Raw genomic sequence first — 125999 nt, forward strand, 5'->3', positions numbered from 1 at the left:
ATGCAAACATATAAATCATGCCACAATAGAAGAAGCATGCCAGCCAACCTCAATGGACCCGTTCTCCAGGAAAATGACTAGAACGTTGTGCTAGATTCACTAGGGACACCTCACAAGTTCAAAGTGCTGCTTTAGAGGAAGCCCACGGGGGGAGCAGTGGTGTCCAGATCCAAGTAATCGTTGATCCTGATCCAGGTGTTAACATGCAAGAGCCAGATGGTTCTAGAGAGCATGGAATTGCGAAAGGTATCTATAGCACACAAGAAGCTGCTGGTGGTAGTGCCATAGGTGGTGGGGCAGAACTTGGTGGCAAAAATGAGGCATCTGGTGCTATAGGTGGTGGGGCAGATCAAGCAGACTTGGGATCAAATATGGCAGAGGAAATCTCAGGAGTTTGATACTTTGATGGTGTGCCACAAAGAGACACAAGCCTTTGTAGGCCAGATGTTCTTCATTATTGATGGAAACTATCGGTGGCTAGCATTTTAGAGGTGTATCCAAGAGAAGTTTCAGGACGATGACGAGTGACATATTTGTGTTCCAGTGACACTTGTGGAGCCACAGGATCGAAACCAAGCTGTGAGGCTCAATTTGGCATATCACAAGATCAACATATAAAAATCGTTTACTAGTAACTTTTGTTCTCACCAACTATGTTACAGGCTTAATCAATTTGCTTTCCAAGCACATACCTTGGTCCATGATATCGAGCACCTTCGGTATGTTGGCATTCTTTCTCTCGAGGAAATTCAAATGCTGTATAGTCGTGAGGTTATAGAAGCAGTTCAAGCAAAGCTTGTAGCACATAAAGGCCAAGAGTTGCTTACTTGGTATTAGGTGCCTATGGATTTTTTGGTTGCGGTCTGGGCAAAGGTATCCTTTTCTTGCATGAACTTGTGTTTTCTACTCATAAGTTTTCCTTTTAGCCAATTCTCAAGGTAGAGCAAAATTTATATTTGAAGATTACGCAAATGACAGATGAGGTGCAAAAGAACCTTAAACTACAACAAATTAAGCAATGCATTTTGAACTCGAAGAAATCAAAGGTGAAGAAGCTACTTGCAATTGCGGACATTTGATGCGATAAAAATTGGTTGGATTGCATTGCAAAGATATGCTCTTATGGCAATAAATTAGTCCCTTTTATCTTTCTCATTCCACTTTGAAATCTTTGTCCTTGCAGAAAATGGTAAAGCACCTGAAGAATTGATCTATAACATCGCAAAAAGCAAGCTCTCCTTCAACAAACAAACCTCTTGCTTGGAGCTCCTCAACACTTGACATCGTAATAATGATAAGAGGTTGGAGAACAAACTTGAGAATGTGATGAAAGAGAAACTTTATATCACTTAAAGTATTGCAGCTGCTGAGGAGCTACTTCAAGCATGGGATACAAAGTTCCTTACTAGTGCCCACACCAACATAACACTTCCAAAATATGTCCAAGCTTCCCTTCAAGAGTTTGGGGATGGATGGCTTCCTGATGGCAGCTCAAGCTCCATGGATTTCAAGAACTAGCCGAGCCAACCATTTTTCCCACGCCACATGGCATATAGGTATATTGCAAGAAATTGACTTGCTTATTTAATCATGGCTCTTTTGTAGGTAATTAAATCATTGCTTAGGTGCTCTAGTGTACACAGCAAGTGTTTTTCTCAAGCTCTTAATTGGTGGGAAGAAACTTGGTATGTATGAACTAGAGTTCCATTGTCCCACTAAGCGGGAGCAAGAACTTTGTCCATGGTACTTGGAGTTGTGGAGGAAAATGCCATTGTCACCTTTTGATCTTGATCTCTACCTTGAGTGTCATCTAGGTTTGATGAGTAAAACTTCGTAGTAGTAACTTATGTTTCTACTTTATTGTAGAGGCACTTTTGGAGGCAATGGAGATGCCTCAAGACAGGGATGAGATTCATATTGAGCAAACCGAAGTGGAGAACCTAGCTGAAAACTCTCTTACCCTATCTCATCCTACAACAGTTGCTCATTCCCTAGATCCTACTACCATTGCTTGTCCAGCCCTAACTACTCGAAATGTATGAAGGCAACTCCATAGTGAGGACATCCAAGAGAGTAAGAACTTGATTTCCAATGACCTTGCTTATTGTAATTTGGTTGTAGATGTCAAAGAAACCAACTAGCACTCTATATGCCGACATACAAATGCATTTTTTCCATCCCTCCCCACTGCTACAGAGGATGACCTCCAAGAGTTATTTTCATTGGCTTCACATAAACAAGTATGAAAAAAAACATGTATTAAGTTTAATATTTCCTGATTTTGAAAACTATTCAAGTTCACCCTCTTTCTCCTACGGGAAGTGTTAGTAATGTGGAAATAGTTATTGGGGACTATTTTCAGCTTTCCAACAATGTGAGCCGAGAGTTTTCTATGTTCCATCGATGGATATGAGGATTGGGAATGAACAATACTTTCGGCATCAACCTCACATTCTTCGACTTGCCTGATGGGTTACCACCTTTACAAAGCGACACTCCATCCTGGAACATTCTTTTAACCAGACTATATTCCTCAAGTGCTGGATGTGGCATCCAAAGTGTTGCGATACGAGGGCATTATGCTAGTCATTCTTCCCTATTCTTTATTTTGGGGAGGTCTTCTTGCAACGATGGCGGAGAATGATGACTCTAGATTAGTTGAGTTTGCATTAGGCTGCCTACTCTCAAACATCCCGGTCAAAACAAAAGGAGCAAGTTGCCAAATCTAAAAGGTTTGCATTTCCCTATTTTTCATATCTTAAATTGATTACCTCTTTTCATTATAGGTTTTAGCATGGAACTACCATATTCTCTGCTGTTACTCTTGCCATCACAGTATTACACGAACTAATAAGCATACAGGTTTGGCATTGCTAGGATATGATCCTAGAGTTGTTTTGTCCTCCTAAAGGGATTGTGCTTAATGCTACAGCAGGTTTTGGTTCGATGGTGCTAGTGGCTAAAGAGACTAGGCATGCAGTTTTTGCACTAGAGAAGGAGAGTGCATTTGAAGGTGTTCTTGGGATATTTCATAACAGGTGATAATAAAGTATAAATTTCTTATTATAGTAATTCCATCATAGTTGTGTATATTAAGTGGATTGATGACATGGGCTATAATTTGCCATGTTATGCAAAAGCAATGGCACAAGCTTATATACAACAAAAGCCCACAATTAGAGAGCATAATACTATACGAACTCCTCCATAGAATGGAACTTGGGCTTAGACCCAAGTTAAACGCAGAACAAGGACAGGCACGCAAGCAAAAGCTAGACTATGCCTCAAGTTGGTCAGCCATGCCCGACTTACCCACCCACTATCTCTACTATACATTTAGAACCCCCCACAACCCCCCCACCCTCCCCCAAAACCTTCACACAAATATTTGAAGTTAATAAACTCTTTAAGCTCATCCAAGAGATTGTTGGATAACTTTAAAAACAAGATAGAATTTACCATTCTAGATAATACATTACCCACTTTATTGACACTTCCATGCTTATACCAGATTTTAATAGACATTCCCTATAAGACTTCTTGCTAATGAGTATGCCTCAAAGATCCTTTTTGTAAGCAATTAAAGAAAACAATTTGAGAGATGATTTATAAAGTTCAAATATAGAAAGAAAAGGTCCATAAAAAAAAGTGTACCCCTTTTCCAATCGGTTAAAAGTTTTTAGATACTTGGGTTTGAGTAGTACTAGGTGATCTCCCAGGAAGTCAAATTCAGGAGCTTACACTTTTGACAACTAAAATACTGGAGAGATTGATAGTGTAAATCTATATGGAAGTCCCATCTATATAGATAAAGTTGCCATTCCTTCATAGTAGTAATCATAGCATATAATTCTTTATCTCAAATAAGCTAATTCTACTATGTGACATTAAATTTGTGGCTCATATATGTAAGAGGATGCCCAACTTAAAGCAAGATAGCCCTAATAGCAATGTCACTTGAAGCAAGACAACCCTAATAGTAATTGAGACATTTACATCTATCTCAACCCATTCACTTTAGCATTTGTTGACTTCTTCAAGACAATCCTTGTTTTGATGTTTAGCCTTGTGGCAATGAAAACAATTACCCTCTACTTTATCCTTTTCTTGCTAGTCCAAATTTGTTGTCTTCATTCTTTGAGTTACAACATAGTAATGGTCGTTTCTTCCGTTGGCTAGGTGGTCATCAAGTTGACTACCCTGTAGACCATCTTGTTGACTGAGTTGACTGACAGTTTTAGTGAAAAGATATAAACCTTAGTGATAGCATTAGTTAATGTTGTTGAAAAATATTTCTTAACCTCCATTGAGCTCAAACCTTTGATGAAACATTGCACCTTTAGCAACTCATTATAAGTGCCCATGAGATTAAGGTAAAGAGCATTTAACTTGCGAATATATGAATTCAAAGACAAAGTCCTTTGCTTGATTTTTAGCAACTAATTCATGAGATCAACCTCTTTAAACTTCTTGACAAATGAAATGCAAAAAACTTTTATCAAATTACTCCAAGAAATTAGCTTTGGATTATCTTTTGATGTAGTTCTTTCACCATGAAGAAGCATGGTAAAATCAACTAAAGAGAACGACTCAAGGTACGGTTCATAAAATTTAAATATAAAGGGAAAGGGTATATAAACAAAAGTGCACTCTTTTTCCAATCAGTTAAAGATATTAATGTCCTAATATTGGTTTGAGTGATTTTTTTGGTTTTGAATAATATTAGCCTCTTTGGGTTTAACTGGATAAAAATCAATTGTCACCCTACCCTCAAAAAGGTTATGAGACTAATAATTTTCCTTACCCTCAAAAAGGTTATGAGACTAATCAACCAATAGTAATCATGAACACAAGATTGATTCAAGTCTATGCTTATTAAAAATTTTAGCAACTTTGCCACACAATGACATCATCAAGAGATTTTACCTCCTCATTATGGCTATCATCACTAACATTATACTCTTTATCAGGATTTATATCCTACTCTTCTGCCATCCCAAAAGAATACTCCAACACCTACTGGCTTAAATCCCATAGGCCATGGAATGATCTCGGAATATTCCTGTGGTTGTGTCAAGAACCGGGCGAACCCGACTGGTAGCGCCTACGACCAGCGGCGTTGCAGCTCGGCGTTTGGGATGGTAAATTCGCAGATTGGGGCGCCGAACAGAGAAATTTTCAAATAAACCCAACATTATATCCGCGCTTCTGCCCTAAAAGATTGCATTGGGGTAGCAATGGCGGCTGGATTGGCGGCTATGGCAGCTGGATTGGCAAGAGGGAGTCGTCCTGTCCGGGTGAGGAAATATCACAGCGTTGCACAGCCAAGCTGGAAGGACTACAGATGCTACAAATCCCTCGTCGGCCTGCTCATGGAGCGTCTCTCTTTCCGCGTGGAATACCACATGGACATGATCCTCGACTTCTCCTTCTACCAGCGATTCGTCCGTGTCGTGGATGGCAGCGATATGCAACTCCTCAATCAGCGGATTCGCGTCTTCAATTACCCGATTCTCTTCATGGAGAACTTCTTCATCGGGGAGGGCGATCCATACTTCGACTACCCAGGCCCGGCGCCGGGCAAGGAATGGGTGGCGCGCCTCACCCCGCTGCTGGACGAGTGGGATCGTCTGCCAACGGAGGAGCTGTGGCCGGCGATCGAGTTTGCGCAGAGGCTGGCGTGTGCTGCCGAGAGGGACGTGTTTGCCGCGAGCGAGACGAGCTTGACAAGCTTCAAAGATTGGAGGGACGGTGTGCGCAGGGTGGCCATGGATTCCAATCTGCAGTGGGAGTGTGGGGTGTGGGATTTCGGCTTCAAGAGTCTTTCAAAATGCGTGTCGGGGAGCAAACGAGAGTACGATTTCGTGCCCAGTGACGAGCTAGACGCCAAGAGCTATTCCATTGCCAAGGACGCCCTGGAGCGAGCACAAAAGGTGGTGGAGGCCGGCGCTCCCATGGATCCGCGTTGGCTCCCGCTGGCTGTGTCGCAGCTCCCGGTTGTGACGAGGCTGGTGGAGCACCAGGGGCGGATGCTGGACGAGGCGAAGAAGCGGCCACCAGGTTCCGATCGATTTGTTAGATGAGGACCATGAAGTCCTGAGCCACAGATTTCTTGTCCGGGCCAAATCTACAGCGTCCTTACGACGTGGTTAGCTGTTTGGCGACGGCCGAGCTAGTGAGCGGTGCTTCGTCCCGGCTGACCGAAGTCCTGAGAGAGAGAAGAAGCCAAGTGTAGCCGGCAGGACTACGGCACATTCAATGCGACAGGTGAACGCCGCGGCGGCTGTGGTGCCTGCTTGCGTTGGCTGTTCCTTGTTGATTTAGAATTTCTCGTCTTTCCTTGCTGGCGGGAGATATCTAGAATTCCTTTTCTCTGCAAAATCTTCATCACAGCGTGGCGGACCTCGACGCTCCCCATCTCCTCGAGTTGGTGCGTTGCTTCAGCTACCTCGATCATGTGTACAGATCGCAAATCCTCGGCTGTCAAGTTGCGCTTGAAGCTTGGCTCCGGAAACCTGTAACCTGATGGACGGGCAACCAAGTTCTGTACATAGTGAACTTTCCTGTTCCTGACCCAGCGCATGTAGTGGTGATCAAGATAGACTCGGATAGCTTGCGCCGAGAGCTCTGGAAAGCAGGCCAATCTGGCTTGATAAAACAATGCCCTTGCTGTATCCACAGCCTGCCCTTGAGTGGCAGGCCAGATCCACAAAGGATCGATAGTGCATCTGTCGTGCTCGTCTTTGATAGCATATATGTTCTCCAGGCCTGCTAAAGCAAAAATGTGAACAAACTGTGAATCCACATCTGTGGCATTTGGACGAAGATGTGTTCTCCCCATTTGAAGATGTAGAATGTGCTTCATGTTGTGAATGATGTATATATCCGCAACTTTCAAAAACTCCTCATGCATCACGATCAAAGCACCACGACATATGTCATTCTTCTCTGCTAACTCGGCTTGCAGCACATACCCAGGCGGAGGAACTGCTGTGGGATCAACACTCTCTTTGGAAACGAATCGAAACTTCCAGTTTTGTGGACTCAAGACCCTCAGCGTGCTTGCATCCACCACCATGGAGACCCGGAACGTGTTATTAGCTATGGGTTTCTCCTGAGACGCTAACGCCAAAAGGCTTTTGCTGTACTGGGGTAGTTTGCCATACAACCAAGATGCCCATGTCAGATGCCCTTCCAGATCATGTGCGGCAATGACAGAGCTCCAAGAAGCAAAACTTCCAGAAGGCATCCGGTTGAGTTTCTGATCCTTTCCCCCTTCGTCACGCCTAGGCAATGACAGCCTGAAGCGTCGCAGTGGAGCGAAGAAGAGTAAAAGCCTCCAGCAATCCCTGTAGTGTCGCATGACTGCAAATGCCCGAAAGAGGGAGAGAAAATCCCCTAGGGTTTAGCGATCGATGGCATCATGCAAGGAGGCGCTCAGGCTGCCGTGCTCGCGTACATTCTCTTCGTTGCGCCGGGATCACCACCGTCTTGGACTCTTGGCTAGAGTTGCCAATCGTAGAGATTCTCCAGTAGCAAAAGAAAAGGCCGTCGGAGTTTCTAATTACAAAGATGTGGCATTTACGCAAGCAACTAACAGTGGAGAGGCAAGAGAGCTCACGATCAGCTGAAGAGATGATGACGAGTTGTCGAATCAGGTAAACTACAGCTTGATCTATCGAAAGCCAGAGGAGAACAGCGTCAATGGGCTGACAATGTGCTCGTCGGCTGCCCGCTACCATCCCAAACCCCGAGTTTATAACACTACTGGTTGGCCGGGTTTTCATTCGGAAGCTCCAGCTGCGAGGATACAAACTTAAGGTAAACTCTCTTCTTCTCTCAGCATTGCCTCTACCGGGCAAGTGCTCGAGGCATTTTGTTTCCTCTTGCTAAATTTTGTGAAACTAATTTTGTCAGTACGAAACGCTGGAGATTCTACCTCGCTCGGTGGGCGATTTGGGAGGGCCGGAGACGCTGGAAGCAGCGGTCCAAGGATGCAACAAGATCATCTGCTGCGCCGCTGCACGATCGATTACCAAAGTTAACAAGTAAGGGAGTCCAAACTCTATAGGTTCGCGTTAACTTGCTTGCTCAGAAGTTCTCATGTGTTTTTGTGTGCGCAGGAATACAATCACAGGCTGACAGAAACTCGTGCTGGGCGGAGCAGCAATGGTTGTGGCGAAATTCACCTAAACAAAAGAGGTGAAGCTTTCAGTGGCAACAGTCCCTCAAAGTATCAAGTGAAACTTGATGGAACTTTGGATGTGGATGAAAGCAACAATGCTGACTTTGCAGGTCTGTGTTTCCTCACTTTTACCAGCTTTCGTTGTTCCTGCAGCAGAGGTGGCTACGTGGACAGGTGTGAAGATTTTCCAAAGCTCTCAACCATTTGGCAATCAAACCCGAGATGGACAATCCAGTAATCACCATGGATCTCATTCTCTCAAATGATAAGGCAAACTTTCTCAACGTGAGCATTGAAGTGATGCATATATCGTAACTAAATATGACAAACCACGTATCCTCCCATTTCAAGCATGCACCTATAGCCACAGGAATTCAAATAGGCGATTGAGGAACTCAGCCAAAGTGATCCTTGGACAAAGTCCAAATTTCGAACTCAAATGATAGTTTCATCGAGGGAACTACTTGTCGGCATTTGTAAGCAATGGTTTCCCCACATAACCTTTTTCGATGTTTGATCTTGTGCGACCGGCACAACCTCGTACAGTAATGGTTGTGGCGAAATTCACCAAAGAAAAAGAGGTGAAGCGGGTACGGTCCCTCAAAGTATTTGGTAGACTTCATCGCTCTAGAATGGTGGCCAACAATGATGACTTTGCAGGTCCGTGTTTCCTCACTTTTGCCAGCTTTCATTGTTCCTGCAGCGGAGGTGGCTACCTAGAGAAATGGTGCATGTTTTACTCTTGACAAGTGTGAAGATTTTGTGGTTCCCTTATATCCCCGAAACTGCTTCTAGAAACGAAGACTCACCTCTTTTGAGCCGGAACCCAATATAGCATATTCAGGCTAGGCGCCAACTTCAAAATAGTCATAACCTTCCTCTTCTCTCGGTCCCATGGATGCTTGCGTTTGGCTCCCAGCCTCTTTTTTCTCGGGACTAAGCTCGAGATACATCGGGATACATGCAATGACAAGAATGTAGACTTCAATTTGTGATTTATCATGTTACCCCAAACCTCTAGTTTAAAAGTTTGGGCGAATATTCAGATCCCTAATCCCTATTTGGCGGCACTGGCGAGAAGGGATCTGACCGTATTACAGCGTCGCTGAGCCAAGCTGGGAACTACAGATGCTACAAATCCCTCGTCGGCCTGCTCCTGGAGCGACGCGTCGAATACCACATTGACATAATCCTCGACGTCTGAGCTTGATCTCCTCTACTGGTGTCCCGACTGGCAGCGTCTACTACTTCATACCGAATCTCTTTTGGGAGAACTTCTTCATTAGGGAGGCCGATCCATACTTCGACTACCCGGGTCCGGCGCCGGGCAAGGATATGGATGCCGCGCCTCTCCCCGCTGCTGGACGAGTGGGACGATCTGCCGACGGAGGAGCTGTGGCCGGCGATGGAGTTTGCGCGGAGGTTGGCATGTGCAGAGGGACGTATTTGCCGCGAGCGAGACGAGCTCGACAAGCTTCACAGAGTGGAGGGACGGTGTGCGCAGGTGGCCATGGATTCTAATCTGCAGTGGGAGTGTGGGGTGTGGGATTTCGGGTTCAAGCCTCTCTTCCCGCTTTTCTTTCGTTCGTAATATATTGCGGAGAAAGACAGATTGAGAGGAACACTTCTTCGTTTTCAGGCTCGGACAGCACACAAGTGAATGACCATAACTTTTGTACACCCTTTCTATACAAGCTGTATCATAAATCTTGCATAGAGCATTGTATTTTCGTATCTGTCTACAAAGCCGCTCAGGCTCAGTACAAACTCGTGCCATGGTGGGTGGAGCAGGTTTGTGGCGAAATTCAGCAAGGCAAAAGCTAGAGGTGAGGTGAAACTTTCAGCATGCCGACTTCTGACAACCAGATCATGCGCAATCATATATAATATACTCTGCTGATCCCGAGAGAGTTAACGAGTCCAAAATCTATCAACGCAACCTTCGACCGCTGCTCTCAGCGCCAACGAGGCAGCCTCCAAAGGGTCGGGATCAACATTTCGTACCAAGCCAAAGAATTTAGCAAGGAAAACTAATGCCTCAAACAGTTGCCCATTTGAGGCAAGTGCTTAACTTTGTATCCGGAGAAAACCAATGATAGCACCTGTAAACTAAAATTCCAAAACTTGCTTCCGCCCTAAAAGATTAGTAGTACAATGGTGGCTAGATTGGCGGCTGGTATGGCGGCGTTGGCGAGGAGGAGTCGTCCAGTCCGGGTGAGGAGACATTATAGCGTCGCACAGCCAAGCGATGACGATTACGATTGCTACAAATCCCTCGTCGGCCTGCTCATGGAGCGTCTCTCTTTCCGCGTCCAGTACCACATGGATATGATCCTCGACTTCTCCTTCTACCAGCGCTTCGCCCGTGTCGCAGATGGCAGCGACGCCCACGTCTTCAATTACCCGATTCTCTTCTTGGAGAACTTCTTCATCGGGGAGGGCGATCCATACTTCGACTACCCAGGCCCGGCGCCGGGCAAGGAATGGGTGGCGCGCCTCACCCCGCTGCTGGACGAGTGGGATCGTCTGCCAACCGAGGATCTGTGGCCGGCGATGGAGTTTGCGCAGAGGCTGGCGTGTGCTGCCGAAAGGGATGTATTTGCCGTGAGCGAGACGAGCTTGACAGGCTTCAGAGATTGGAGGGACGGTGTGCGCAGGGTGGCCATGGATTCCGATCTGCATTGCGAGTGTGGGATGTCAGATTACGGCTTCAAGAGTCTCGCAAAATGCGTGTCGGGGAGCAAACGAGAGTATGATTTCGTGCCCAGTAACGAGCTAGACGCCGATAGCTATTCCATAGCCAAGGACGCCCTGGAGCGTGCACGAAAGGTGGTGGAGGCTGGCGCTCCCAGGGATCCCAGTTGGCTCCCGCTGGCTGTGTCGCAGCTCCCGGTTGTGACGAGGCTGGTGGAGCACCAGGGGCGGATGCTGGACGAGGCGAAGAAGCGGCCACCTTGTTACATGCGGCCACCAGGATTTGGATAGATTTGTTATACGAGGACCATGAAGTTCTCCACAGATTGCTTCAATAATTGGCTGGCGTCCTCCAAATCCACAGCGTCCTTGGCTGTTTGGCGATGGTGCCTGTAATCAAGATGGCGAGAGGCGAAGGGATTCATCCAAGTACTGCTCAAGCGCTCGGGGCGTGTGGAGGCGGTGGACTACGGTCGATTGTCCATCCAGGGGGCCTGGCCATCCTCAACGCCTGCGAGAAGAAGTCAAGTGTAGCCGGCAGACATCAATCTCTGAGACAGATGACCGCTGCGGCCGTGGTGCGGCCCGGCGTGTAGAATTCCTCATCTGTGTTAGATCTTCCTCGCCAGAAGATATCAATTCCTTCTCTCCGCAAAATCTTCATCACAGCTTGATCGCGAATCTGGAGGCTTTCCATCTTCTTCAATTGCCCGGTCACTTCAGCTGCCTCGATCATGTGTACGGACTTCAAATTCTCGGCTGTTAAGTTGCGCTTGAAGCTTAGCACGGGTAAGCTGTAATCTGATGGGTCGGCAATCAGATGCTGCATGGGCCCAGCGCATGTAGGAGTGATCAAAATAGACTCGGTGGTGTGCGCCGAGAGCAGGCTGTTTGAGCTTGATACACCAATGCCATATCCACAATGGATCAATAGTGGATTTATCGTTCATGCCATGTGCCATTTATGCTCTTGAAGCCTGCTAAACTCAAAATGTGAGTAAACTCGTTTAATGAGGATGTGTTCTTCTCATTTAAGCATGCAAGATGTGCTTAATATTGTGGCAGATGTATATTTCAACAATTTTTAAAAATTCTTCATGTATCAATCCGTGACAGATGTCATTTTCCTTTGCTAACCCTGCCTGAAGCACATACCCATGTGGGGGAACAGCTGTGGGATCGACACACTCTTGCGAAACAAATCGAAACATTGACCCCCAAGACCCTCAGCGTGCCTTCATCCACCACCATGGAGACCCGGGACGTGATCTTAGCTATGGGTTGCAAATGCCAAAAGGCTTTCGCTGTACTGGGGCATTTTGCCATACAGCCAAGACGCCCTTGCAAAATCCCCTTCCAGGTCACTCGCTGCGATGACAGAGCTTCGAGTTCATTCAGCCCCCTTCCTCATGCCTTAGCCTAAACCGGCGCAGTGGAGTGAAGCGGAGAGAAAGCCTCAAGAAATCCTTGTGGTGTCACATGACAGCAAATGCCCGAAAGAGGGAGAGAAAATCCCCTAGAGCTATGGCATCGCTCAGGCTCTGGGGCGGGACGTCTTGCTCATAAAGGCATGCATTCTGTCTTTGCTGCAAGCGCGGGGCACCGTCACTCTCATTTCTTTGCAAAAGAGGAGTCGAGCGAGAGCATTGTCAAAGCACTCAAGGATGGAGCGTCTCAAACTTTTGTCTGTCGTATGGCTATATCTCGATGGTGACGCTGTGGAGCCGTAGGAGTTTCCAATGAAATCCTTGGTTTCTTTCCAGCTGACAGGCTCAAGAGAGCTGAAGAGACGAGCAGTTGTCCTGGCATGGAATCAAGTAAACTACACCTTGATCTATCGAAAGCCAGAGGAGAATAACGTCAAGCACCTGACGCCATGGCAACAGCGGCGATGCTGCTGCGCTAACAAGAGCGATCATCATTCTTGGAGGCGAGCGGCCGAGTTCTGACGTGTCGCCGCTACTCGCCGACATGGCTTGCCGTCAACCCAGTGGAACACGAAATGTGCGAACATACTTAGAAAATGTCAAAGTCTTGCTGAGCATCTTTCACCTTTCATGTGTTGACGCTGCCGTGATCAGGACATTCCTTTAACAACAGTATGGAGCTCACCTTAACAGAAGGCGACTGCAACGAGATGTGGTATGGCTGTTGTGAACTTGAAACTCGACATAGCCATCCTTTGGCACACCCGTTTTAATCTGGACAAGAATGAGAAAGAACGAATCTGTTGAGAGATCTAAAAGAAAGAATACGAACAGGAAAACAGAAAGAAAAATAAATAAACAAATCATCGTCAGAACAGAAACAAAAATTGTAGCTTTCTTCTGGAATCTTTAAGCCTCCTGGAATTGGGGCTGGCTCCAAACATTTTGGACAAACAAAAATCATCGCGCGTGCGAGATTTCCTGGAGCCACCTAGCATAATCCTCGAGGACTGGATCTGTCAAGCGCATTGCTGCGCATTGATCGCGACAGACGTCTGATCACTGAAAATGCGGCACGCAGCTCGTCTGGAGAAAACCATAAACTTCCACCTTACAGAAAGCAGGATACAGTTTTCTTGCTCTAATTCTGGCAACCGCTTAAACCGTAGAGACTGGTCAAGGTCAGAACCTGCTCTTGCATGCGGGCAGCTAGCTGGGCAGCTTGCTCGGCCGATTGCTTTGCGGCCAATGCATGGCACTGAGCAACTTCAGCTGCTTGTTGAGCTCGTAAGGCGTGTGTTGTAACAGATTGATCTGTTGCTTGGGCACTTGCAAAGGCTCTCTCAACGGTGGCTAAGGCTGCAAGAGAAGCCGCTTGTGCCCTCCGTGCAGCATGGGCACTGGCTTCAGCAGCTATCAAGGCAGCAACACCGCCAGCTTGGGCATCCTGTGCCGCGAGCGCACTTGCATGCGCCGTGACGGCATGCCCCTGTGCGCTCGCCTGTGCAGCCTGAGCGCTCCTTGGGCGCCTACTAAAGCTGCCTGGATAGCTGCTAACGCAGCTAACCCAGCTAACGCACTCGCTTGTGGCAACGCATTAACTTGAGCACCCTGTGCCGCGAAATCCTAGGGTTTAGAATTGCAGACGATGAGGACACGTGTCGAGATTCCACCAGCCTCTGCCATCCCCTTGGCGATTCTGAGAACAGCCCAGCTGATTGAGGAGCAATCGACGGACGTCGTGGCGCAGGCCCAGAATCTTGGTGACGCGCTGGGCATGTGGAATGCCGTTGGATGACGCGGGTGATTTTAGCAGCGGAATGTCCACCTTCTTGGAGAGCTTTTTTGGCGGCACGGGCGCCCAATGCGGCCACTTCGGCGTTGCCTGGAGAGAGAAGATTTTTCGCTGCTGTCTCTGGGTTTTTTGCAAGGACATTGGAGGGGATTCCTGAATGATCAAGAACAAAGAAAATGTGGATACCACAAAACTACTTGGAAGAACAATTCTGGGTACTTGCGCTGCAGCACGAATTCCTCCGGAGTAGCAGCACCAATCGCAGGAATCGTCGTGATGCCATGATGGTTGAGACCTTCGTCTAGTTGGTCCTCCTCATTGCAAGGCATGATCGATCAATCCAAGAGAAATAGATGAGATTGTGCTTGCTGGAAGAACAGTTTTAAAGGAGGAAGTCTAACTTCATGGATTCCACTATAGAAGTTTCTAAAACCATGACTGCTGCTACATGGGCTCACACTAGCAATTGCCCAGCAAATGCTGGGTGGTTGGCAAATTTGATGCCATTTGAAGAGGTTTCCTGAGCTTAGCTATGTTTGCTATTTGATCGACTCTAGAACTGAAAGACATTCTCTTGACAAAATGTGTTATAAGCATTATATAAATTAGATTAGATCACTATTGAGTTGCATTCCTCCATTTTGAACACAAAAAACCCAAAGAATACTTCCAAGTCCATCTTTGGTGCAAGTGTTGCTACTTGTTCCACAGCCCGCTAAAGAGGTTCCTGGGATGAGCCGAAAACCATTATATTGCAATGAAAGCTGCACTCAAGAAGCAATAGGATGAAAAGTATACCTCTGCCATTAGCAACTGAATAGCACGTTGCCATATCTAAAATGGGACACCATCCAAGGCACACCAGTCAATGCCAGCTTTGTTGTGGTGTGCACTTGAAACTCACAAATGCAAGTCAAGGGTGGCTAAGTAGATAGTTTTGTGGAATCATGGTTATATTTAGAATTGTGCCATGTATTTGTCAGTCTACTTAAGAATTTCAGCATAGACTGTATTCACAGTGTAAAAGTGTTGATCATGTGGTATAAGATTGCCTTGAAGGGGGGTTGCAAACACTTGAACATGAAGTTGTTTAGGTGATCTACACTTTGACAAAGCAACATAAAGTTGACCATGTGTGAAAACAGGTTGGGGGAGGTAAATGCTAACACGGTCAAAAGTTTGGCCTTGGGCTTTAGAAATAATTAAGGAATAATCTAGACGAACTGGGAATTGTCTTTAGGACATTTTGAAAGGGATTTCAACATTAGAAGGTGTAAGGGTAATACGTGGAATAAAAACTCGCAATCCCTTAAATTGTCCTATAATAATTTCACAATTGAAAACATTTTGAGATGCTTACTTGAGAATGAGGCGAGTGCCATTGCATAAACCAATTTGTGGAGATATGTTCCTAAGAAGAATCAAAATCACATTTTTTTTTAGAATTAATTTGTGTGGTGGTAGTCCCGATGGGGTGATTGAATTTAAGAATTCAATTGGGAACTCTTCAGGGTGATCTGAGTCAACCGTGTCAATGCTCAAATAAACATATGGATCACCTAGTAGTCTTCTAACAATGTTATTATTTATTCTAAATGTGTCATCATTGAGTGGGGTGAGAATAACCTTTGATGCAGCTGTATAGATATTTATAATATCATCAGTATTTGGGAAAACAAAGTTTACAACAGGTGTAGAGATAGATAATGCATGTGGTATTTTGATAATATATTGTGGGAGACATGGCAACTATAAACTACTATCACTATTGCCAAGTTTGAGAAGCCATTCAGAAAAACAAAGATTGCTTGAACGCATGTTCTTTGTTAGTGTTAGTGTTGTAAGAAGTGATCGTAGTTTATTCATTTTAACTGAGCTTGAAATAATAGAGGTTCTATGGCCATGGGGAACAACAAAAAGGTTTTGATGAAAGTCACCACTTGTAATCACTATAACGCCTCCAAATGGTTTAGAATTACATTTGAGATGCTTTAAACATTTATTAACCACAGAGAAAGCATGTGTGTGGACCATATTAATTTCATCCCATATGAGAACATTTGCTTGTTTAATGATTTTTCCAACATCATTATTAATTGTTAAAGCAGAGACAGAAGTTTCATTTAAAGGAACAAGAAGTTTAAAAGTCGTAGTGCTGTTTGACCATATTTTAACAAAATGCTTGCAATTCCAATCCATGCCATACTGATTACTTTTATTTTTTTAAATTGTAATGCTGTAATGATGGTATTAAGTAGAAAAGTTTTTCCAGCACCACTAGGTCCATAAATAAAGAAACATTGATGCTGATTAGTGTCAATGGCATTTATAATGAGTTAAAAAATATAATGTTGTTCATAACTAAATTGATTTATGTTTGCATTTATTTGGTCTTGTGATGGGTCAAGGACCTCTGTATTAAGCATGTGTTTGATAATGGGAGTAAGAGTTGAGAGTGGTAAATTAAAATCACAATTAGATTTATTGTGTATTTGGAATTTTGAATTAATACTGACTAAAGCAATGTCAAAATAGTTTATATCATTTCTAGCATAATCCTCAAATATATCAATTTTGAATTGATCTCATAATAGAATTAGATCTTTTGGTGAACAATACAAACAAATAAAAACAAATGACTATTTTAATTGGGATGGCATTTTAAAAGTAAAAGCTTCTTGCATGCAATGTTGCCATTCTGAATCATCTGCTAAAAGTCCCATTATGCTTTATTTCGTTAAAGTGGAACTTATTCAGTAAAGTGGGACATTAATTAGCATGTGTCCACATGCCATTTCCTAGTACTTAATTAATATTTATTAATATTTCTATCAGTTTTTTAATTTATTTTTTATATTTCACAATATTATAACACAAAATCATATGAAAAGTTTTTAATTTATAAATTATAAAGCTAAAACTTCAATTTTTTATTGTTGTTATAAAAATGGCATGTGGCCACACACCATAAGTGGGATAATGAAAAGTTCCACTTTAACAAAATAAAGCATCATTGCCATAACTGCTTGTTTAAAAGAGGAGAAAATAACACCTTCAGCAATACGTATATCCTCAAATGATATAACACCTTTTTTATGGAGTAATATAAGTTGCAAGTGGTACAACTCATTATTAAAAGGAGATATGGAATACATTCTTGGTATGAGTTTAGTTTTTCACTGGCGTAATTGCTATTTGTGAGAGGATTTGTTATATGTGTAATATAACAGAATTTGAGCATATGTACATTGCTTTGCATTAGTATCTTGCATGTTTAAATTGAACCATTGTGTAAGCATTATTCCATTTTGAGTGGCTCTTTCTAGTGCTTCTTGTTCATGACCTGGTCTGAAATATACGTTTTGAAAATTGGGTAAATGAACTGGAAGGTGTATAATAGTTAGTGATTTATTATGCATACAAAACTTAAATATACGCCATATGGCTTCATGAGCAAAAATATATTGAGCATCAACAAAACTTGAGATTTCATCCCAATTTAAAGTCCCTCATTCTTCAGATGCAGTTAGGAATTCTAATGTTGCACAATCATAACCTTTGTATACATATTGAAATAAATATTTAATACTTTTAATAGAAGTGCAGATCTCTACATTAATGTGTGCTTTATATTTTTTACAAAGGTATTTATTATAAGGATATTGTCAATAGTACAACCATTTTTTTATGAAAGTGCGTTTGTTATTGGATCGGTAGTAATCAGGATAACCATCAACACAATAAATGGTTTCAACATTAAATTCTTTTGGATAATTCTTAGAGCATTTGTTATTTTCCATGCAAGGGTTTCTAGGATTTAAATTACCACATGGACCATGTATCATATGATTTATAATTATGTTATGCAATTCTGGTTCTAGCAATAGGTGTGGCAATTGTGCGGTGACAAATTCATCAACCGAGTCACGATTTCTTAGCTTGTCTTCACTTGATAACATTGCTAAGAAATGACAATGAGTGTAGCGCACGTGGTTTTGACCCTTTATCCTATGGTGATTTACCATAGGATAACACCACGAAGCGGAACCTAAACCCTCTTTGTGCCACGTGACAGATGCCACGTGTCACATGCCACGTGTCCATGCCACGTGTCCACAGGACCCGAGGTTCAAGGCCTTGGGCCACTGAACGAAGGAACGGTGCCAAACTCCCAAGCATGGAGCCGAGGAGTGACAGAACCGAACCACGGAGCAACTCCCGAGCATGAAGCCCAAGGAGCGAAGGGACGGGAGCCCGGAGCGACTTGGAACAGTCCTAGAGTAACCAGCATCCCAATGCCAGGACCAGCACGCAAAATGGAGCCAAACGGAGTCTGGCGCTATTTCAGCATACCGGTGGCCTAACGCGAGGATATGGGTACTCCACCAACTAGCATGGAATGGAACTTGGGCTTAGACCCAAGCCGGACGCAGAACAAGGACAGGCACGCAAGCGGGAGCTAGACTATGCCTCAGGTTGGTCGGCCATGCCCGACCTACCCACTATCCCTACTATACATTTGGAACCCCCCACAGCCCCCCCCCCTTGAGGAACACACGCTTTGGGCTTTCACCCCAAGCCTCCCTTAGTATTAGGAGTTAGTCTCTGGGACAAGCTCGAAACTTACTAAATATGGAATGTCCTTAGATTGCGAATTTGGACATGGGACGAACACCATTGTGTTCAGGACGATCTCTACATTCCGTAGATATGCCAAATGAGCAAATCTGGACACTTTCCACAAATAGCATTTGGGACCGAAATGAGACTAACACAAAGGGCATGATAGCGAGGGTGTTTGGCAGACACGGTAAGCTATCATGTAGCGATATTGAGGGACCAATCTCAATACGCGAGGGTTCTTGTCAAGCCAGTGCAAGACAGAGCAAAAGAGAACTAACAAGCCGGGCCAAGTATGCTCAGCTAAATAGACACTTAGGAATTCCTTCCTTATGCTCATCCGGCCAAGTACAGATGCAAAGTCCAGTTTACTAACACTTGAACAAGAGGGGCCAATAAAGGGAACCAGCAGTACCGACCTCCTGCCATCGTGGCAGTAAGGTAAGAGTGTCCGTAAGGACTAGTCGACAGGTAACTTTCGATACCCGAAGTCACGTGCGCGACACTCTCCCCCCCTTGGGAAGATCGACGTCCTCGTCGATGCATACTCGAGTCTAGAATACCGCCAAGGAAACAACTCCAGAAAAAGTTCACGGTACTCACACTATGTGAGAAATGCACCAACTTAAATGAGTTAGGGGGCAACCTCTTTGTCTAACGCGGATGCGCTACCAGCTCAGACACCTTCCGGCCGTCGCCGACAAGGAAATGACCAATGGAGTCAGCCACCCTTGCTGCTCTGGGAGTCACCCAGCTTACAAAAGTGTGATATGCCCTGCCCGCAGGAACATAGAGAGAGAAGCCAGAGGCCCCAACCCTCCTGAGCAAAGAAACCAAACCCGTCGGTAAGGTTTAGATAGACTACTGGAAACAGGCAGTTAGAGTTGTTTACACGGTCACGCCCTTTCAACAGAATAAGGAACATCGACAGAGAGGCGGGTTATGTGACCAGTCGACAGTAGCTACCCCATGACTAGAGATTTCAACATGCACACGAAGTGCCGAAGCCAGTCTGCCTATTACTGGCCCAAACTCAAAGATCATAGATGGACATTATCAAAGTCAGAGACAATGATATCTGAGAGACTTAATTATCAGTGAGTATATCTTAGATTAGAACACAAAAGTATTCCAAGTAAGTTATCATCCGATAAACTAGTATCATAGTATAGGAACCACCAAGATCATCATAATTGGGAAACATAGGAATCACCATCTAACAAAACTCAATAGCAAGCGCATCATTGAGAAAACTCAATGACAAAACTTAACTACTGAAGATGGCAGATAGTATGCTAAACAACTTACGAAAGATAACTCAAAGAACACAAAGTATCATTGACTAATAAGCAAAATGCTCGCGAATGTATTACCCAAAGGAAATAACATTCAAATCTATCAAAACTAACTCGAGCAACAATCAACAGAAGAGAATGAATGCGGTAAGACCAACAAACACTCATTCCGGCCAACTATCACAAAAGCCAATCTAAACAGATCCCAGCCAACAATACCAAGGAACTCAAGTTGCCTAAGCAAGTGTCAGCAACATCCTATTGATGTCTCAAACCCAAGAGACCAATCCAGAGCAAATCACAAAGAACATGTGATATTGCGAAAAGCCACAAGCCATCAAAGAGAACAACTAACAATCATGAAAGATCATCAATCATCCCATCAATAAAGAGATGCATAATCATTGTTAAAGAAAGAATCCACTACCTCAAAGAGCAGCGAATCATTCTATATCAACAACAACCAAGCAAAACCCTTGACAAGAATAATCAACTATCTTAGATGATAATTAATCATCACCAATGATTGCCAGATGCAAATACTAACGTCAACATCGAAGCTAATGAGCCAAAATGCCTTCCCCAACAACTTCGAACAAATGGAACAACGATCATAAAACTCAAAGAACCAAAAGCTCGAAGAAGTCTATAGCTAAGTCTTGCCTAATAATGATCACAAGCTTTGCATAAACTAACTTCAATGCTAAAGAAGAAATCATGGTACAACCCACAATATCCTCCTCAACACATCCATAAGCTAAACTTCATAATGCAAAGCTAATGAAGAGCATGTCTGCATCAATCCAAAAGCTAAGCATAACAAAGCTATGCTTAACAAGTGATCATCAAACGATCCTCCATGAATCCATCTATAGCAAGACGTAACTCACATCATAACAAGCACAAGAAGAATCATCAATGATCGATATATTCCAACTCAAATCCAATAAGGATTCAAACATTCTAATATCAATCACTAACTCTTCCGCTTGTAGAGTTAACATAGTTCACGACTGAATCACTTTTCAAGGAAAAGCTCAAAGCTCAACCCCTACTAAATAATCTCATTTAGAACACAACTAACTCAAACTTGCCACTCAGTTCATTTGAACGTCAACATAGTTGCTAATTAGCAAATGCACGAATGCTAATAACACAAAGCTATAGCCAAATCATCGACACTATCTTCATCAAAACTAATGAAACTCGACATCAATCTTGCGGAGAGACATCTCATTTCACTAAAATCTTAATATCAACAATGTCAACAACAAGGCATCACTTCAATGCCATCAACACTAGAACAAAGCGAGAAGAAAGCACGAGTGTATCACCACTCAAAACTCTCTAGCAACTAAGCTAACCAAGGTCGAAGATACTTTACTCGAGTATCCGAGACTAATTCTTCAACAATACTCACTTACAGATAACACTTCATCAAGGAGTGAATCACCACATCCAAGACTCCATGAAATCCAACACTATGAACTAAACGCAACCAAATGATATCAACAGAGGTAGAGTCGATATGCCAACATGGAAAACCCATGTAAGTCTAACAACACAATCCTCCGCAACCCCATTCGGTAAAGCAAGCCCATCACTGCTAAATCATCATCAAGTGAAGCAAGTGTCAATAGTCTTTTGACAAAGTCTACAAGCAATCATTAGTCGCAAAGCAACTAACAATCACTCTTTCAACTTGCCTTCACAAGACCAAAACACTAAACTCATGTCATCGAGTCATACACTTGTCCAACATGAACGCGATACCTCCGGTATGAGATAAAAGTTCATAGACAAGCACAAACCAAATGACCACTCAAATCCAACTCAACCACGATAAGCTCACCAAAGCATTTAGCCATTAGCTCTGAGCATGCCTTGAAGAGGCTAGCTAAGCATGATCAACACTTAGTCGAAACTAAAGTGAAGACCATGAGATGGACTCATATCGGTACACAACCTCCTTATAGACAAAGCTATAGTACGGGTACCAACATCTCAAACTCAAACAACTAAGTTGGACATCACCATTCTCAGCCAAGGCGCAAGGCCACCAAGACTAAGTCAAGATCAGTGAGAGCTCACTACTCTCATAGAGTCTAACGAAATGCAAAGTGCAACCTACCACCAAGCATAACGCTACAAAAGAAAGGCACAAGGGTCACCTTTCTGGAAAAGTGCAACGGCCACTTTTCTACACTAACTCCAGACTCTATCCAACTCAATTGCCTTAGCCCTAAAAGTTAGCATCCCTTTCGGGTCGCATCATACAAACTACCTACTAAGATCTAAGCCAACTGAAGTCAACTCCAACCCCTTCACTAGTTTGTATTGGCTTTTTGAAAATGGAATGGTTTTCGAGCAAAGTGATAACAGATCAGCCATTGGAAAAGTCTAAGAAAATTTGTGGAAAAAAATCTTCCAATCCTAGAAAAAGAATGACTCTCAGTCTAGGAATTTAAATTTTCAAAACTCAACCAACTTCCTCCTACTTACAACTTCACATAGGTTCACCTCAACACAAATTCTTATGACCTATAGTATGCTTAAGCCTCGAACATCTTTCTGCCCATTTTTCCAATATCCAACACCGACATCCGTAAAATGCAAAGTGAACATCCAAGGCTTGATCACGAAGACCACATCTTCGGATATCCACATTGCACTAACACTCTTCTTCAACCACCTTCAAGATCCAATGTGAAGCTAAAACACTAACAAGAAAAATGACATGGAAAATCAAGCTTTAAGGAAAATTCCTCATCACTCGAAGTAACAATGCCACTTCCACTAACACAAGTGTTAGTGATGTCAATGCCCCAACTACACATCTTCTCCATCCAACAATCTACTCCAAGTGCTAACGGATCAACCAACAAGTTATAGCAAGTAAATGCTATAACCCTTTCCAACACTTTATGGGCAAACCCTCAAGGAAACAAGGAACCAACTTAAGCTTAGCATAATGGACTACCATCGAGAATCCAATCAAAGCTACTACAATGCTACTTCGTGCAAGTAGACTAGCTTCACTATCAACCACTTTGGGGTTGATCATCATTTAACCAAGCAACTTCGTAAACACATTGCTCATTATCACATGGATATGATATAAAATCACAATGACTTGATCATCAATCAAGCAACACTATGAGCAATGTCTATGTCATTACTTCAAAGGTTTATGTAAGTATCAAGTGCAAACTCAATTCGACAAAATGCAACATAAATGTCACACTCTACCGATAGAGATTTACAACACTCAGCACCACTAACTTTTGTTCACAACACAGACAAGCTCATGCCACTCTCTTTCTGACCAAACTCAAAACTAAACCAATACCAAGCTACTCAAGGAGCAATAGCAAGGTTCCTTGGAAAAGAATTGAGCATTGCAACCCAAGTCTTCCAATAGTAAGCCTAGACAAAATGGTTTAGCGCTTCACCGCTATCCATCCCACAACTCACCATTTGTAAGACCATCATCTCCAACATGCATCAAGGTAGGGACTCTTGATTGCATAATGTGAACACGAGCAATGAGTCACACCTCGTTGCAAACCATCTCTCCAAAAGAGAAGATGATTTACGTGTTTGATCCTTCGTCCCCGACGACTCTCTTTTCGGTCTCATCTTTGACTACACTTCAAGCTTGCGTTCGCACTGCCTTCAGTCCAATCCAAGAAAAGTTTATAAGAGAGCACGGCAATGATTACTTGAACCAATAGATTAATCTCTACAGTCTTGATTGATCCACTTGTAATCATGCCTAGGAAGGATCTACTAGTGCTGTGCTTAACAGCTACAGACCAGCCTATTTGCCACTCATAGCAAACTCAGGGAAGGTTTACTTTCACCCACGGTACATGGAACAACTCATGGAACCACTAGAACAACTCAATCCCTTTTGTGAGCCCAAGCTCAAGCTCACAGAATATGGTACAAAAGGTAACCAAAACCATACCCAAGGAACGAATGTGAACCCTTTGCACCAAACGTGTACCCACTCGGATCATCGTTTTCATCTCTGCGTATGCAACGAGACTAGTTGCCTAATCTCATTGAATAGTACTCGCTGAGACTCATCCTCTGATACCAAATGTAGCGCACGTGGTTTTGACCCTTTATCCTATGGTGATTTACCATAGGATAACACCACGAAGCGGAACCTAAACCCTCTTTGTGCCACGTGACAGATGCCACGTGTCACATGCCACGTGTCCATGCCACGTGTCCACAGGACCCGAGGTTCAAGGCCTTGGGCCACTGAACGAAGGAACGGTGCCAAACTCCCAAGCATGGAGCCGAGGAGTGACAGAACCGAACCACGGAGCAACTCCCGAGCATGAAGCCCAAGGAGCGAAGGGACGGGAGCCCGGAGCGACTTGGAACAGTCCTAGAGTAACCAGCATCCCAATGCCAGGACCAGCACGCAAAATGGAGCCAAACGGAGTCTGGCGCTATTTCAGCATACCGGTGGCCTAACGCGAGGATATGGGTACTCCACCAACTAGCATGGAATGGAACTTGGGCTTAGACCCAAGCCGGACGCAGAACAAGGACAGGCACGCAAGCGGGAGCTAGACTATGCCTCAGGTTGGTCGGCCATGCCCGACCTACCCACTATCCCTACTATACATTTGGAACCCCCCACAGCCCCCCCCCCTTGAGGAACACACGCTTTGGGCTTTCACCCCAAGCCTCCCTTAGTATTAGGAGTTAGTCTCTGGGACAAGCTCGAAACTTACTAAATATGGAATGTCCTTAGATTGCGAATTTGGACATGGGACGAACACCATTGTGTTCAGGACGATCTCTACATTCCGTAGATATGCCAAATGAGCAAATCTGGACACTTTCCACAAATAGCATTTGGGACCGAAATGAGACTAACACAAAGGGCATGATAGCGAGGGTGTTTGGCAGACACGGTAAGCTATCATGTAGCGATATTGAGGGACCAATCTCAATACGCGAGGGTTCTTGTCAAGCCAGTGCAAGACAGAGCAAAAGAGAACTAACAAGCCGGGCCAAGTATGCTCAGCTAAATAGACACTTAGGAATTCCTTCCTTATGCTCATCCGGCCAAGTACAGATGCAAAGTCCAGTTTACTAACACTTGAACAAGAGGGGCCAATAAAGGGAACCAGCAGTACCGACCTCCTGCCATCGTGGCAGTAAGGTAAGAGTGTCCGTAAGGACTAGTCGACAGGTAACTTTCGATACCCGAAGTCACGTGCGCGACAATGAGGCAAACCTCTTTTCTGGAATTCAATAACATAAACATATGCTATGCACTTCCCAAAAATTCCTTTGGTACTTATATCATGTAGGAATTCTTTAAGCTTTAAGTTGAAAACTCTTGAAATAAGATCAAATCAATCCTCAGGTGATTCATTCAGCTGTAAGTTTTGCACAATTTCAAGCCACTTTAGGTTGCATGTAAATGTAATAAATAAGTCAGGTTTTCCAAAATGTGTGACAATAGCAATAGCATCTTAATAATGTTGTTGCATTGCTCGTGGGCTACCAGGAAATGTAGAAGGCAAAATTATAACTTTTCCAGGTTTAGCATTATTAGTAATAGCTCTGTTGCTAACATAGTCCATAAGACCTGTGTAGTAATCCACTTTAAGTGTTTTTGATGAGTAAAAAAAAAATTAAGGTTGTTAGATTCAACCTTTACATATGTATCAACTATAAATTGTTGAGTGAGTTTCCCAGCATGTAGCAATTGATCATAAAGGAAAGAGTTGCCAATGCTATCTCGTTGAGATAATCGATATGCATAGTATTGGAGTAGCGTTATATGCAACTCATTGTGATAGATTTTTTCATGCCAACCTTTATCACCAAATGGTAAAAGTAAAGGATAAACCATAGGATCACAATTTTCATTAAGAATAGAGATTTTTGTTGGCTGTGAATTATATGGCCACTAAGGGCTCTCTTATCAAGTAATTGCCCCTTTTTCAGTTGGCTTAAGGGGAGAGAGATAAAGTGCGCTACATGTGGTATTGGAGCAAATAGCACAGGTTCGATTCCCATTGATTAGTGGCTACTTAAAAATATAATATACCCTTGAGCAAAATATATTCCTACCCCTAAATTTGAAATCATACATATTGGACATTCGTGCGTACGTCCTTCCTCTTGTGTGGAGTATCCACAGACGAAAGTATCCACCGTAGGACTGCGGTATGGGTGGATAAGGTGCACTATAGCTTGGACTCATGAGTGAGGCACATTAGCATGAGTTTGCACATCCACCGTAGGACTGCGGTACGGGTGGATAAGGTGCGCTATAGCTTGGGCTCATGAGTGAGGCACATTAGCATGAGTTTGCACTTGGGTTCATGAGTGAGACATATTAACAACTCAAGGTTACACCAAGCTCATGAGTGAGGCACATTAGCATGAGTTTGCACTTAGGTTCATGAGTGAGACATATTAACAACTCAAGGTTACACTTTGAGTTAATAGGATTAATGTTAGCCTATTGGTGGTTCTATAAGTTGTTCCATATATTGGTGAATAGATTTGCTATGAGTGGCAAATAAACTAGTCTGTAGCTGTTTAGCACGGCACTATTGGATCCTTCCTAGGTATCATTATAAACAAATCAATCAAGATTATAAGAATTAGTCTATTGGTTCAAGTAGCCATTGTTGTGCTCTCTCATAAACTTTTCTTGGATTGGATTGAAGGCAGTGTGAAAGCAAGTTTGAGGTTTGGTCAAAGTAGAGTCTAAAAAGAAAGTCATCAAAGACGAAGGATCAAACATGTAAATCATTTTCTCTTGAAGAGATGATTTGCAACGAGGTGTTAACTCATTGCTTATGTTCACATTAATATCCCTACCTTGATGTGTGTTGGAAATAATGGTTTTACAAATGGTGAGTTGCAGGATGGATAGCGGTGAAATGCTATACCATTTTATCTAGGTTTATTATTGAAGACTTGGGTTGCAATCTTTTCTAGGGAACCTTGTTATTGCTCCTTGAATAGCTTAGTGTTAGATTATTTTTGAGTTTGGTCAAAAGAGAGTGGCATGAGATTGTCCGTGTTGTGAACAAAAGTTAATGGTATTAAGTGTTATAAATCTTTATTGGTGGGGTGTGGCATTTATGTTACATTTTGTAGAATCGAGTTGGCACTTTAGTCATATAAACCTTTGAAGTAATGACATGAGTGTTGCTCATGATGTTGCTCAATTGATGATCAAGTCATTGTGATACTTATATCATATCCATGTGATTGAGCAATATGTTTATAAAGTTGCTTGGTTAAATAATAATCAACCCCAAAGTGGTTGATAGTGAAGTTAGTTTACTTACAAATAGTAACATTGAAATAACATTGATTGGATTCTTAATGGTGGTCCAATTATGCTAAGCTTATGTTGATACTTTGTTTCCTTGAGGGGTTTGCTCATTTGGTGTTGGGAAATGTTATAACATTCATTTGCTATAGCTTGTTAGTGAATCTATTAGCACTTGGAGTAAATTGTTGGATGGAGAAGGTGTGTAGTTAAGGCATTGACATTGTTAGCACTTGTGTTAATGGAAGTGGCATTGTTATTTCAAGTGATATGGAATTTTTTTAAATCTTGATTTTCCATATCATTTTTCTTGTTAGTGTTTTGGCTTCACATTGAATTTTGGTAGTTGAAAAAGAGTGTTAATGCAATGTGAATATCCAAAGATATGGATGTTAATACCCATATTATAGATTTGTCTAAGTGGAGGTTGTGTACCAATATGAGTTCATCTCATGATTTACACTTTAGTTTTGATGAAGTGTTGATTATATAAAGCTAGCCTCTTCAAGACATGCTCAGAGCTATTGGCTAAACACATTAAGCTTATTACAGTTGAGTTGGATTCGAATGGTCATTTAGTTCATGCTTGTTCATAAACCTTTATCTCGTACATGAGGTATTACGTTCATATTGGACAAGTATATGACTTAATAGCATGAGTTTAGTGTTTGTGTCTTGTGAAGGCAAGTTGAAAAGTGATTGCTGGTTGCTTTGTGACTAATGATTGTTTATAAACTTTGTTAAGGATTGTTAACACTTACTTCACTTAATGAATTAGCAGTTATGGGCTTGCTTTACCGGATGGTGTTGTGGAGGATCATGTCATAGGTTTGCATGGTTTTTCTATGTTGGCATATCGATTCCACCTTTGTTGATATTATTTAGTTATATTTAATTTATGGTGTTAGATTTTATTGAGTCTTGGATGTGGTGAATCACTCCTTAATGATGTGTTATTTGTAACTAAGTTTTATTGAAGGTTTAATCTCGGATACTGAGTAAGGTATTTTTGACTTTGGTTAGCTTGGTTGTTAAAGAATTTTAAGTGGTGATTCATATTTTGGTGTTGATGGCATTGAAATGATGCCTTATCGTTGACATTATTGATGTTGAGATTTAAGTGAGATGAGATGTCTCTTATAAGGATTGATATTGAGTTTCATTAGTCTTGATGAAGATAGTGTTGATGATTAAGTTGTAGCTTTATGTTATTAGCATTCATGCATTTGCTAGTTAGCGATTATGTTGACATTCAAATGAACTAAGTGGTAAGCTGAGTTAGCTATGTTCTAGACGAGATTGTTTAGTAAGGGTTGAGCTTTAATTTATCCTTGAAAAGTGATTCAGCCGTGGATTATATTAGTTTTATGAGAAGAAGAGTTAGTGATCAATACTGAAATATATTAATCAGTGATGATTCTTTTTGGGCTTTTTATGAAGTGAGTTATGTCTTGCTATAGATAGATTCATGGAAGATCATTTAGTGATCACTTATTAAGTATAACTTTGTTATGCTAAGCTTTTGGATTGTGTAAGCGACTAAATTTTCTATTCTATTTTAGTCACTTAACCACACCTCCACCACTTGGAGGAATCTCACTCACAACTTCTATAAGTCCTATCCAGACTTAGGGTTTGCTATCCCCGAGAATGGCATCCATGCCACTTAACCTTTGCATTTGGTCTGAGTGTTCCACGTGTCCGATCCCTTAGTTGACACCCCGAAAGTACCACCGACATATCAGCTCGTTATGCTAAGGCCATGCCTTTTCACCTTGGTCACATCGGTGGTCTAACACCACTTGCATCATAATCCCATCTCTCAAAGTCTGGGCCATCTATCTATGAGTGATCATCTTAAATCCACTCCTTAGCACCTTAAGATGCCCACAGACATGGGAAATAGCCTTCCCCAATATCCCTTTTACAGTCCCTATCAAATCCCTTTTTTATCCATGGCCGTGTTTGCCAACACTGCCACTAGAACAAGGCCCACAGACCTAGCCACCAAGTCCCACTGTCCTCCGAGACTTCCTCACCGTGTGACCGTATCCTTGGTCACCACACCAAAGGATTACTCCTCTTCCTTTCCATAGTTCAGAACTTTGGGACAACATTTTAGAACACTGTGGCTCATGGATATTTTCCCCACCTTCCACCTTTGGCTGCTCTAGTTATAGGCTTAGAATGAGGTTCCATTGAGCCACGCTAGGTATCCAAGTAGGTAGTGCCACCCATGCTTGGACTGGGAGCATTGACCATTTGATCTCCTGGGGGAACTAGAGCTAACTTTTGAATACTTTACCAAGCTACCTCGCTTGTCAGTCTGTATCCACTTTAGCCTTGGACTTCCCAATGGTTATCTTATCACCTAACACCTAAGTACAGTTTTCCTGGGCCAAATTGGCCTTTCCTGGCCAAACTAGCTCCATTGAGGTCCAAGCCTACACTCTCCCTACTATACTTTTAGAACCCCCCCGCCCCACCCCCGCCCCTCCCTTGGGGGATGATTGCTTTGGGCTTTCACCTAACAACTTGTATTAGTATTCAAACTTGGACTCGAACTTAGACTCGGACTTAAACTCGGTCTCAGGCTCGGACTCAGTCTCGGTCTCAGACTCAGACTTGGTCTCGGTCTCGGTCTTGGTTCCATCTCGGACTCCATCTCGGGTTTATCTTATGTCCATCTTAGACTCCATCTCGGACTCCATCTCGGGTCCATCTCGGGTTCATCTTGGACTCCATCTCAGGTCCATTTCGGACTCCATCTCGGATCCATCTCGGACTCCATCTTGGGTCCATCTCAGACTCCATCTCGGGTCCATCTCGGACTCCATCTCAGACTCCATCTCGGGTCCATCTCAAACTCTATCTCAAACTCCTCCATGTGTAATGTGTTGGTCCTTTTATGCCCCTTTTCTAGAGCCTCACTTACTGTTTTCTTCGTGCTTGTTCTCGAGCACTTCGTTAGAAGTTGCACTCCCACTCTCGACTATCCAGGTCAGAGCTTTTAGTCCAAACGTGTTACTCCCATTTGGCTTCCTACTACGTGGCACCCTTTTAGCTCCACTTTTAGGGCTTTGGGATTTGTGTTTCACAGATTGATGTAGATATGTTTTTCATTAGTTTTGCATTATGAAGTTTAGTTTCTTGATGTGTTGAGAAGGATATTATGGGTGGTACTATGATTTCTTCTTTAGTATTAAAATTAGTCACGCAAAACTTGTGAACATTTTGGACAAGACATAACTATAGGCTTCTTTGAGTTTTTTGGTTCTTTGAGTTTTTTATACTCATTATTCCATTTGTTAAAAGTTGTTAGGGAAGGTATTTTGGCACATTACTTTCGATGTTGAAGTTGGCTTTTGCATTTAGCAATCATTGGTGATGATTGACTATCATCTATAATAGTTGATTATCCTTATCAAAGGTTTTGCTTGATTGTTATTGATATCGAATGATTTGCCATTCTTCGGGATGGTAAATTTTTTCTTTGACAATGATTATGCATCTTTTCATTGATGGGATGATTGATGATCTTTCATGATGGTTAGTTGTTCGCTTTGATGGCTTATGGCTTTTCACATTATCATATATTCTTTGTGATTTGCTTTGGATTGGTATTTTGGGTTTAAGATATCAGTAGGATGTTGCTAATTCTTGCTTGAGCAACTTTGGTTCTTTGGTATTATTGATCGGGATCTATTCAGATTGGCTAATGCAATAGTTAACATAAATGAGTGTTTGTTGGTTTTACGGCATTCACTCTGTTTAGTTGATTGTTACTCTAGTTGGTTCTAATAAATTGAATGTTATTACGTTTGTGATACATTTACAAGCATCTTGCTTGCTAGTCAATGATACTTTGTGCTTTTTGAGTTATCTTTGGTAAAGCTTTTGGCATACTGTCTACAATCTTTGGTAGTTAAGTTTTCTCATTGAGTTTACTTGATAACATACTTGCTATTAAAATTTGTTAGATGGTGAATCCAATAATTTTCCAACTATAGTGATCTTGGTGGTTCCTATACTCTAATACTTGTTTATCGGATGATAACTTATTTTGGAATACTTTTGTGTTCTAATTGAAGATTTATTCACTGATAATTCAGTCTTTAAGATATCATTGTCTATGACTTTGATATTGTCCATCTATTGATCTTTGAATTTCGGCTAATATAGGCAGATTGGCTTTAGCACTTCATGTGCATGGTGAAATCTTTAGTCATAGAGTAGCTGTTGTAGACTGGTCACACCACCCGCCTCTCTGTCGATGTTCGTTATTCCCTTGAAAGGGCATGACTGTGTAAACAACTCTAACTGCCTGTTTATAGTAGTTTATCTAAACCTTATTGACAAATTTGGTTTCTTTGCTCAGGAGGGTTGGGGCCTCTAGCTTCTCTCTCTATGTCCCTATAGGTAGGGGTGTATCACACTTTTGTAAGTTGGGTGACACCCAGAGCAATAAGGGTGGCTAACTCCTTTGGTCATTTCCTTGTCGGTGACGGTTGGAAAGTGTCTGAGTTAGTAGCACATCTGTGTTATACAAAGAGGTTACCTTAACTCATTTAAGTTGGTACATTTATCACATAGTATGATCACCATGAACTTTTTCTAGGATTGTTTCCTTGGTGGTGGTCTAGACTCAAGTATGTATTGACAAGGACGTCAATCTTCCCTAAGGGGGGGAGAGTGTTGCAAATGTGACATTGGGTATCAAAAATTATCTATTAACTGTCCTTTTGGATATTTTTTCCTTATTGCTATGATGGCAAGAGGTCGGTATTGTTGGACCTGTTATTAATCTCCACCTAAGCTAATTAAGAAATTAATTTTCATGTGTACACTTGACCAAATGAGCATAAAGATGGAATTCCTAAATGCTATCAGTCAAGCATACTTAACCTGGCTAGAGAAACTCATTTGTTGACTTGCACTTGCTAGTGTTGGGAACCCCTGAAATATTAAGTTTGGTCTCTCAATATTTGCTAAATGATAGTTTACCATGTCTGCCAAACACCCTTGTTATCATACCCTTTATATTAGTCTCATTCTGGTCCCAAATGCTGTTTATGGAAAGTGTTTAAATTTACTAATTTGGCATATCTACGGAATGTAGAGATTGTTTTAAACATAATGGTGTTTGTTCTGTGACCAAATTCGCAATATAAAGACATTCCATATTTAGTAAGTTTCAAGCTTGTACCAAAGACTAACTCCTGGTACTAAGGGAGGCTTAGGGTGATGTAGCGCACCTTATCTCTCTCCCCTTAAGCCAACTAAAAAACCAATTATTCCATGTGAGGCAATTAGTTATCCACCCGTACCATAGTCCTAATTGGAAAACCAATTATTCCATGTGAGGCAACTGGTCATCCACCCGTACCGTAGTCCCATGGTGGACACCTTCGTCTGTGGATGCTCCACCAAGAGGAAGGACGTATGTATGGATGCCCAATACATATGATTTCAAATTTAGGGGTAAGAATATACCTTGCTCAAGGGTATATTATACTTTTAAGTAGCCACTAATCAATGGGAATTGAACCTGTGCAATTTGCTCCGATACCAACTGTAGTGCACATTATCTCTCTCCCTTTAAGCCAATTAGAAAAGGGGCAATTGCTTGATGAGAGAGCCCTTAGTGGCTATTTTATCCCTATTTATCCCCCAAGGTTCCAAAGATCCATGGTGACAATATAGCCAAATCTCATCCCATAATCACATGCGTTACAGATGAAGCCCAAAGCATGTGTTCCTTAAGGTTGGGGGCAGGGGGTTGTGGGGGGTTTGAAACGTATAGTAGGGATAGTGGGTAAGTCAAGTATGGCCGACCAACCTAAGCCATAATTTAGCTCCGCTTGCGTGTCTATCCTTGTTCTGCATTTGGCTTAGGTCTAATCCCAAGTTCCATACCATGTTAGTTGGTGAAGTACCTATATCCTCGCGTTAAACAATCAGTTTGGTGAAATAGCGCCAAACTTCATTTGGCTCTATGTTGCATGTTAGTTCTAGCATTGGGATGTTGGATACTTTAGGATTGTTCCAAGTCATTTCGTGCTCCTGTCCCTTCGCTTCTTGGGATATATACTTGGGAGTCGTTCCGTACTCCAGTGCTATTACTCCTTGGCTTCATGCTTCGGAGTTTGGCTCCGTTCTTTTATTCAGTGGACCAAGGCCCTGAAACTTGGGTTTCATAGCACTAACATGGAAGGTCTAGGTTTTGCTTCATAATTGTCCTGTGGTAAATCATCATAGAATAAAGGGTAAAAACCATATGTGCTATAGTGTGGTACTAGGATGACCACTCATGGATAGATTGCTTAATCTTTTAGAGATAGGACAAGGGCATGGGTGGTCTTGGATTACCAATGGACAAGGGATGGCTTTAGCGTAACATATTAATATGTCAGTGGTACCTTTAGGGTGTTTGTTATAGAATTAGACATATAGAGCACTTGAACCAAGTGCAAAGGCTGAGTGGCATAAATACCATTTATGGGCTAGCATGTCCCCAAGTAAAAAATAAAACTTACAAAGGTTGTGAGTAAGATTCCTTCAAGTGGTTAAATGTGTGCTTAAATGACTAAAGTAGTTGTTCCACTAAAAGTTTTACACTTACATATCACACTTTGATGGTTTAAGTTATATTTTGTCTTTTATATCCAAAAAATTTGATTTTTACTGCTTTGTATTGCTAGAGATCTACTTGATAGAGTGATGTTTGAAGATCCTAAGAATTATGTGAATAGTGTAGAAATGAAAACAAAGATCAAATATTTATAATGATGTAATAAAGTGATGTTTTGTGAATGTCAGTGGATGGAGATGAAAAGGAAGATGTAGAGAAAGAAGAAAAAAATAATTTGAAAAACCAAAAGAAGGAAAGAATTCATTAAGAGTTGAATTTACTTTCATAATTGCTATGAGCTGTTAATGCTAAGTTTTGGATTAATATTTGACGAGTATTCTTCCACTAATTCAAGTAAAGTCTGCCAAACACTTGGGCCGTGTATAAGTGGGATAACAATGGCGTTACAACTTCCATTATCATCCATCTATAGAGTATAAAATGAATGACTTAATATTAATTTGTTTTCCCAATCTTATAGTATATGGTTTGTTTAAAAAATTTATTGCTCAATGGAAGGGACCACATCAAATGTTATGGCAAGTTAGACTACAAGTTTATAATGTTCAATAGGCTAATCCTCTAAAAATTATACATGTGCAATGGATAAAACACTTCATACAAAGGGATCGACATCACTTACAAATCTAGTGATGCCTCCTCTTTATGATCCTCTAGATCCTGATCTGTCCATTAGAGAACCCTAACTATCTTCTATAATTCCAAGAGGAGAGGATGATATGAGGTCTAAATGTATAACTACTATATTATATGTTAATATAGTATAGTGGGATTTTGATAATTGCTGAATTATTTTCAATCCAGACCATTTGCTTTTGTATATAAACTAAGGTTTTTAAATTAATTAATATGCACATTTTTGTAATGCACTCATACTGTTTTATTATTAATCTTCATTTATATGCTTATTTCACTGACTTGCCAATCCCTGTATATTACCATCATGCTTGCTACTTTATTACAGGAGTTCCTGAAAGATGAGGGAAACTCATAGGCTCAAAGAGAGTGGCCTTCGTCTTTACACATATCCTGGTCATGATTAGAGGCTTCAAGCTCATTAAAGACTGTCTTTGCTAAGTTGTTTTTGGCAATAGCATTATTCTTTATTGCCTTTGAGATTTTGTTAAGACATACAAACTAATAAAGATGAATTAAATATTTCTAATCTTAAGGCTTTAAATCTGTTACTCTATAATCGGTTGGTTGTGACAAAAAACATTTGCAGCAGTACAAGGAAAATCTGTAACTATATGCATAGGGTTTAAGGTTAAAGCGGGATTTTTGAGCCATGGCACTATCGCCATGGCTGCCAGCTGCCCGGATCAAAACAAGGCGGCATGGCTCTTCGATCAGTGCTTGTATCACTGTGACAACACCAACCCAGAAGGTAAGGCTAGGAAAATCCAGTGTAGAGGTTTCTCCTGTCGGGATTGGGGCTTGGTCGTGGGGCGATACAAGTTACTGGAATGAAGGCACTTGGAATGGTAGTGATTCTTCTTTCTTCATGCCGAGTTGTGTGGATTATCACTCTTCAATTACAGATAGAAAGTTGAGAGATGCCAAAGAGGCATTCACCGCGAGCGTGGAAAGTGGTTTGGATTTCTTTGATACTGCAGGTGAGCAATTTTGCTGGTTGATCACAATGGTGTGTTCAATTCTCTTTTTTCGTTTGTCCAGAGGTCTATGGCTCCAAGGTGGAATTCTCTGTCCCGAGCTAGAACTTTACTGCTAAACCATCTAACTTGTCCAACTCCAGTTTGCATCTGGTGCTGTAAATTCTGAAACACTTCTAGGAAGGTAAACAAGCTTGTCTTCTATTTTTCAAGTTTTCCTCTTTCTTCCCGCAGGTTTATCAAGGAGATCAAACAAGAAGAGCAATCTAAGATTGTAGTGGCAACGAAGTTTGCTGCACTGCCATGGAGGTTTGGCCGAGGGAGCGTTGTCAAAGCACTCAAGGATTCTCTGGAGCGTCTCAATCTTTCGTCTGTCGATTTATATCAGCTCCACTGGTATGGCACTTTTAACTTGAAAGACGCTCTAAACTTCACGTCTAAATTAAATGGCAGGCCAGGCATATGGGGAAATGAAGGTGGTGTCTTCTTTCTTTCTTTTTTTCATTTTTACTCGTTTTCTAGTTTCTTTGCTACGTTGTATTTGTAACAGGATATCTCGACGGTCTTGGTGACGCTGTGGAGCAAGGACTCGTAAAAGCCGTAGGAGTTTCCAATTACAAAGGTGTGGCATTTCTACTTTGGAAACCAATGTAAATCCTTGGTTTGCTTCCAGTGGACAGGCTTAAGAGGGCTCACGACCAGCTGAAGAGACGAGGAGTTGTCCTGGCATCGAATCAAGTAAACTACAGCCTGATCTATCGAAAACCAGAGGAAAACAGCGTCAAACAAGCCTGCGACGACCTGGGAATCACACTCATAGCTTATTCTCCGATCGCTCAAGGTAACTTCCAGGCACATGAAATAAAAAGATGAGGATTCTCAAACATCTCACAGGTATCTTGAGCGGGAAATACACGCCATCAAATCCACCAAAAGGACCCAGGGGAGGAATCTACAATGCGGAGTTCCTGTCAAAGGTAATAGCTACTATTCTTTTTCTTGTTTGTAGTTTTGAACTTTTTGAAACTTCCTCAGCTCTCTCCTGTGCTAAACAAGCTCAAGCAACTAGGAGAAAAGTATGACAAGACATCCACACAGGTTTTTTTTTTCTGGTGGAGCCTTGAAAGTCACATAACTTACGCAAAGTTTTCTCGATGTTTAACTTTTCCAGGTAGCTCTCAGTTGGCTGGTCGCACAGAAGAATGTGGTTCCCATTCCAGGTGCCAAGTCGGCACAACAGGTACTAAAAGAAAAAAAAACAGAAAAAAAAATTTCATATTGTTTTTTCGTGGCTAAGTAAAGAGGCATCTCCACTTATCAGGCGATTGAAATCGCGGGGGCTCTCGGATGGAACTTAACAGCCGACGAAGTTGAGGAACTCCGGGACATTGCAAAGAGAGTTTCTCCAGTGGTTGGATTTCCCGTCGAGAACCTGTGAAGGCTTCCTCGTCTAGTTCTTGAGAGAATCTAAAGCTTCTTTCTCTTGATAGAGTGGACTCAGTACGCTCTAGATATTGAACTTAGAAACGTAACTACGTATGAACAAATCTCGTGACTGTTGCCTAATAAGTTAAAACACACAGCTCTTCCTGGAAGTTCCATTGGAATTGGTCAGGTCACTTGACGCGGTGGCGGCCACCATTCTATAAAATCCTGGGAACAAAGATCTCTCCACGTCTGTTGCTACTACGCAGGCCATGGGAAATTCGCTGGGGTGCTGGAGCAGCGACGAGAGATTAGCGCAAATTCGAGGAGTTACCTTTGTCAACAACACTGGCAGCACGATCCAGCTAATGGAGAAGAATCGAGAGGTGTACGGAGGCTTGTTGTGTACTCTGGAGGCGCAGGCCCGTAGCGCGAAGCTAACTTATCCCAAGAACCAGCTCTACTATGCCATGGCGGTCCTCGCGCGGAGTGAAGATGGCCTGGTAATACCAACAAATCTGGCGGTTAGTTCCAGGGACATGGATTCTTACAGCCAAATCACAGTCTCTGTGAGAAATGGTGCTTACTTTCTCCAAGGCGTGAAGAGAGATCCTAGACAAGTGCTCGCTTCGTGATCTTGACGGGATAGTGGTCGGCGGGCCTTGGGTGTGGGAGATATACGAGCTTGTAGTGTGGATTCAATGGCTCCCAGCTGTGTTGGTGTGTGTGAGCCTCGCAATGCAAAAGATGGAAAACGTTGTGCTTACTTGTATTTCGTGATGAGATGGTGGATGATGATGCTGCTCTGGATCTTGGAGAGGTTGCTTCCGGGACACTTTCGATTGCCCAAGCCGAAGGCAACGTACGTATGAGGCTGAGGCTTCTCGTTCTTGACACGGAAACTTCCGGTTAACGTAGGGAATACGACCAAAGAAACCAAACGCTTACAATCCAGCGGTCGGGATCAAACTCTCTCGGGTTCTTGTGCACGAGGGGATCCATGTGTACTTGTCGTAGCCACGCCTCTACGAACCATCCTCTCGGGATTGTGTAGCCTGGTGAATTCGTTGGTCAAGTATATATCCTTTTCAAAAGCTCTCTAGAAGTTTACTCACCGTTTAGCTGCACGTCGCTAAGAACTTTCCGAAAGACAAACGGGGAAATGTTAATCAGCCTCAGGGTCTCATCAATCACCTTCACAGAAAGTCAGCGGTCATAAAGAACTCGAAGAAACTTTAGCATACTCTAGACATGTAAGTCATGCTCCTGATGTCAGCTAGTGTAAGGCTTTCGCCAGGCAATTTCTTGAGCGCGATTTCATCTTGTTCAGCCTGCAAACAGCACTGAGAAAATATTCATACTGAAAGCTAAATGGATACCTTGAGTCTTTGGTAAACAGCAGGGTGCTCTTTCAGGAGGATGGCCAACCAGGTAACGAGATGTGCCGTGGATTCGTGCCCTGCGTTCATAAAAGACATGATCAAATCCACGATTTGATCATCTTCTAGAGGTTGACCGCCCTCGTCTGTGGCGTCCAGCAGCATGGACAAAGTATCTCCTCCTCTCTTCCTGCTTTTCTTTCTTTCGTAGAATATTCGCCAGAAGTCATTTGCCAACGTTGCGCGTGCCTGGTTGAACCAAGCACAAACTTAAGACGGAGAAAGAAGAAGAAGAAGAAGAAGAAGAAGAAGAAGAAGAACCTTGACAGCGTTACTGTAAGCAGTGCCTGGAAACTTGAGTGGTAAAGCACGCAGACCCTTGTTCATGGTGTGAAACAGTCCAGACACCTGTTTGAAATCAATCCCTGTATCCTCTCCTACTAGAATCTCGTGAATAGTTTTCAACGTAAACTACAGAAACGACAGAAACAAAAAGCAGGTTAGAATTTTGCGGATTGTTTTGAGGCTCGCTCACCATTCTTGCTTCATCTAGAAAGACGATGTTGCCTCGATCCGCCCATTCGTCTAGCAATTTCTTCACGTTTTCTTCAATGCAAGGCATTTGATGCTGAATTGCTTTCGGTGAACTTAAAGCCGGCTTGACCAGTTTGCTGAGCTTCAAATGATCGTCGCCCGTCACTGCCGAGAGAACCTTCAGTCCCAGAAGGTCTTTCACCACTCGCTCTGGCCATCCGATCTCAAAAACATCATGGTTACAAAGCACGGTCTTACATACTTCTGCTGATGTGGCCAGAATGGTAGGCTGCCTGAACAAAAACGCTTTATACAGGCCTCCACATCCATACCTGCAAGAAAAGCAGAGGTTTTAAAAAGAAAAAGGAAATTAACACTTACTTGGAAATGAAACCCGCTACAAAGGACTCCGGATTGCTTGACTTGAAGGCCTGTAAGAAATCCCCCATGTTTCCGAAAACAGGCCAACCAAGCGAACCTGGTGGCAATGGTGGCGATCCAGGTCTAAGCTTCGGAGCATAAAACCAGCTGTTGAAGTTGAGAATGCACGAGATAAGGACGATGATCAAGGCCACTGCCATGGAAGGAAGCCAGAGATCCATTGCCTGCATGGCTGCACACAAGCGTCTTTTCAAACGCTTAAAAGAGCTAAAAAATTTGGTCGCATTCTCTTATCGTATCAAACTCGAAAACTTTAGATTGCTACCTGTTTGGATTGGCGCGGAATCTAAACTGACGTGTAAGCTCTTATTCGCAGAAAGGAAAGACCAAAAAGTATAGGTCAGGTGTCAATACATCACAAACGTGAGATTTGAAGCGCTGGAGCATCCATGGAAATTCTTATGATAACCTGGAGACAAAGTCATGAAATTAGTGCGCATCATTTCAATCAAATCGCAATACCTTGCCAACACTTTTTCCAGAATGAAGGTACTCCACAGCATCACATGCAGAGCTTAGGCCAGTAAAGGGTGTTGGATCAACTGCAATCTGCAGAGAAGTAGGTTGTATTCTCGCTCAAAGAGCAGATAAGCACGATACCTTTAGCTTCCCCCGACTGTGTAAGCTATGAAGTTTCGCAACGTGTTCTTTCCAAAGCTTATTGTGATGCATTAAGTAGAATCCAACCTGGATAACCTTGTTAGCAAAGCAGCATTATGGCAGCACTTGCTTACGATGGTTTGCGATTTCCACAGCAACTTCTCGCAAAGTCCAGGATAGTTTCTCGGTTGCCATCCACCTTCTCCTTGATACTGCAAGAAAGCGTTTTCATATGGCGGCTAAAATACAACATTAACACACCTGTGATATCATTCCTATGACGATCAGACGTCCAAAAGTTGCAAGAGCATTCAGGCATGTGTCAAACATCGTCCCGCCAACAGATTCGTAGACAAGGTCTACTCCACGTGGATATTCTTTCTTCAAAACCTGTTCATCTGTTAGATACTCCATAGCACTTCTTACATACCGTTTTTATGTCTTCCGCTTTGTAATCTATAACCCTGTCCACCCCAAGCGACGAAAGCAATGCAGCTTTGTCACTTCCACCACAGGTGCCAATCACTTTATTGCCTGCTAGTTTTGCCAACTAAAATAGAAATCAAAGAACTATCACTTGTAAGTACTGATAAAAGCACTACCTGTACAGCAAATTGTCCAGTTCCTCCAGCTGCAGCAGTCACAAGAACAGTTTCACCTGATCTCATCTTGCCAGCCTGCAAACGGGATGGCAATCAGTCTTTATGTGGAAAGCTAGCACCACTACCTCTTGCAAACCAAGAGAAGCCGTCAGTCCAGAGACAAGTATAGCCACAACTTCAGGAGTTGGGGAAGGAACAGGAATGACAGACTTTGCAGGAACCTGCAAATCTAGTTAGAACAAAAATTTCACTTTTCTTTTGCTAAACCTGTGAGTATTCTGTAAAACCCCCGTAGCTAAAGGTTGCAACAGCAGATCCTAGCGCAATCTCATCTAGAGCTACGCCAGGTCCAATGCCTGCAACCACTCCAACGGACTGCAAAGCGCACAAAAGAAAAACTTACATAGAAATCTAATAAAACTTTACCTCAAAGCCAGCAACAAAAGGGAGGCGCGACAATGCTTCTTTCTCATTTGCAAAATAACGTCCAGAGCTATAGTTCACCTGAAACATAAGCATATGTAAGATAAAAAAAGAGTTGCACGCTTACTTACATCACTTGCATTCACACCAGCATAGTAGTTCTTTATAAGTACGTGGCCTTCTCTCACAGGAAGTCTTAGTGGTACCGTGACGATTTTCGTGGCCACACGAAAATTGCTGCTCAGCTTATGAACCATCCTGAAAACAGCAATTGTAGAAACAGGATCATAATATAAAAAATCACTTACAGTTGATCAAAGGACGTAGGCAGATTTGGAGACGGAAGTCCTTTCGATTCTTGAGGGATTCTTTTTCTTCTACCGTGTACCAGGAACTTGTTTTCCTCTTCTTCTGAAGGCCAATACTCCGGACCACGCCTGTTTGTTATCCAAAGACAAACACCTCCTTTGCTATCATCTTCAATGAGCTGAAAGGCCCCTGAGGAATAAAAAAACACGACGTTGCTTCTGAATAGTTAAATATACACCTTACCGTGAATAAGCTTGTCCATTGATAGATAACCTCCGGTTATGTCTATTATTTTCCTATCCAGAGACTTCGCCATTGGAGTCTCGATAAACTGGAAGCTAGCATGTATGTCAAAATCGAAAAAAATTGTAAACGGTGCACTGACCTCGGGACAGAGCGCGTTCACTCGTATTTTTTCTCTGCGAAGTCTTGATAGCGATCTCGTAAACAACACAACACCACCTAGAAAAATGTAGTGTTTCGACAGTAAAATGAAATGCGACCACCTTTTGAGCTTTTACCTTTACTTCCGGAGTAGATTGGCATCAGGGGAGCCGGATATAATCCCGCCGCAGATGCCAGGTTTATGATCACTCCCGGTTGTCCCCGAGCTCGCATTGCTTTGACCTGTAAAGCCCAGTAAAAGAGACTTTAAACTCTATAGCCATGGATGAGCTCGAGCACAAACACACCGCTTGCCGGGTACACTCCACAATTGCCACAAAATTCACATCGATCACTCGCCTCCACGTTCCTTTGTCATCGTTTATAAAATCAGAATTGCCTCCAATCCCAGCAGAGTTGATGCAAACATCGAGTCGTCCAAACGCTGAGTGGTGCTTCGCAAACGCGAGAGAAAGTTCCTCTAAAAGAGCGAAGTATTAGTACTTGACATAAAAATGAGCAGTGTGTGTGTGTGTGTTTGAGCATACCAGGTTTTGTAACATCGCACTGGACAAAAATGGCCGCCGTGCCCGAGATGCCGAGCCTGGAATGGACTTCCTTCACTAGATTGAGCGTCTCGAGGCCATTTCCAGAGTCGAAATCGACAATGGAGACACTGGCGCCCTTCTCAGCGAGCGCAAGCGCTAGCGCTCGTCCTAGACATCGCAAAGAACAAAAGATCGGCCGAAATCCAGGCATGGAACACGAAATTTACCGATTCCAGAGCCAGCGCCAGTGATGAGCGCAGCGTGTCCAGCTCCGATGATCATCCTTGCGGAAATTTTCGCGATGGCGACACGATCGCGATCGCTACCTAGGGCTTGCTAGAGAAAGAGAAATTATATATTTGCGGTCATGACAAATAGCAATGTGTTTTAGCTAGAGGAATCTCTTAGCATCAAACGATGCTTCCTGGCGCTTGCTGCCTAGAAATGCGTTCTTCTTCCCAATCCCTTGGAAGCAGTGGCCAATAGCACGATGAATCACCACGAAGAAATCCCGCTCTCTCATCTCAATCAATCCATGGCCAGCAGTAGCAGCAATGGCCAGGATCGCGACGAGGAAGCTCTGCTAGGAGGCGGCGGCGTCGATCCATTCGAGCAGATCGCAGGCAACAAGGCCCTGAGGCTGCGGCTGGATTTCTGGAAGAAGGAGGAGGAGGTCGTGAATCAACGCATCGAGCGCAAGGAGCAGCGATTGCAGAGCGCCAAGAACGAGATCTATCAGCTCCTGGGGATCTACTTCGTGTTCCAAGGTGTGATTCTCACCGCCCTAGCCCAGGCGAACGATCTCTCCGAGAAGTGGCGCTGGATCCCCTTCGTGCTCTCGACGCTGGCGTCCATGGCCACGATTCTCGCCCTCGTCTATAAGCTGCGGGATTGCTCGGAGCTGGAGCGCCAGATCAAGGGCGAGAAGCTCATGTCCAAGGCGCTGTTCCAGGCCAGCGACGATCTCAAGAGCATGGGGAGCGCATTCGATCACAAGGATGTCCAGCGCCAGCCCCACATTACGCACAGGCCGCAAGATCGCCCCAAAAATCTTATCCCCAGGATCTGGGAAGATCACATGAAGGCTTACGGCGCATTGCTAGTAGTGATCTTGCTCATCTTCTCCACGATCATGGGAATTGCTTGCTGGCAAATCACATCGAGCAAAAATTGAAAGAGCGCTGCTATTAAGTTCCGATTTTAGGGTTCTTGAGCACTAAAGCATATTCCTTAACGCTCAAAGAATATTCTTCGGAGGTCAAAGAAGACGAGTTCGTCTGTGAGGGTTTGATCGCTCGCTTCTAGCACAATGCTGCGCCCCAGTTTCGTTATCCCGGTCACTCCAAGTGATGAATCGAACGCTCCTCCTCAAAATCTCACCCCTGGCACCGATCCTTACGCGCAAATTGCTGCAAATCCCGCACTTAAGCTGCGTCTGGAATTGTGGAAGAAGGAGGAAGAAGTCGTGAACCAGCGAATCGAGCGCAAGGAGCAGCGCCTCCAGAACACCAAGAACGAGATCTATCAACTTCTAGGCATCTACTTCGTCTTCCAAGGTGTGATTCTCACTGCCCTGGCCCAGGCCACAAATTTGCCCCAAAGTCGCGTATGGATCCCTTTCGTTCTCTCGATGCTCGCCTCGCTCGCCACAATCCTCGCTCTCATCTTCAAATTGGAGGATTGCGCAGAGCTCCAGCGCCAAATCGCAAGCGAGAAGCTGCTATCCAGGGCCCTGTTCCAGGCCAGTGACACGCTCAAGAGCATGGGCAACGATTACAACCCCACGGATCTCCAGCTCTTGCCCCATCTCCAAAATCCCAAGACCGTGGATCGATCGCAGCTTTCGAGGATCTGGATCAGCCACATGGAGGGATACGGCGCATTCCTGCTAGTCATTCTGTTCATCTTCTCCGCGATAATGGCCATCTCGTGCTGGATCATCCACAACGACGGCTCCTCAGAACCCAAGAACTAGTAACCGTCCGATAAGAAGGTTTTACGCCGTCCGATCGGATTATAAAAATCATGGACAATAATGACCGGGGCTTTTAGTAGGGTTTATAATCCGAGCAATCGGCCATTTTCTATACTCACGGCTTTCTTTAGTATCGCTTCGAAATTTCTACGATGATCCATCGGCGCCAGCGATCCGGTAAGAAATCCATGGATTGCGAGTGAGCGAGCGCCATTAGGAGTAGAACTAGCGCCATTGCGAGGGCCAGGGCTCACACAATCAATGCGCGAGTCGAAAGGTTTCTATTCTTCCAAGTAAGCTCTTGCCTGGCATGATTGAAGCTTGCACTTTCAGTGGATTGATAGCACCTGCATTGTGCCGTGAACATAAAGTCGCAAAGTTTTTAAGTGGAGGGGACCAAAAAACCTGGATGAAAGAGGGATATGCGCTTCCATATCCTGCGATCTTCACAGGTGTGCTTCCGGAGTGACTTTTCTTTTGTTCTCTCTCTCTCACTGTTTAGGAGAAATCTCTGCTTTCTTTGCGGCTAAGTTGTCCTTGTTTTCATTCTATAAGGTGTCGTATTCCCTTGTGTTGTTGAGTCATCTTTTCTTGTGGAAAAGTCGGCTTGAGCTCGTGGAACATTTAAAGTTTTGTGCTCCCTTGTTTACATTGTAGTTCTTCCCGACTCGTTTCTAAATCTAAGATTTAGTTTTGCTCCAGGAGTGGCTGCTGGTCTTTGCTCCAAGTTTGCTTGCACCAATCCAAGATCTGAGGAAGAACAGGTGGTTTTTTCGGCGCTCGTCTCATGGGAAAGTATCCGACAGGTCCTACGAGCTGTGTTGATGATCCATCCTGCAGTGTTCTCATCACCAGCGTCACTCAGACAGGCCCTTTGATCGTCTACGCGTTTTGGGCTTTCGTTATCAGCTGCTGCTCGGCATTTCAGCTCTGGAAGTTCTTGAAGCTGCGAAGGAATCAGGTGCAACCTTTAGTCCTCCAGAGGAACGGGAAAGGCGAGAATTTTTCCTCATCTGATAGAAAACCGGGAGAAGATCATGTGGTGAATGTGGAAGAGGAGAAGGAGCTCCGAATCACTGGCTACACTTGGTCTTATTTTGGAGAGTTCTGCTACTTTCTCTGCTGCCTGACATCGCTTCACTGGATCCTGCTCCACTCGCTCTTACTTTTCGATGCATACAATAAGTGTCAAGTCGGTGGTGTTGATAACTTGTGCTTTTATGGGAATTATTCGGTGTTCGGGAGTTATGACTTCAATGGAAAGGTTCGCAAAAACTTTTTTGTTCTCGATTGAATCGTGGTACAACTTTGCCCTCTTGTTGCAGATCTTTTTCGTGGTCTGGTGGCTCTCGGCCATTTGGTTTACAGCTTGGGTAATATTCAAAGGCCGAGTAAGATTTTGGTTTCGAATTCCTTGCGGTCTTGAGTCTGCCGGAGTCGTCTTTATCTGGACCAGAGAAAGCGAGCAGATTTTGTCGACAAACGACTTGCCGCTCGTGCACTACGTCCGTTACTTTCGAGTAAGCTTGACAACTTCTATAATATAGAGTGATTCACGTATGCTAAATTGTTCAATTTTGCAGAATTTCCTATCAACTTTTGAAGAGTTACATGGTCATTCCGAGATTGTCAAAATACTCACTACAAAGGCCGGGCAGCGGCATTTTTTCTTTCAAGGCCACAGGTTCTTGATCAAAGGCGAAACTGTGACAGACGTGCACTTCAAAGTTGGGGAGAGATACTCAGATTTCCTCAAGGTTTTAAAACTTTATTTATATTGCACTGTATCGTTGCGTCTAAATTATTTTTCTTTTCCATTGTTTCCGGTAGGAAGCCGAAGGTCTTACTGAAGGGGAAGCTGAAAAGCGTTTAGAAGAACTTGGTCCAAACGAAATCCCGTTTAAACCAGAGTCCCTCTTCTATTCTATATTCGATGAAACGTTCACGCTCTTTAAAGTGTATCAGCTCATTTCCTACATTTTGCAGTTCTGGAGTAGCTACTTATTCGTTGCATCGCTCATGATGTTTATTGTGGCACTGAGCGCTGCGATAACCATTTACAATCGACGTCGAGGCCAGTTCATGATAGCCAAGGTAAGCGTTGTGAATCAGTTTCAGATGGTTGGAAAACGTCCTTTTTTGTTTTCAGATCACTGAGTATGATACGCAAGTTGAAACTCTGAGAAGCGGTCAATGGATAAACCTTGCTTCGCGAAACTTGGTACCCGGGGATGTTATCAAGCTCAAAAGCGGCTGGGTGCTTCCATGCGATCTACTGATCATCAAAGGTTTGAAACCGTCTGTTTCTCGATTTTTAACTAGCTTCGAGCAGGCTCCTGTGTTTGTGACGAGAGTGCTTTGACTGGTGAGCCCATGCCAGTGCAAAAATACGCTGCTCCCAACACCGACGTGCAGTATAAGGCCGATGGCCTTGGCTCGCGGCATACTTTGTTCTCTGGAACTACTCTACTTCAAGCAGGACAGGGCCATGATGATGCTCTCGCAATTGTCACGGAGACAGGTATATGTTTTTGCCATGGTTTTTTCTTTCACTATGGAACGCGTTTTTCTGTGACCCAGGTATGTCAACCTCCAAAGGCGAACTGGTCGCGACGATTTTGTACCCTCAAAAGCTCATCTTCAAGTACGATGAGGAGCTCCAAATCGTTGCCTGTCTTCTTTTTATCTACGCTATCGTATGCTTTGGTGTGTCCATAAAGTTTCAGGTATATATTCATGTTTCACTATATGAAATCATTTTTGCAAACTGTTTGTCTATTGTGGACCAGAACATGAACGGACAGCAGAGTATTTGGGTGACAAAGTGGATCTACTGTATGTTCATCATAAATCAGATAATGTCGCCACTATTGCCGGTCGCTCTTGAAGTTGGACAAATTCACGCTCTGGAGAGTTTAAAGGCACGCCTTCTTACCTCCTGTTTCCAGTTCCTTATGTTGTTCTTTCAGAAGCGTGGGGTGTTTTGCCTCAATCCAAAGCGCATAGCTATCGCTGGGAAGATACGAGTTTTCTGTTTTGACAAAACTGGGACATTGACAAAAGAGGGACTCGATTTTGTTGGAGTTCAGAGTGTCGTCACTAACTCCTTTGGACCAGTTTTATCACTTGAAGGGGGTCAAAGAATTGATGATATTGTTTTGCATGGACTTGCCACATGTCATGCTGTTACAAAGTTCGGAAAGGACTTGGTTGGAAACCAGGTTGAGGTAAATTTGTAATTTTCGCAGAAAAGCTTGGATGATCTTTTGTGTGATAGGTGAAAATGTTCTCAGCTGTGGGATGGAATTTGATAGAGTCCGCAAACAGTCCCCCAGTCGTTTCAGATGGTTCCGGATCACGGACCTTTAGAATCGTGAGACGAAACGAGTTTGATCAATCGAGAGCAACAATGAGTGTTGTTGTGGAGGACAACTCTGGAAACTTTCACATCTACTGCAAGGTTCTTGCGTCTAGCATTCGTAAACCTTCACTCATCAATATTTCCGTTCAAGCATGGCAGGGTTCTTTCGAAAAGATTAAGGAGCTGAGCAACGCTCAAAGCCTTCCAGCGGACTACGAGGACAGAGCACGGCTTCAAGCCCTGCAAGGTTGTTATGTTCTTGGTTTAAGCTACAGGTGCACGCTGTTTCCTCAGTCTTTCATGTTTTGCAGCTGGCTTTTTATACTGTTTTCTTCCAATGGCTTATTGCTGAACCTTGCAGATATCTTGGCCGAGAACTGGGATTTGAAGACATGTTAGCACTACCAAGGAATGAGTTGGAAAAGGACCTGAATTTTATATCTCTGGTCTTGTTTAGGAACGAGCTCAAGCCGGATAGCTCTGCAGCTATTCAATCTCTCAAAGCTGGAAAGGTACGTTGTCTATATTGATTCCGCTGGAAAACGAAATGCTCCTGGTCTACAGGTTCGTCCCGTGATGGTTACCGGTGATAATGCTCAATGCGGCCACTATATTGCTAAACAATCTGGTATGTTCTCATCTGACTGTAAGATACTACTGGGTGATATAACGAACGACAACAGGTTAGTCTTATTCTTTATGAAAGATCTTTCTAACGATAGCTTTGTCTCTGTAGCGTGGTATGGTCTTCATTGAGTAGTGAAGTGACAACGGGTATAAGCCGCATGACCACCGAAGAACTTCTTCAAAGTAGAGCGAGCTCACTTGAGGATGGGACCTTGGAACTTGCGGTTACGGGTAAAGCTTTTAATCGCTTACAAGAATCCAAGAGAATGGACGACTTACTTCTTTACACACGAATCTTCGCAAGATTCACTCCTTCCGATAAGGTTCATCTTGTTCCCTTTGATAATAGTCTCATGCAGTTGTGGACTTGCAGGAGAAAGTGGTAACTATGCATAGAAACCATGGCCTAATCGTGGGAATGTGTGGTGACGGTGGAAACGATTGTGGAGCGTTAAGGGCCGCACACGCCGGCATCGCTTTAAGTGCTGCAGAAGCATCGGTGGTGTCTCCATTTACTGCCCGAAACAAATCGGTCAGTTCAAGCTTTTTTCTGAAACAATCGCGCAAAGTTGATGTTTTCTTTGTAGGTCCAAGCTGTGGTAGATTTACTACGTGAAGCGCGAGGTGCTCTCCATACGTCATTCGCATGCTACAAGTTTCTAATTATTTATGGCCTCCAGTTCTCAATATTCAAGCTTTGTTGTTATTGGTAAGCTTGGACTTTCGAGATCTTCCCGACGCTTAGCGCTTTCAATCCAGGTTTGGGATTATAGCCTGCCAAATGGACTACATATTTATTGATGGCGTAGCTGTGCTCAGCCTTGGTTATGCCATGTCTCGGTGCAACGCTGAAAAAATACTCAACAAGGTTCTTACACTTCTTACCTTGAGTGTATGAAATGTTTAACCGTGGTAATGACAGGTGAGGCCTACTTCCAGTTTGCTTGGACCTTTAAACGTAGCATCGGTGCTGGGGCTATGGGGAAGCAACGTTGTGTTCCTGGTGGCTGCAATTTGTTTCATGGCAAGCCAGAAGGATTACGTGAGATGGCCGGCACAGTAAGTGATTGGTTTTGTGAAGTTCGTGCTCAAAATCTCGTTTGTTTCAGATACTCTCGTGGTGCAAGCTGGTGGACGCTGGGTGACAACTGGGAGTCCACAGTGTTGTTCTTCACAATGTATTTCCAGTTCATCACGTCCGCATTCGTTTTCTCGTTTGGCTCCAAGTTTCGAAAGACCGTATTCAAAAACTTCTCTTTGATGGTAAATCTTCTACTTTCAAGTAGTTTCAAGTACTTAAGTCTTTTCCGCGCAGGTTTCGTACTGGTCATTGATCGCTGTGTGCTCTTGTCTATTGCTTCTTCCTCACAACAAGTTCACGGAAGTATGGCACGTTGCAAGCGAGCAATTCAACCGTGCAAACCCCGCCTCTCCAGTTTGGGCGTCTTACCAGGTAAAAAAACTCTCATTCTTTCCACAACTAAATCATATCTCTTCGTGTTTTCTTCCAGAAAAATGGTGGACAGCCTTCGCCGGCCATGAGCTTTGATTTCCGTTTCAAGCTATGGTGGATCATTCTCGCGAGTCTCGCCATCAATATAGCTTGGCAAAAGGTTTGAAGTTTTCCATTCCAGAAGAGAAGGAAAAAAAATCTCACTTTGCGTTCCAGGTCGTAGTGGAAGGCCCACTGGCACGGATTTTAGCTGCGAAGTATCCCTCAAAGCGGCCAAAGCTACACATATAGAGTATATTCTTAGAATCGCCAAGAATGTACGGTACCAGAAATTTATAAATCTCAAGGGCAAGCGCCATCCTGATTTTAAGATTTAGGGCTTTGTGGAATGGCGCGGGCGATGGCGATTTCGGCTCTACCGGCTGCGCGTCTCTCGAGAGTAGGCCTCTGGATTCCTCCCACATTTTTCTTTTCTTTCTGCGAATGGGATTGGATTTAGCCAGGCTTGCTCCGCTTCTGACAAAGACAAGCTCCAAATTCCCGCTGCTGCTAGTGTCCCCGAGCTCAAGACGACGATCTTACGCTCCGTGTCTAACACAAATCGTGGTAAGGTGAGCTTGCTCTAGATTTTCTTTCCTGATTTCTCTTCCACGCGACCGCGACTCTTTTCTTTTTGTGGATTTCCTTCTTCTTAGGATGCAACGAGTGAGCAAAAGCAAAAGATTTTGTCACTGGTGGAGGTAAGAAAACTTTTGTGGTGTGATTATTACGTTCTTATTCTCTTTTGTCTAGGAACTAGAGCGTATGAATCCCACTAAAAACCCAGTAAACTCTGATCTTTTGTCTGGAACTTGGGCTTTACTTTACACGGCTCCACTGAATGGTATGCTTTGCAAGCTTTCCAGGCTGCTAATTCTTGTTCTGCCTTTCCACGCAGAAGAAATTGTGGATAGATATGCTGGCACCGAAGAGGGCCCTTTTCTTTCAAGAATCAAACCACTGGCATTTGGAACTATCAAGCAAACTCGAAGCTTGCAGGTAGTGTTTCCTCATTTCTTGTTGGCAAGCCTCTTTTTCTTTGCGTGCAGATTATCGATTCCATCAATGGGAGCGTGAAAAACATTGCAGACTTTTCCTTTCTTGGGATCAATGGTATAAAGTTCTTCTATTCTTTTGGTTCTTTTCCTTACGATAGCTTTTGATCCTCACAGTTTAAAGCTGTGCAGGTTCTCTGTGCATAAACGCAGCAGCCGTAAAATCTTTGGAGCCTGACACACAAGGCGTCCGTCTGCTCGTCACGTTTGAGAGCTTTGTGTTGACGATCAACAGGATCCGAGTTGCCACCATTTCTCTCGCGTTCATCAAACCAAAGGGGTAAGAAAGCAGCTTAAACCAGGATCTTTCCGTGACTTTCTTCTTGGCTTGCAGATGGGTTGACACTACGTACCTGGACGACGATATGAGAGTCGGGCGTGGTGACAAAGGATCCATTTTTCTTGCCGTGAGAACGAAAATGGTCCCATCACTATAATTTCGATCCAGGTGATGCTCCATTCCATTCTCGGTTTTTGCAAAGGATCAACTTACGAGCTGCTGCTATCAGAGACTCGAAGATCACAGTGACTGCTGCATTTTGCTCTCCGGATCTTCTCACATTGCTGGAGCTTAGAAAATGATATCGCCAGGCTGATCAAAACATTTGTACCATGGAAGATAAGAAACAACGCCGGCTGGATAGCTTTTTTAAAGTGAAGCAAGTATATTCCAAGAATCGCCAAAACTGTACGGCACAAGCCGCGTACGGCAGCACTCCCGTACTATCTTGTACGGAGTGCTCTGTTTTTAGGGTTCTTCAAAACTTTCTCTTGAACTTCTTGACGGCGAATTGGCCGTTGCGGTGCGCGGAGACGACGATCCGGTCGTGCACGGCGAGATCGTCGGTGTCGATGAGGATCTGGGTGTTCCCCTCCTCGCCGCTGGTGTCGGTCTTGGCCAGGAGCCCCATCTGGTAGTACGTCATGGTGCCCACGAGGTCGGCGGGGACGATCTGGGCGGAATTGGGGAGGACGGAGTGGCGCAATCGCCCGAATTGGTTCTTGTGCTTGTCGCGGAGCAAAATCGTGTGGGCGGTGTTGTTCACGATCGATGTCGTGCCCTCCCTTTGATCATCGCTGAAAGAGCTGGAGCTGGAAGAATCGGAGCTGGAGCTGGGACTGGAATTGGATGTGGAATGTCTCTCGCAGATCGAGAGTGTCCTGCTGTAGGAGAAGCACCTCATGATCCTCCTGGAGATGAAATGGAAGGACACCTGGTTCTCCTTCGCTTCTTCTTCTTACATTTATATCGTGGGGAAATTCTTTAACGTGTTGCGTGTTGCGTGTTTCTCTCCAACCACGAAGCTACCGATGCGTAGTGTGACAATGTCACACGCTTTGACGAATCCATGACCACTGTGACCTTTAGGGCACACGTCATCGAGATTTTCCCGCTACTTTCTTCTAGGGTTCTTCGCGTGGCGGCATTCTCCATCTCCGTCGCATTGCTGTCGCGATTGCTACATTCGCAAGCCGGAGAGCGATCGCCATCGCCGCCTCCTCCTCTCAAAGGATTTAGGGCGAAAGGCAAGTTCCACACTGCCAGTGTCGCCGTGGTGAGCAATTTCTCTTCCTTTGCGGAATCTCTCTCAGGGTGCTTCTTATTTCTAAGATTTTCGGTGTGGAGAACTGCTATTTGGAACAATCGACCAGCTTGCAGGTAATGTTTAATGAATTTCTTTGTCTTTTGGAGAAGTTCTCTTCATGTTTGCTTGCAGATTGTGGATGCGGAGCCTGAGAATTATTACAGAGCCTTCCTTGAGGATAAAAGGTATGGAGTTTTTTCTTTCTTTCTCCGTTTAAAAGAGATTCTCTCGCTTTTATCTTTTATCAAACCAAGGCACAAGCAGAGACATTCACGGTTGATCAACACTACGTATATGGACGAAATATCAATCCAGGTGATGCTCTATATGCATGGAATTCCATTCGATCTATTTACGCTTGCAAAGGATCAACTTACAAGCTGCTGCTATCAGAGCCGTGAAAGCTACGGTCGCGGTGACAATGGATATCTTCCATTTCACCGTCGTTTTCCTCGCGGGAGGAATCATGACTGGCTGATGCTCCAGATTGTTAGGATCATAGTCTGCTCCAAGTCCAAGAAAGCGCTCCATCGTCCGCGCTACGGCTCTCGAGTTGGCCTTCTCGAGATTAATCTCGTGCCGAATCTTCTCACATTGCTGGAGCTTATACCAAACAGCAAACGCTACCGCCATGCCCGCGAAGATGGTCAAAACAAAAGGGATCCACCAGAGTCCACACTCGAGTTTGGAAGACTGGGCCAGAGCAGTGAGAACCACGCCCTCGAAAACCACAAAGATCCCAAACAACTGGTATGTCTCGTTTTGAGTCTTTGTTAGCGACTGCTCCATTTGCTCGATTCGTTCTCGCAGAAGCTCGTCTTCGTTCTGCCATAGCCGGAGCTGGAGCAGCAATGCTGGACTGGATTCAATCTCGTGCAAGACATTCCTCGCTCTCGCAGGAGTCGCTGAAGTAGCACCTCCACTCCCAGGTATTTCTTCTGAACTGAAACTTGACCTTGGACTTAGAAAGGTTTCAGCTTGAGTTCTTTCAGGAAGTTCAGTAACTCGATTACTACCTGGTTCGTCCAAGCTAGGAATTTCGTGCTCCACTTCGCCAGAAGTACTTACATTCGTGAAATTTTCACTCATATCGTTGCTCTCGAACAGGGAAGAACCAGGATTGATCGCCTGTGGAGGAAAAGTAAACGGCTTGACGTGCGAGACGGCGATGCGTGCAACGACGCAGCACGTCTCGCGAGTGTAAACAAAGCTCCCAGTGTTTCTTCCGGCTACCGTACACGTCTTTTGTTGGTTTCGTCTCTTCCTGCAGAGTAAGCCATCTCTTTTTTTCTTTCATTGTTTTGGTCTTCTCCTTCGTCTTCAAACGCGTGCTCTCATCACTAACGTTTGACTGCAGCCTCTAGCGGACGATAGGAACAAAGAAAAGAAAAAGAAAACAGAGGCTCTTTTGGGGATGGGAAATTCTTGGAGCTGCTGCTGGAGCTCCAGATCGCGCGAGGCAGACGAGGCGAGCGGCGAGGACAAGGTCCCCAGCGTTTTAATCCACAACAATACGGAGAGGACGATTGGCCTGCGCGACAAGGAGAGGGAAGTCTATGGCGTGCTGAGGTACAAAATCCCCGCAGGCGCGAGAGAAGAGATTAGCGTCGACTTGAGAGAGGCAGGGACTTACTACCGGATGGCCGTGCTCGTCATGGTGGACGAGAAGAACGATAACAAAGTGGAGCCGACGCATCCGCCACTGTTCATCGACACGGAAGATCTCCACACCCAAAAGGTAATCACGATCTCTCGAAAGGGCAACAGGTATGTGCTCGAGAAGGAGGGCCGAGCTCACTTCAAGAACGGCAGTAAGAGCAACGCCGGAGTGTCCAAGCGGAACTCCTCGGCAGAAAAGGAGGCCTCTTGATGGGAAAAGAAAGTAAAAGCTTCTGATCATCGATCGATCGATTACTCGTTTTGAGAGTGTTTTCAGCGCCGCGTGTTTTTTTCCTTTCAAGGATCATGTCGATCTCAGTGAAAATGCTATCCAGGCCAAGTTTATAAATAATCATGCTTTCATTCTAAGAATTCACGTTGACTTGGCGAGTTTGACTCGTTGACCATTCGTTGGCTAAACGGCGGGAAGATCTTTGATTTCCGCAGGGGAGTTTCTTCGTTTGATCTAGAATGGGAGCGGACCAAGTTCACGCAGAGGACCTGGATTCCAAGAAGTTTGGAGCGAGTGGGGAATCGCCAAGCGAGAAGAATGCCTGGAAGTGTTTCCCATTCAAGTGGAGCGGGAATCGATCGAGCTCGAGCAAGGAGAAGAAGGCCAAAGCTAAGGAAGAGGTGAAATTAGAGAGTAAAACAGCGGTAATTGTTCCTTATTTCACCGCAGGAACTAAGTTCGAAGAGTTCTTTCTGACAAGCAATAAGTGTTAATCTCGACTGCTTAACTGTCAACTGAACAATGGCGTGATGGTAGCGCACCTGGCATCATATAAGAAGGTTATGTGTTCGAAACTCTCCAAATATTTGTTCTTGCCGAGAAGCCCTAAATAGATTTTTATCCGGACTGGGAGGAAAAATGGAAGCCGGAAGAAGCACTAGTAAGTCACAGAGCAAGAAGAGCAAGAAGAAAACGGTAAGCAGTGTGATTTCCTACATAGTTACTCAGTCTTATATTTTTTCCTGTCTCCGTTCAAGGCTGAAATGGAGTTTTGCCCAACATGCTCGAGCTTGCTGCTTGTGGAGCACGCAGCAAGGCTGAGGTATTTCTGTCCAACTTGTGCTTACATTTACAACATCGATCACGAGGTTCTTATAACTCTATGAGATCTTCGCTCCTTTTAACGCGTTTTCTCCTCCCATTGATAAAACTCCTTGCTACCTTGTCTCAGATAACCAAGAGGATTCCACTCAAGAACAAGGAAATGGATGATATTCTTGGAAGCGAGGACGCATGGAAGAATTGTGATCGGACGCCTAGTAAGAACTAGTCTTTTTTTCCTTCTCATTTCGAAAATTTCATTGCTTTTCAGTCACTTGTGCCAAATGTAACCACGAGCATGCTTATTTCATGCTAGTTCAAATCAGATCTGCGGATGAACCAAGCACTGCATTTTACAGATGCTGCAATCCAGATTGCTCCTACCGCTGGAGAGAAGACTAGACCCTTACCTTTGTTTTTCATAGATCTATTTTTAGTATTTCGTTAATTTTACTTTATTATTATAAACTTTTAAAGTTAAAAACAGTAGTTATGTTTTAGGTAATAATTAGAGAAAAAAAGTGTCTTATTAGAGAATTTTAAAGAACTGAATTAATAGAGTAATAAAAGAACAATTATATGATAAAACTTTAAGAGCGATTATTAAAGTGTAAACATACTCAAGTAATTTCAAATTATTATCTAGAAAATATTTTAAAGCAATGCTATATAATATAATGGATATAAAAACTCTTTGCAAATAGTATAATCTATTTAAACTATAAAAATCTGTCTTATTGATAAGTATATGTCAGTAGCATTTTTGGACATGGTCGTATATATAAATACAATTATAAATATATTTTATATTAGTGTGCTTTTGTCAAGATTTAAATTATAAACCTTCATATATAGAATTTATAAGCAATATGCATATGTATGTCATACTTCTACTTTTACTCCTAACAATTAAAAGGAACAAGACACTATATCAACTTAGTATTCTGCCACATCAATAAGAATAATCTTGTTTTGTGCTAATCTTGAATTATGCCATGCTAAGGAGGTGAAAACTAGTTGTAGTGGGAGTGAACTTTATTTTGATGTGATTGAAGTAAGTATTACAATTGTCTGCCCAAGGAACAGAAAGAACTCAAGAATTCTAAAGCTTTAGAGACTACACCCTATCATGCTCTTTAACTTCAAATAAAAATTACCACCTTCACTTCTAAAAGACCCTTCATAAGGATCTCATTGCAAGTAAATAAAGTAAAATTGGACCTCTGTTATGAAAAAGATTTATATAAAGAGTGGTCATACTAATTAACAATTTTGAAGTCTTGAAAATATATCTAACAAGATTCCTAGAATACTTTCATATTTCAACTTAACTTTTAAGTTTTTGATATGCTATCATTTAAAATTAAGTGCATCAAATCACTTGGCCTAGTAATCCAGCCAAGAGAGAGGCATCAAGCATGGTTTTCAGTGATTATGTAAATTTTCAAATTGTCTTGGGATGGATTGAATACTCAATCTTTTTAAATTACTTTTAAAGTTCTGCACTACCAAGCATTTAAGAATTTCTAATACACTACTAAAACTATTACTATAAAATGTTAAGGCCATTACCAATATAGCCCTAGAACTTTAATTCTAAGAGTTAATCTAGCTAGAAAGAAGTTTACTTGCCAGTGAGAAAAACTTTTAAAGCCAAAGAAAATGAAAATTTTATGGCTTAATGGGCAAGAAATAAAAAAATATTTTATCAGGTAGTATAATAAATGAGATTTGCAAATCTTGGGAAATATTGTTAATGAAAAGAGCACATTCATTTGTGGGGGAAGGCAAAATTTTAATCCCTTAAACTATAATATCCATTTAGCAAATTTGTGTTGCTATGGGGATATCTTTTTGCTTCAAATGCATTATGATGTCATAAATACTTCAATTAAATTGATGTCCACAATTCTATAAAAGTTGCTTCTGTTTTTATTTTCTCTCTAATGCTAGCACTCATATAATTATTTTGAGCTATTTCCTTTGCCATGCTGGGCATTGAGGAAAATATATAACAATTTCAATCCATAACTTGAATATTTTAATACCAAAATATGCTAATCCTATACTAGTAAAAGCAAGATATTGATAAGCTAAGTTATATGTGGGAGTAGTGAGTGGAGTAATATGTTAACAAAAATGGAGTAGTATATTATATATGAAGAGTATCTGATGTGATAATTTTTTGAGAGTATTAATTACTCTGGAGGAGGTTTACTTACTCCTTTCATGTGTTTTAAAATATTTCTCCTTATTTTTCTTTAATGAGTGGAGGGACCATACAACTATAAAATATTTCCAATTGACTATTATGTGCAAAACAAATGTATTATAGAATGTTATATAAAATTATTCCAAACCATTCTACTCATTGGTATTTGTATGATGAACAAGAGTGAGAGAATTATATGGAAAGACATCAAATTCCTCAAAATTAAATTAATAATAATAAAAAATGTGTAGGTATAATGAATAAATTTTTACATCCTTAAAAGGCTTAAGGATGGGAACAACATGGCAAATAATTAACTTTGGAGAATCTTTGTAAAGCACTCCAGTAACAAGGAATCAACTTTTATCAACATCATTACTATTGTAATACCCACGTATATTTCCCTTTTAGCCTATGGTCTAGAGATATAATTTATTCAATCTATCTCAGATTGAATGTATCGAAGCAGGTTGTTGCATGAACAAAATTTAGCAGGATTTTCCTTGTAGCCTCATATTTTCAAGGTAAAAGAGTAGAAAAACACAAATTGATAACAACAAAAAAATTACAAGAATAAATCAAAGCATATCCTAATACTAGGATATTCTTAGAATGTTCACTACTATCATAATTTAAATCTCATTTAGTTTTAACATTTTAAAGTACTTTTATCACTTATATTTCACCTCCATGAAAGGCTTTCTTTAAATTAGTTTGTAAATGTTTTAACTTGACTATAATATTCTAATATTATTAATATAATAACTTATTTATTATAAAAATAAAGAAATTATTTTATTAGTTAAATTAAATGATTATTATTTTAGACATGCAAAAAGTTTTAACCATACCGGTACCATCAAGAGAAAATGTCACGTTAGCATTATTTGAAAGAATTCTAGTTAGAAGAAGCATGTTCTCTCACCTTATAATAGATGAATAGTTGACAAAACTCATAAGCTAGTTGTCAAGTTGGAGGTTTTGTGACATCATGTCTTCATACGTCACAAACTGTTACATTTGGTTGACAGCAATGACGAGCAGCCAACACCACCCGGAAACAAATTTGACAAAATACAAGCTGGAAGATTTTGATTGCATTTGGCAGTTTTTGATAGTCCGAGCGGACAACATCCAAACAAAATAAAATAATGCAAACTTTGTGTCGCCACCCGTGATATCCCACCCACATTTTAAAACCATAGCCAACGGTGCCGATTAACAGAGGGGAATAAAAGATTAGGATACCTTGGAGTCAAAAGAAACAAAAGAGAAGATACCCATCTTGGAGTCAACCACACCACCCATTGCGCCAGGTGGCCACATCTGCAGCGGGCCACGCCTCCTCTTACGTACATCCCGCGCCGTGTGGGCCCAAAGTTTAAACGCTTACGACAAGCCGTACATCTGTCCACATTGAATGGCGGGAGGCGAGAAGCCCTAATAACGCCTCGGTAAAATTCCAAAATAGAAACCCACTATTTATGAAGCGCGAGTATCGAGGAGGGAATAAGCCGTCCTTAGCTAATTTTGGTTTTTTACTGAAAGTGAGAGAGACGTCGGTAAAAGCCATGCATGGCATGATCATATGCGCTGTACCTTAAAATGAATGGTGACGCTGGCCGTGATGGATGCCCATGCCATGGTCATGGCCATCGCATCCCATAGGGGTATAAATCTTAACGTTTTGCGCTTCACCACAGGAAAGCTTTTTTTCTCCTTCCCCTTCGTTGGCTTTTCTTTGGCGCTAGCGTTCTTCCAAGATTTCCCTTTCTCTCCGGCGGATCCTTCGATCTCTTCCTCCCGCTGCCAGATTTCGATAGCGAGCGGCGCTGCGCGGAGCTCTCCTTCGATTCGCCGCCTTCTTTTCTCTTCTTGTCGGCGGCTCGGTCGGCGGCAGCGCTTCTCCAAGATTTTCCATCCAAGATTCCACGGCGGTGCTGGATTTCTCTTCTTCGAATCCGTCGGCCACTGCTCCTTGCTGTTTCTTTGCGAATCTTGCTTGCTGTTGCTTCGATTGTCACTGGCGACAGAAGAGAGTGAGCACACGGGGCCCCGTCCATGGATCGCATGGATTGAGCTTCGCGTGCTCACTCTCTGTCTGTCAGCTGTGCCTGTTCGCAGTGATACTGAGCTCGCTGTGTGTTTTTCTTGAGCTGCTTGTGAGATTTTTCTTCCTGTGTTCGTGAATTTGCTTCTTTTGCTTCTTTTGCTGTTTCCATTGTTTCCATTGTGTTCGATCGATTGAAATTGTCTTCGTTGCGTTCCGTTCTTCCGTGGTGTTGGATCGATTTGCGCTCTTGAATTTTACTTCAATTATTCTATGGCCTTTTTTTACTTTTTTGTGCTTTGCGGCGATAGCTGGAAGTTGTAACGTTATACGATTTAAGAGATTGATTTCTGTATTAGTATAAACATGGGTTAACACGACTTGGTTTTTCAGCAATACAAAAGTCCAAAACGAAGAAAAGTCAGCTTTAAATTTGATGTTTGCGGTAGAAATGTTCTGCTTAGATAAATGATCGACCGATCCACGATCGATTTTTGATTGATTGATCGCCAGTCAACAAATACGACGACCCTCTCCAAAAATGATTGGGATTTATTTTCACGTAAGCCTTGCGCAGCACATGGAGAGAGAGAGATGCTGCCTGTACAAGCGAGGACACAAAACAAAAACACCCCCCGCAAACAGAAAGCTGGAAGACAAGTAACAGACGCGCCGTACGATTTTGCCCTAAACGAATATGCCGCGGCATTTAGGGCGGGCCCGGTACGGCGGCTCTTCGCAGGGCACGCGATTCACTCGCGCGTTTGCTAGCGATTTGGACGAGGTAGCTTCTGGGCAGGAGGCATCCAAGTACAGGACCCAAATCTTCCAATCGTAATTGGGTTGGTACTCTTTGGAAGCTTTCCGAGTACTGAGACTAACGGCCGGGATTTGGCCGAATGGGACCGGATCGTACGGCGCTGGCCACTCCAGCGCGGCACTGACGGGCTCGCCCGCCATGGTTGACGGGCGGTGGATGAATGAAACAAAACGGGTAAAGGTAAGAAAAACAAAAGAGTGAAGAGACTTTGGCACATACCTCATTGGATAAATCCCGTCGAGTCCGGGGCCTTGAAATGGGAGGGATTGCGATGGAGAAGAAAAGTATCACACCGCTTCTTCTCTTTTCTTTGCTTCTTTTCTTCTTCTCCAGGAGTGTAGAGATTCACGATTCAATCGCCCTCTTGCCGAAAGAAGAGATGTCATACTTCTCTCCACAGCAATGGCGTTGGATCTCAAAGATCTGGAGCGAGAAAGAGCGCAATCGTGTGTTTCCTGGCGATTTTGGTGTGTCTTTGCTGATTCCTTGTCACGCAGGGAGCCAAAAGCCCGAGATCTCGCACGGGAGACCATACAAATCGCATGGGACGAGGTCAACTTTTGGTTAAAGCCGGAGAACAAGAGATAAAGCTCATACGGAAACTGTGAAGAGCTTCCCAGATCCGTGGTAAGCTTTGCTTTCAGACTTTTGGTTTCCTTGCATAGTTGTGTGTCGACTTCGCTGTTTCGAGCCGTGTGCTCTTGAATGTCTCTTGTGGAGTGTTTTTCGTGCTTGTGGATCCATTGGACTGCTGCTGACAGAAGATAGAGAGCACAGATGTTTGGCTGCGAGAGCGGAATCTATATCCAGCAGCTCTGCGTTCGTGCTCTCTATTCTTCTGTCATCAATCTTTCGAGAGCTCTGCTTGCTTCAGACATGAACTCAAATGTTGCGTGTTTTGCTTGAGGCCATAGCTGTGCTTTTCTTCCAAAAGCCAACAGGAAAGAATTTCAAGTGTTTAGTGCTTGCTGCTTTCCACAAACATAAAAACACAAAAGAGAAGCAATGGAAGCCTTTCTTTTCTTATTCTCGTATTTATGTAACTTGTCTGTGCCGTGAGGAACTTTGTTGTGCACTTTGTAACAAGGAAACGAAAGGAGGGTGTGATTGTTTCCACTCGCTGGAAGATCCAGGCGTAAATCGAAATAAGATTTGTGTTTCCCACTTTGGCTGCTGCTGCTGACTTTGCAGGTTCAGTGCATCTCGTTGTTCCGTTTTCTAGCACCAGCAGCATCTTAAAAACGAAAATGAATGTATGGATCTTTGAAGCGCAAGTGGCTGTACTTCTGAAACCTTGAACTCGGTTGTTTGTGCCCGAGATGGGAGGGAGGTTGGATTTGGATACACAGGTATTCCGCAGAAGCACCATCTGTGTTCCGTTTCCAAGTGTGCATTCCGTTTCCAAGGGCAGAAGATACCAGAAACTCCCTCTGGCAGGTTCACATATCATTCTTGTTGAAAGGATTTTTGAACCTTGGTCACTTCTTGACAAATTGATTCAGATTGAACATTCAACAACAGTTTCTGTTCGGTCCTTAATCTCTGAAACGCAAGCTGTGTTGTAGTTGGTGAGGCCGAACCTGCATGCTGCTGCTGTGGAGTGTGATGCTTCAACTTGCCTGAAATATCTCTTCTTTATTTCAGATTTTTTTCCTGCCGGTTGCTCGAGTACAGATGTATTTCTTGTTCGTGGTCGGCAGGAATGCAGCAGCTGAAGGTGAAGACGAACCTGCATGCAATTTGCAGGCAAGGGAATGATGATTATGTGTGTGAGGGAGCACAAAGTGCATTGGTTTCACAGTTTCTTCAGACATATGGTGTTGAATGCTCCCAGTGTTGAGGAGAGTGTTTCGTTTCAGTGCTTGCATAGTACAATTGTTTTTCACCAGACGCACTCAGCCAAATAATGTCAAATTCTTTTCTCCTTTCTGTTTTTGCATAATATAGTGCTCTTATGTAGTGCACCAAAAACACTCATTTCCTATCACCTCATCTCCACAACATAGATCATCTCAATATCTATGAAAGCCATGTCAAGGATCTTATCTAATGCTTTTGGGCACTGATATTCTTTTCCGTACATTTCTCAATGTTTGATCTTACGAAACAGTCTGCATTTCAAAGAAAAGAGAGGGGAAAAAAAAAGAAAAAACAGAAAAAACAGAAAAAAGGAAGATTTGGTTGAATGCCGTGAAATCTTCAACTTCAGGACGATACGAAAGAGAGAAAAGATTTGCAAGCGCTGCAATGTTTTGAACCTGAGACGTCATTTGCTAAAGTCTCCACTTTGTAGACACGTGTCCCATACGTGTCGAGCTCCATGCAATCGATGGAATTCTCCTCTCTGCTCTTCTAGGGCTCTTGCTTCGATCGCTGAGAGAGATTTCTACGCGCAGTGGTCTTGATCAATCATCCATCATTATGGCGGACCAATTCAGGTTAGTTTCTCCGGGAGGATTCCATCACGAGGGAAAAATCCCGCGCAAGCACACCGGCGATGGCCAGGGCGATCAAAAGGACATCTCGCCGGCGCTCGAGTGGTACAATGTTCCTGAAGGAACCGTGAGCTTGGCGCTGGTTGTGGACGATCCCGACGCGCCCGATCCAAAAGATCCAGTCGTGCCATGGGTTCACTGGTAAGAAGATTAGATCTCTCCTCCTCTTTCCCTTCCCATTCCCGATTATCTCCTTGCCTTGTGATCCAGGGTCTTGATCAACATTCCTCCAACGCTCAAAGGTCAGTTCTCTCCTTTCCCTCTAGCGATTTTCGGTGATTTCTCTCGTTCTTCCAGGGATTCCAGCGGGTTTCACCACTAAAGGGCTGGACGAGAAGAGCGAGTTCGCGGAGATCCAAGAGGGCTACAACGATTGGAAGCTCCCGGGCTACCGCGGCCCAAATCCTCCAGTGGGCACTCACCGCTACGTCTTCAAGCTCTACGCGCTGGACACCAAGCTCAAGCTCGGCCACAAGGTACTCACATTTCCCTTTCGATTCATCACTTTCGATTCAATCAGCACAGATTTCTCGGATGATCTCCGCGAGCTAAGATTTTCCCCCCTTCTTTTTTTGTCTACAGGCAACCAAAGACAAAGTGGAGATAGCCGTACAAGGTCATGTTCTTGGAGAGACGGAGCTCATTGGCCACTACACCAAGGAAAATTTTAGCACTGGCCACGACTCTTACGTGCCGCCACCCGGTGGACCGCTGATTTAGAATATATTGACACACGTCAGCTCCCAACGGTCGTTAAGAGTCGTAGAATATGCCAAAAGTATCTACTGTTTGACCAAACTTTTGACTTGAGCCAATATTTAGGGCTTTAGAACCCTAGGGCGATTGGCGATGGATGCCGCGTTGATGCGCTCGCGGCATTCTCTAGGCGCTGCTGCGCATCGGAGGCTTACGGCAGCGGCGGGAGTGGCGCCGACGTTCTTGTCTGTGGTACGATCGCGAAATCTCTGCGCTGCGGCTGCAATGGCGGTGAAATCTTCAGGCGAGAGCGTGGCGATGGAGCAGTATTTTCGCTGCGTGGAAGAATGCAACCGCGGCAGGGTAAGAACGAGAGCTTTGATTGCTTAGTTCTTTGCATTTTCACCAGGAATGAGAGATAAGAATGCTTATTTCTTTGCATTTTCACCAGGAGAGGGTATGAATGAGAGATTGTTTGCTTATTTCTTTACATTTTCACCAGGAGCGAAGCTCGGAGTTTCTTCGCTTTCTAGTGGAAGGACACACGGTTGGCTACATTCATCCCAGGTGAGCTCTATGTGACCCAAAGTTTAGCGGTGTTGATAGGAATAGATTTCCATTGTCAGATTTGCAGCGCTCTTGGAGAAATTTCCACAGGTTTTTACAGTTGCTACTACCTCGACAGGTTATGCGTCTGTGGAGATCCATGAACGTCTCGAAACCCCCGAGCAGCGCACAACTGCCGTGGACGATGCTTTGCGGGTCTTGAGAAGAGATGGATTCGTTCCCGGCTGGCGTGACGAGGTACTTTGCGTTTGCACGACTTTCCTTTACAGCATTTCTTTTATGCGTATAATCACAGGCTCTTATACTTCTACGTTTCGCAGCATTATCCGGTCGTTCTACAATTTGGTTCGCCGGCTTTCTTCTCGTTGGAGCGAGCGGCTGTTCCGTTTTTCGGGACCAAGGTGTGTTGCTTTTCTCGGTCGGTTCCAAAGGAGTGAGTGATTTTTTTTTTTTCCTTTTCTAGGCTTATGGGGTTCACATGAATGGATATGTCACCAATTATGATGGCTCCAAGCAGCTCTGGGTGGCCAAGCGGAGCAAAAGCAAACAAACATATCCCGGTTACCTCGATCATCTAGTCGCAGGTGGTCAGGTAATAAAACATAAAATACCAAGTTCTTTCGTGCGTTACACTCATTGATGTTGGCTTCGTCCTTCCATGATGTGTTTTTCCAGCCAGTGGGACTCAGCTGCTCGGAGAATATTGTTAAAGAGTGCGAAGAGGAGGCCGGAATTCCAAAACAACTGGCGGAAAAGTGAGCTCCATCAAACTCCTCCATCGCTGCTCACTCGACATTTTTGTTTTCTTCTTGTTTTTTGCAGAGCGATTCCAGTTGGAGCAGTCAGCTACGAGACAATCTACGGCGAGCAATGCAAACGAAACGTGCTCTTCTGCTATGACCTCGAGCTGCCACTCGACTTTGAGCCATCCAACAAAGGTACATGATCTTGATACATTCAATTCCTCCGTGTTCTTGTTCACCTCTTCCAATGGCTCACGTCACTAGATGGCGAAGTGGAGTGCTTCCGTCTGGATTCTATCCCAAATGTGGTCCAGAGCCTGGGAAACTACAAGCCCAACTGCGCACTGGTCGTTGTCGACTTTTTATTTCGCCACGGGTACTGTTCTTCTTCTCTCCTGTTCGTTTGCTCTCTTTTACCAGTGGATTCCCACAGATACATCCGACCAGAACAACAGGGCTACCTAAATCTCGTGCAGAAACTCAAAAGCGGGGAATGCTTGTGAGGCAAAAAGGAAAAGCATCGTCCCTTGCCTCTTCAGAGCACAAGTGGAGAGACAACGGGGAAGAAGAAAAAAATAATCTTTCTTTTGATAAAGCCCAATGCACGGCTCAGACAGCTTTCCTCCCCATGGGACAGGAGAGAGAAGAAGCTCAACTTTAGAAAAGAGACCCAAAGGGATAGGAGAGACGATACGTCTCCTCCTCCCTCCTTGCTGTGGATCTCCTCCCAAGGTATTGCGGCCTTTTCTTATTTACAAATAGAGCTTGGAACTTAATGGTAGTGATGGTGATCGTGTAGAGCTCTCTCGCTGGCAACGGGGTCGAATGGGACTCGCAAGAAGCAGCTGGAGAGCGCGCGGCGTGTTCTCGTGAGCTCTTCTCGACTTTTCGATGATCAAGTTGCTGCTGGAACCGGGATAGTGGATGCTGATGATTGTGGTGGTGGCGGTGGTGGTGGAACAGCGGGAGGGAACTGGCCATTCCTGGCTGCTTGCCCGGCTTGTATAAGAATCGCGACTTCGGCCATTGTGGCTTCCTGCGCAGGGACAAAAGTAAGAAGCTGTTTACTCGGGGAAAAGGAGATTTTACTGACTTGCTGCTGGCGACGTCGTTGTAGGATGCTCAGCGCCCGGAGCATGATGTAACAGGGTAAAAGGAATCCCGCTGCTCGCAATAGGAATAGCTGGACCAATTCACATGGAGAGAACATATATATATATGTTAGTACTTCCACACGGAGAGAAGGATAGGCTCGGACTTACAGTGAACAGCGCCGATGTGTCATCGTCAGCGCCAGAGGATGCCATCGCCAGAGCGTGGCGAAGCAGTAAAAGGGCCATCAACTGGGATTAAACAAAGCAGAAAGTTAGCAAAAAGAAAGCGCAATGGTGCTTAGAGAGAGAGAGGGGAGGGAGATATTATTCCGGAGAGAGAGAGAGAGGTTGCTTACGATGAGGGCGGCCGATCGGCAACAGGCAGCGCTGCTTGCATTGGCGGAGGCGTACTCGTCGTAGTCCGAATCAAGGAAGTGCCTTTCGGCGGCCATTGCCAGGATCCTGGGGTCCCGTAGATCGAGCTGATGAGGACCAGTGATACCCCAGTTGCCACTACGAGCCATCAATGCAAGCAGGGGATGGAAAAGAAGAAAGAGAGAAATTAGAAACGAATACAGTGAGCGCTGCTGCTTGTAGCTTACCTCAAATCAATCGGGGTTCCCTCCGGTTCCACAGGACGAGGAGGAGCTGTATACCCAGGCTGGTATGGCTGAAAAGCAAAAAAGAAGGAGGAAAAAATTCCAATCGATCAGCTAGCGCTAGAAAGAGTTGGCAAAACATGAGCAAGAGTAAATCCAACCTTTTGACAAATCTCACATGTTGTATCGCCTTTCTCGTTACACCAGCGCTGGACACACTTTCTGTGCGCGTACTGCAAAGAATCGAATGAGCAATGAAGAAGGAAAAAAAAAAAAGAAATAACGAAACAAGGCAAGCAAGAAAATGGGAATGGATCAATCAGTACCTTGACACTGCCAGAACACGCGCATGGAGCTTCCAGATTTCCCACATCGTCCTCCTCCTGGCAGATTCTACATTCCACAGTCACCCCAGTGGCTCCTCCAAACGATGCGAGGTCGTCGTCAATGGTTTTGCCCTTCTTGACCACGAAACCCCCGCCGCCCTCGACGTATTCCTCCTCGCTGGCCGGCGAGAAGATGACGACGTGCTCGCTCTGGGGCGATTGCTGGAGCGCCCTGGCGGATGAGAGCAGCGGCGTGTGTTCTTGAGCAGCGCATGAATCTGGCGACGCGGCGGAAGCTCCCGGGGAGCTGGAAAGCCGATCTACATCCAGAACGACATGATCCTCCATTCTTTCCCCAATCTCTTCCCGAAATATTTCGTGTTCTCCCGTCCGATACCCCGGCGCTCAGCACAGATCGTCACACAGACCTAGAAGAAGAGCTCGCATTCCTGGCGCTGACGCGCTTTCTTGCTCCCTAGTGTCGGCTAGAGTGCCGTAGAAATCCCAGGATGCCTCGCCGAATCCCCCAAAACACGAGATTGCCGCCGGAGAAGCAATCGCAGGGCACGCCGCGCCAACACGCTCGATCGATCAACCGAGTGAATCCCTAGAAAAATCTACGGCACTCTCCCTCGCCGATCGCCCTCGCCATCGCCATCGCCCTTGCTTCTTCCTCTTTGCTGCTTTGTGTGTCCATATTTTAACCATGTTTGAATTCCAGCTTGGCGTCCGGAGACTAGGCTCGGCACCGAGCCTGAGCTGCCAGGCCGGGTCGGAGTGGCCAATGCGTACGTAAGAAACAGCTCCAGTTGTACGGCTCTATCATTCATTGTGTGCACGTTCATGGACATTATTCGCACGGACGGGGCGTGGCGCCACACTGACTTTTGGCCCAGCCAAGTGGCCAGCGGGCCATTGGACAAATCCTCGACGATGTAAAATTATTATCGATCAAAGCTAAACATTGTGCGTTACTGGACACCTCTACAATAGGGACGTGATAGTATACGCCGTAGAAACACGTATGTATCTACTGTGTGAGGGGGCCTCGCAAGCACTAGAAACAGACATCTTATCGGAAGGTCAAAAGTTTCATCATACAAACCAAAGCAAATCTCTTGTGTTGCCCTGTTGCAAATCTTTGAGGGCTTTGTAACGATATGAATCACATGTGTGATGTGGGATCCCTTGTTTTCCAAGCTAAATCGCCAGTGGAAATGTGGGGATCGATCCATCCATTTGGATTCAGATTCAAAGCCATACAAACTCTTTTATACTAAATTTTGTAGGTGGGGGGAAAGGAAACTAATAATTCTTTCGGTAGTAGCGGCCAGTGAAACAGAGATAGATTGTTTACAATGTTCTTCCTAGGGTAGTTCTTTGATTTTTGTGACAAGGCAAATAAATGTATATTGTATAGATTGAAATGCTTGGCTGGCCAAAGATCGGTGACATATATCAAATGTTGTGCCTCCAAAATTCTGTCGTGCGCGCGGATAAGGCGGATGGCGGGGCGTTTTCGGTGGCCCTTTGCCTGCACACGCACACCGAGCCTCAGCCTCGGGTGGCAAATAGCCAAAGCGAGGAATATTCCACGTCGCAGGATCCGACGGCCTGGATTGCAAAGGAACCTTTTCGAAGTTTGAAAGGTCTGTGCAAAGACAATTCTGGCAGAGGAGGCCCAGTCTAAAAGACAAGCGCGGAGAAAGTTGGGCGTGTTATAGTTGATGGAGTTGACCAGCATTGAGTGAGCTAGTCAACGGCTACTACAAGGGTTTTGACTGGCTTTCACTGTGTGCGCCGTGGGGCAGTTATTTCCGCGAAGTATTCTACGCGTCTGCTAAGAAACACCGCAATATTCTATGCGACAATTGAACTTTACGCGACTGCATGTAAAAGACGCCATCCGTCAACTTTCTGTCAACTTTCGTGGGAAAATGGAAAAAACAAACAAGCACACGACAAAGTCAAGCTTGCCGGTTGTCTTCAAAAGGAGGACAGAAAGAACGAAGAAACAAAAATGGGAGGAGATGGTTCTCTTCACGTCCTCGTCTTCGTCTATCCCGTCCATGGCCGCATCATCCCCGCCATGGTTCTCGCCTCGCGCCTCGTGGATTCCGGCGCTAGGGTAAGCTTCCTCTACCCCGCCCACCACGAATCGCGCCTCTGCGACGCAAGGTCCCGGCCACATTCTCCAGAAATCCGCTTCGTCGCGCTCCACGCCCGCGATTTCGACTCGGCGCCCAACGATTTCAGCCGGGATTTCTTCCTCATGCCCTCGCTCGCCCAGGAATTCGAGCAGCTCGTCTCATCGCTCCAGCCACCACCATCGTGCCTGATTAGCGACGAGGTGTGTGGAACACTCGCCAAATCCGCACGATTGCTGGGCATCCCGCGCTATATCCTCGTCCCAGAATCCGCGTCGGCATTTGCCGCTACGCTACTCGCGCCATCGCTCGCCAGGGATTCCAAGCTCCCGCTCCAGGTCGCGAGGAACGAGACGGTGGATATTCCGTTTATCGGGATGACGGTCGTTGCGAGGGAATATCTTAGCCCGTACCTAGATACCTTCCCGTGGCGTGCGGATTACTTCCTCGAAGGCGCCATTGAGGCACAGGCATCGGACGGCATCCTCGTCAACACGTACCGCGAGCTGGAGCCGTCAATCTTATCCGGCATGGTGCGTGACACGTGCCTCAATCCTCACCGTGCGCCCGTCTTTGCGGTTGGGCCGCTGATCCCCGAGCCATCCTCGACCGTCGGATCCCACCACCAGGAAGAAGAGGCGGAGATTATGGAGTTCCTCGACGCGCAAGCTCCATCCTCGGTGGTCTTCGTCTCGTTTGGAACGCTCATCCAGCGAAACGAGAAGGACGCTCGCGAGATCTTGAGTGGGCTCGAGCAATCCGGCCATCCTTTCATCTGGAAATTCAGTGGCGATGGCGATTACGTCCCCACTGGAGCGGGAAAATCTGGATTGATCCTGCGAAACTGGGCGCCGCAGCTACGAATCCTATCACACCCATCCACCGGATTGTTCCTGACGCACTGCGGATGGAATTCGTGCCTCGAGAGCTCCAGCCTCGGCGTTCCAATCCTCGGCTTCCCGGCCTTTATGGATCAGCCCATCAACTGCAAGCTCCTAGTGGAGCTTCGCAAGGCCGGGGTCAAACTGGCCACTCTCGAGAGCTTCCAGATCGCCGAAGCGATCAAGGAGGTGATGGAGTCGGAGGAGATCCGGAGAAACGCACAGAAGCTCAAGCTCGCTGCCGATCGAGCGCCCAAGAGCTTAGATTTCTTCGTGGACAAGTTAAGAGAAAACTCTGCTTTACATTACTTGTGAGAAACGCTTACAAGGAAAGCACCTCTTTCTTAAGCTTCCATAGCTATGAAGCACAGACTTTCCTTCACGCTGCGAAAAAGAGGAGAGGGATGGAAAAACCAAAATTCATAAGAACACACCTTAATTGTAGTAGAGCTCCAGCCCCATTCCATCGCGGATCTCGTAATCGGACAGAGTGATGTTGTCCTTGTAGATCGTGTACCATTTCTGGATCCTGATCTTCTCCGGGCGCGTCCCCGTCTGCGCCGCCACGAGCTTCTTCAAATCGCCGATGGTATCATCCTCGTTGCACTTGACTCTCACCTTCTTGCCCAGACGATCGTTGAGAATCACCTCGATCATCGCGGAGAACCCTTGGCGGAAAGCGAAGAACCCTAACAATTAGGAAAGTGAAAATGATGAAAAAGAGGAACCCTAAATGCCGTACGGACTCTGTTAGGAAATGGCTCTCTAACGGCTCCATTTAACAGAGCCGTCGGTCATACCGACAGCCCTGTTTGTTTAACAACATACACAGGAATATGCCAAAAGGTGCCGGCATCTTGCGAATATCCTCCCCTTGCTTTCCGTTAGCGAACAGGGGAAAGAGAGAATCAATCAGTTTCTCGCGAGCGGGTGGACGATTTGGCCTGGGATCGGCGAGGCGAGATCTCCGCCAAGGACGATTGAGGCGCTGCGCGTAGCGGTTTGTAGCTCTGCGCCATGTTTAGGGCTCCAATCGACGAAGAGACGAGGTAGGGCAGGCGAGGGCGCCGCGAGCGGCTCTCCCGGCAGTGTAATTCTGCGGCTTCCCGCGAAATCCGGATTGGCGGCTGCGATCCCTGGAGGAATTTCTCGAGATTTCCATCGGAGAGGACCTGGCATGGGATAATTCATGGTAATATCGGATAAGGTCGTGGTATGAGGTCTAGGGAAGATCGCAGTAGCGGAAGAACTCCAGGAAGGATTAGTCCCTTAGAATGATGGATAGCAGCGAAGCAGCGGCGATGGATTTTAATCTACTGGCGGAAGAAGATGAGTCGGGCAACGATTGTAAAAGCCGTCAAGAAGACGGTGACGAGGAAGAAGAGGAAGGAGACAACGAAGATATCGAGCTGCTAGAAGTTACTAAAACGCTGGAAGAACAGGAAGAACAGGAAGAACACGAAGAACACGAGCAAGAAGAAGGAAACGAAGAAGTCCACTGGAGGCGGCCTAGTTCGAAGATACTAACATTCCCGGCCCACGCTCCAATCCAAGCTGACACAACAACATTCTCGTCTAGAGAACCAACTTTGCTGTCGGTGGACACGGACGTGGAGATGGAAGTCACCACCGAGGAGACTCCATCGCCGAGCACGACTCCAAACCGGAGGAGCGACTCCACTGCCGCTGGAGATCATGGCAAATCCCCGTCGGTGGCAACTCCAGGCGGGAGCAGTGACGATCGTCCGTCGTCAAACTCGAGCGAGGAATCGTCGTTGCAAAGCCACCACAAGCGGTTCCTCGAGCTGCAAGCGTTTCTCAAGCTCTGTGACGAGGCTGACCAGAAAGATCTCCTCGAAGGTGAGTTCCAAAAGTTCGTTTCTGTTTGATCGTAGCTCTAAGTTTCTCCTCGCAGCGTTGAGATCTCTATCGGCCGCTGCTCGTAGCGGGCATGCGTTTAACTTGGAGTACCGAGCTCTGATGCTTTCCATGGAAGAAGGTAAGCGAAAGTTTCTCAAGTTTGGCTTGGCTGGATCAAAGTTTTCTCGATGTTTTCTCGCAGGTAGAGAGATGCTGAGATTAAAGATGCTCAACGTTATGGGTGGCAAAGGCAGCCCTTCTCAATCGCAGCAAGACAATGGTAGCACACCACTGGGGACTCGATTGCCGGCCCCTGGATCCGTGACAGATTTAAGCGCATATTGACAGACAGCGAAGATTTACACCCGAGACAAAGATTATTTATGGCTATGCTCTTGATCCCCAGCCGTGGAGGACTCGAGAGGCTTGTGCATTAAACGAATAAATCAAAGAACTTCCAAAAAATCCCCTGGAACTTTCAACCTTCTAAAGTTCCTCTCTTGCAATCCCTCATTGAGAGTTTTCAGCAGGCATTGTCTCAGATAGAGCTAATACTTTGATTTCTAATCATGGGGATTGTCCAGGAACCACGATCTATATCTCTTTCGTTCCCTCATTTGGAGAAAGGTTTGGCATCACGCTCTGCTCCACGAGAGCGAGCATCAATCCTATCAACTTCGTTGATAATCATCGGGAACGAAACATTGAAATCTAAAACCCAAAAGCCTCAGCTGCCTATAGTCATCTCCGCACAGAGAGAGGAATCGCACGAATCCTTCCTTGGAGTGGTGCATGACTTTGCTTCATCACGGGCAAAAAAGAATGTAACCTAGAAACCCAAAAGCCCTACATCCAACGCTTCATAACAGCTCTAGTCCCTAAATCCAACGGCCCGTCTCGGCTTAAAATCCAACGGCCCATATCGTTCAAATCCGACGGCATACAGCTTAAAACGATGGTTTTAAAAGCACTCCCGGTGGGACTCGAACCCACAATCCCCTGATTAGAAGTCAGATGCCTTGTCCATTAGGCCACGGGAGCGGCACTTGCAAAAGAAAGTGGTATAAAATCGAGTTGTTAGATTCCATAAACCCTAATTTTCGTCTTCCCCCGAAAGAAATATTTCACCGGGAGTGGATTTTCATGGCGATGGCCAAGCGCGCGTTCGATCCAAAGCTGCTCGAGTTCCTGGTGTGCCCGCTCAGCAAGACGGCTCTCAGGTACGATCAATCATCGACCTATGGAATCGATAGGCAGCAAAAATTCTTCTCTCTTTCGTCGCGCCTGGCATTGTACTGGATTGGAATTCCCTGCTATTTCATTTGTTTATCATTGCCGCCAGGAAATCGGCATCGAATCCTCGGAAGAAAATAGAGTAGATGCTGAAAAACACTGGTATGCTCACTGATGATCCATCATTCACAGATATAGTGAGAAGAGACAGGAGCTCATCAGCGACGAACTGGGCGTCGCATATCCGGTGCGTGTGATGAGAGTGCTCTACACGACTGTGACTTACAAAACTTCGTAGCTTTATTGGTTACTTTTTTTTTCTTCTTTTTTTTTATTCTTCTCTCTTTCTTCTTTTTTTCTTCTTTATGCGTGTGTTTCTCTTGGTCATTCCTTCTGACTGCTCGCTTTTCCCGCAGATCATCGATGGAATTCCTAATCTGATACCCCTGGACGGACGAATTATGGAAGAGACTGAGGATATCTCTCGCTCGGCTCGAGCACCGCAGGCTTCCGAGTAAAGTTTCTAGATTCCTGGCTTGTTAGAATGTCCACCAGGTGAAGGTCCCCGGTGTGGGTTGGGATAGTCAGTATGGAAGACTTGCTCATCAAAGCTGCCTTCTTCGGAAATCCAGCGAGACGAGTGATATAGCTGCAAACAGTTGAAATTCAAACGAACTGTCAGGTGATTTCCCTCTTTTCTTCTTTTTTTCTCTAAAGCTTGCTACTGAAGAAACACGGTTTGAGAAGAAGAGAGTTATCAGACCTTTCCAGGAGGAGCGGGTTCTCCATCATGCAAGACGACTAGAAGCAGCTTACGCGGTGCTACTGGATTGGATGCTGAAAGTTCAAATCTGTTAGTAGCGGAAAGAACGACCTTCTTTCAGCACAACAAACCTGCAGCAGGAGAGATTTGGAGCAAGGATAGGAGGAGAAGAACCAGGAAGACTGCTACTGCAACAGGAGCTCTCGCCATTTATCTCCTTCCGAGGTGACTCGAGGTATGGCTTGCTAGTTTTTTTCTTTTGATTTATATAGCGATAGCGTATCCTCTCAACAGCTGAAAAGGCTGCTTAGACTAACATAACCTGGTTGTAGCTTTTACTGGGAACAATGCGATCTTTCACAAGGATCCGGATCAAATGGACAGGTTAAAAAAATGGAGGAAAGAGGGAGGAAAATGGCCAATGGATCCTTTAAAGGTAGACCACATATGTTTTTTACTTCTCTATTACTCGTTTGACAGGAAAGAGAATACAAGTAGGCCAACAGTGGGATATTATGGGTGCTAAAGTGTAAGCCTTGCCCAGCACTGAGGTAACATCTTGGAAGTTGGTCTGCGATTTTACCAGCGCTGTGTTGTTCCAGTGCCAAATAATTCCGACACAGGCTATAGTGGAGTGGAATCGCGCGTAGAGGAATATATATAAGCACCGGCTTTGTTGACGGGAGACGATATACATGCCACCTTGGAATCGTCCTGACGAATCGAAAGCTATGGGTCCTGTTATTTCTGGTTGCACACAATGGTCGCTGATACATTTATGGACAGGCATGAAGGATCGACCAGAATCTGACAACGTTGGCATCTCGAGGTCTTGCGATTCCGGGAGAAAGTTTTGGATCCCAAGGAAGCGGCTTCCAGCTTTGTTGGTGACGCAAGTGCTTTCTGAGCTCGAGTAAGTAGGCTGTACCAACACCTGTAATTATCAGATCTTAGGGCTCTAGCGAGGATGAAGTTTCGGGTTTTCGGTGGAGAAGATGCTCCAGACTGGGTCCTCTCCGGAATTTACACGCTCTCCAAACTGGTACTTGGTATCCGATTCTCACGACTAGAGTATCTAAGTGAGTGGAGTCTTTTCAGAGCTCTGCAGACTTTCAGCTTTTGACACTCGCAATACTTCGCCAGATCTTGGGAGAAGCTTTTGATGTGAGTGTCAAGCTTACTGATTAGTGTCGTCCCTGATTCGTTTGTTCTTTTCTTTGCCCAGTATGAGAAAGCGTTGGAAGTAGCCTCAGCGAGTGCCTCTCTTGGTGAGTTGAAACGAGTGCAATCGAAGCAACTTGATTTCTTTTGCAGATATCAAGGCATGTATCGCAGCACTCCATTTTCTTATAACCAGTGCAGCGAGATTTGATGTGGACGACGTCACCGTTTCTAAAGAAGCTCAACAGCTCGGTTTACCAGCGGGTAGGCTCTTTTTCCTTTCTTTGTTATAAAACGGCGGCCCTGAGCTTAGCTTGCTACAGAGCTTACCGATTCCTTCTGCGTTGTTTACAAGGAAAGCAAAGATAGATTGCTGTCAAGGCTCTCGGGACAAACTCCACGGAGTAAGGACCAGATGCTTGTTTTGTTTCTATATATATGTGCTTGGCTAAAGCTCTTTCTTGTTTTTCTTTACTTCCTTGCAGTTCCTCCGATATGTATTACTGGATGGCAAGTGCACAAGGCCAGCAATGATATATTGTTGCGATTAAGTCAGCCCTGTGAGATTAACAACAAGGACGAGGACAAGAACACCGATATGAACTTAAGTTACGAAAAGCTCACAGCTCTTTTGACAGGTCTTTCTCTATTGCCTTTTCCTCCTCTCGCTTTCTCGTCTTCTTCTAAACACAAACCTTGCAGAGCTCAAAAGCGCGAGAACTTTGATGGAAAACCTCTCAAACGCTACGCGGACTTCGACGAGTAGCAAATAAAGGCTGAAAATGAGAGATGGGTCCTTTTTTGGTCGCTGTTAGGTCAATTTTGTAGTGGTCCTTAAACAAGCCCTACAAAACGAATAGCCAAGTGTTTAATCAGAACATCTTTAACTTTTTCTTGATTTTTCCAATACTATTTGCCTAGAACACTAAAATAAGTTCAAGAGCAAGTAACAAGTATGACATTTATCATTTGCATCTTGTTAAATAGCTTTAGATAAAACTCTACATAACTTTAGATTATTGTGACTAATCCTACCAAAGACTGTTCATCACAAAAATATATGTATCACTGCTATTAGCTACTGCTTATTCCTAGGACTCTTTCACTGTAAGATCTCTTTTTGCAATTACCTCAAGTTCACAGCTTCTTGCATCTGTAAGAATGATGTAAGTATGTAAAAGAGTGAGATCAATCATAAAATTTGCTAAAATTTTGGTTTTTCTTTCATTTGCAAAAAGAGTTGGAGGCCAAGATTGCCATTTTGACAAAAATTGATAAGAAATTCCAAAGAGAAATTGATTTATGTTATACTATTGATTTTTTTATCTCATATGCAATATGCTAGCTTTGATAACAAACATTGCATGATTTCTAAGATTTATGAAGGAACAGGTCATACATACATATATGATACAAGATATTTGATTCTAGTTATAAATTTTTTTATTATTCATCAAGATTCTTAATTTTTATTATAAATTTAAAACAAGCCAAGCAAATTATTTGAATGCATTTCTAGATATATGCTAAAATATTCTTCAATCCAACGGTTGTAATTTTCTACTCTTATGTGAGTAAAAGTATTGACCAAGAACAAGTAATGGAACTAGTAATTAGATGATTTTTCGTCAGGGAAGAATTTTAACACAGATTGCTTAAAAGGCCCAGCTATGAAGCCACAATTGTGTGGCTTTAGATATCTTCTTCCTTCTTCCTTGTATATCGATCATGGCTACCCAATGGTGGTCCGAGAAAACCGTGGCAGTGGTCACTGGTGCTGGCAAGGGAATTGGCCTGGAAATCGTGAAAGCCTTGGCAAGCCGAGGTATCTCTGTTGTTCTGACGCTCCGCGACCAAGTTGCGGCGGAAAAGGTTGCTCAAGATCTGATAAGCGCGGATCCCAAGCTCAAGGTCTACGCCTCCCCTCTGAACATCACACTTCCGGAATCTGTGGAAGCGTTTGGAAAGTGGATCCAAAACAAGTTTGGAGGGATTGATATTCTTGTAAGATTGTTGGTCACTGTTCATAGTTGGTCACTGCTCATACCCTTCCTTTCTTCTTGTCAATGTGGAACTAATTTCCAGGTGAACAATGCGGGGCTGCTGCTGGATCCTGTTCATCACAACCTCGAGGAAGCAAAACCCGTGCTGGAAGTCAATTACTATGGCACCAAACGCTTCATAAAGGAGATGCTCCCACTCATGAGAGAATCCGACCATGGGCCTCGCATTGTCAACCTTAGCACGCTTGGATCACGCCTAGACGTATGCAAAACTCCTCCCCAGAGTTCTCTTGTTCCATTTCCCTTTTTCCTTGTTCACGTCTATACGTTCCCAACACAATTGCCTCTCTGGTGATGCTAGATCCTCGGCAACGAATGGAAGGACAAGCTCTCCGACGTGGAAAACCTGAGCGAGGAGCTCATCGACGACTTTGTGAGCGCATATCTGCGTGATGTCGAGGAAGGCAAGCAATTCGGCAAAGGGTGGCCGGAGATGTATGCAAGAACCGATTACTGCGTCGCCAAGATGGCCCTGAATGCGTACACGCGGCTTGTGGCCCGAGAGACGGCAGCCCAGGGCAGAAAGTTCGGAATCAACTGCACCTCTCCGGGGCACACAAGTTGCGTTATGTCAGGCCACACGGGGCATTCTCCGTCCGAGGGTGCACTCACTGCAGTGTGGCTGGCACTGGAGCCACCGCCGCCCAGCTCGGGTGGCTACTTTGTGGATCGCAAGAGCGTGGGATTTGTGGAGATTCCACTCCTCTACCACGGCAAGCTCATCTATGATCCCGAGGGCATCAAGAAGCACCTCCTGGATAACGCAAATTACACGCACCACAAGTGAAAGTTCAGCAGAATTCATTGTCTATCTGGATGCAAGGTGTGTACAATATGCAAGAAATGTAAATTTGTGGGGTGGTCAATGTTTAGTGTGGTTAATGAAACGAGTTTAAAACATCCCTCGAGAAAGGAATGGTTGGTAGCGCGTTGCCTTGAATGACTTACGTACATATGGGACATATGTTGGTGGAAATTTTTTGTGTATGGTGGGTGTCACATTGTACATACGCTGTATGTGGTCTTGGGCAAACGAGTACAAGCATTAGAGGATTGGTGATGTTAGTATCGAACTACAGATGGGACCAACAAAAGTTAAGAAAAGCAGCAAACTTCTTTTGCGCAAAAGAAATAAAGCTCTTACGCTCTTTCAAGAAAAAGATTATATGCTCAAGAAAAACGTGGGAGAAATGGAGGAGAAGCACCGCTGAGCATGGCTGTGCAAATCGACGCGAACGCATGGCTCATCCGGCGTCTATCTATCAACACTTTGCCTTGTTCCCACGGTGAAGAGAAAAAACAACAGAGAGCGCCTGGTTTCTAGATTCCCCTCGAAGATCTACTCTGACAACTGGTTTTCCAGATTGATCTACTCTGACACCAACGTATCGGACAGCTTTAACACCTGGTTTCCCATCGAATCGATTGCTCAGGCGACGTCTTCATTGGATGGTTTTCATTGGATGGTAACATGTTGTGCGATATTTCGCGGGCGAGAGAGGACACACGGTGCGCGTTTGGAGGCGACGAACGAATGGAAGAGCTATTGCCGACAAAAAGAGTCTAGGTACTTGGTATAATTTAAATATATACTTAAAATTGATCATTGATTAGAATGTAGAATCAAGGACCTTGACTATAACATTGATGTTCAAAGCTACACCCAAAGTATTTGAATGTTTATTTTGTGGGCCTTCTTCTTGTAAACATGCTTCTGAAAGCATCAGTGGGACGTGATTTAAATGAAGCCACAAATCTAATGCTAAAAAAATCAGTTTTTGATAAGACTATAGGCAAACAAGGCTCAAGTTCCACTACACTCCTAAACCATCCCAATGCCAACCTGGCAATCTTCCTCTTGGAGATTACTAAACACTGTATCACTGCACAGATCTATATGCTCCAAAAGATAAATGCCTTTCATCACTTATCTAAATAGCCACTAGTTTTGGGTTTTAGTAAAAATAAAAGTGTTACAAAAAGAACAAAAATCTTTCTTCTTTCTTCCTCTTTTTTTTTTTTCCTTTTGAAATGGTCACCTCCGCCTCATTCCCCTTCCTCGGCCCCTGCCCATCATTCCTCCCATTCCTCGCCCTCGTCCGGCCATTGCATTAGCGGCTGCTTCACCCTGGGCACTCTCCGACTGCACACATTCAAGTTTAGCCTCTTTCAACTCTCGAGCGCTCGAATTTTTTACCTTTGGATTCCGGATTGTCTCATCGACGCTCAGAACCAGTGCTGCAGCTTCTGCCGCAGCGGTAATCGCATTGATCTGCGAATATGTAACAGTGGTGTTATCATTGGCTGAAAAACCAAACAAAGAACAGTGCTTGTTATACCTTCACCACTGCAGGCTCCCACACGAAGTTAGCGTATGTGTCTGTTATACCACCGGTGTTAATGTCTACACCATACAAGGCACCTTCTCCTGTAAGCCGCACAAGAAATCGCCATGAGAAGAGAACCGAAGAGAAAAAAAAAAGGAGAACCGAGAACCTGACGGGAGAGCATGCTTCTGTCTGAGCTTGTTGAGAACATCTGTGGCATCAAATCCTGCGTTGTCGCACAGTTGCCGTGGGATCACCTGAAAAGCCCAGTGAGGATGTGGTACAACGTAAAAGTAAAACGCCTTACCTCTAGTGCCTTGGCAAACGCGTTTATGAAAAGCTGAGCTTTTCCAGGGATTGTCCGTGCATGCTGTCGCAAGTATCGACTTATTTCCATCTAAAACAATAAGAACACCGATGACGAAATGAAGGGAAAAAAAAAGGCCTCCAAGACTTACATCTATAGCGCCCCCTCCGGCAACAACCGTGGAGTTTTTTAGAGCTCTACGAACGATCATAATGGCATCGTGAAGGCTACGCTCTGCTTCATCGATAAACTGATGCCGCAAGTAAAAGATAGAAGCTTTCGTGAAACAAGAAAAATCAAAGACGGAAACGAACGCACCTGATCCGCCCCGCCACGGAGAACAATTGTTGCAGTCTCACCGGTAGGACATCCCGTAAAAATATTAAACCTCTCATTTCCAACTTGCTTCTCTTCAAATCTTTCGCACGATCCAAGAACCTACAGATTTACACCTTGTGAGTTAATCAGACCAAATATTACAGTCGCGCATACGTCAGGAATGAGATTGTTGACGGAAGTCTGCACAGCCCCTCCAGTCGCGCGGGCCACACGTTGTAAATCCTCTTCTACAACACGCCCAGCGCAAAAGATATCTCGATCTGCAAAGTACTGAAGCGAGCATGTGAGATAAATAAAAAGAAACACAAAGATAAAGAGATAGTACCTGAGTAGCCAGATCACCAATAGCCAAACGGGACAAGACCACTTTGGCACCACTTTTGACGCATTTGTCCAGTTTGTCATAAATGATGTTCCATTCCGCATCCACAATGGACTGATACTGAGAGGGATCCGAGAGCCTACATTGTCGTTCAAACATGACGAGATTCAGTCAGTGGTAATTGAAATACCTGATTTCAGCGTTCTCCTTTTCCGATTTTAGCTCTAACTCAATGTTTAAAAGCAAAATACTCGGGTTGTCAAACTTCTTTGGTTGCTGCTCAAAACCAGCGTACGAGAATGTTTTCTTAAACGCAACTCCATTAACCAAGAAAGAGTCGCGCATTGTTCCTCCGGGTACCTACAGTACAAAACACTTGAGTCACCTCAACATCATAAATGCAAGAGATTTCTTACTTTCTTCACGCCAATCATCTTCAATCCTCTGTCCTCTCCCATGTCCGTCACGGCCTCCACGACCATCTTCGCAAAAAACTCCTTCTCCCCACCCACGAGCTTCGAGCTTAGCGTAGTCGAGGCACATTTCTCGAGGAGCGACTTCTTCTCTTCGATGCTTTTCCCCTCTATGCTGACTGCTATTTCTTTGATCTTCTGGACAGCCTATAGCACAAACAAAAAGACTTAACTCCAACTTGTTGCTACAAGGTTACCAAGTCAGCAGCGGTCCTGAAGCTCCGGATTATAAGCTGGGGATGGACATTCTCCTCGACAAAAGGCTTTGCTTCTCGCAAGAGCTCACCAGCCAGAACAACAACGGTAGTCGTGCCATCCCCCACCTGTGGAAAAAAAAAAACGTTTTTTGGAACTTTCATTTAGGAAATGGAAGTGTGAGAACCTCTGCGTCTTGCGACTTTGCAATGTCGACAAGAACTTTGGCGCCGGGATGAACTACGTCCAAGAGCTTCATGATCGTGGCTCCATCGTTGGAAATGGTAGTCCCCTTGTCGTCGTGGATGAGCTTGTCCATTCCTCGAGGACCCAAAGTGGTCCTCACCACATCCACCACAGCGATACACGCATTGATATTGCTGATGAGCTGCGGCTTCCCTTGCGATGTGTCGGTGCCTTCTTTGAGGAGAATAATCGATGGTTGCTGCCAAGAACACGATCAGATGAAACTTGATGGATCGATGGCGCCGCGCGCGCCGCGCGCTCGAGATCGAGCTCGAAAGAGAGAGAGAAGAAGAAGAAGAACCAGCGAGAGGGAGCTTACCAGCATCGCCGCCATCGCTCTCGCCTTCTTTCCAGCAAGAACCCTGCCCTAAACGGCTATCGAGGTTTTAGGGCTTTTTGGGCTCTAGGGCGAAAGGGAAGCGATGTATGGCGGAGGTGAGCTCGCTCTGTGCGCGGCAATGCTGGATCGTGACCATTCTCGTGTGATTAGACGAGGTATCCGCCATTGTCGTGGATCTGGGATCGCATTCTTGCAAGGCGGGATACGCTGGAGAGGACGCTCCCAAAGCTGTTTTTCCATCGGTAAGAAGAGATTTTTTGCTAGAATCTTATCATATTTCTTCTTCGTGCGAATTTCTTCCAGGCTGTAGGATCTGTGGGAGAAAAACCGAGCAGTACGTACTATGTGGGAAATCAAGCAATACAGTTTAGACGCGATTTCATGGAGGTATTTTTCTGTCATTCTTCCTGTTTTTAATTGAAGCTTTGCTCTGTGACAGGTTTCTCCGGCATTGAAAGATGGTCTCGTCGCAGATTGGGACATAGTTGAGAGCATCTGGGATCACGCTTTCAAGTCTTTACTTCATCTTTTCTCAGGAATGGCTGAAGTAACGTTTTTTTCCTTTTCCTTTTTCCAGGGAACGGCTGCTGATAGATCCCAAAGAGCATCCAATGCTACTTGCCGAGGCATCTTTTAATCCTCAACAGCATAGAGAAAAGTAAGCTGTTTCTCAACTTAAACTTTCATGTCATACTCTTCGTGATGCAGGACTGTGGAGCTGATGTTTGAAAAATATGGTGTGCCTGCGGTCTTCCTTGCGAAGAATGCTGTAAGTGTGGTTTCTATTCCTTTTAGTCTTCTTCATTTATCATTCCAATCTCGTGTGATTGTCTTTCTCTCTCTTTTTTCTCAGGTTCTCACTTCGTTCGCATCTGGACGAGCGACGTCGCTTGTTGCTGACTGGTAATTTATTTTCTTGCTGGAAAAGCTATTCATGGTGTTGAACGATTGCAGCGGTGGCGGTTCTACTACTGTTGCTGCTGTACATGATGGCTATGTTCTGCACAAGGTTGAGTTTGCCGATCTTTAACTTGTTTGTATTAATTCATGCCGATGGATTCTAGGCTGTTCTCCGGTCCCCAATTGGCGGGGAAGTCCTCACAGATTGCCTCTTGAAGATTTTGGAATCGAAGAATGTCAATGTAAGTCTTGGCTTCGGTTCTGTATTCATTTGGTAGTTACTGGCTAGTTTTTTTGCAGATCAGGCCAAGGTATTCGTTCAAAAAAAAAGAACCTGTGAACGGGGAGTTCGAAGTAAGTGTTTTTCTTAAACGCGCAACGCAAATGACAGTACGTTTTGTATGCTTTTTCTTTCAGATTGTGAATCTCGACTTTCCCAACACTACCGACAGCTATCGTAGGTACATGCAGGTACTCGCTGTCGTTGGAAGTTAGAAGATGCTGACCTTTGCTCTATCAGAGAGTGATTGCCGCGGATATCAAAGAAACCGTTTGCCGGGTCCCGGATGGCATCTTCGATGGTAAACTGGATTTTTGTTTTCACCTTCTTCCCATATGAGCGTTATTCTTTGTGTCTGCAGAACACTCGTATGCCAACATTCCTACAACTCCGTATGAGCTTCCCGATGGCCAGTATGTTAGTCTTCTTATCTCGATACTCTGATGGAACTTTGAACTCACTGCAGTACGATTGAAGTTGGCGCTGAACGATTCAAGGTTCCGGACCTTATGTTCAATCCTGCCTTGATACAGGTAAACTTTGCTGTCCGTTTTCCAGGCTTTTCAACTCTTGTTTTTCGGAGCAGACAATACCTGGGATGGAGAAATATGGTGTCGATACGGGGCTCACCTTACGCGGACTACCACAGATGGTAAAAGAATTTATTCTATTTTCCCTTCGAGCTATGGTTCCTTTTTCTCGCCAGGTTAGCGACTGCATAGGAAAATGCGATGTTGATATCCGGAGAGAGCTCTTCAGCACTATTTTGGTAGGAGAAATTGAGTTTTCGCAAATCTTAATTCTTATGAACTTTGCTCTGTGCAGCTCGCCGGCGGAACCGCATCAATGCAGCAATTGAAAGAGCGTTTAGAAAAGGACTTGGTTGAGGTTTGCTTGACTCAAATTCTCTCTGGGAGTTGCACACACAAATTTATTCCAGGAAGCACCACAAGCAGCTCGCGTCAAGGTTCTTGCAAGTGGGAACACAATCGAGAGACGCTTCAGGTAACAGAAACATTTTGAACACTTCTCCTCACCCATAAATGTGCGGTTTCCTTTCAGCGTATGGATTGGTGGAAGTATTCTCGCTTCTTTGGGATCGTTCCAACAGATGTGGTTCTCTAAAGCAGAGTAAGATTTCATTCTTTCCCTCGTTCGGGTCTCTGAGCTTTTCTCAAACAAGCGCAGGTACGAAGAACACGGGCCATCGTATGTCCAAAGAAAATGTCCTTAGAAATCAGAAAAGTATGACTAATTTGTAATTATAAAGTTGAGAAACTGAAACTGATATAGAATTTTCGAAGTGTTACACAACTATAGTACCGGAGAGCAACAGATATGGTGCACTTTGGTTGGGTATCAAGTTCTGGAGCTCTCGAGATGCAAGCCTAGCAAAATCTTGATCCTTGTTGATCTTACTTGATGCCAGGAGTGAGATCCATGCAATCGAGTCTGGCAAAAAGGGCATATGCTTGATCAAATCCTCGCAAAGTTCCATTTGTCCCGCTCGACCCAACACGTCCACCATGCAGCTAAAGTGCTGCTTGCTGGGAGCAATGCTGTAATCACCCTGCATTTCTACAAAACACTCGCGCCCAAGACCAAGAAGCCCAACGTGGTTGCATCCGCTCAAGATGCCCAGAAAGGTCATGTCGGTGGGCATTAGGCCTTGCAAACAAAGGTGGCAGAGAATCCGTATCGCATCACCAAAGTTCCCCGAGTGAGCATGCATGGAAATCATAATGTCCGCCGTAGTTGGGCTATGAAACGGCATAACCATGAAAGAGAACTTTGCTTTCTCCAGATGCCCAGACTGGGCATACGTGCCAAGCATGCAGTTCCACGCCAGTGATGCCCTCTCACGCATCAGATCGAAGATTTCCTTCGCTTCTACTACTTTTCCATTGCACCCAAACATTGCGATCATGCTTGTCCACGACACGGCATTGTGTCCAGGCATCAAAGTGTATGCTTTGATCCCTTCTTTGAAGCTTTGGTTCTGTCCATAGCCGGAGAGAATCGCATTCCAAGACACAACATCTCTTTCGGGCATTGTATCAAACAACTGCGCTGCCGATTCTAGGAGATGGTTTTGGAAATACGCAGTTAAAATTGCGTTTAGTGTCACAAGGCTCCATGCAGGCATCCGATCGAACGTCACCTTTGCATCGCAAACAATGTAGTTCAGGACGTATGAATTGCACATTGCAGTCCAGGATATCACGTCGCGTTGGGTCATATGATCAAAGATTTCCTTGGAATCCCTGAGATGCCCGTTTTGGGCATACGCCAAGATCATAGTTGTCTTGCACACATTGTCCTGATGACCCTGCATTGTTTCAAAAGTCTTTTTCACTTCTTCTAGCTCATTGTTGTCGGCATATACCTGCAGCATAATGGTCCAAGCCACACTGCTCCTTTCCGGCATCTTTGCAAAGATAAGCTTGCTTTTGTCATGGTATCCTCCACGGGCATATGCTTCGAAAAGCGTGTTCCAGGAGATGGCATCTCGCTCAGGCATGTCATCAAAAAGTACTTTGACTGTGTCGATATGAGAAGATCTCTGAGCATATGAGGATATCAAAGTATTCCAGAGGATCGAGTTGTGCTCGGGCATAGCCTGAAAGATTTCTAAAGTCTCGTCATGAAACCTTCCCTGGGCATATGCATGAAACATCACACTCCATGAAAGGAGTGTCCTCTGAGGCATCAAGAAAAACAGGAACCTCACTGACATGACGGATCCCTCTAACGCAAATCCTTTCAACAAGGCGTTCCATGATATTACATCTCTCTCTTTCATAGATAGAAAAAGTTCTTTAGCTTGAAACAAATACCCTTCTTCGGCAAATGCTGTGATCATAGTGTTCCAAGTCGAGACATTCCAAGAAGGCATTTTCGCGAAGACCTTGCTAGCATTTGGCAATTTCGAGTTGATATTGTAAGCAGAAATCATTGAGTTCCAGGAGATAACATCTTTGTTCTTCGTCAAGTGAAACATCTCCTCTGCCGTAGCAATATACCCGTTCTGGGCATACGCATTCGTCATAGTGTTCCACGCTTGTAAGTTCGGATCATGGATGGAATCAAACACCGTACGTGCCTCGTCGACGCGGCCGCACCTCCCGTACAGAAGAACGAGCTGGCTCGCCAGGCCCTTGTGGTCTCTGTACTCGCTTTGCGAGATCCACTCGTGAATACTTTTGCCGGTCGATAAGTCTCTCAAATCGCAACACCGTTTTAGACACGCTCGGAGCTCGCTCAACAGTGCCACCATTGGAGAGACTCATCGTATAGACTCCTCAAAGAAGAACACCAATCTATAAGAGATCCAAGTTCTCAAAATACTTCGTGGAGGATCACCCAAGATTGCCAGAATTTTTGAGCTATTTGAGCTATAGCATCTATCACGATATACTATAGCTAAACTGTCACTGGCAATCTAGCTACCAAACAGAGGGTGGAGTGTCTTTATCCTCCTTGGCGCGATTCGAACCCCAGACCTCTTTAGCAGTGTCGGTTGAGGCCGTCCACGTGTTACATCCATCGGTGGTTTGCGTCAATCGCGAGATTATCGAAGCCCGAGGAGGAGCGCACGAAGACGCTCCGCGCCCTAGCTGCGATCCTTGATCTGGCGCTTCAATCCACACTGGTAAGCAAGCTCTAGATCCGCCGCGGCTTTGCTTGGCATCTCGCGGTGCCCGGTGTTTTCCCACGCATTCTCTTCTCTTTTCTTGAGATTTCGTGGAATGCGGGCAGTATTTCGAGCTCTAGCGCCCAGATCTCCGCCATTTCCTTTCCTTGTGTGAATTCTCACAGCGCTTGATCAGGTAGCGAGATCATGGGCTCCGCTTATGGCGCCTCGTATTTTGTGATCTTGGCGACGCTGGTGTTTGACATCATTGCTTTTGGGCTGGCGATTGGAGCGGAGTCGCGGAGAAATCACGTAAGTTCTTTCTCTTCCAGATTTTATTTGGCTTTTAACGTTCCTTTCTTTGTGTGTGGTACCACGACCAGGTCACGATTGAGACGGACGTGAGTGATTCCTATACTACTTGCCGGTACAGCAAGGACATTGCCACTGGTCTCGGCATTGGAGCGTTCCTGTTCTTGCTCTTGGGTCAGCTTATCATCACTGGTGTCACTCGCTGCCTGTGTTGCTCCTCGCCACTTCGTCCTGGGGGATCCAGAGTTGCCGCGGTCGTGTTCTTCATCCTTTCCTGGTAAGCCCATCTCTCTTGATTCATCTCAGTTCTTCGACCATCAATCCCGTTCCACCAATCCAAAACCATCGAACCATTTTCTTCCCATGTATCTCCACAGTCCAACTTCTTCACTTTCTGTATGGTTTGATGTTTCCTTCGTATCATTTATCACTCCATAGACTTGGCAGCTGGGAAAGTTCTGATTTTTCTTTTCCCCGTGATCTTTCCAGGTTCACTTTCGTGGTCGCCGAGCTCTGCCTCTTGGCCGGATCGACACGAGCAGCGTACCGCACGCGCTCTCGCGGCTACCAGGGCGCGTTCGATCTAGACTGCAAGACGCTGAGGAAGGGAGTCTTCTCCGCCGGCGCCGCTTTCACCTTCTTCACGCTGCTCCTGAGCGAAGGCTACTACTTGTGCTTCGTCAAATCCCAGGAAAACGCATGGCAGACTTACAACACTGGCGGCGGCCCGGGCGTGGGCATGACGCCATATCCAAGACCATACTAAAAGAAGAAGAAGATGGATGATTTTCCATTCCAGTGGAAAGACGAGGGGCATTTTGCTAGCTCGTATAGAGATATAGTCCTTTAATCAATCATTGGTTTGCACCTTAATATCAGTATCAATACTGTTATTTCTAGAAACCATATCAAATGTTTTCGGCCTTTGGATTTTTCTCAAATTTTTCTGAAGAGCTTCTCGCCTCAAGGAACCAAGATGCCTTTGACGAGGTATACACTTGCGAGCAAGAACGAGACGAGAATCCTGTAAGTTCCAGTGGTGGAGTAGAGAAGGCAGAGTAGCTTGTCGATCACTTCCTGGAGGCATGATGAGAAACCGGGTGGCAGCGTTGGAGTGCTCCCAAAGTTTGCGAACAGCAAATCATCGAGGAGGGCTATGATGCCGCGCAGGACGTCGATGAGACTTGGAGGACTGCCCGTGGTGCCCAAGCCAGCGTAGTCGATGAGTGGAGACAAGAAGCCTGAAGCTTGCGGGTATGTCTTGTTGCAATACTGGAGCTTTTGCTGGATCGTGATGAAGTCTTTGGTGATGTTACCAGCTGCAAGCACAGCAAGAGAAAGATCGATTAGAACCACAGTTTCCTTGAGATCAAATTACGATCAAGCTACTAACAAGTATAGATAACAAGTATAGATATTAAGATCAAGCTACTAACAAGTATAACTGTCTGCCGTGCAGCTTGAAACCAGAGAGATCATGACCAACATTGCTAACACGGATGGTAGATTGGAGGCCATTTTTTTTGATGAATAATCACTAAGCACTGTAAAATCTCACTAAGCACTACAACTGCAAAGACAATCAGTGCGGTTTTATTAGGAGGAAGTGTACAAAAAGTCCAGGGAGGTACCGCTTACCGACCTTACCAAAACCAGATGCAAATCAAATAATTCACTCCTTGATCTCAACGCGTTCCGAATAGCTTTACCAAAACCCGCTAGGATTTTTGAGTTGGTCGTCACGGTGGAGAGTCCCAGCGCCAAATTCTGCCGTCTTCACAGCAGTACCGGAAAAGAAAAAGCAGAGAAACCATCAAGCAATCCATACAGGAGAAACAAGCTTAAAACGAGGCCATCGATCACTTAAGCGCGAAGCTCGCGACCAATTTGGAAGCACTGGATCTGGAAAAACATTTAAGAGAAGTGGAGCTAGTTTGAGAAGCCGAGAGAATAACGTCCAGTCTTTCATCACCAGCATCATATAGAGAGAAAAGTTCACTGTGGCGAGAACCGTCAATAGCCCGACCATTTGGGCGAGTCTTCGCCGAAATCTATTCCTGCTGCTCGGAGAAAGATTGCTGCTTGCGGTAACTTCGTGGAGGCTTTCGATATTTCTGTTGCTCGCTGGAAGGCGTTTCCTCTGTAGAAAACTTCTGGTTAGATTGACTGATTGATGAATAATAAGTAGCAGCAGTGATTGGCACGGATGAAACGAGTCAGAAGCTCCTCAACTTGACGAAACCTGTACGCTTGTGTATTTCATTTGATTTGGTTTGCGAAGCAACTCGTGTTCTTCTCAGGTTATGGTGTTCTCGGGTCATGACCAAGACAAGCTGATTTGTGGCCTTCACAGTACGCTTTCTGTGCCTCGAAGCTCATCGGCAATGACAGACACAATCGTCTCGGAGAGGCAAGATTTTAACTATGCATGGTATGAAAGCATTTCTTTTCTTGTTTTTCTCTCTCTTCGTTACATGGTAACTTTGTTGCTTCGCAGGTATGGTGTCCTGTTCGTGATATCTGTACTCGCTCTGTTCTTCTGGCCCAGCCAGGGAATAGATTTGTGGCAGCCTAGTCTAGGGTGGCCAAGGACGAAGACGCAGAGTGGAAGATGCTCTGGGACGCTGAAGGGTAAAGGAAAAGACTCTTACGTTACCCTTCTGGGTGACCAACTCGTCCTTCTCAATCTCTAGCCTATCAAAAGTGAGTGAGAAACAGTTAGAACACCTAAGAAATTGCTGAGAAAAGCGCACCTGATTAATAGCTTCGGACGCTCTATCGAATCCACATCGTGTGTTGTCTGGTCTAAACAATGGTATATGTCCATTGGCATGAAGACCATACTAAAAACATGGATGATTTTTCAGAGGAAAAGAAGGAGGGGCATTTTACTGGCTTGTATAGAGATATAATTCAATCATTGGTTTGCATCTTAGTATTATTACTATTATTCATATCAATGTAGAGATGGCTTATGCTCGTTTCTCAAACTATCTGAAGATCTTCTCGCCTCAAGGAACCAAGATGCCTTTGACGAGGTATACACTTGCGAGCAAGAACGAGACGAGAATCCTGTAAGTTCCAGTTGTGGAGTATAAAAGGCGGAGTAGCTTGTCGATCACTTCCTGGAGGCATGATGAGAAACCGGGTGGCACCTTTGGAGTGCTCCCAAAGTTTGCGAACAGCAAATCATCGAGGAGGTCTATGATCCCGCGCAGGACGGCGATGAGACTTGGAGGACTGCCCGTGGTGCCCAAGCCAGCGTAGTCGATGAGTGGAGACAAGAAGGCTGAAGCTTGCGGGTATGTCTTGTTGCAATACTGGAGCTTTTGCTGGATCGTGACAAAGTCTTTGGTGATGTTAGCAACTGCAAGCACAGCAAGAGAAAGATCGATTAGAACCACAGCGTTAAGCTTTTCCTTGAGATCAAATTACTAACAAGTTATAGAACTGTCTGCCGTGCAGCTTGAAACCAGAGAGATCATGACCAGCATTGCTAACACGGATGGCAGATTGCAAGCCATTTTTTGATGAATAATCACTAAGCACTATAAAATCTCACTAAGCACTACAAATGCAAAGATAACGAGGTGCCCTTTTATTTAGAGGCAGTGCCCAAAAAGTCCAACAGCTTACCGACCTTACCAAAATCAGATGCAAATCAGATAATTCACTCCTTTGATCTCAAGTTCAAGTCTTGTATATGTACGCGTACCGAACTATATTGTAAAGATCCTGTAAATAAACCATTAGAGCTAGCTTTACCAAAAAACAAAATACCCGCTGGGAATTTTGAGTTGATCGTCACGGTGCAGAGTCCCAGCGCCAAATGCTGCCGTCTTCACAGCAGCACAGGATGGTGCTACAGCCAAAAGCAGAGAAACCATCAAGCGCCGAAAAATGATGAAAGAATGAGAAGAATTGGTACCTTCCATCCACAGAAGTTGCTGTTTGTCTTATGGGCGACTTGCACTGCGAATGTGAGAGCCTGCATGCAATGCACGTTTCTTCATTCAGCTCGAAAACAATAAGATCTTACTTTGCAACGAAGCCCGGAGGACTGGATTGGAGATCCCAAACAACAACCTTGCCTTCCCTGTTGCCTGTCACACAGATAAGAAAAGTAGAGTCGCGAGAAAGTTATAAGATATCGCCTGCGGGCTTTTACCTATTGACATGGTACTGAAGTAAAAGTCACACGAGAATTTTATAAACCATATGTCCCAGTCTGGCACTGGGTACTTCTGGATGACATCTACAGCACCCTGTTTACGAGATAATGATATTGCCCGTTCTAGAAAAATGAAAATAAACAAAATAGAGGCTCACGTCGTTGGAAGAATGCTCTCTGAAGATTGGTTCCCACAAAACGATTTCATTATCCACACTCTGCGAATACAAAAATCATTTGTGGTAGAAGTTAAAATAAAGGACTTGCTTAACCTTGGACAAGACAAAGTCGCCGAGCCACCTAGTACAATCCACGTAGTTTGAGTGTACAACTGCGTTAAAAATCTACAGCTTTTTATAAGTAGGATGAACGTGGCTGCATACCGGAAATTGCACGTATTTGGTGGGAAAACGAGAGGATACGTCAGTCCAGGTTTTAGATTGCTCCACATATATCCAAAAATCTGGATGCACAGAGCAAATCAATTTGGGGATGTGTCAAGCTTTTGAACGAACCTTTAAACGACCAGATCTTTATACTGTTGTCCATTCCACAGCTAGCTAGAAGAAATGTATTGGATGGATGGAAGTCCTGTCGAAAAACATATGAAAATAAAAAAACAAAAAGGACTGCATTTACCACACTAAGTACTTCGTTCCGATGACCGCCAGCTCCACCAAATATTAAGATGCAGACACCTGTTTGTAGATTCCAAAGTCGTATAGATTCATCCTGGCAAGGTAAAACATGCTGATAGAAAACACAAGTGATCACTCAATATTTTACCTTGCTTGCAGACGCTATCAAAAACGGGTTCTGACTCTGCGTCCTTAACTCATTGATAGAATCTCCATGCCCAACAAAGCTCTGAAACGCAGCTATGGATATCAGCAACTCAGCACGACCACCAAAACGTAAAAGCCGAACCTTCGACAATCTCTCCATTCCGCAGTCTATAACGCGTATAATCCCGTTGCTTCCGCTCGCAATGAGCAAAGGCAAGCCACTGAGATCGCAGGCCCAAGTAACTGTGTAAAACGATTCGTCTTTCTAGAGGAATGTGGGTCGATTGAAAGAATGGATTTACAGAAAAAACTTACATCCTCATCGACATAAGCCTGTAGCACGGCCACAGCACCTCCTTCCAAGCACTGATAGACTGTAATCTGGAAAAAACGACATTGGAGCTAACAAGATTGGATAACGAGAACTTCGCTTACTCTGTTTCCACCGGCGGAAGCAAAGGTATTGTGATATCTCATATCCAAGAAATTAAACGCGATGGCATAGAGTGGTCGCTTGCCTTCCTGGAGTCGATTCGTGAGCTTATACTCGCGCTTCTTCTTGCTCGCAGTGGCAACACCCACAACGGGAGCCAATCCCAGTCCTGCTCCAGGTCCTACCGCCTTCATCCTGGCACGAGTAACGAAGAAAACCCTCAAGAACCCTAAAATCTCGCGAAAGAAAGAACGAGAAGATCACTGCGACTCACCTGACGCGCCCTCGGCATAGATGTTGGACAGCAGCTGATACGTCGCGCGGCTCTCCGGCTCCTCCGCCGCGATCTTGCGAGCGATCGCCGATCCCGTCTGGCGATCGCCGTGGATCCGGCAAGCGCTGAGGATCGTCGTCAGCGTCGCGGAATGTGGCCGGAATGGCATCGAATCGATCACTCCCGCCGCCTCCGAAATATGCCCCGATCTCGAGAGGAGATCCACGATCCCGACCAGCGGCTGATCGCTGCGCGCCGCGATGCCGTAATCTTCCATCTGTGACGCGAAGAAGAACAAGCCCTGATTGACGAGGCCGGAGTGCGTACACGCCGAGACGATGCTCGTGAATGTGATCTCGTTAGGGATAATCCCCTCGAGCTCCATCTCCATGAAGGTCGCCACTGCCATGTTACCATAGCCGTTTTGGGCATATGCCTCCACCATGGCAGTCCACGTCACGATGTCGCCAGCGTGGCGGATATTCTTAAAGATGCTTCTTGCTTTGCTGAAATTTCCGCCCTTTCCATACATGTTGATGAGCGCGTTCTTGACGCGGCGATCGTGCTCTAGGGTTTGCAGATCGGCTATGCTGGAATGGATGAATCGATCGTGCGCGAGGGATGGGGTGTTGGCGCAAGCGTCTAGGAGAGTGATCAAGGTGATCGCGTTTGGCGCGACGCCGTCGAGATCCATGGCACGGAAGATCTGCATCGCCTCTCTTCCCTGGCGATTGCGAGCGTAAGCCGAGATGATCGAATTCCAGGCGCCGACCTTGCAGCAGTACGGCAGGATCGCGTCAAAGGCCGCCCTGGCAAGCTCGATGTGGTCGCATCGAGCGTACATATCGATCAGAGCGCTGGCGATGGCGAAATTGGAGGACGAGGCTGCGCAGCACTCCTGGTGGAGTAATCTCCCAGTTGCGAGATCTCCCAGGCTGCCGCAGGAAACGATTGCGCTCACAAACGTGATCTCGTCCGGGAAGACTCCGTGGAGATCCATCGTCCTGAATAGCCCCAATGCCCGCTCAAAGCACCTGTTCTGTGCGAATGCCGCAACCATGCCTGTCCAAGAGACGATATTTCTTTGTTCCATCGCGTCGAAAATTTCCATCGATCTCTCCACGCTGCCGCATTTGCCAAACATATTCACTGCCGCATTGCCGATTCTAACATCCTGCGAGGGATTCCACTGCCAAGAACCAGAAGAATACACCGATTCGGCCATTGCCAGGGATCCAAGACTCGCGCAAGCGTCGAGAACAGTGATCAAAGCCACGGCGTCCGGCTTCAATCCTTCCTGGATCATCGATCGAAACACCCCCACCGCATCTGAAAATTCCGCGTTCTCGGCAAGCGCTGCGATCATCGATGTCCAGCACACCACATTCCTCTTGGGAAGAGCAACAAACGCCGATCTAGCTCGCTCGATCGATCCACACTTGCCATACATCGTCACTAGCGCGGCGCCTACTGCCGCGTTCTTGACAAGCCCTAGCTCGCAAGCTCGAGACTCATGAAGGCACTGCCCCAAGGTGAGCCATCCAACGGCGCCGCACGACTCCAGGGCGACAAGGACCGTCACATCCGACGGCGGGACGCCCTCCAGATCCATAACCGCCAGGAGATGTAGAGCGTCCATCTGGCGGCCATTCTCCGCGTAGAACGCCATTATGGAATTCCAGCACACGACATTCCGTTCCGGAATGTGGTCGAACACTTTCCGGGCATCATCAAGATGCCCGTTCTGGGCATATGCCGCGAGCATCAAAGACCACGAGAAGACGTTCTTCCGTACGATGGAGTCGAAGGCGGCCCTGGCCGAGTCCACGTCCTGGCACCTGCCGTACATTTGGACGAGGAGATTTCCCAGGAACGTATCGCAGCTGTGGCCGAATTTTTCGATATGAGCGTGAAGAAGTTTGCCTTGCTCTAAAGTCTTTGTTTGCCGCAAGAGTGAGGCATAGGAGGAGAACTTCACGGGAGCGTCTGGAAGATCCAAGCTCAAGCAATCCATACAGCGGAAACAAGCTTAAAAAGAGGCCATCGATCACTTACTCGAAGTAAGCGCGATCAAATTGGAAGCACTGGATCTGGGAAAACATTTAGTGAAGTGGAACTGGTTTGAGAAGATGGCTTACCAGAGAGAAAGAAGTGTTACGTCCAGTCTTTCATCACCAGCATCATGTAGAGAGAAAAGTTCACTGTGGCGAGAACCGTCAATGGCCCGACCATTTGGACGAGTCTTCGCCGAAATCTATTCCTGCTGCTCGGAGAAAGATTGCTGCTTGTATCAGTGTCGGTAACTTCGTCCGGGACGGTGGAGGCCTTCGACTTTGCTGTTGCTCGTTGGATGACGTTTCCTCTGTAGAAAAATCCTTGTTAGAAGATTGATAAAAAGTAGCGCAAGGCTAACCTTCGCTCGGAGCCTTGAGATGAAGAGACGCTAGTTTGTGGGAGGCTTTTCTTTACGAGATGCATGCCACCTTCCGCGTCCCAGAGCATCTCCCACTCTGCGTCTTCGTCCTTGGCTTTGACACCTTCAGAGCCGGCCTTGAGTGCGTCGTAGAGGCTACGAAATGACTGCCACAAATCTATTCCCTGGCTGGGCCAGAAGAACAGAGCGAGTACAGATATCACGAACAGGACACCATACCTGTGAAGCAACAAAGTTACCATGTAACGAAGAGAAAAAAGAAAAGAAAAGAAATACTTTCATACCATGCATAGTTGAAATCTTGAGCCGGAAGGAAACAAAGGCTCTCCGAGATGATTGTGTCTGTCATTGCCGATGAGCTTCGAGGCACAGAAAGCATCATGAAGGAGGGATATATATTTCCTTGTTGCCAGCTGAACGTTCCCACTGTGTACTGCGAAGGTCACAAATTACAGAAGCTTGTCTAGTGAAATCTGATCTTACCTCTGGATAAAACCCTTCGGGAGTGGCATGAACAATCTTGCACTGGTCATGGTCATGACCCGAGAACACCATAACCTGAGAAGAACACGAGTTTCTTTGCAAACTAAATCAAATGTAATACACAAGCGTACAGGTTTCGTCAAGTTGAGGAGCTTCTGACTCGTTCCATCCGTCAAGTAGTTTTGATATCTGTGAAACAGTAAATGAGTTGAGTTGCAGTCACTGTGGAGGAACATCTTACGTTACCCTTCCGGGTGACCAGTTCGTCCTTCTCAGTCTCTAGCCAATCAACAGTGAGAACACCTTAGAAATCGCCTAAGAGAAGCTTACCTGATTAATAACGTCGGACGCTCGATCGGATCCGCAGGGTGTGTTGTCTGGTCTAAACAATGGTATATGTGTCATCAGAACCATAGGCCTAGCTGCACGGTCTGTGGAATAGAAAAAATCAAAACAAAAATCAACCATGAACAGCATTGCTTTACCCGAGCTTGCGACTTTCTCAACAAAACTCCAAGAAGCATTTGTGAAAGGGTCCGCTCTTGAACCTGTGAACAAGAGCGTTTGGACTGTAAGAACACAAAGAGAAAACTGGCTCCAACGCGTACCATCAAGAGCTTGCGAGTTCACAAACACGAAGTCCAAGCTACCAATGTTGTGAATGAAATCGGTTTCACCGAACTTCTTCTGGTACCTCTGTGCTATCTGCGAAAAAGTCCATAGTTTCGAGCCAAAGAAAAACAGAAAACAGAGAGAAGGAAACGATACCTGTGGTTTCTGAGAGAACACCTCATGATATCCCAAGTCGTGGTTTCCACACAAATAATACGTGGGAATTTTCTTCCTCGACTTCAAACCTCTTTGGGTCTGATCAAAGATATGCTCGAAACGTTTCCAAGACTCCTCCCACCTGTGGAAGAGCTGTTCTTATAGAGCTAGAATTTATAAGCTAGAAGAAATTCTTACTCGTCATCCGCGAGGTAAGGTCCTCCATCGAAGTAATCTCCCAAGAAAAGGATCTCATCTGGTTCTAGACCGAGCACAGACGATCGAAATGCCCGTCTCATGTAGATATCGGAGTAGAACTGGATGATCTTCAGCAGGAGCGAGCGAGGATCCATTCCATACGATGTCCTGTCGGTCAGCTATCGATCGATGTGTCAGGAGAGGCAAATATTTCGGGGAATTTGCCAAGAACACGAACCTGTGGATCGGCAATGAGGACGATTCTCAGCGGCCTCTCTCCCGGCGGTAATTTCGTGCTCGCAAATTTCTGCCAGAAAGAATTTGCGTGAGAGAATTGAAAATTCCTGGAGGAAACGTGCGAATGCCTGCTCTAGATTCGGCCAGGAGCAGCTCCACCGGGGGATCCAAAACGCGAGGAGCTCGCCGTAGAGCAAAGACGCGATCCAGAGGCCTCCCAAGAACACCGTGAGCGTCCATAGCGACCGCATTTTCCCCTAAAACATTTGTTTTGTTTAGGGCTCTACCAAAACTGGGTAGGGTTCTAGGAGGAGAGAATGAGAACGGCGACGATCGCCCTCTGGCGAGCTTCCAGCTCGATTCACAGAGGTATGCAGCGGGCGGCGAGCGTCCCGCAATCACAGCCGGCGGCATTGCTCCATTGCCGGAAGATCAGCGAGGAGGCGCGGAAATATCGTGTGCCGACGCCAATGGCGGGCTGGGCGCGCGGATTTCCTCTTCCCAAGGGCGTCGAGCCTTCGTCCCGGGACTGGCGGAGGAAATCTGTGAAGGTAAAGAAGAATCGCAGATCTTTCTGTCCCTACACGATCAAAGCCAGGCGCGTGTACAGCAGGGTGAGATTTGAAGCTCAGGAGAGGCGGCTCAAAAGGGCTGCCGATCGCGAGGCTGCTGCCGCCGCTGCTGCTGCTGGAAACAAAGATGGAGGAGAGGATGCGCCCCGGATGGATCGAAGCCACAGCGAGCAGCATTTCTCCAGTAGAGCTGCTCCGGGCTTGGATTTCTACTCGAGGTTTGTCAAGCCCAGCGGACGTAACGAGCTTGTGCCGGCGGCAGTGGCACCACCCAACTTTCCTGCCTATTGCAAGCCGGTGGTGAAGAAGATCGATTCATGGAGAGCTCCGTGGACGCGGCCATTCAAGAAACCCAGGCAGGATTATCAAGTTGGAAGGCCGAGGCCACTGCCAAAAGCCGCTGCTCGAGCCGTGAGAAGCGATCGAGAGGTTGCGAAGGTGAAGGGCCGCGAGAAGAAACTCAAGAGGCTTGCTAGAGGAAAGATCGTCAATCCCAAGCAAAGGATGGAGTACACTTGAGAGAGGTAAGGTGGGACTTTCTCTTTTTCGTTTCATAGTGATAACTCTAAATTCTCGCAGATGGTGATGAAGATGGATTCAATTGTAGTAGTTATCGTAGTCGCAGTTAAACAAGATCTCATCATCGGCATCCACTCCGAGGCAGTCTGAGAGATCAATCGACGCCGGCTTTCCGCCACAAACAACAGAGATCTCTGTTCCTTGGATCGTGAGTGTCGAAGTCTGGCAGCTTGTTACAAAGTTGTGGCTGGCATCCCCGCACTGGAGCTCGTTGTTCTCGTACTGCAAGAGAACCTGGAGGTGGTAGCGGTCACTAAACCAGTTGCCGTGCGCGCGGCAAGTCACGTAGAGGTAATCTTCGCTGCTGTCGTAGTGGATATCCCGGCACTCGGTACTGTTGAAAGTTTTGACATCGCAGTTCTGCAAGCCACAGAGACGAGACAAGACGTCAAGAAGTGATGCGGTGATTATCAAGCATCAAACTTACAGCGCTAACTTGTTGGAGCACAGCTGCTGTCACGACGAAGGCCAGGATCGAAGTTTTCAAGGAGCCCAAGAACAAAGCCATCCTCTCGAGCTCGAAAGGTTTGCTGCTCTTGGTTTTTTATCCCTGGCCTCATTCTCTTTACGTGCGTCTTGAAGCAGGAAGACTGTGCGTTATAAAAGAATGCTAGAAACTCCGAAAAGAAGTTACTTGCCACTCGCGAAAATGCTACAGCCACATCTCGTCGGCCGCGTTCTCAGAGGCAGCGTACATGTTGTCGGAGCCAGCGATTTTCACGTCCAGGATCAGGTGAACTTTAGCTCCAAACCGCGCTGACAGTTCCTCGTTTGCAGCCATTCCGATTTTCCTGGAAGAACACGCTCGCGAGCTCTTTAGCCTGTGGAAATTAGCATCGTCCGAAGTTACCTGATGAGACCTCCATTCTTGCCAATGAGAATCTTCTTTTGAGAGTCTGTAGGCACGATTATCTGCTGCTCGATGCGGATGGAGCGGTCTTTTAAGATTTTCCACGAGACGTGCTTGTGGTGAAGATGATACGGTATTTCCTGGAAACAAATAAAGCGATCAAATAAATTCTTCTCGAGAATTTGCAAGAGTTTGCAAGTGTTACCTGGTGTACATTGTCAAGGACGTGCTCCCACACAACTTCTTTCGCCACTGCGATGGGACTCATGTCCGTCACGACACCCTTTTCTTCTTCCCAAGGCCTTGGTACTGCCTAGAACGAAGAAACAAAACGTATGAGCAAAACCAAAAGCGGAAAAAAGAGAAAAGAAAAGAAGCTCACTTTCTCTAAAAGGTACTCTTTTAAGTGTCTCACGCCGCTTCCTCTCAAGCCGGAGATCATGAAGACCCTGTGAGTTGAAACGTTGAAGAGATGGAAGTGACGAATTTTTTTGATACCTGTCGTATCCAGGGAGCGAGCCAAACTCCTGCGCCAGCGGCACTAACTCCCGCTTTTGGCGAATCAAGTCGACTTTGTTCAAGCACAAGATCCTCTTTTGCTTTGGATCCTTCTTCTCTCCTAGCTTCTCGATCAGTTTTCTCACTCTCTGGTCGGGGCTATCAAGCGAAGAACCACGTTTGAGTTGCTTCGAGGAAATGTATACGTCCTTACCGTTCTATTTGGCGATGAGCGTCCACCAGCACGATGAGAACTTCGCAGTGGCCAGTGACCATCCAGGCGCTTTGGACTCGGCTTTTCACGTCTCGTCTTACGGCCTGACCCTTCCAGCGCATCATCAAACCCGGAGTGTCGTAGAAAAGCTGCAACCGCCGAAGATAAGCTCCATATTCCTCAAGAAAAAGCATCAAAAGCTTACAACTTGCGTATCGTTCTCTGTTAAAACTCCGAGGATCTCGTTTCGTGTTGTGTTTGTCTTTCGAGAGACTGCCGACACCTTGGTTCCAACCTGGATTTGGATGGGAAGTGAAGAAAACATACGAAGAAGAAAGATAGAATCGCTTACCATGAAGTTTAAGAGTGAAGACTTCCCAGCGTTGGGAGCTCCAATTATCCCGACTCTCACGGACATTTGCTCGTCCAGTGACACAGATCCGATATCAGCCGAGCGATCGTCGATGGCTGCCAGTAGTGCCTTCGCTTGAGTCGCTCCAGAGACTTTCTCATCACCTTGAGCGGACGAAGACGTTGTGGCCGTGTTCAAATCCTCAATCATCTTCTCACGTTCCAAGCTAGCCCGCTGGTCATCTTCGTCCGAGACTTTCTCATCACCTTGAGCGGACGAAGACGTTGTGGCTGTGTTAAACTCCTCAATCATCTTTTCACTTTCCCAGCTAGCTGTCTGATCATCACCTCCCTTGATCACGATTTCCTCAAATGATTTGAAGTCTTCATCGTCTTCTTCCGAGCTTTCGAATTCGTTGCTCTCCATGAAGCTGTTTAGTATAGCAGTGCTCTCCGGAATCTCTTCTTCTCCTGTAGCGACAGTCCCACTTTCTTCTTGTGGGACGAGGCCTTTGTCAACCAAAGCTCTCTCAACTCTGTCCCGGTAAGAAGTCTTCCATCCTTCCACCTTCGCAGGAGGAAGATCAAGAGGCTCCACTACTCCGTCAACTTCCCTCTGGAGAGACTTCAAGGATTTTATCGCAGCTTCGATCAATTCTGTGCCTTGGCTCTTGGGCTTTGCCACAGGAACACTACCTTTCTTCTTTTTCTTCTTGAGTTTTTTCCCCGGCTCAAACTCTTCGTCGTCTTCTTCTTCTTCTTCCTCCTCTGTGTCAATGCTGGACGATTTTTCTTTGGCCTTTACGTTTGAGCTTCTCGAATCTTTGCTCTTGGTGACCTCCTGAGACTTCTTCGTCTTCTTCTTCAAATTCTCCCTTTCTTTCTCCAAATCCTCCGCTTTCTTCCTCGCGATCTTCGCATTTTCGATCCTCTCTCGTTCTGCCTTGCCCAGCAAAAGACCCGATCCATCTCTGAGAGGAAGTCTAAACTTATCCTTTCCCCAATCCACGAACTTCCTCCCATCGATCTCTCCCCTCTTATACTTCTTCTCTACTTCCCCTCTCTTCTTCAGCTGCTGCTCAGCAAACCTGGCCCTCGCGAGCTCCCTGACCCGCCGCCGCCGCTCCTCCAGCACCGGATTCTCGCGCTCGCTGTCCGACGCTCGCGATCCCAAGCTCCGCACGCCAATGCCCGTGAGAATCCTGCTGCCACTACCTCGGAGCGCGATCAAGCCTCGCCTCTCTAGCATCTGAAAATGCCAGTATCAAGAACCCTAAGATTTAGGGTTTAACCCCTTTGCTGGCGTAAGCAAGAGTTTTACACTGTTCTTCCGGCTCTTTCATTGTTCTTCCAGCAAAGAACACGACATAAATATGGTGTTCGAGCAAACAAACTTCGCGATGATGGCGATCAAGCTTATGTGCGCTCTTCTTTTTCTTCTCGTTTGTGGCACTGGTGAGTTACTCTTAGATCTCTCAAGCTCCTGGAACTAACATCAAGTTCGTCAGACTCGAGAGGAGTGAACGTCGAGTGGGATGTTCTAAACTGGACTACAGATGGTTACCAGGTTTGATCTTCCAGCTCCTTACATTCTTTGCTTCGTCGCAGTGTTGATGTGAATCGATCTCTTCCAGGCTCTAGTAACTCTGGATTCGTCTGGAGAGAAGAGCTTTTCAAAGCACGGATGGGCTTACGGCTGGACTTGGGCGAAGAAGGAAGTGATCTGGGAGCTCGAGGGAGCTAAAGTCCAGGATCAAGGCAACTGTACTCGCTTCATTGGAAACAAGCCTCTTGCTTGTGATCGCTCGCTTGTCCTGGTTCCAGCTGCGAAGAAGCGTGACAAAAACGAGAAGAAGGTTGTATCTTTCCTGGTCACCGTTGGCGAAGCAGGGATGAGCACTATCACGGTTGATCTTCCTAAGAACTTTACTTTGAAGCCTGGGTATCACTGTGGAGCTGTGAAAGAATCATCTGCGCATAAGAAAGGAGCTCTAAGTAAGAACTACGTGTTATTTTTGCTTGCAAAGTACCTGATCTGATACCTTGTTTGATGAACAGAGAGCTGGGAATCGCTGTGTGCTTGAGCCTCGCTTCAGATAGACTTAACGAGGCTTTCGTCTTCTAGAGGTGTTTTCTGGAATTGATTTCTCAACTGTCCACAAGCTGCATTTGCATCCAGGCCACGAGTTTGCCTCACCGAGGCATTTACTCGGCACTTAGCCAATGTTTCAACAAATGTCTGGACCTATGAATAACGAAAAACATCAAGATGTGTTTTAGAAAGCTTATAACGAGCTTACTGATTTTTGCCAAGGTCGTTGAAACAAAGAGTCCGCAACTGGATTATATGGAATGAGGTTGACATGATGGCTCATATCCCAGTGATGGAGAAGCTCTCCTAGTTCGAAAGCAAGCTCCTTAGAATCGTTTACGCCAGCTGAGGAAAAGCCAACAAAATGAATACAGTGCTCCAAAGCAAACTACGTTGGAACGAACCTAGAAGAGTATACTCGAATGACACCCGACGCCCTGTGATGCTGAAGTATTCTTTGCAATCTTCCATCAACGCATCCAGCGGATAGGACTTAGCGCTGGGTACAATTTGTTCTCTGAGGCGCTGATTTGGTGCGTGCAAGCTGTTTCGGTGGAAACAAACACAAGTATTAAAACCGAGGAATAGAGAGGAAAGATTGGTGTCCCACCTTACAGCTAAAGTGGACTGAAGCTTATGTGCCGCAAGTTTACGTATAGAGTTTGGAACACCAACGGTCGAAATGGTTATCATGCGTTGGCCGATTCCGATATCTTCGTTAAGGCATCGATGAGCGGCAAGAACTGACGCCATATTCAGCATTGGTTCTCCCATTCCCATGAAGACAACGTTGCTCACTCGCTGTTTGAAAATTTCCTCCATAACAAGGACCTGAAATAAAAATCATGTCGCACTCCAAGGTATATTGTGCGAACAAATAAAACCTGCTCGATAATCTCGTGTGGCTTCAAGCTTCGCGTAAAACCACCTTTACCAGTAGCACAGAAGGCGCATCGCAGAGGACAACCTACCTAGACAATTGCAAGGTTGTATGAAAGAAAAAAGGAGCTGGAAAAAAAAAACCTGGGATGAAACACAGACAGTAAGCCGATTGTTTTCTTCATCAGCTGGTATTCCCACAGTCTCTATTAAACGACTATCTTTAAGCTTGAGTAACACCTTAAAAGAAGCTAAATGTTAAAGACGATCTTTGCAAGAACGAGAGAAAAATGAAAACCTTGATTGTACCGTCTACAGAGTTGACTTTGTGATGAATTGGAGATCTTCCAACTTCCCATCCCTCGGAGATGAGTTTTTCTCGAAAGCCTTTCGATACTGAGCCACAAGCATTTTCCTCTAAGCATCCTGAAGGAAAAAAAAGCTTGAGGAACTTACAGTTTGTGAATTCTTGTATCTCAGCCTTGCGGACTTTGTAGAGAAGAAGATACATTTGCTTTCCTCGAAACCTCTTCTGTGAGTAACAAAGAAAATAAACACAGTGACAACGAATATTTCATGACGCTGGAAAACAATACCTCTCCCATTTCTTCACACAGATCTTGAAGCTGCTTCTCGGATTTCCCTAGCAGGAATTTCCGTGGACTGATGATCTTACCATCCTTCACCTGTACCTCCGGACGAGCCTCGACCTCGTTGATCTCCAACGCCTCGGCTGCCTGTGAGAAATTTCGGCGAGAAAGATTGCCGAGCCCGGCGCATTTTCCCAGTGGCGCACAGACCCTAACTCTCGCAGCAGAAGAAACGATCGAGAACGCTAGCCGGCTCTGCTGGAGCTCTATCGCCATCGCCATAGCCGCGCGCTTCATAAACCCATCATCCAGATAAACCCTAGAAAGATTCGATGGAATATTTTATGGCGGGGGGATAACTTATCTTGTTCTAGGGCTTCTAGAGAGGGCGAGCGAGGAATGGAGCTCTCGAGGTTCGTGCATTGGTTTCTCTGGTGGAGCTGGCTTCTGTGGGCGCCGCGATTCGTAATATCGCAGCCAGGGCGCGATTGCTTGATGCTGTGCTCGCAGAACATCACCTGCGCGTTAGAATGCGCGGCGTGTGACTTCGATTGCTGCAGCTCCACTTGCGATTCAGCTCGCCCCGGCGCTGTTTGTGATCCATTTTGCTATGTCTCCAGTCTCGATGTGAGCGATTGCTGCGTTAGCGCTCCATCGCCGCCTCCAACTCCGGCCCCCAGTATGTAGCACTATGGACTCCACTATTCCCTGGTAAAATTTTTTGTCATTTTATTCCTTCATTGCTTGATCATGGTTTGTTCTATGCTCATTTTTCTTCTTGGTTTTTTTTCTTTTGTTCTCCTGTCCGTATGCTTGATCATGATTTTGCTTGAAAGGCTTTCATCTTCTTTTGCTTGAACCAGCTTGAGAAGTTGTCATAGTTCTTTGAGTTTCTATCGTTGAGTTTGCGTGAAAAGTTTTCATTCTTTATATGTTTGTGTTCTTCTATGCAGTTATACCAGGGCCTGGAAACTGCAGCGTTATCGACATTCTTGCTGTAAACATCACGATGGTCGAGGGAGTGCCGTTCACTTTCAATATTGTTGCCATCGATTCGAGCTGCAGTGGATCGACTTGCTCGTGCACTACACCTTATGACGGATCGCCCAGCCTTTTTCAAGTACGTATCTTCGATTCCGGAACTGGATTTACTCCACCCAATACTGCCTGCAACGTGAGCGAGGGGTCCAGTTCTGGAGTATTTTCCGTGTCATGCCTTGCTCAAAATTCCATTGCAGATGCCAATGCTCAATACATCCTTTTTGTGACTCTCTTTTCCTATGGGTTTTGGGTGGTTCCTATCGGATTTTCGAGCCCGGCCATCACTATCATTTCCGGTATGCTTACAGTGTTATCCGTCCGCAGTTTTAATGTTTTTTCTTTTTCTGATTCTCAGGTCCTGTGTATGTTCCTGCATGTGTTGCTACATGGTCCAACAATAGCAGCACCTTCGTTGCTGGCACAATGGCTACGCTGCAGATAACTCAAAAAGACGCATTCAATAACACTGTTGGTGGAAAGACTGGACGAAGTGTACTATACAGCTTTCAGCTCGCCGTAATTGCCAACCCTGCCGTGAACACCTCGACGAGCTTTCCCAGTTTCAATGTCTCTGGTAACGCGACTGAAGGTTCTCAAACTGTTTCTTTCTATCCTACTACAGCCGGTAGATTCTACTTGCAAGTTGGAAATGGCACTCACGTTATCCAAAAGGCACCGTTCCGCTTTTACGTGGTTCCAGGTAAAAGGTTTTGTCAGCAACGTGTATTCTTTCTGATGTTCTTTTTTTAATTTTTCTTTTTGTTTTTTGGTCTTTCTTTGATATATCAGGTCCTCTTTCTATTAATGACAGTTCAGCTGTTTGGCCAAACGGAGTTAATTCCTTTGAGGCAGGGACTAATTCTTCTCTAGCAATATTACAACTCGATGGATTCAGCAATTCTATTCCAAATATGGAGCTACTTCTAAGCTTTTACTACTCGGATGGCAGTACACTGGCGCCTCTGAATGTAACAGTTGCTCCCCTCGAAATCGACACGGATTATATTGCTGCAACTTTTATGCCAATCCAAGCAGGCCAATATTATCTGCACGTTGGAAATGGATCACAAGAATTACAACTTTCACCCTTCACATTTTCGGTATTTTCAGGTGAATGTGTAAGTTGTCAATCAATCAACTGGGTAACCAGAGTTTATAATTTTTTTTGCAGGTTCAATTGCAGTGGAAAACTGCAAGGGTTCCTGGACGGGATTCAAGTCTACCTTCTATGCTGGAGAACGAGCTGAATTTAATGTGTTGGAGATGGATGGTTACGGCAATAATGTCAGCTTATCCACTGGCAGCTTAAGCTCGTACGACTTTTCTGTCAACGTGAGCACTGCGAGCGACTATCAACTGTTTGCGATGCCGAGCCTGGCTTTACTTCCTCCGGAGCTTGGATCAGCTTACAGGATCGTAACATTTTATCCTCAAGTTTCGGGAACATATTTGCTGAACGTTGGCAGCGACATCGTCAATATTTCGAATTCTCCCTTCTTATTCCGAGTTTTTCCAGGCATGTATATAAATATGTGGCCTTGCATCGTGAACTGACTTCCTTTTCTTTGCAGGTCCTATCAGCATACCGACCTGCATGGGGTTTTGGCCAAATGGCAGCCAATTTCAAGCGGGAGTGAATGGCAGTTTGCAAATCTTTAAGCGAGACAAGTACAACAATAGCGTTTATGACCCTTATGTTTTTATTGGTACGATAGTGAGCCTCTCGAGCGACATACCAGTAGGAAGCTTGCCGGATCTGGGAGTGCAAGTGCAAAACATCAACGGCACGGATTACAACCTGATGACTTTCATGTCAACTCTTTCTGGAGATTTTGCCTGTGAAGTTGGAAGTAGCACTGACACCATCACAAACTCGCCTCTTGGTTTTTTCGTGAATGCGAGTAAGTTTTTGCTAGTATATATCTCATCTTAAGTGGTTTGTTACTTCAGGTTCGGTGTCCACTTCCGCATGTCTACCATCGTGGCCGAAGGGCTTGAATAGATTTCCTGCGGGAACTGAAGCCACGCTTCACGTCCTACTCAAGGATGTCTACAACAACACCGTGAGCTCAATTACTGGCGGATATGATTACAATTTTCAGCTGTCAGCCGACATTTCTGGAAGTGCTAATAGTTCTCTAGGATACAACGTGAGCTTTGCCGATAATCCTTCTGCAGGCATTAAAACAGTCAAATTCTATCCGACCTTGGCCGGCAGCTACTGGCTGGGTTTGTGGAGTCCCAGTGCAAATCTAACAGGGTCACCTTTCCAGTTTACTGTTACAGCAGGTCTCTGAGATAATCTTTACATTTCGTACCTTCTTTTGGCTTATTGTGTCTTTTTTTTTTGTATAGGCTCTGTATCTGTTTGGAATTGCACAGCCTCCTGGCTTGGTGGCGTAAATGTTTTCGACGCGGGAACTCAAGCAGTTATCCAAATCCTTCTCATGGATGCGTACGGGAATAATGTCAGCTTGGCAACAGGAAGAAACGACTCCTACAACTTTGTTGTCGAAGTACAAGGCTATCCTGATGCTATAAACAACTGGAATGTTACGGTTGTTCCTCAGAACTTCTCCGGGTACCAGTCCGTAGTTTTCTTTCCGGTGGATGCCGGACAGTTCAACTTAAGGATTGGAAGCAAGTCGAAGAACATATCCGGGTCGCCGTTTCCATTGACTGTAAACCCAGGTACTACACTCTTTTTTACCGTATTATATATTAACAGTTAAACACAGGATTCTTGTCCGTGCCGGATTGCTCTGGCGAGTGGCTCAATGGTATAGAGTTCTACCTACAGAACACAACTGTGACATTCTTGCTCTATCCAAAAGATGTGTTTGGGAACGCTTTACCCAGCAATGGCCTCACCGCAGCAAACTTTACGGCGCTCGTTTATTTCCAATCAAACCTGAGTATGCTGGGAGTTCCAAGCTTGGCCGTGACACAGATGACGAACTACTCGCTGGCATTCAGATTTAACATGACCAAAGTTGGAAGATTTATCTTACAGATTGGAAATGCATCAGAAGACATTTCTGGATCGCCATACTTGTTCACAGTGACCACAGGTTTGAACATAACGTTCTTTGATGTTATGCTAATCACTTTTCCTACTTTTTGTAGACAACGTGGATCCTTCGAGAACCATAATAGATGGTACTGGGCTAAAGAACTCAACCGCTGGTGTCAAGTCGGAGTTTCTTGTCCAACTTCGCGACAGTGCAGGAAATACAGCATACGCAAACGCTAGTGACATGAGCGTCCGGTTTACGAGGTTCGGCCTTCCTATCAACGTAACAACTAACATTTCTATCGTTCCCAAATCGAGTGGTGCATTCCTAATCGCGTATGTGCCCACACTTGCTGGGGACTACAAGATTGTGACGCAGTGGAAAGGGCTCGTTCTAGGGGGAGGTCCTGCAATAAAAAAGAGCGTTCTTCCAGGTGAATATTTTTCTTGCACACTTCGTTTCTTGAACTGATGCCTTTCGTAAATGGTTGTAGCAAGTATATATGGACCGTGGTGCAGAGCTACGTATTCTGGGGTGTCACAGGGAGAAGCGGGCTTGACTACGAGCTTCCTTGTCACAACTTTCGACGCATTCAACAACACAATGCCGACGGGGCCAGTGAATATCTCTATAAAGTTTTCTCCGGCTGTCACCCAGGCCACAACCATCACCAACAATCGAAATGGAACGTATACTGTCAAGTGCAACGTCACAAAATCTGGGACCTACGGTGTGTTTGTTTACGCCGGATCGTTAACGCCGAGCAATCTCACCACTGGCAGCCCGTTCCAGATCACTGTTTCATCAGGTTCTACTTCTTTTTTCCTCGACGATTCAAGCCTGAGTGTGATTCTTCTTAACAGGTCCAATCGCGATATCTCAATGTCGCGGGGTGTTTATGGACGGAAATGTGATAAGTGAAGGCAGTGCGGTGAGATTCCTTCTCTTACTGCGAGACAAGTTCAAGAACAAAGTCTACCAGGTTCTAAATGAAACAGTCACTGCCATGTTTACGGCGTCCGTCTACACGACTGGTGGCGAGGGGCCGGTTTTCACGTCGGACATGACCGTCCAGCAGTTTGCTACATTTACTTACGCAAGCGACCAGGTGTTGATCGCTTTTACAATGACCGAGCGCGGGGATTTCAAGCTCCAAGTTGTCAGTGGCCTTACGAAGATAAACTCCGGAGTCCCGTATTATTTTTCTATCGTGCAAGGTAAGCATACCGTCTAGTGTTCTGTATGACATAACTCACGGCTTGCACCGTGCAGAAGCTCCGAGCGTGCTCAACAGCACCTTCAACGGAACTGGCATCATAGACTCCACTGCCGGGGACCTTACTACGATTTCCATCACGCTCAGGGACCACTTTGGCTATCCAGTCGTGACGGACACAAGCCTCATCGTCGTAAACGCTTCGTCAATGGACGACACCTTCTTTCTACTCGCGAAGGTTTTCGAGCTTCAAGCAGAAGATGGAAGGTACGTGTCGAACTACACCGCCACCGTCGCTGGCGATTACACGGTTTCCATTTCATGGTCGGATGTTCGTCTAGTTTCTTACAACAAGACCGTCTCTCCAGGTACTTCCTCGCATTCTTTCTAAAACTTACATGAGTTTTTCTCGTATCTCAGGTCCTCCTTTGCCAGAGCAGTGTGTCGCCAGTGGCGATGGTCTCTCGGGTGGCGAAGCTGGAACGAATCTAGAGTTCAACATCTCAGCATACGATCGGTTTCGCAATCCTTGTGCTCCCGGCGCCATCTCTTTCATCGTCCAGTTCGATCCACCGTTCGCAAGCGTGGCCGCAACTTGGGTTGGAGGCCAGGACTTCTCGGTGAATTATACCATCTGGAAGGCTCAAAACTACAGCATGACTGTCATAGCGGTGGGTTCCGACGCTCAAGTGCCACTCCCAGGCAGTCCTTTCCCTGTCACCATTTATCCAGGTAGTACTTCCAACTTTGCAAAGTTTCTCTCTTTTTGGTATAGCCGCGATGAAAAATTCTTCCTCCAGGGCCGCCGGACACGACCGTTGCTTATGTCACCGGCGAAGGGGTGTCAATTCTAGCATCGGTGCTTAAATGGAACGAAGTCGTGGTGATCATGGTGGACGTCTTCGAGAATCCAGTGACGGTGGACAGTTCTGGCTTTAAACTCAGTGTTACGGGACCTGGAGCTTCCACTTATCGGAGCTTCGTCCTTCTTTCGCCAGGGAAGTATCTTGCCTCGTACAAGGTCCCTTCGCAAGGATTCTACGCAGTCACGGTCTCGTACGAGGATCTCCTTCTTCCCGAGTGTCCGCTCAACGTATCTGTCGGCTCTGGTAACGCATTTTGCATCGGTCAAGTATTTGCGTTCTTCTTACTCTGCTCACTGCAGTTAAAGAGACAGCCAAAGATTTCAGAGCCACGATTTCACCTAACACCAGTCTACCTGCTGGAGAGGACGTGACCGTCACCATCTTTGCGAATTACACGACCAACAAGACGATGAAATTCATAGTCGAGTTGGCGTCGGAAGAGCTTACGGTGGGACTGATACCCGACGAACGCAATGGAAAGTATTCTGCGACCATCAACGCTACGCTCTCGGGCTCGTACATCGCTGACATTACCCTCTATGGTTCGCAAATCAAAGGGACATACACTCTGCAAGTCAAACCAGGTAAGTTGGTTTCTCTTTTTGAAGTTGCAAGCCAGTTTCTCAAAGCTTCATACCTCCAGGTGCTGTTCACGTTCCTCTCTGCGCTGTTATAGAGATGGCCGCAGAGAGCATAGCTACAACCGGGGTTCCAAAGCAAGTGAGAATCCAAACCAGGGATAAATTCGGCAACAATGCTTATAGCGACGTTGACGAGAATGGAAACACTGTGACCTTCGTCATGATCCTCTCGGGCCCAACCATGGAGGAGTTTTCGATGGACTACGTATCAGAAGGGATGTTCGTCGGTAACTTTGTGGCTCGCGAGCCCGGCATTTATGACCTCTCCATCATGGCTGGCCTTGTGGATATCAGCGGCAGCCCGTTCATGGTAACTGTGTCCTAGAGAAGAGGCTTGGAAATTTTGTCACGAGACAAGCACTTATTATCAGCGAAACTATGAAATCTTACAGCATACCGATCGACGATGGCGCTATATAGTTTCTACACTTGGTTTGTGCTGGTGCCTGCGCTTACGAAAAGCTTGGCCCATTTGTTACAGTCAGCGCCAGGCCCGTCCCCCTATACAGGAAAATCGTCGTCTGTAAGGTTGAGAATTCTTTGCTGAAATAAAAAGTAAGTTTCTATTGCTCCAACCTGGACTGAGTTGAGCTCGTAAGTTTGGCCACACGTACACTCGAGGTCCATTGCTTGGATGCAGGCTTCGGCGACCATGATCCTGCTAGCTTCGCCAACAAGAGTATCACCTGTGAGAGAACTTCGGTCAAAACTATGGCAAGTATTAATTTCTCGACCTTGGCCAAGGATAACGTCGCGACGAGTTCCTGACGTTGCCTTTAGCAGCGTGTTCAGATCATACGATGTGTAAGGTCCGTCTGTTAGTCTCCCTGGCCTGTGGAAACCTCGTGCTCGAGAGGAAAATCTTCATGAGAGTTTGAGAGTTTAGCACCTGATAATAGTGTACGGGAGTCCAGAGCTTCTCAAAAAATCTTCACCCATTTTTTTGTACTTGAGCACTCCAAACAGGTTCATGATACTGCGGTGCCCAGCATAAAAGTTGAAAAGGTTGGAAACGCAAAGAACTTGATCGAGCTTACTTCCACGGCAGCTGATCGCATTTTGTAACTCCAACAGACGAAACCAACACAAATCTCTGGATGGTTTTGGGAACTGCAGCAATGAGATTGCGTACTCCCATCCAGTCTGCTCGTGGAAAAAGATAAGAAAAGTTTTTTCTTCAAACCAAAGACGTACCACTTCAATCTAGCACCTGTTTGTTCCGGCGTATTGTCTCCAGCCCAGCGCTTGGATGGAAACGCGGTGGTTCCTGTGCAGCATAAAACATGAGTGACACCCTGCAGCCAAATGATAGTTAGATCAAGGTAGTCGTAGAAAAAAAAAGAGAGATCACCTCGAACATGGACGGAACAAAATCTTCTGGATTCCTTGTATCCCCAACAACAACCTGGTACAAATTTTATCGATGGTTTCACCAAGAAAAGATAGAGAAACAATTTTTTGAGAAGAGCTTGCAATACCTGTAGCTTATCGCCAAACAACGATCGAGCTTTCTCAGCATTTCTCAGCAGCGCACGAACTTCTACACCTTTCTCGAGCAAAGACGCGACCGCAAGCTGCCCTGAATGGAAAAACACAAAAGTTTCGTTCGGCAGCGAAGAAAAGAAGAAAATCTCGATAAGAACTCGCCTACACCACCAGTAGCGCCTACAACAAGCACAAGCTTCTGCGAATACCGCGAATCCGTAGCTTCTGGAGCTGGAGAAGCCGCGGCGGCTACCACACCGCGGGGCTTGCAAAACCCTAGGGAGCTGGAGCGCAATCTCTTTCCAGACCTTGTGAAGCCGAGAAAATCCAGGCGCCGAGACGCTGAAAAATCTCTGGAATTTCTCCCAATGTGAGCGCCACGGATTCTTGGCTGCGCGCCCAGCGCCACAGCCGCTAGCACAGCCATTCTCCTCACAATGGGAAACGAATATCCAGTTTTCAAACTAGATAAGCATCTTCAACACCATACAGAGAATATGCGTTTCCCGGCACTTTTTGAAATCCAACTTGTTTCTAGGGTTTAGTTTTAGGGCTGTGGCTATGGCGGAGCCCGCGAGAATGCCGATGAGCCCCCAAGTGATGGTACGTGTGTTTCCACTGCACTTGATCCATTCTTGAGCTGTTATTTGGCGTAATTCCAGTCGCTGTTGAGGAAGCTCTCAATCAACACTTGGTTGCGCGCGCACGGCAAGTTTGTGAGGCCGGAGCTCACGAAGAAGCAAAAGCAGGAGCTCAAGGAGTGCTTTGATTTGATTGATCTCGATGGCTCTGGTATGTTACTCTTTCCTCTTATAAAAATCTTCTTGAGCTTTAAAGATCTTCGATCACTAAGCGAACTCTACCTCTAGCATTTCTTTTTTTTTTTGCCAAAACTTTGTGACTGATCATAGACTGTCACTTACTTGTTCGATGACAGCATTTTTTTCTCAGGTGCCATCGACAGCGACGAGTTGCTGACAGCGTTCAACGTCTTGGGAATGCATGTCAAGCGGTCGGAAGTGGACAGAATGCTGGACGAAGTCGACGAAGATAAATCTGGTGAGGTCTGCATGAATTCACTCGCAGCATGACGAATCTGCCTGGATCACTTAAAGTTTTCTTGTAGGTGGAGTATCCTGAGTTTGTGCAGATCATGACCACAAAACTGGACTCCCAGTCCAAAGAAGACCTCGAAGAGGAAGGTTGGAGTTAGAAACTTGTGCATTCTCCACCTTGAAAAGCTTCGAGTTTTTGCAGCCAAGCCCAAGGTTCAGCCTCTCCCTTTCCAATTGCTAGCACAAGCGTATCGTCGAAAGAAGGTAGTGCCTGGCCCTCGTGCTTTCCTCTAACCTCTGAAAGCTTTCTAGCAGATGATGGAAGCCGTCATGGGAGGAGACAAAGCTGCTCAGCAACGTCTGAGAGCAAAAGCTGATGAAGCAGAGTCTGAACGCTTGGCTGTTCTTGCTGCGATGGAAGCAGAAAAACAAAATCCGGTAGGAAAATCATGTTTGTGTCTATATATCTCGCTCACCTTTCTTTTCACATAGGCTCTTGCGTACAAGGAGCCTGGACGAGTTGATCTTCAGCAGCAGGTTCTCTTTCCTCTTCCTTCAGCTTGTTTTTTCAGTCACCTGATCTTCGAAAATTCACGTCTTTCAACCTCTTCCAGAAAGCACAGCTTCGAAAGATGGGTACGTTCATCCGAACTCACGAATTGTTCACTAACACTGCTTTCGAGTTTTGTGTAGATGCCGGCTTTCCGGTCTACATTGCTGACAATATCGATCAGGACGTCAGAGATGCGCTCTTGGGTGTTCATGAAGTGCCGAAGTTCACCATCAAAAGAGAGAAACCTCCTCTTGTCAAATGTAAGAGCTTGTGATACGTGCGTAGCATGGGATAAAAGGCTTGCCCTGGTTCCAAACAGCCAGTCATCTGCCTTGTGGGAGGGAGCTAAGGCCGTTTACTCTAAGCCAACACATACGAGAAGTTTATCAAGCCGAGCTTATCGACGTGAAGAAACGTCGTGCTGCTGTAAGATATATAGACTGGACATACCTCTTACTTCATGATACTGATGAAACAAGGACGCAAATCGTTCCAGGTCCGCCACAGGCCAGTGCTGGAGCAGCAGATGATCCATCTCAAGGCTTTGAAATCCATCCAAGAGATTGCTGAGAGGAACAACCGGAGGCTCTTCCGTTCGGCTTCGAGGTGTGGCTTCGAGACGGCTGCTGGCAGCAACAAGTTCAACAAGGCGAAGTATTTCAGATCAGCGTCCAGCATGGAAACCAGATTGTATTGACTCAAATCACCCGAAAAGCTTTAGCAACCTCGATTCAAACCTGTAAGCTTTCCAGCTCGTTCTTTTTCTCGCAACTATCTTCACCATTGATGACGCTATCCACACTCCACTGGATTGTTTTTCCAGCGAAGATTGGAACCACTGTCCCCGAATCAAAGCTATACGCTGTTCGCACGCACCAAGGCCTCTTTACCAGCGTCACCGTTTTCTTGTTCGCGGGAAGACCGTTTAGGGGAACAATGGTAGGAAACGAGGCCTCTTCGAAAACCTGGGCGTAGAGAGGTAGAGCAACCGCGCTTCTTTGGCTCTTTTCTCGTGAGGACCAAGGAACTTTTTTTTGCTCCCGCTCGTAACAGCCTTGATCCTGGTTTTTGTTTTCGTAGCTTGTCCTGGTTTTTGTTTTCGTAGAAATCTCATTGAAAATCCAGCACAAATAAAAGACTTTCTCGCTTAAGAACTGGGAGACATAGAAGTGTGGTTGCAAGCCGCGCTGAATGATTGCGTTGCGATTGAGTAGCAAGTGCTGTGGAGTTACAGTAGCAGCCACATTTCCTGCGAGGCCGAGAGAAACCACGAAAGAAAATCTACAAGAAATCGCGTACCCGATGTAACGCTCTCCACAAATCGCGAGTAGTGATGTGCTCCATGACCACCTTGAGCTGTGGAAGCTTGGTGACGAGCAGCGAGAGAATTTTATCAACGAAAAGTTTCTCGCGATCAAAGATACCGACGCTGGTGTCCGCCACCTCACCGAGCTGCCCTCCTTTCATAAGAGTGAAGAATCGTAGCAAGCTTAAGAAGATTCCGTGCGGGATTATCTGGGATACGTTCGATCGGCGTGCGCATCTCTGGCGCTGCTCAATTCCGCGATTCCAGTTACTTCTCACTATGGATTCTAATTATGGTTCCGAAAAGGCGTGAGAAGAACAAGAGTAAGAACTGTAGCGCGAGCTAGACTCTAAATGGGCAGGAGCACATATAGATACTCTACTAATACTGAATCCTCGGAGTTAAAACGGTATCAAGCAGTTTTAAACGTCTGGATATGGGTACCCTAATAACAATTCATTAAAAACATTTTTTATTGTAGTTTGATTTAACATTTATATGTAAAACAAAATATGTGTCAAATTTCATAAAGGTGTTCTACAGAGAAGAATAACTCCATAAAAATTTTATTATTTCATTGAAGAAGGACTTGCAGAAAGTAGCATATATCTAGCATTTAGGCCATGTATTGAAAGAATGAATAAAGAAGAAGAAAGAGTGAAAATACAAAAGCTTTAGCATTTTGGAGCTCAAATAAATTATTGATATGATTGAGATATTAATAAATGAAAAGGCTGCAAGATGAATTTATACATTACATAATATATGATTATTTGTATTAGATGCCCATAAAACTTTGTTTGGAAATTTTGCTTCATAAATGACTAAATTACAATCATTTTGAACTGTAAAATATGTTGGTAAAAAACATTCAAATTTATTATTGCAATACTTATTTGAAGACCATAATAACTTCTCATTATATTTTAAAACTAAATTCCCATTATTTTGCAATTTTAAAATACAGTCAAACAAATTCATAAAGGAATATGACTTATCCCAAATTATCCTACTGTTTGAATAAAGTATAAGAATACAATTCATTTTTAAAATTAATATATTCCTACCATTAGGTGAAACTAGAAAACTATCACTATAAATAAATGAATCATAATATAAAATACTAGATCTTATATCACAAAATACTGATTTATCATCAAGACTCTTTATATTTAAAAATGTTGATAAAGAATTAGAATCATCTGTTTTTAGATTATATTTTAATATATATTTAGTGCCATCTTTTAGAAAAGAATCTGAAGAATATAAGTTTATAGTGTCTATTGTGAATGCTAATAAATTTGTTAAACCTCTTATTATTTTATCACCTGTAATAGTTGCACCTGTATTTTCTACAGAACATTTATCTTTGCATTGAATAAGTACTGAAACAATTCCTTTTGAAGTACTAACTTCAACCTCATCTCCATAAGTTGTAGAATAACTTTTATCTCTATTAATTTTTTTTAATAATTCATAAAACGCTGTAATAGCTTTACCAATATCATGTGGACTTAAATAGTTTGTTCTTCCAATTATAGGTTTCTTTGGAGCGATAATTTTATTTAATTGTAAAACCAATATAACTATAATAAGTACAGTTTTTATTAATCTAATTTTATCCATTTTAATAACATTGAGACATTTGTCAAATATAAATATTATCAAGAACTTGTGTCGAGAAGAAGAAGACAATGAAAAAATAAAAACAAAGATGAAAACAAAGACAAGAAAAACAAGTAAGATGAAATTGTGTTGAATACTATAATACAAAGTCTTAAAAACCTTACTTTTATAGCTCTGAAATCTGCTGGTCAAACCTCTAATTAATCGAGGAACTTAGTTTAGATATTAATAATGAACCATGCATCTGTATGAGAATTCTTTAGTTTCAAATCCCATGAGTAACATCGAAGCCATATGTGATAAAAATAAACTTATTGTATTAAAAAGTAGTAAGAATATTTCTATATTTGCTAAAGTCAATACGTTAAATTCAAGTTGTAATTCTTAAAAGAGGCATTATCTTGTTATAGAGTGTGATGCTTGGTGATAATAAAGTTCAAACCAATACATGTATCTCATCCCCCTGAAAAGTGTTTCCTCCAACTTGATTTTCTTAATCTTACTGAATTAATGATTTTGCTATTTTATTAATGAATATTTTACAACCTCCTTTGTTGTGGTGAAACCAGTGAGAGCTATACGCTCATTCGGCAAATATATATTAGCATAATAAATTTGATGTATTGGAATCTGTGTACTGAGGACAATCACTATTACATTAAAATTACCCAGCAAATACCAACTGTTTACCATTACCTCTCTTTTAGGTCAATCTCTCCTTTCAATGTCCCACCTCTCAATTTTCCTTGCACCATGCTATTGTAACATTATGACTCCAATCCACCTTGCTTTTTAAAATCCAAAGACTGTTCCCATTCCTTCTGGTTAAGAATACTCTCAAAGTCCACATTGGAAGAAAAATATGTTAAAATGAAAGACACTTTACAAATACGTCTTTTAGGCTAGTTCTTTGCACAATCCATGACCCCATAGAAGTAATTATTGTTGAGCTAATCATAGCCCATTTCTCTCTATTAGAAATTTAAAACAGAGAAAAGAATAAATTCTACACGTTGCATGTAGCAACACTTAGTTTGCTTATTCTTACTTATTAATCCAATTGATCATATAAAGTTTATAATTATAAGCATATTTGTAATTTATAAACCTAAGATTAATCTTATTGCATATCAACCATTAGATGATAGAATAGAAAAGAATATACTACAAAGGGTTAGAAAGTTTATAAATTATAAACATTTTTATAAATTATAAATATAAGATTAATCTAAATGAATAACAACCGTTAGATGGTAGAATATCCTAGAATATCCAAGCATATTCTAAATATATTCAACTATCCCAGTCCCCCTACAGATTTGCTTAAGCAAACCAAAAATGAGTAATTCAAAGCATTTAATTATAGACCACAAAACATAATTATGGTTCTAATTCTAGCCACTCAAACAATATCTAGTATATGAAAAAAAATTAATTTTTTTTAGGGGGGTTGATAATCAACTTATTGAACTAGCACTTGGAATGCTCATTTTCTTTTATAAGCTTGCATTGGCTGATCCATCTTTCCATAAGTTGTGCTTAGTTGCTATTAGTTTTGATAAACTATTTCACAAAGGCAAGGATCAATTTCTATTGCAGTTGGTTCTCAAGAAGCATAAAATCATTCATGCTGCTATTGCAAGAATCTCTGTGAGAAGGAGATTTTTCCAGTTAGTAAAAAGATTTTGGTAGCTTGTTAACAGTGTGTTAAAATAGGACATATGGCAAGAAAATCTCAACCTTGAAGCAAAAGTGTTTGATGAGCTTAAGAGTCAGCTCTACAAAGTGTTCCATAACAAATTAGACTGGCCAAATTGGGTGGACTACATGCCAATGTCCACAAGAGCTCTCAAGGAGCAGAACTCATGGCCAAGATTAACAGACTATGCAACTAGAGCACAAGAGGGTGGTAAGTATGCATGTTTCTTTGTCTCTGATTCCAATCAATAATGTTTTCGTATTTTAAAGGTCCAAAAGGGAGAAAGCCTGGTGCAAGCTGTGCAAAGAGGACAAAGACAGCAACATAGACTCAGCAAGCATTAAGGTGTAACAACATGGAAGGAGAAGACAATGGAGAGAATGAAGTACAACATAAAAAAAAAAGGAGATGATGAGGCATAAAGTGTGGCAGAAGATGGAGAGGACAGAATACAAAAGGACACACCCAGCACACAACATGGTAAAAAATATAAAAGACATGACTAGTCTCCTACATTTAAAAACACAATCTCAGTGAGAGAGTTGTGAGCTGGACCTAATGCTTCTATAAGTGGAGAGGAGGTATAACCAACACGAAAAAATGTGGTCCAAAGTTTGTTCTCAATCTCTTAGAAGAGAATGCCTTAACAAGTATGGCTATCACGATGGGGGAGCTTAGATATCTTGTCAACAAAGGTGATCTCATCAGAAAGAAGCTGGCTAAAACAATTTATGAAATCCATCCATACAATAGTTTTCAATAGCAGTTGAGAAGTGCGAACATCAAGTTTGCCCCGTCGAGTGGGCACAAAAGATACAACCCATTGCGCTGATGATTATCACAGTTGGCATAGCCACACTGCAAATCATTGATGCTAGCCAAGGGGCTTGAGAGACAGCTCTAACAATCGTTTGCTCAGCTCGGCTTGGGGATTGGGGAGCTCTGAGGCGGCTGTGGGAAAATCCATCGCCATTGCATGGGGGAAGAACAGATTTCTAGAATTCTTTGGTCAATGACAGAAGGCGGGTTTGCGACAGCTGGTACGTGCATGCAAGTAGGGCTCCATTGCTCCTCCCACCACGAACGATTCTCTCGATATTCTCTTGGACATATGCGCTGCGAATACAGTGCTTACAGGGAGGCAGACGAATTGCATGCGAGTCTTCTCTAGAAATTTCACCCATGCTATGCCAGATGTGATCATTTGTGCCTAACCCACCAAAACATCCACAAAAAGTTTCACGTAACCATGTCTGGCCTAAACTTAAAATGCGAAGTTGGTTGGGAAACAGTTGTTTATTATGCCGCTCTCCAAGAGTAACATCCACAGAATTTAACGTGGACGGTCGTAGAGCTTTCTTATGGTTCTTGGGGCAATGGAGCTCGACGAGGCACTGAGCAAGTTGATTGACAAGTTTTCTCTTGCTTTTGTTTCTCCCAGATGATGTTCCACAAGCTGCTCATTCATCCATAATTGATGAAGCCCAGCAAGCGAAGATGAACTAGGTGCGATTCGATTTGTAACCATTTCTATAGCTTTTGTGTTCTTCGCCACGCAGGCTTCAATGTGGAGAAGATCAAAGCAATTATCACTTGTGATTTCTCTCACTTTCGATGTCCGATTGTGAGGTGACGTCCGAGTGAGCGCGCATCACCCCAAGAATCATCAGCTTAACGCGTCAACCCCATCGTGAGGTTCTCGTATGTGTTGGCTCAGAGTGAATGGTCTTATCTCCCAGGTGATTGAACCCACGGTATGACACATCACAACTTACATCTGACAAGAGGAGGTTTCTCTCTTTTTGATGGTGAACTTCGGTACTTCATGAACCCCCAAGAGCGCATCCCGAACATCCTGGTTGATAGTGTCAGCAAACCAGAAAGCCAGCATCTATACAAAATTCGAAAGCATTGTTGGTAAACACTTCGTGAGTTTGGATGAACGTACCCATCTTTCGAAGTGCTTTCTGGAAGAGGTTTAAAGACGTGATCAGGTGGCTGCAAATACAAGCTGAAGAAAGAGGATGCTGAAGATCAATCCGTCCAGGCTCCTTGTACGCGACAGCCTATGTAAAAAGACTATGTGAGCCTATCATCTGATAGAGAACTTCAAGGTTAGAGGACTACCTATACGCCAATTAGAAAGAGAGGCTGAATGGAAAAGGAACAAGTTTCTAACCAGTTTTGTAGTCATGATCTGCAAGCTCGGGATAACAAAACCAAAAACTAAAAGAGAAAAACTTCAGTAATTCAGAAAGTCGCCATGCTGCGAGTGAATACATGCAGACCTTACCACATCTTTCTTCATCGGCTTCGTCCAGCATTCTGTCCACTTCCGATCGCTTGACATGCATTCTCAAGACATTGAAGGCTGTCAGCAATTCGTCGCTGTCGATGGCACCTAAGAAAAAAAACTTCGCAAAAGAGAGAAATAAACTGTCTTTGTGATCGATCTTTCAGCTCAGCTCGTATGCCTCATGCGCAAAGATTTTTGTCAGAAGAAATAAAAAGCGAGAAGAACATTTTCAGATCATCGTCCAGCATGAAAACAGGATTGTACTGACTCAAATCACCCCAAAGCTTGAGCAACCTCGATTCAAACCTGTAAGCTGTCCAGCTCGTTCTTTTTCTCGCAACTATCTTCACCATTGATGACGCTCTCGACACTCCACTGGATTGTTTTTCCAGCGCAGATTGGAACCACTGTCCCCGAATCAAAGCTATACGCTGTTGGCACGCACCAAGGCGTCTTTACCAGCGTCACAGTTCCCTTGTTCGCGGGAAGGCCGTAGAAGTTTGGACCGTTTAAGCTTGTAAACGCTTCCAGCATGTCGAGAGCTCCGGCCTGGAAACATATCAACTCAAGAACAATGCTAGGAAAAAGAGAAAGAAAGGAATCGAGACTTGCCTCTTCGAAAACTTGAGCGTAGAGAGGTAGAGCAACCGGAGCACTGTAAATTCCAGCACACCCGCAGGACGCTTCTTTGGCTCTTTTCTCGTGAGGAGCACTGTCGGTACCAAGGAAGTATTTTTTGCTCCCGCTCGTAACAGCCTTGATCAGTGCTTGTCCTGGATTTTGTTTTTGTAGAAAACTCATTGAAAATCCAACACAGATAAAAGCAAAAGAACAACTTACTGTGATGTTCTCGCTTAAGAACTGGGAGACAATAAAAGTGTGGTTGCAAGCCGCCCTGAAAGATTGCGTTGCGATTGAGTAGCAAGTGCTGTGGAGTTACAGTAGCAGCCACATTTCCTGGGAGATTGAGAGAAACAATGAAAGAAAATCTACAAGAAATCGCGTACCTGAAGTAACGCTTTCCACAAACTCCACGGCATCGCGAGTAGTGATGTGCTCCATGACCACCTTGAGCTGTGGAAGCTTGGTGACGAGCGGCGAGAGGATTGTATCGATGAAAACTTTCTCGCGATCAAAGATATCGACGCTTGTGTCCACCACCTCTCCGTGCACCTAGAAAAGCTGGAGGTCATGCCTTAGCAAATCAAAGAGTAAGAACCAAAAACGAACAGAGTTACCAGTAGAGGCAAGGAACTCCTCGCCATTTCTTCCAAGACTGGCATACATTTTCCAAACAAATCCGTCACTCCAGCTTGCGAGTTTGTAGTCGCGCCAGCGGGGTAAAGCTTCACGGCAAAAACAGCTCCACTCTTCTCTACAATTTTTTTTTGTCTCTTCTAAGAATCAAATAGAATGTGGAAGAAGGAACTTACTTGCAAGCTTGATCTCCGAGGTGGTAGTGTGATCGGTGAGATAGAGGGTCATCAAGGGGGTGAAAGTGGAATCCGGTGGAAGAGCTTTCAAGATTCGTTCTCTGTAAGCCAGCGCTTGAGGAAGTGTGGTAATGGGAGGCTTCAAATTGGGCATTACAATAGCGCGCTTGAACACACTCGCACTGCTCGAAGAAAAGAAAGAAAGAGCGCTCAATCAAACCAAATCCAATCGAGGAGAGAAAGAATTCTACCTGTGCGGCGCTACAGATGCAAGGCCATTGCCGTCTCGCAGGTGAAGATGCCAATCATCGGGCTGGACGATCGACAGTCGCAAAGAATCCATTGGAAGGAAATGAACCCTAAAACCCTAAAACCCAAAAAAACATTCACAAGAAGTTTTAAAACTTCAAATTGCGGTTATGATCATAATGCCCATAACAAAACATACCATCACATATTTAATGTCAATGGGATAAATCACACTTTTATATGTTTTGTGATAAGAATTAAACAAGTAATAGATGTTAGCCTAAATTTGCCTTCTTTTTTCCTCCAAAAGATTGCAATACAAAAGCATGAATAAAACTATATAGTCACTATACAAATATGCTATTGCATTCATATTTCAAATATAATAAGCGCATAACAATATAATAGTAAACATAATTGCATTATTACATTGGGTTTTGGTTGTGCTTACTTTTGCTATATGCTTCATCACCTTTCAATCAATTAAAAAAAAAAATTGGTTAGTTACTTTGCATTGAAGTACTCAAGCATTGCAAGTATAAGCATATCTCAAGCTTCAAACAAACATGTATTCAAAGACTCTAAAATATAGTTTATCAAATGTTCAAATTATTACATTTCAAAAAATGCAATTGTTTAGTATTTTGGCTCCATGACAATTTGGATTTATCATGAATCTTTGCTATAGATGCATTAAGATTTGATGGTGTAAGAGTGTGATATCTTTCCAAAGTAAGTGAACAAGTTGAGATTTTTAAACACTTTCCAAAAGTTTTCAGCAAAATGCTTTAAAAAATCCATGCAAGATGTTAAATTAGCTACAGGAATTTAGTTTAAAACTAAAGTGGTTAAAATGTGTATTTAGGTCTAAGGATATTGGAGGGTTTCCTTATTAATTCTATAAAACTTGTGGTTGTTTTAAAGTTCCTTACTCGGAGATATATGAATAATGTGAAACTCTTCCTTGGTAAGATGCAATGTTTTGGTCTTTTTAATTATCATATTGCATTATTGCAAATATTGTTGAATTGTTAACATTTCACTATTGCTAGTGTTGCTTAAGTTATTAACATTATTTTTTGTTTAGTTTAAGTTGGTATTTTCAAATCTTAAAGAAGTGTTAACAACTCTTCTAATTGTGGTGTATCCTAACTATATTTGATCTTTTATTTTGCATGTGAATGCTTATGATATTGATTTTGGAGGTGTGTTGATGCAAAAGAGAATAGATGGCACTATTATAGAATTTATTAATCTTGAATCCTATCACTTGCTTAATTTGCATAAATGAATGATTTTTACCAAGTCATGCAATACTGTAAAGATAATGTTATGGCACTAGTGTCATAGTGATAGAATTGGAGTGTGGATGGAGAGGGAGGTAGATGCTTAATTAGTGTCATCCTTATATGTTATAACTAGCGGTGGTGAACTACTCTATGAATGCCTAGTAGCAGTTTAGGATTTTAAGAAGTTTCATGCATACTTGCATAGTTCTTAGACATTATTAAAAGGTGATTATGTTATGGTTACTTTATTTTTAAAACAAAAGAATTTGTGCATACAATACTTTTGATTATCAAGGAAAACAAAAGAAAAGAATGATATACACAAAACTATATATTAAATTTGCAAGCTAGTTTGGAAAAAGCTTATCTTGGTAAAAGAAGTCCTTGAGCTTGCAAATGAAAATTTATCTCACTACAATTGTGGCATTATGACAGTTATGACAGCATTGTGGTGGGAAGTTGTAAGGCTGTGGCAAAGCACTAGGGCATTAAGGCACTATGGTGGCTATGCTCGTGGCCATGGCAAATGGCTGTATAGCCATTTTGCCATGACTGCCATGCTAGAGCTGCATCATCTTGGTGTTGGAGGATTCAAAAGCTTGGTGATCTACTCCTTGATTTAGAGTGCCACAACTAAGTATGATCTAATATTTACCCTAATTTACAAGGATAAATGTGACTAAGTGTTACACTTTTTAGATAATTTACTGTAAATTTAATAATTCATTTGATAGTTTTTAATACATTAATTGAAAATTTTAAAACCTATATACACACACACACAAACACACAGATATATATACTCCTAAATTTGAAATTATATGTTGCGTATGTCCTTCTTGTGAAGTATCCATGAATGGAGGTATCCACTATGGGACTATGGTATGGGTGGATGAGTAATTACCTCATATAGAATAATTAATTTACACAATAAAAGTATTAATAGATTCAATGTGGAAATGGAAATACTGGTTCCTCTTGGCTAAATAGAGTTTATTAGTCAATAGTCAATAATGATATTGACATCTCTGAAGGGGGGTTGAGTGTAGCACATGTGATTATGGGATAAGATTTGGATATACTATTACTGTGGATCCTTAGAACCTTGGGGAATATGGAAATAAAATAGCCACTAAAAATTCTTTTATAAAGCAATTGCTTTTTTTTCAGTTAGCTCAAAGGAGTGTGGACCATACTTGAGCTCAGAAGTTGAAGAGTTGAGCTCACTTTTCAATTGTAATTTAGTACAATCATTATAAACTTTAAAATATTAAGGTTATAGTGGACTTAATAATTTTATAACTCTCTATATATTATATAGATAAAAATGTTCTAAAGGACACTTCAAGTTCTAATAAATTAAATATTTACTACATGCTATAATAGGGACATTTGTTAGAACATAAAATAAAATATTTACAAAAAGAGTATTCTTGTCACTTTCTTAAATCTATACTTTGTGCTTTCTGGCTAGTAAATGTCAGATTTTTCAGAATTTAAAAATTATTAAATTTGAATTAAGATTCTATATACAGCCATATAACCCATTTGAAAGGAAAAAAAAAAAAAACCGTTGATGTAAGTTTGTTGCATATATAAAAAAGACTTGGTTCTTTTTTAGAATACATTTTTGAGGGGTTTGCTATAGTATACTATCTAGAATTTATAGATCTTCACTTGCACTTTCATTCAAAAAAAGAGAAATACACACAAATGTCTATGGGTTTTACTGATGGTAATTTTAACTCTCTAAATTTAAAAGCGGCCAACGGGGCAATATTTTTTCCCAGGGTTCAAAGTTAGGAAATGCAATAGCTATCCCACTACACATCATAACCAAACCACACAAGAGAAAGAAAAAGAGGATAGTGAATATAGTGATCATGAGTTGGAGATAAATGCAATGATAAAGGGTGTTATAAATTAGGTGAAAAAAAAAGTTTCCCAACTTGTTTTAGAAAATTGCAATTCTATGACTTTAAAAAAATTCCCTATATGTTTTTTTGCTTTTGGTGGAAATAATGGTGATGATCACTATGATAGTATATATGCTCTCGTGACATATTGCAACATCATGCACCCGAAAGACTACTATGAAATATTTTTTGAGATGGTAAAGATAGAAGTGGAGACACACAAATACTATAGGCAATATTGCGAAAAGAACACTAGCAAGTATATAAAATGAAAAGTGAAATGATAAAATATTTTTTATTAATTATATAAAGTATAATAAGTTTATATTATTGATAGAGAATAAACATCGATAGTCTTGGAAAATTTAGCTAGCTCCAAAAGTATTCTGCAACTCAGCAATAGTAAGGCTTGTTTAGTGTATATGAATATCCACTTTAGGATCTTGATGTAAAATGTTGATAAAGATGTAATATATATGCTTGCAAGGAGCATATACCTTCCTATGTTCCTCATGCTTTATAAAGTCTAGACATGTGTAAGAAGAAAAATATTGAATAACAATTATGTATTCTCCACCATTTGTTTTGACTATGTACTCTTTTACAAGTGTACTAATGTACTTTGTGGAGAGAATTTCACACTCAAAGTGTTTGAGCTAAGTATATTTTACTTTGCTTCTGCTTGGAGACAATACCAATAAATTTAACTATCTTACCTTTTTTTGCTTGGTTCTATCACTCATGTCTCCAACTCTCGTTTTAGGATTGAAACCAAATTTCTCAAGGTTTTCAATCTCATCTGAGGTGAGTGCAACCCTATTAACAACCAGCCATTCTTTAGGTATTACATCAAGTTTAGTCATTATAGTGTCTTCAAGCCGCTTTGTATGATTGGCATCAGTGTTGCAACAATATAGCCAACACCATATTGAAAATTCTACTTATTTTCATTCCCTATGGAAACATGGGGTGGGAATAAAAGCAAACTTGTCACTACGGATCTAAACTCAACACTTGCCCTTTAGAAGTATCCCTACACATTTTACATTTGATTTTGTTAGCACTCGACAGATTGCATATTACTTCAGCTCTACGTTATGATAAATAATTTCAACCTGTTGTGATGTACTATTTTTATCAGCCACTTGAGGTAGCTCAATCTAAGGCTGATATCTTGGAGTAGAATGGTACTCAACATCAAACTTGTGAAAGCTTTTTGCTCCAAGATCCGTGCCAACTTCTTCACTAGCAAAGGAAAAGTGATGCTTTGAGCAAATGATCTTTATTTATATCACCAATAAAAGCATGGGGAGTGTACTTTATAGATGTGCTACAGACCACTTCCTCCACTACAGTTACCACTATTTGTGCTGGTGGAATCACTTTCTTTTTCATCTGATCATGTAACATCTTAATTGAAGGTCTTGTTCCCATATATCTTCCTTCCTCAAATGCTAAA

The 125999-nt window shown here is 44.2% G+C and overlaps 31 protein-coding genes, 1 long non-coding RNA gene and 1 other non-coding gene across 46 annotated transcripts; 19 read left to right on the forward strand and 14 right to left on the reverse strand.

Annotated features, from left to right (window-relative positions):
• The first annotated feature begins 4887 nt into the window (after positions 1–4887).
• Positions 4888–8469, forward strand: LOC112345238. Of its 2 annotated transcripts, none has more exons than XM_024671574.1 (3): positions 4888–7821; positions 7918–8071; positions 8124–8469. In XM_024671574.1, exon 1 carries the CDS (start codon positions 5238–5240, stop codon positions 6081–6083), a length of 846 nt encoding a protein of 281 aa, XP_024527342.1. In that variant the 5' UTR covers positions 4888–5237; the 3' UTR covers positions 6084–7821; positions 7918–8071; positions 8124–8469. The 2 variants fall into 2 exon arrangements, with proteins under 2 accessions (XP_024527342.1, XP_024527343.1); XM_024671575.1 differs by having other exon boundaries at positions 7918–8048.
• Positions 8470–35247: 26778 nt separating this feature from the next.
• Positions 35248–37174, forward strand: LOC9652706 (uncharacterized oxidoreductase At1g06690, chloroplastic). Its single transcript, XM_002966087.2, has 12 exons — positions 35248–35479; positions 35537–35611; positions 35673–35689; positions 35752–35792; positions 35843–36004; positions 36062–36084; positions 36159–36230; positions 36282–36449; positions 36503–36585; positions 36644–36706; positions 36780–36848; positions 36930–37174. The coding sequence occupies exons 1-12, from the start codon at positions 35284–35286 to the stop codon at positions 37044–37046; spliced, it is 1086 nt and encodes a 361-aa protein (XP_002966133.1). The 5' UTR covers positions 35248–35283; the 3' UTR covers positions 37047–37174.
• LOC9652226 (ent-kaurenoic acid oxidase 2) lies at positions 37096–39684 on the reverse strand. Its single transcript, XM_002966426.2, has 11 exons — positions 39653–39684; positions 39328–39594; positions 38948–39278; positions 38734–38883; positions 38413–38661; positions 38278–38364; positions 38149–38227; positions 37982–38088; positions 37801–37922; positions 37621–37745; positions 37096–37533 (listed from the first exon to the last, which is right to left on the reverse strand). The coding sequence occupies exons 2-10, from the start codon at positions 39555–39557 to the stop codon at positions 37646–37648; spliced, it is 1455 nt and encodes a 484-aa protein (XP_002966472.2). The 5' UTR covers positions 39558–39594; positions 39653–39684; the 3' UTR covers positions 37096–37533; positions 37621–37645.
• On the reverse strand, positions 39675–42603 carry LOC9652707 (prostaglandin reductase-3). Its single transcript, XM_002966427.2, has 18 exons — positions 42481–42603; positions 42254–42421; positions 42014–42186; positions 41843–41948; positions 41707–41783; positions 41565–41652; positions 41321–41510; positions 41144–41270; positions 41016–41093; positions 40857–40964; positions 40715–40810; positions 40590–40664; positions 40418–40537; positions 40249–40377; positions 40122–40199; positions 39988–40074; positions 39850–39936; positions 39675–39796 (listed from the first exon to the last, which is right to left on the reverse strand). The coding sequence occupies exons 1-18, from the start codon at positions 42533–42535 to the stop codon at positions 39743–39745; spliced, it is 1896 nt and encodes a 631-aa protein (XP_002966473.1). The 5' UTR covers positions 42536–42603; the 3' UTR covers positions 39675–39742.
• Positions 42604–42633: 30 nt separating this feature from the next.
• Positions 42634–44312, forward strand: LOC9652708. Its single transcript, XM_002966088.2, has one exon. The coding sequence runs from the start codon at positions 42744–42746 to the stop codon at positions 43425–43427; it is 684 nt and encodes a 227-aa protein (XP_002966134.2). The 5' UTR covers positions 42634–42743; the 3' UTR covers positions 43428–44312.
• LOC112345111 lies at positions 43563–44228 on the forward strand. The gene has a single exon (XM_024671189.1). The coding sequence runs from the start codon at positions 43563–43565 to the stop codon at positions 44226–44228; it is 666 nt and encodes a 221-aa protein (XP_024526957.1).
• A 130-nt stretch (positions 44313–44442) lies between the features above and the next one.
• Positions 44443–50552, forward strand: LOC9652227 (probable cation-transporting ATPase 13A4). Of its 2 annotated transcripts, none has more exons than XM_024671585.1 (25): positions 44443–44505; positions 44931–45492; positions 45554–45748; positions 45812–45985; positions 46059–46322; positions 46378–46516; positions 46561–46749; positions 46809–46954; positions 47018–47149; positions 47198–47455; positions 47506–47688; positions 47749–47864; positions 47951–48101; positions 48154–48272; positions 48326–48539; positions 48590–48748; positions 48804–48925; positions 48976–49084; positions 49139–49275; positions 49326–49479; positions 49532–49669; positions 49728–49829; positions 49886–50280; positions 50365–50409; positions 50462–50552. In XM_024671585.1, exons 2-23 carry the CDS (start codon positions 45016–45018, stop codon positions 49958–49960), a joined length of 3753 nt encoding a protein of 1250 aa, XP_024527353.1. In that variant the 5' UTR covers positions 44443–44505; positions 44931–45015; the 3' UTR covers positions 49961–50280; positions 50365–50409; positions 50462–50552. The 2 variants fall into 2 exon arrangements, with proteins under 2 accessions (XP_024527353.1, XP_024527352.1); XM_024671584.1 differs by lacking the exon at positions 44443–44505 and adding an exon at positions 44528–44680.
• A 4293-nt stretch (positions 50553–54845) lies between these two features.
• LOC9652228 (DNA-directed RNA polymerase III subunit RPC10) lies at positions 54846–55567 on the forward strand. The gene is made up of 4 exons (XM_002966090.2): positions 54846–54936; positions 54999–55109; positions 55193–55280; positions 55334–55567. Exons 1-4 carry the CDS (start codon positions 54880–54882, stop codon positions 55462–55464), a joined length of 387 nt encoding a protein of 128 aa, XP_002966136.2. The 5' UTR covers positions 54846–54879; the 3' UTR covers positions 55465–55567.
• Positions 55568–60408: 4841 nt separating this feature from the next.
• On the forward strand, positions 60409–61308 carry LOC112345153. The gene is made up of 2 exons (XR_002991961.1): positions 60409–60590; positions 60642–61308. It is a non-coding gene; the product is annotated as an uncharacterized LOC112345153 (long non-coding RNA).
• Positions 61309–62469: 1161 nt separating this feature from the next.
• LOC9652229 (UPF0098 protein CPn_0877/CP_0992/CPj0877/CpB0906) lies at positions 62470–63437 on the forward strand. The gene is made up of 4 exons (XM_002966091.2): positions 62470–62780; positions 62850–62881; positions 62937–63115; positions 63222–63437. Exons 1-4 carry the CDS (start codon positions 62566–62568, stop codon positions 63357–63359), a joined length of 564 nt encoding a protein of 187 aa, XP_002966137.1. The 5' UTR covers positions 62470–62565; the 3' UTR covers positions 63360–63437.
• Positions 63438–63471: 34 nt separating this feature from the next.
• Positions 63472–65408, forward strand: LOC9652230 (nudix hydrolase 20, chloroplastic). Its single transcript, XM_002966092.2, has 9 exons — positions 63472–63698; positions 63838–63902; positions 63962–64139; positions 64223–64303; positions 64366–64494; positions 64578–64657; positions 64725–64840; positions 64910–65021; positions 65079–65408. The coding sequence occupies exons 1-9, from the start codon at positions 63489–63491 to the stop codon at positions 65146–65148; spliced, it is 1041 nt and encodes a 346-aa protein (XP_002966138.2). The 5' UTR covers positions 63472–63488; the 3' UTR covers positions 65149–65408.
• LOC9652261 lies at positions 65213–67365 on the reverse strand. Its single transcript, XM_002966428.2, has 7 exons — positions 66665–67365; positions 66500–66571; positions 66342–66409; positions 66096–66252; positions 65908–65988; positions 65739–65828; positions 65213–65681 (listed from the first exon to the last, which is right to left on the reverse strand). Exons 1-7 carry the CDS (start codon positions 67010–67012, stop codon positions 65541–65543), a joined length of 957 nt encoding a protein of 318 aa, XP_002966474.2. The 5' UTR covers positions 67013–67365; the 3' UTR covers positions 65213–65540.
• Positions 67366–68090: 725 nt separating this feature from the next.
• Positions 68091–70007, forward strand: LOC9652709 (UDP-glycosyltransferase 13). Its single transcript, XM_002966093.2, has 2 exons — positions 68091–68313; positions 68476–70007. The coding sequence occupies exons 1-2, from the start codon at positions 68091–68093 to the stop codon at positions 70005–70007; spliced, it is 1755 nt and encodes a 584-aa protein (XP_002966139.2).
• Positions 69975–70413, reverse strand: LOC9652262 (ubiquitin-like protein 5). Its single transcript, XM_002966429.2, has 2 exons — positions 70127–70413; positions 69975–70076 (listed from the first exon to the last, which is right to left on the reverse strand). The coding sequence occupies exon 1, from the start codon at positions 70347–70349 to the stop codon at positions 70128–70130; it is 222 nt and encodes a 73-aa protein (XP_002966475.1). The 5' UTR covers positions 70350–70413; the 3' UTR covers positions 69975–70076; position 70127.
• A 170-nt stretch (positions 70414–70583) lies between these two features.
• Positions 70584–72027, forward strand: LOC9652710 (histone H3.v1). Its single transcript, XM_002966094.2, has 3 exons — positions 70584–71552; positions 71608–71691; positions 71755–72027. Exons 1-3 carry the CDS (start codon positions 70967–70969, stop codon positions 71895–71897), a joined length of 813 nt encoding a protein of 270 aa, XP_002966140.1. The 5' UTR covers positions 70584–70966; the 3' UTR covers positions 71898–72027.
• Positions 72028–72520: 493 nt separating this feature from the next.
• On the reverse strand, positions 72521–72593 carry TRNAR-UCU. Its single transcript has one exon. It is a non-coding gene; the product is annotated as a tRNA-Arg (tRNA).
• Positions 72594–72668: 75 nt separating this feature from the next.
• On the forward strand, positions 72669–73479 carry LOC112345181 (protein preY, mitochondrial-like). Of its 2 annotated transcripts, XM_024671454.1 has the most exons (4): positions 72669–72772; positions 72895–72927; positions 72978–73032; positions 73202–73479. In XM_024671454.1, exons 1-4 carry the CDS (start codon positions 72696–72698, stop codon positions 73301–73303), a joined length of 267 nt encoding a protein of 88 aa, XP_024527222.1. In that variant the 5' UTR covers positions 72669–72695; the 3' UTR covers positions 73304–73479. The 2 variants fall into 2 exon arrangements, with proteins under 2 accessions (XP_024527222.1, XP_024527223.1); XM_024671455.1 differs by lacking the exon at positions 72895–72927.
• A 135-nt stretch (positions 73480–73614) lies between these two features.
• Positions 73615–75607, forward strand: LOC9652263 (COMM domain-containing protein 4). 4 transcript variants are annotated; one of them, XM_024671453.1, is made up of 12 exons: positions 73615–73783; positions 73881–73984; positions 74029–74099; positions 74151–74283; positions 74335–74461; positions 74503–74590; positions 74647–74712; positions 74774–74816; positions 74863–74973; positions 75033–75113; positions 75195–75347; positions 75412–75607. In XM_024671453.1, exons 4-12 carry the CDS (start codon positions 74244–74246, stop codon positions 75480–75482), a joined length of 780 nt encoding a protein of 259 aa, XP_024527221.1. In that variant the 5' UTR covers positions 73615–73783; positions 73881–73984; positions 74029–74099; positions 74151–74243; the 3' UTR covers positions 75483–75607. The 4 variants fall into 4 exon arrangements, with proteins under 4 accessions (XP_024527221.1, XP_024527217.1, XP_024527219.1 ...); XM_024671449.1 differs by having other exon boundaries at positions 73860–73984; positions 74151–74461; XM_024671451.1 differs by having other exon boundaries at positions 74151–74461.
• A 730-nt stretch (positions 75608–76337) lies between these two features.
• LOC9652264 ((+)-neomenthol dehydrogenase) lies at positions 76338–77932 on the forward strand. Its single transcript, XM_002966096.2, has 3 exons — positions 76338–76713; positions 76795–76974; positions 77074–77932. The coding sequence occupies exons 1-3, from the start codon at positions 76438–76440 to the stop codon at positions 77557–77559; spliced, it is 942 nt and encodes a 313-aa protein (XP_002966142.1). The 5' UTR covers positions 76338–76437; the 3' UTR covers positions 77560–77932.
• Positions 77933–78699: 767 nt separating this feature from the next.
• Positions 78700–81369, reverse strand: LOC9652265 (T-complex protein 1 subunit eta). The gene is made up of 14 exons (XM_002966430.2): positions 81301–81369; positions 80923–81180; positions 80738–80863; positions 80484–80687; positions 80258–80427; positions 80071–80206; positions 79899–80015; positions 79725–79844; positions 79558–79656; positions 79407–79496; positions 79269–79356; positions 79112–79200; positions 78970–79044; positions 78700–78915 (listed from the first exon to the last, which is right to left on the reverse strand). The coding sequence occupies exons 1-14, from the start codon at positions 81313–81315 to the stop codon at positions 78808–78810; spliced, it is 1695 nt and encodes a 564-aa protein (XP_002966476.1). The 5' UTR covers positions 81316–81369; the 3' UTR covers positions 78700–78807.
• LOC9652711 (actin-related protein 4) lies at positions 81348–83798 on the forward strand. The gene is made up of 20 exons (XM_002966097.2): positions 81348–81416; positions 81472–81563; positions 81625–81708; positions 81761–81834; positions 81899–81979; positions 82030–82090; positions 82175–82224; positions 82276–82330; positions 82386–82463; positions 82522–82575; positions 82639–82692; positions 82742–82802; positions 82863–82914; positions 82968–83034; positions 83088–83153; positions 83208–83270; positions 83327–83389; positions 83442–83506; positions 83564–83632; positions 83690–83798. Exons 1-20 carry the CDS (start codon positions 81404–81406, stop codon positions 83733–83735), a joined length of 1248 nt encoding a protein of 415 aa, XP_002966143.1. The 5' UTR covers positions 81348–81403; the 3' UTR covers positions 83736–83798.
• Positions 83799–83807: 9 nt separating this feature from the next.
• Positions 83808–85778, reverse strand: LOC112345112 (pentatricopeptide repeat-containing protein At4g02750-like). The gene has a single exon (XM_024671190.1). It carries the CDS (start codon positions 85776–85778, stop codon positions 83808–83810), a length of 1971 nt encoding a protein of 656 aa, XP_024526958.1.
• A 244-nt stretch (positions 85779–86022) lies between these two features.
• On the forward strand, positions 86023–87353 carry LOC9652266. Its single transcript, XM_002966098.2, has 4 exons — positions 86023–86153; positions 86332–86447; positions 86519–86724; positions 86937–87353. The coding sequence occupies exons 2-4, from the start codon at positions 86343–86345 to the stop codon at positions 87211–87213; spliced, it is 588 nt and encodes a 195-aa protein (XP_002966144.1). The 5' UTR covers positions 86023–86153; positions 86332–86342; the 3' UTR covers positions 87214–87353.
• Positions 87354–89367: 2014 nt separating this feature from the next.
• On the reverse strand, positions 89368–92206 carry LOC9652267 (polycomb group protein FIE2). 2 transcript variants are annotated; one of them, XR_002991980.1, is made up of 15 exons: positions 91839–92132; positions 91719–91784; positions 91546–91668; positions 91405–91485; positions 91258–91350; positions 91134–91209; positions 91002–91081; positions 90891–90962; positions 90777–90836; positions 90616–90712; positions 90487–90550; positions 90376–90435; positions 90228–90309; positions 90093–90182; positions 89368–89814 (listed from the first exon to the last, which is right to left on the reverse strand). XR_002991980.1 is itself a non-coding variant. In XM_002966431.2 (15 exons), exons 2-14 carry the CDS (start codon positions 92028–92030, stop codon positions 90252–90254), a joined length of 1122 nt encoding a protein of 373 aa, XP_002966477.1. In that variant the 5' UTR covers position 92031; positions 92111–92206; the 3' UTR covers positions 90023–90182; positions 90228–90251. The 2 variants fall into 2 exon arrangements, 1 of the variants encoding a protein (XP_002966477.1); XM_002966431.2 differs by lacking the exon at positions 89368–89814 and having other exon boundaries at positions 90023–90182; positions 91839–92031; positions 92111–92206.
• On the reverse strand, positions 92093–96496 carry LOC9652712 (pentatricopeptide repeat-containing protein At5g39350). 4 transcript variants are annotated; one of them, XM_024671460.1, is made up of 14 exons: positions 96359–96496; positions 96232–96300; positions 95994–96172; positions 95796–95937; positions 95636–95732; positions 95513–95575; positions 95358–95458; positions 95269–95306; positions 95159–95216; positions 95028–95102; positions 94829–94977; positions 94524–94763; positions 94249–94472; positions 94115–94200 (listed from the first exon to the last, which is right to left on the reverse strand). In XM_024671460.1, exons 1-13 carry the CDS (start codon positions 96479–96481, stop codon positions 94265–94267), a joined length of 1542 nt encoding a protein of 513 aa, XP_024527228.1. In that variant the 5' UTR covers positions 96482–96496; the 3' UTR covers positions 94115–94200; positions 94249–94264. The 4 variants fall into 4 exon arrangements, with proteins under 4 accessions (XP_024527226.1, XP_024527228.1, XP_024527229.1 ...); XM_024671461.1 differs by having other exon boundaries at positions 94123–94194; XM_024671459.1 differs by having other exon boundaries at positions 94149–94472.
• Positions 96497–96522: 26 nt separating this feature from the next.
• On the forward strand, positions 96523–98002 carry LOC9652713. 3 transcript variants are annotated; one of them, XM_024671468.1, is made up of 4 exons: positions 96523–97326; positions 97382–97672; positions 97740–97906; positions 97967–98002. In XM_024671468.1, the coding sequence occupies exon 1, from the start codon at positions 96548–96550 to the stop codon at positions 97319–97321; it is 774 nt and encodes a 257-aa protein (XP_024527236.1). In that variant the 5' UTR covers positions 96523–96547; the 3' UTR covers positions 97322–97326; positions 97382–97672; positions 97740–97906; positions 97967–98002. The 3 variants fall into 3 exon arrangements, with proteins under 3 accessions (XP_024527236.1, XP_024527235.1, XP_024527234.1); XM_024671467.1 differs by having other exon boundaries at positions 96523–97331; positions 97382–97906; XM_024671466.1 differs by having other exon boundaries at positions 97382–97906.
• LOC9652268 (GTP-binding protein ERG) lies at positions 97491–100573 on the reverse strand. Its single transcript, XM_024671464.1, has 9 exons — positions 99296–100573; positions 99149–99238; positions 98944–99092; positions 98730–98888; positions 98614–98680; positions 98437–98544; positions 98232–98371; positions 97809–98172; positions 97491–97741 (listed from the first exon to the last, which is right to left on the reverse strand). The coding sequence occupies exons 1-8, from the start codon at positions 100541–100543 to the stop codon at positions 98034–98036; spliced, it is 2100 nt and encodes a 699-aa protein (XP_024527232.1). The 5' UTR covers positions 100544–100573; the 3' UTR covers positions 97491–97741; positions 97809–98033.
• A 125-nt stretch (positions 100574–100698) lies between these two features.
• Positions 100699–103167, reverse strand: LOC9652714 (probable dual-specificity RNA methyltransferase RlmN). 2 transcript variants are annotated; one of them, XM_002966434.2, is made up of 10 exons: positions 102862–103167; positions 102722–102797; positions 102564–102661; positions 102410–102505; positions 102271–102357; positions 101997–102217; positions 101791–101930; positions 101595–101731; positions 101337–101539; positions 100699–101265 (listed from the first exon to the last, which is right to left on the reverse strand). In XM_002966434.2, the coding sequence occupies exons 1-9, from the start codon at positions 103150–103152 to the stop codon at positions 101387–101389; spliced, it is 1299 nt and encodes a 432-aa protein (XP_002966480.2). In that variant the 5' UTR covers positions 103153–103167; the 3' UTR covers positions 100699–101265; positions 101337–101386. The 2 variants fall into 2 exon arrangements, with proteins under 2 accessions (XP_002966480.2, XP_024527233.1); XM_024671465.1 differs by having other exon boundaries at positions 101325–101539.
• An 87-nt stretch (positions 103168–103254) lies between these two features.
• On the forward strand, positions 103255–108540 carry LOC9652715. Its single transcript, XM_024671462.1, has 13 exons — positions 103255–103534; positions 103809–104192; positions 104252–104596; positions 104686–105006; positions 105068–105412; positions 105468–105797; positions 105847–106185; positions 106252–106587; positions 106635–106967; positions 107023–107343; positions 107404–107718; positions 107774–108127; positions 108183–108540. The coding sequence occupies exons 1-13, from the start codon at positions 103255–103257 to the stop codon at positions 108515–108517; spliced, it is 4338 nt and encodes a 1445-aa protein (XP_024527230.1). The 3' UTR covers positions 108518–108540.
• A 1427-nt stretch (positions 108541–109967) lies between these two features.
• Positions 109968–111545, reverse strand: LOC9652269 (protein TIC 62, chloroplastic). Its single transcript, XM_024671191.1, has 9 exons — positions 111281–111545; positions 111112–111212; positions 110985–111038; positions 110844–110928; positions 110671–110776; positions 110523–110609; positions 110368–110465; positions 110210–110319; positions 109968–110134 (listed from the first exon to the last, which is right to left on the reverse strand). Exons 1-9 carry the CDS (start codon positions 111543–111545, stop codon positions 110057–110059), a joined length of 984 nt encoding a protein of 327 aa, XP_024526959.1. The 3' UTR covers positions 109968–110056.
• A 283-nt stretch (positions 111546–111828) lies between these two features.
• LOC9652716 lies at positions 111829–113877 on the forward strand. The gene is made up of 11 exons (XM_024671331.1): positions 111829–111910; positions 112056–112182; positions 112245–112320; positions 112376–112437; positions 112489–112611; positions 112666–112710; positions 112788–112809; positions 112867–112986; positions 113046–113152; positions 113223–113465; positions 113550–113877. The coding sequence occupies exons 2-10, from the start codon at positions 112117–112119 to the stop codon at positions 113421–113423; spliced, it is 822 nt and encodes a 273-aa protein (XP_024527099.1). The 5' UTR covers positions 111829–111910; positions 112056–112116; the 3' UTR covers positions 113424–113465; positions 113550–113877.
• LOC112345113 (dihydroorotase, mitochondrial-like) lies at positions 113458–114269 on the reverse strand. Its single transcript, XM_024671192.1, has 2 exons — positions 114175–114269; positions 113458–114007 (listed from the first exon to the last, which is right to left on the reverse strand). The coding sequence occupies exons 1-2, from the start codon at positions 114267–114269 to the stop codon at positions 113458–113460; spliced, it is 645 nt and encodes a 214-aa protein (XP_024526960.1).
• Positions 114270–119828: 5559 nt separating this feature from the next.
• Positions 119829–121439, reverse strand: LOC9652270 (dihydroorotase, mitochondrial). The gene is made up of 7 exons (XM_024671580.1): positions 121338–121439; positions 121087–121268; positions 120892–121028; positions 120661–120826; positions 120494–120610; positions 120266–120426; positions 119829–120202 (listed from the first exon to the last, which is right to left on the reverse strand). The coding sequence occupies exons 1-7, from the start codon at positions 121427–121429 to the stop codon at positions 119954–119956; spliced, it is 1104 nt and encodes a 367-aa protein (XP_024527348.1). The 5' UTR covers positions 121430–121439; the 3' UTR covers positions 119829–119953.
• Between the last annotated feature and the right edge of the window lie 4560 nt (positions 121440–125999).

This window comes from Selaginella moellendorffii, unplaced genomic scaffold, assembly GCF_000143415.4.
Source record: "Selaginella moellendorffii unplaced genomic scaffold, v1.0 SELMOscaffold_7, whole genome shotgun sequence".
In the NCBI taxonomy this organism is placed as follows: Eukaryota; Viridiplantae; Streptophyta; class Lycopodiopsida; order Selaginellales; family Selaginellaceae; genus Selaginella; species Selaginella moellendorffii.

What these genes read in the sequence shown, in the direction of transcription:
- LOC9652228 (XM_002966090.2), top strand. Translation starts at nt 54,880, where the DNA reads ATGGAAGCCGGAAGAAGCACTAGTAAGTCACAGAGCAAGAAGAGCAAG. An exon ending in AGAAGAGCAAGAAGAAAACG is followed by an intron (nt 54,937 to 54,998) that starts GTAAGCAGTGTG and finishes TCTCCGTTCAAG; the next exon opens with GCTGAAATGGAGTTTTGCCC. An exon ending in TTTACAACATCGATCACGAG is followed by an intron (nt 55,110 to 55,192) that starts GTTCTTATAACT and finishes ACCTTGTCTCAG; the next exon opens with ATAACCAAGAGGATTCCACT.
- LOC9652226 (XM_002966426.2), bottom strand. Translation starts at nt 39,557, where the DNA reads ATGCAGGCAATGGATCTCTGGCTTCCTTCCATGGCAGTGGCCTTGATC. An exon ending in GTAGCGGGTTTCATTTCCAA is followed by an intron (nt 39,279 to 39,327) that starts GTAAGTGTTAAT and finishes CTTTTCTTGCAG; the next exon opens with GTATGGATGTGGAGGCCTGT. An exon ending in TTCTAGATGAAGCAAGAATG is followed by an intron (nt 38,884 to 38,947) that starts GTGAGCGAGCCT and finishes TCGTTTCTGTAG; the next exon opens with TTTACGTTGAAAACTATTCA.
- LOC9652707 (XM_002966427.2), bottom strand. Translation starts at nt 42,535, where the DNA reads ATGATCATCGGAGCTGGACACGCTGCGCTCATCACTGGCGCTGGCTCT. An exon ending in TGGCGCTGGCTCTGGAATCG is followed by an intron (nt 42,422 to 42,480) that starts GTAAATTTCGTG and finishes TGCGATGTCTAG; the next exon opens with GACGAGCGCTAGCGCTTGCG. An exon ending in ACAGTCGGGGGAAGCTAAAG is followed by an intron (nt 39,937 to 39,987) that starts GTATCGTGCTTA and finishes ACTTCTCTGCAG; the next exon opens with ATTGCAGTTGATCCAACACC.
- LOC9652230 (XM_002966092.2), top strand. Translation starts at nt 63,489, where the DNA reads ATGGATGCCGCGTTGATGCGCTCGCGGCATTCTCTAGGCGCTGCTGCG. An exon ending in GTTGGCTACATTCATCCCAG is followed by an intron (nt 63,903 to 63,961) that starts GTGAGCTCTATG and finishes TTCCATTGTCAG; the next exon opens with ATTTGCAGCGCTCTTGGAGA. An exon ending in CCAAAACAACTGGCGGAAAA is followed by an intron (nt 64,658 to 64,724) that starts GTGAGCTCCATC and finishes TGTTTTTTGCAG; the next exon opens with AGCGATTCCAGTTGGAGCAG.
- LOC9652267 (XM_002966431.2), bottom strand. Translation starts at nt 92,030, where the DNA reads ATGAAGGCGGTAGGACCTGGAGCAGGACTGGGATTGGCTCCCGTTGTG. An exon ending in AGGCTTATGTCGATGAGGAT is followed by an intron (nt 91,669 to 91,718) that starts GTAAGTTTTTTC and finishes ACATTCCTCTAG; the next exon opens with AAAGACGAATCGTTTTACAC. An exon ending in GCGACTTTGTCTTGTCCAAG is followed by an intron (nt 90,837 to 90,890) that starts GTTAAGCAAGTC and finishes TTGTATTCGCAG; the next exon opens with AGTGTGGATAATGAAATCGT.
- LOC9652712 (XM_024671458.1), bottom strand. Translation starts at nt 94,124, where the DNA reads ATGGATTGCTTGAGCTTGGATCTTCCAGACGCTCCCGTGAAGTTCTCC.
- LOC112345238 (XM_024671574.1), top strand. Translation starts at nt 5,238, where the DNA reads ATGGCGGCTGGATTGGCGGCTATGGCAGCTGGATTGGCAAGAGGGAGT.
- LOC9652711 (XM_002966097.2), top strand. An exon ending in ATGGCTATGTTCTGCACAAG is followed by an intron (nt 82,331 to 82,385) that starts GTTGAGTTTGCC and finishes GATGGATTCTAG; the next exon opens with GCTGTTCTCCGGTCCCCAAT. An exon ending in ATGTGGTTCTCTAAAGCAGA is followed by an intron (nt 83,633 to 83,689) that starts GTAAGATTTCAT and finishes AAACAAGCGCAG; the next exon opens with GTACGAAGAACACGGGCCAT.
- LOC9652716 (XM_024671331.1), top strand. Translation starts at nt 112,117, where the DNA reads ATGCATGTCAAGCGGTCGGAAGTGGACAGAATGCTGGACGAAGTCGAC. An exon ending in ACGAAGATAAATCTGGTGAG is followed by an intron (nt 112,183 to 112,244) that starts GTCTGCATGAAT and finishes GTTTTCTTGTAG; the next exon opens with GTGGAGTATCCTGAGTTTGT. An exon ending in GAGTTGATCTTCAGCAGCAG is followed by an intron (nt 112,711 to 112,787) that starts GTTCTCTTTCCT and finishes AACCTCTTCCAG; the next exon opens with AAAGCACAGCTTCGAAAGAT.
- LOC9652266 (XM_002966098.2), top strand. Translation starts at nt 86,343, where the DNA reads ATGGGCTCCGCTTATGGCGCCTCGTATTTTGTGATCTTGGCGACGCTG. An exon ending in CGGAGTCGCGGAGAAATCAC is followed by an intron (nt 86,448 to 86,518) that starts GTAAGTTCTTTC and finishes TACCACGACCAG; the next exon opens with GTCACGATTGAGACGGACGT. An exon ending in GTGTTCTTCATCCTTTCCTG is followed by an intron (nt 86,725 to 86,936) that starts GTAAGCCCATCT and finishes TGATCTTTCCAG; the next exon opens with GTTCACTTTCGTGGTCGCCG.
- LOC9652708 (XM_002966088.2), top strand. Translation starts at nt 42,744, where the DNA reads ATGAATCACCACGAAGAAATCCCGCTCTCTCATCTCAATCAATCCATG.
- LOC9652265 (XM_002966430.2), bottom strand. An exon ending in GAAGCATGCTCTCCCGTCAG is followed by an intron (nt 79,201 to 79,268) that starts GTTCTCGGTTCT and finishes TGCGGCTTACAG; the next exon opens with GAGAAGGTGCCTTGTATGGT. An exon ending in AGACAATCCGGAATCCAAAG is followed by an intron (nt 78,916 to 78,969) that starts GTAAAAAATTCG and finishes GAATGTGTGCAG; the next exon opens with TCGGAGAGTGCCCAGGGTGA.
- LOC9652264 (XM_002966096.2), top strand. Translation starts at nt 76,438, where the DNA reads ATGGCTACCCAATGGTGGTCCGAGAAAACCGTGGCAGTGGTCACTGGT. An exon ending in TTGGAGGGATTGATATTCTT is followed by an intron (nt 76,714 to 76,794) that starts GTAAGATTGTTG and finishes ACTAATTTCCAG; the next exon opens with GTGAACAATGCGGGGCTGCT. An exon ending in CGCTTGGATCACGCCTAGAC is followed by an intron (nt 76,975 to 77,073) that starts GTATGCAAAACT and finishes TGGTGATGCTAG; the next exon opens with ATCCTCGGCAACGAATGGAA.
- LOC9652715 (XM_024671462.1), top strand. Translation starts at nt 103,255, where the DNA reads ATGGAGCTCTCGAGGTTCGTGCATTGGTTTCTCTGGTGGAGCTGGCTT. An exon ending in GGCCATCACTATCATTTCCG is followed by an intron (nt 104,193 to 104,251) that starts GTATGCTTACAG and finishes TCTGATTCTCAG; the next exon opens with GTCCTGTGTATGTTCCTGCA. An exon ending in CTTATTCCGAGTTTTTCCAG is followed by an intron (nt 105,413 to 105,467) that starts GCATGTATATAA and finishes TTTTCTTTGCAG; the next exon opens with GTCCTATCAGCATACCGACC.
- LOC112345111 (XM_024671189.1), top strand. Translation starts at nt 43,563, where the DNA reads ATGCTGCGCCCCAGTTTCGTTATCCCGGTCACTCCAAGTGATGAATCG.
- LOC9652261 (XM_002966428.2), bottom strand. Translation starts at nt 67,012, where the DNA reads ATGGAGGATCATGTCGTTCTGGATGTAGATCGGCTTTCCAGCTCCCCG. An exon ending in GCCGATCGGCCGCCCTCATC is followed by an intron (nt 65,989 to 66,095) that starts GTAAGCAACCTC and finishes GTTTAATCCCAG; the next exon opens with TTGATGGCCCTTTTACTGCT. An exon ending in ACACATCGGCGCTGTTCACT is followed by an intron (nt 65,829 to 65,907) that starts GTAAGTCCGAGC and finishes GAATTGGTCCAG; the next exon opens with CTATTCCTATTGCGAGCAGC.
- LOC9652270 (XM_024671580.1), bottom strand. Translation starts at nt 121,429, where the DNA reads ATGGATTCTTTGCGACTGTCGATCGTCCAGCCCGATGATTGGCATCTT. An exon ending in GGAGTTCCTTGCCTCTACTG is followed by an intron (nt 120,827 to 120,891) that starts GTAACTCTGTTC and finishes CAGCTTTTCTAG; the next exon opens with GTGCACGGAGAGGTGGTGGA. An exon ending in ACGCTCAAGTTTTCGAAGAG is followed by an intron (nt 120,203 to 120,265) that starts GCAAGTCTCGAT and finishes ATATGTTTCCAG; the next exon opens with GCCGGAGCTCTCGACATGCT.
- LOC9652229 (XM_002966091.2), top strand. Translation starts at nt 62,566, where the DNA reads ATGGCGGACCAATTCAGGTTAGTTTCTCCGGGAGGATTCCATCACGAG. An exon ending in GTCGTGCCATGGGTTCACTG is followed by an intron (nt 62,781 to 62,849) that starts GTAAGAAGATTA and finishes CTTGTGATCCAG; the next exon opens with GGTCTTGATCAACATTCCTC. An exon ending in AGCTCAAGCTCGGCCACAAG is followed by an intron (nt 63,116 to 63,221) that starts GTACTCACATTT and finishes TTTTGTCTACAG; the next exon opens with GCAACCAAAGACAAAGTGGA.
- LOC9652713 (XM_024671467.1), top strand. Translation starts at nt 96,548, where the DNA reads ATGAGAACGGCGACGATCGCCCTCTGGCGAGCTTCCAGCTCGATTCAC.
- LOC112345112 (XM_024671190.1), bottom strand. Translation starts at nt 85,778, where the DNA reads ATGGTGGCACTGTTGAGCGAGCTCCGAGCGTGTCTAAAACGGTGTTGC.
- LOC9652227 (XM_024671585.1), top strand. Translation starts at nt 45,016, where the DNA reads ATGGGAAAGTATCCGACAGGTCCTACGAGCTGTGTTGATGATCCATCC. An exon ending in ACTACGTCCGTTACTTTCGA is followed by an intron (nt 45,749 to 45,811) that starts GTAAGCTTGACA and finishes TCAATTTTGCAG; the next exon opens with AATTTCCTATCAACTTTTGA. An exon ending in ACGCTCTGGAGAGTTTAAAG is followed by an intron (nt 47,150 to 47,197) that starts GCACGCCTTCTT and finishes TTGTTCTTTCAG; the next exon opens with AAGCGTGGGGTGTTTTGCCT.
- LOC9652268 (XM_024671464.1), bottom strand. Translation starts at nt 100,543, where the DNA reads ATGCTAGAGAGGCGAGGCTTGATCGCGCTCCGAGGTAGTGGCAGCAGG. An exon ending in CTTCACTCTTAAACTTCATG is followed by an intron (nt 99,239 to 99,295) that starts GTAAGCGATTCT and finishes ATCCAAATCCAG; the next exon opens with GTTGGAACCAAGGTGTCGGC. An exon ending in AAGAATGGAGGTCTCATCAG is followed by an intron (nt 98,173 to 98,231) that starts GTAACTTCGGAC and finishes GTGTTCTTCCAG; the next exon opens with GAAAATCGGAATGGCTGCAA.
- LOC9652263 (XM_024671449.1), top strand. Translation starts at nt 74,244, where the DNA reads ATGCCACCTTGGAATCGTCCTGACGAATCGAAAGCTATGGGTCCTGTT. An exon ending in CTCAGCGAGTGCCTCTCTTG is followed by an intron (nt 74,817 to 74,862) that starts GTGAGTTGAAAC and finishes TTTCTTTTGCAG; the next exon opens with ATATCAAGGCATGTATCGCA. An exon ending in ACAGCTCGGTTTACCAGCGG is followed by an intron (nt 74,974 to 75,032) that starts GTAGGCTCTTTT and finishes AGCTTGCTACAG; the next exon opens with AGCTTACCGATTCCTTCTGC.
- LOC9652710 (XM_002966094.2), top strand. Translation starts at nt 70,967, where the DNA reads ATGATGGATAGCAGCGAAGCAGCGGCGATGGATTTTAATCTACTGGCG. An exon ending in CCAGAAAGATCTCCTCGAAG is followed by an intron (nt 71,553 to 71,607) that starts GTGAGTTCCAAA and finishes TTCTCCTCGCAG; the next exon opens with CGTTGAGATCTCTATCGGCC. An exon ending in GATGCTTTCCATGGAAGAAG is followed by an intron (nt 71,692 to 71,754) that starts GTAAGCGAAAGT and finishes GTTTTCTCGCAG; the next exon opens with GTAGAGAGATGCTGAGATTA.
- LOC9652714 (XM_002966434.2), bottom strand. Translation starts at nt 103,152, where the DNA reads ATGAAGCGCGCGGCTATGGCGATGGCGATAGAGCTCCAGCAGAGCCGG. An exon ending in CTGTCTGTGTTTCATCCCAG is followed by an intron (nt 102,358 to 102,409) that starts GTTTTTTTTTTC and finishes GCAATTGTCTAG; the next exon opens with GTAGGTTGTCCTCTGCGATG. An exon ending in AACGACCTTGGCAAAAATCA is followed by an intron (nt 101,540 to 101,594) that starts GTAAGCTCGTTA and finishes CGTTATTCATAG; the next exon opens with GTCCAGACATTTGTTGAAAC.
- LOC112345113 (XM_024671192.1), bottom strand. Translation starts at nt 114,269, where the DNA reads ATGCGCACGCCGATCGAACGTATCCCAGATAATCCCGCACGGAATCTT. An exon ending in TATGAAAGGAGGGCAGCTCG is followed by an intron (nt 114,008 to 114,174) that starts GTGAGGTGGCGG and finishes GATTTCTTGTAG; the next exon opens with ATTTTCTTTCGTGGTTTCTC.
- LOC9652706 (XM_002966087.2), top strand. Translation starts at nt 35,284, where the DNA reads ATGGCACTATCGCCATGGCTGCCAGCTGCCCGGATCAAAACAAGGCGG. An exon ending in ATGACAAGACATCCACACAG is followed by an intron (nt 36,707 to 36,779) that starts GTTTTTTTTTTC and finishes TAACTTTTCCAG; the next exon opens with GTAGCTCTCAGTTGGCTGGT. An exon ending in GTGCCAAGTCGGCACAACAG is followed by an intron (nt 36,849 to 36,929) that starts GTACTAAAAGAA and finishes TCCACTTATCAG; the next exon opens with GCGATTGAAATCGCGGGGGC.
- LOC9652262 (XM_002966429.2), bottom strand. Translation starts at nt 70,349, where the DNA reads ATGATCGAGGTGATTCTCAACGATCGTCTGGGCAAGAAGGTGAGAGTC.
- LOC9652709 (XM_002966093.2), top strand. Translation starts at nt 68,091, where the DNA reads ATGCTTGGCTGGCCAAAGATCGGTGACATATATCAAATGTTGTGCCTC. An exon ending in ACCTTTTCGAAGTTTGAAAG is followed by an intron (nt 68,314 to 68,475) that starts GTCTGTGCAAAG and finishes GCCGTGGGGCAG; the next exon opens with TTATTTCCGCGAAGTATTCT.
- LOC112345181 (XM_024671454.1), top strand. Translation starts at nt 72,696, where the DNA reads ATGGCGATGGCCAAGCGCGCGTTCGATCCAAAGCTGCTCGAGTTCCTG. An exon ending in CTCAGCAAGACGGCTCTCAG is followed by an intron (nt 72,773 to 72,894) that starts GTACGATCAATC and finishes CATTGCCGCCAG; the next exon opens with GAAATCGGCATCGAATCCTC. An exon ending in AACTGGGCGTCGCATATCCG is followed by an intron (nt 73,033 to 73,201) that starts GTGCGTGTGATG and finishes CTTTTCCCGCAG; the next exon opens with ATCATCGATGGAATTCCTAA.
- LOC9652269 (XM_024671191.1), bottom strand. Translation starts at nt 111,545, where the DNA reads ATGGCTGTGCTAGCGGCTGTGGCGCTGGGCGCGCAGCCAAGAATCCGT. An exon ending in TGCGATCAGCTGCCGTGGAA is followed by an intron (nt 110,610 to 110,670) that starts GTAAGCTCGATC and finishes TGGGCACCGCAG; the next exon opens with TATCATGAACCTGTTTGGAG. An exon ending in CTCCCGTACACTATTATCAG is followed by an intron (nt 110,466 to 110,522) that starts GTGCTAAACTCT and finishes AGGTTTCCACAG; the next exon opens with GCCAGGGAGACTAACAGACG.